Here is a 144,179-nt window from a genome sequence, read left to right on the forward strand (position 1 = left end):
TAGGGACAGAGTCTGCTGATTTTTAGGGTCAGACAGTGTGTTCTACAAACTACAATCGATATTGCTGTGTGGGGTGGGATAGGAGATAGGCAGGTGTCATGTCAGTGGTCCACATCCATTTTGCTGTGTGTGGGCTGCAGTGAACACAATCTTTTTGGGGTTCATCTCATACTTCTGAAGATTTGAGGGTGCTGCCTGTTCCATACTCCTCCTACTCCTCATTCAGCCTTTTAGGGGTACAAACAATAGTAATTGGGGCCTAGTGTGCTTCTGTACGTGTGAGATACATACACTTTTTTTGATCATATTTCCTATTCCGCTATTCAATAAAAACCTTTGGGGATCAATTAAATTGCGAGATAGTCTGTGTTGGTACGTGTGAGATCCTCCATTCCAAGTTTTTGGGGTTCATCTCATACTTCTGAAGATTTGAGGGTGCTGCCTGTTCCATACTCCTCCTACTCCTCATTCAGCCTTTTAGGGGTACAAACAATAGTAATTGGGGCCTAGTGTGCTTCTGTACGTGTGAGATACATACACTTTTTTTTTGATCATATTTCCTATTCCGCTATTCAATAAAAACCTTTGGGGATCAATTAAATTGCGGGATAGTCTGTGTTGGTACGTGTGAGATCTACCTTTCCAAGTTTTTGGGGTTCATCTCATACTTCTGAAGATTTGAGGGTGCTGCCTGTTCCATACTCCTCCTACTCCTCATTCAGCCTTTTAGGGGTACAAACAATAGTAATTGGGGCCTAGTGTGGTTGTGTACGTGTGAGATACATACACTTTTTTTGATCATATTTTCTATTCCGCTATTCAATAAAAACCTTTGGGGATCAATTAAATTGAGGTATAGTTTGTGTTGGTACGTGTGAGATCCACCTTTCCAAGTTTTTGGGGTTCATCTCATACTTCTGAAGATTTGAGGGTGCTGCCTGTTCCAAACTCCTCCTACTCCTCATCCAGCCTTTTAGGGGTACAAACAATAGTAATTGGGGCCTAGTGTGCTTCTGTACGTGTGAGATACATACACTTTTTTTGATCATATTTTCTATTCCGCTATTCAATAAAAACCTTTGGGGATCAATTAAATTGCGGTATAGTTTGTGTTGGTACGTGTGAGATCCACCTTTCCAAGTTTTTGGGGTTCATCTCATACTTCTGAAGATTTGAGGGTGCTGCCTGTTCCATACTCCTCCTACTCCTCATTTAGCCTTTTAGGGGTACAAACAATAGTAATTGGGGCCTAGTGTGCTTCTGTACGTGTGAGATACATACACTTTTTTTGATCATATTTTCTATTCCGCTATTTAATCAAAACCTTTGGGTATAAACAATTAAATTGCGGGATAGTCTGTGTCGGTACGTGTGAGATACACCTTTCCAAGTTTTGGGGCGCATCTCATACTGCCGAGGATTTGAGGGTGCTTCAGTCTGCCTCCTGCCTGTTCTGAACTCCTCCTACTCCTCATCCTGCCTTTAGGGTACAAAAAATTGTAATCGGGGCCTAGATTGTGTTCGTACGTGTGAGATACACCGTTTTGTAAAATTTGTCCTATTCCGCTATTCAATATACACCCTGTTTGAGTGTAAAAAATTAAATTGCAGGATAGTCTGTATCGGTACATGTGAGATACACCTTTTTAAATTTGTTTGGCGCATCTCCTTCTACCGCCGAGGATTGCAGGGTGCTTCAGTTTGCTTCCTGTTCCCAACTCCTCCTACTCCTCTTCCTCATCCTGCCTTTAGGGTACAAAAAATTGTAATCGGGGCCTAGTTGGTGTTTGTACGTGTGAGATACACCGTTTTTGTAAAATTTGTCCTATTCCGCTATTCAATATACACCCTGTTTGAGTGTAAAAAATTTAATTGCGGGATAGTCTGTATCGGTACATGTGAGATACACCTTTTTAAATTTGTTTGGCGCATCTCCTTCTACCGCCGAGGATTGCAGGGCGCTTCAGTTTGCCTCCTGTTCCCAACTCCTCCTACTCCTCTTCCTCATCCTGCCTTTAGGGTACAAAAAATTGTAATCGGGGCCTAGTTGGTGTTTGTACATGTGAGATACACCGTTTTGTAAAATTTGTCCTATTCCGCTATTCAATATACACCCTGTTTGAGTGTAAAAAATTAAATTGCGGGATAGTCTGTATCGGTACATGTGAGATACACCTTTTTAAATGTGTTTGGCGCATCTCCTTCTACCGCCGAGGATTGCAGGGCGCTTCAGTTTGCCTCCTGTTCCCAACTCCTCCTACTCCTCTTCCTCATCCTGCCTTTAGGGTACAAAAAATTGTAATCGGGGCCTAGTTGGTGTTTGTACGTGTGAGATACACCGTTTTTGTAAAATTTGTCCTATTCCGCTATTCAATATACACCCTGTTTGAGTGTAAAAAATTTAATTGCGGGATAGTCTGTATCGGTACATGTGAGATACACCTTTTTAAATTTGTTTGGCGCATCTCCTTCTACCGCCGAGGATTGCAGGGCGCTTCAGTTTGCCTCCTGTTCCCAACTCCTCCTACTCCTCTTCCTCATCCTGCCTTTAGGGTACAAAAAATTGTAATCGGGGGCCTAGTTGGTGTTTGTACGTGTGAGATACACCGTTTTGTAAAATTTGTCCTATTCCGCTATTCAATATACACCCTCTTTGAGTGTAAAAAATTAAATTGCGGGATAGTCTGTATCGGTACATGCGAGATACACCTTTTTAAATGTGTTTGGCGCATCTCCTTCTACCGCCGAGGATTGCAGGGCGCTTCAGTTTGCCTCCTGTTCCCAACTCCTCCTACTCCTCTTCCTCATCCTGCCTTTAGGGTACAAAAAATTGTAATCGGGGCCTAGTCTGTGTTTGTACGTGTGAGATACACCGTATTATAACATTTTTCCTATTCCGCTATTCAATATACACCCTGTTTGAGTGTAAAAAATTTAATTGCGGGATAGTCTGTATCGGTACATGTGAGATACACCTTTTTAAATTTGTTTGGCGCATCTCCTTCTACCGCCGAGGATTGCAGGGCGCTTCAGTTTGCCTCCTGTTCCCAACTCCTCCTACTCCTCTTCCTCATCCTGCCTTTAGGGTACAAAAAATTGTAATCGGGGGCCTAGTTGGTGTTTGTACGTGTGAGATACACCGTTTTGTAAAATTTGTCCTATTCCGCTATTCAATATACACCCTCTTTGAGTGTAAAAAATTAAATTGCGGGATAGTCTGTATCGGTACATGCGAGATACACCTTTTTAAATGTGTTTGGCGCATCTCCTTCTACCGCCGAGGATTGCAGGGCGCTTCAGTTTGCCTCCTGTTCCCAACTCCTCCTACTCCTCTTCCTCATCCTGCCTTTAGGGTACAAAAAATTGTAATCGGGGCCTAGTCTGTGTTTGTACGTGTGAGATACACCGTATTATAACATTTTTCCTATTCCGCTATTCAATATACACCCTTTTGGAGTGTAAGAAAATTAAATTACGGCATAGTCTGTATCGGTACGTGTGAGATACACCTTTTAAATTTGTTTGGCACATCTCCTTCCACCGCCAAGGATTGCAGGGCGCTTCAGTTTGCCTCCTGTTCCCAACTCCTCCTACTCCTCTTCCTCATCCGCCCTTTAGGGTACAAAAAATTTTAATCGGGGCCTAGTCTGTGTTTGTACGTGTGAGATACACCGTTTTTTTATCCTTTTTCCTATTCCGCTATTCAATATACACCCTTTTGGGGTAAAAAACATTAAATTGCGGCATAGTTTGCATATTTGACTGTCAGATACACCCGTGCGATACTGTTGTTGTTTTGTTCCGCTATTCAATAAACACCTTTCTAGGGCAAGATCATAAATTACAGAAATATGAGGAGACCGTCAAATAGGGGCCGTGGCCTGGGTCGTGGTGCTGCTGGTAGAGCTCCTGTTGCAAGGAGAGGGTGTGGTCGATCTGTGCCAGCTACACGCACAAGTGAAACACCTTCCTCAAGTGTTAGTAGGCGACAGAACCTGCATCAGTATTTGGTAGGGCATCATACGCCTCTAGAAGTGATGAGGCCAGAACACAGAGAGGCGATAGTAGATTGGTTTGCTGCTGACAGTGCCTCCAGTTCCTTCACATTGTCTCCCACCCAGTCTACTGCAGAAAGGTAAGAGTTGGCACCTGCAGCTGATGTCCATCCGTCTTTCACCTCACCCCCTTGCAAATCAGGCAAGCAGTCTGAGCCCCAAGCCATACAGCAGTCTCTTCTTCTTTTTGAGGACTCTGTCAGCAGGGTTTCCCAGGGCCATCCACCTAGCCCTGCCCCAGAAGTGGAAGAGATTGAGTGCAGCGATGCCCAACCACTCATTTCTCAAGATGAGTACATGCAAGGACCATCGCAGCACGTCTCCGATGATGACGAAACGCAGGTGCCAACTGCTGCGGCGTTCGGCATTGTGGAGACCGACAAGGAGGGCAGGGGTGAAGACTGGGTGGAAGATGATGTGGAGGACGATGAGGTCCTCGACCCCACATGGAATGAACGTCATGCAGGTGACCTGAGTAGTTTGGAGGAAGAGGCGGTGGTCGCACAGAGCCACCAGCACAGCAGAAGAAGGAGCAGGGTGCAGAAGCGGAGCGCCCGTGCCCTAGACACTATGCCTGCTACTGCCCAACGCAGCAAGGGAACGAGCGCACCAAAGTCAGCTCAAAGGAGTTCTCTAGCGTGGAAGTTCTTTAGAAAATGTGCTGATGACAGGACACGAGTGGTTTGCACCCTGTGCAATCAGAGCCTGAAGTGAGGCATAAACCTTCTCAACCTGAGCACAACCTGCATGATCAGGCATCTAAGTGCAAAGCACGAGCTGCAGTGGAGTAGACACCTTCAAAACCAAGAAACGTCTCTGGCTCATCCTGCTTCCTCTTCTGCTGCAGTCTCGGCCGATCCAGCCACATCTGTAGTGATACCGGCACCTGCCACCCCGCAAACAGAGGATCTGTCAGCAACACCACCACCTGGGTCACCAACCATCTCCACAATGTTCCGTGGAAGCGTTCAGCTTTCCATCTCCCAAACACTTGAGAGGAAGAGGAAGTACCCCCCTACCCACCCGCGATCCCTGGCCCTGAATGCCAGCATTTCAAAATTCTTGGCCTTTGAAATGCTGTCATTCCGTCTGGTGGAGACGCACAGTTTTAAAAACCTTATGTCGGTGGCTGTCCCACAGTACGTCGTGCCCAGCCGCCACTACTTTTCCAGGCAAGCAATCCCTTCCCTGCACAACCAAGTGGGGGAAAAAATCAGGTGTGCACTGCGCAACGCCATCTCTGGCAAGGTCCACCTAACTACCGATACGTGGACCAGTAAGCACGGTCAGGGGCGTTATATCTCCCTAACGGCACACTGGGTAAATGCAGTGGCGGATGGGTCTGAGGCGGATAGCAATTTGGCGCATGTCCTTCCACCACCGAGGATTGCAGGGCGCTTCAGTTTGCCTCCTGTTCCTAACTCCTCCTACTCCGCTTCCTCATCCTCTACCGCCTCCTCATCCGGACAGCGTAACACCTTCACCACCAACTTCAGCACGGCCAGGGGTAAATGACAGCAGGCAGTTTTAAAACTTGCCTGTTTGGGGGACAAACCACACACCGCGCAGGAGTTGTGGAGGAGCATGGAACAGCAGACAAATGAGTGGTTGCTGCCAGCGAGCCTTAAGCCCGGCCTGGTGGTGTGCGATAACGGGCGAAATCTCATAGCAGCTCTGGGCCTAGCCGGTTTGACGCACATCCCTTGCCTGGCGCATGTGCTGAATTTGGTGGTGCAGAGGTTCCTTAAAAACTCACCCGATATGTCAGAGCTGCTGCAGAAAGTGCGGGCCGTCTGTGCGCACTTTCGGCGTTCTCACCCTGCTGCTGCTCGCCTGTCAGCGCTGCAGCGTAACTTCGGCCTTCCCGCTCACCGCCTCATATGTGACGTGCCCACAAGGTGGAACTCCACCTTGCACATGCTGGAAAGACTGCGAGCAGCAGCAGGCCATAGTGGAGTTTCAGCTGCAGCACGCACACGTGAGTCGCTCTGTGGAACAGCACCACTTCACCACCAATAACTGGGCCTCCATGCGAGACCTGTGTGCCTTGTTGCGCTGTTTTGAGTACTCCACCAACATGGCCAGTGCCGATGATGCCGTTCTCAGCTTAACTATCCCACTTCTATGCCTCCTTGAAAAAACAATTCGGGCGATGATGGAAGAGGATGTGGCACAGGATGAGGAGGAGGAGGAGGATGAAGAGGTAACATTTCCAAGGCTTTCAGGGCAGTCATTCGCAAGGGGCTCCGAGGGTGGGTTCCTGCACACACAAACGCCAGGGACACAATTGTCCAGCAGGGGGAGGAGGAGGAGATGGAAGCATGTTCACAGCAGGGTGGCACCCAGGCCAGCTCATGGCCATCACTGGTGCGTGGCTAGGGGGATACAGAGGACACGGACGATACACCTCCCACAGAGGACAGCCTTTCGTTGCCTCTGGGCAGCCTGGCACACATGAGCGATTACATGCTGCAGTGTCTCCACAACGACCGCCGAGTTGCCCATATTCTAACTTGTGCTGATTACTGGGTGGCCACGCTGCTGGATCCCCGTTACAAGGAAAACGTACCTTCCTCAATTCACTCACTGGAGCGCGATCGCAAGATGCGCGAGTACAAGCGCACGCTGGTAAACGCCATGCTGCTGGCATTCCCACCTGACAGCGGGGCCACAGTGGAAGCACAAGGCAGAGGAGGAGGAAGAGGTCGCCAACGCAACCAGGGCACCGCCAGCACCTCAGAAGGCAGGGTTAGCATGGCCGAAATGTGGAAAAGCTTTGTCAGCACGCCACAACAAACAGCAGCACCAGCAGCTCATATGGAACGTCTTAGCAGGAGGCAGCATTTCACCAACATGGTGGAGCAGTATGTGTGCACACGCCTAGACGTACTGAATGAGGGGTCTGCCCCCTTCAACTTCTGGGTCTCCAAGTTGGGCACATGGCCTGAGCTTGCCCTTTATGCCTTGGAGGTGCTGGCGTGCCCTGCAGCCAGTGTATTATCTGAACGGGTATTTAGCACGGCTGGGGGGTTTATCACAGACAAGCGCAGCCGCCTGTCCAGAGACAATGTGAACAAGTTCACGTTCATTAAAATGAACCAGGCATGGATCCCACGGGACTTTTCCGTACCTTGTGCAGAATAGCGATGGATACCGACCTTACCCAGCCATTGTTCCATTTTTGCTCTTTCTCACTCTTTTGGGGTGTACCCTCATTTAAAATTTGTGAAAAGAAGCAGTGTTGGCTACCTCATTCTCCTCAGGGCCAGATTAACGTAGGGGCTATTGGAGCTGCAGCTCCAGGCCCCTACCTTTATATAGGCCCCAGGTTGGCCATATTCACTGTTACCGCTCTTCTGTCACTTGTAAACACAGAAGTCTGGCTTCTATGCTCACTTCCCCAGGCAGCTCCCTCAGAACCTCCCCACACAGCACGAAGGCCGGACAAGGAGGGACAGTTGCTGATGCATGGATGTGTTTATGGGCTTCAGAGACAGCATCCCATGTGGAATTAGGCATGCATGGCTGCACCCTTCCTCCTCTGGGTGCATGCCAAGGCACGGACCTTAAGGCCCTTCAAAATCCTCAGCACCAAGCTCATGATGCTCTTAATCCGGCCCTGGTCCTCCTCCACCGCCGCTTCCACCTACACCGCCCATAGGTGTGCGCAGCCTATTGCATTAGGGTGTGCACCCCAAAGTTTAAATACACATGCATGTGTTTGCCTACATGTACATGGCCCGATACATTACTCTCCCTGCTGGCAAAGTGAAATAGAGCAGAGCAGGTCTGAGGGAGATCTTTCCCATCTCCTCACTGGCTAACAGAGCGATAATGCTATGTGCCCTAGGTGATTAGGGTGTGCCCAGGCACATCCGGCACACCCTGTGCGCACGCCTATGACACCGCCACATCCACCACCACCTCAACCTCCCTCCTACTCCATATGGGCCTCGTCCTTCAGAGATGAAGAACATTGTTTTATTTTTCTGTTTTTTTTTGTTGTTTTAAGTTATTTCCCTATCCACATTTGTTTGCAGAACACTTGCCATGCTCTTAACAACATTTTGCTGCCATTTGCAGCACTCTAGCTCTTTCCATTGGTGTTTTAGAGCCATTTTAGTGCCTGAAAGTTTGGGTCCCCATTGATTTCAATGGGGTTCGGTGTCCGGGAAAAGTTCGGCAAAAATCCGGGACACGGAGCCGGACTTTTTTTTAAAGTTCGGCCGAACCCGCCGAACACGGACATCCAGGTGTCCGCTCAACTCTACCTGTGCATCTACATGCAGCTAAACACGGCTCTCACATGGGGTATGCATTGATATGCCCCATGTGAACAAGACCTAGGAGGTTACAGTGAGGGTTAATATTAGGGTTATAGAGAGGGTTAGTGTAAAGCTTACATGGAGGGTCAGTATTAAAGTTATAGAGAGTGCTAGTGCAGGGTTAACTGTTGAAGAAATTAGGGAGGGATAGTGTAACAGTCCCAGTCCAAATAACAGCTTTTGAAACTTAGTTCCCTTCCGGCACGTGTACAACTAATAGTCTACAGCAAGGTCTTTACTCACAGTGTCCCAGTAGCTGTCTGCCACCGAGGATCCATGGGTAGATCCTCAGTGAGGGAGATAAAAAGATCCTACTCCAGGCCAGGACTTAAAGACAGTGCCCTCCAGCAAATATAATCCTTTGGCAACCTTTTTTAGGTCCTCCACCCCACCACCCCACCACTTCTGAGGCCCAGACTACAATTTCTTGTCTCAGCAAAGCTGTCTCCAGGGGGCAGCAGCCCCCAGAGAACTGGAACCCTCCCTGGAGAGGAAAGAACACTCTGTCAAGGCTTCCTAAACATTTATCACCTGCTCAGCCACCTTCTGGACTACTCCTTACAGGGATTAACTTGTAGTGGTAGTGGTAGTCCATTAAAGGAGCACCCAATCTCAACAATAAGAATCCCACTTGGATCAAAGATCATCGTTTCATTTGTAGATAGTAGAGATGACAATGGAGGAAGCACTTTGTTTGGCCTAACAGCCCTGAAGAAGGGGGAGTCTCTGTTCCCCCAAAACGTGTTGGCTTTAACATGTTCTGCTACTAATAAAATGATGAACTTTGATCCAAGTGGGATTCTTATTGCTGAGATTGGGCACTCCTTTAACCGACTACCACTAGAAACTTTGGAAAGGACCACCAGGCCGTACCCAAAGGTAGCAGTCCAGACCCTTCAACAAGGGTCCATTGCCATATTTTCATCTAGTCGGACCAGATTGATTGGAAGTCAATCTCCCCAAGTGGCCATCTCTTATCACCCACCCACAGACCCTCTATTGAGCAGGTCAGTCCAGCGCAGTCATCAACCTTTAAAAAAATAGGGATTAACTTGGGCATGAAAAGTATTCACATTTTCTTGCCCTATATGCTGCAAACCTCTTTCAGAGGCAGGTGGGAGCAATCAAATCCTCAGCTCAGGAATCCCTGAACAGACATGAACATTCAATTACTGCTCCACTCATTACAGTGAAGCCAAAAAAAGAAATTTAACCTAGAAGTCGAACTAGAGGATGGCGCTTCACTAATGCTAAAGCCACTGCATCATCATGGCAGGCGGGGGATTAGAATTTTCAGAATCAGCCAGCATTCAGCCATTCAGCAAGGATGCTCATTAGGGTCCCCTGACATATCCACCAGAGGGAAAACCTGCAAATCTCTAAACAGAATTAAAAAAAACCCATGAAACTGCAAGTGTGCAAATGATGACAATCACATCAAAAATGGCTTTTACTTCTAGGCAAATATTACAATAGTAACTGAAAATGTGTCCTAGCTGGAAATACACATTGTTTTCCCATTAACAGTGTAAAAGGCCCCGCAATTTTGTAAGTGGTTATAAAACTAACTTGCAAAGCCTTTAGGCGATTCACATCTCGTTCGTTTCCCATGATAAAATCGCCAAATGATCTCATTCTGCTGGCAATTAGCGATGCCTCCAATGCAGAAGACGGTATCGCATCCTCTGGCCCCAGCCTCGTGGAGGCTGCAAGTAATTATCAAAAGTCGACTCATTAGACTTATAACTGGCGTTAATTGATACCACTCTAGAACATCTCGGCGGAGATTAACCTGCGTCACCTCGGAAAATATATTAATGGCTTTTGGATTCCGGGCATACATGCACTGCGAGCCGGATGCTGCGGAGAACACCACCAAGAACTCTACATTTGAGTAATGGCTTGTGCCAGCAATCAACCTTTCTGGATATTAGGATTAAACATGACATTTGAACGCCATCATTAAGGTGCGCTCCCTGACTTCATTTATTGCACCGTGTTTTCACTATTGTCTTCCTGAACCGTCTGTACAGAAGTTCTTCCAGGGAGCATACAGGTGGAAAGATGGACAGAAAACAAAGAGATCACTGCTAGCTCTTTCTCTGATCCCCCACCCCCTTCATTCTCCTTCTCTATCTATCTTTATTCCCCCCCCTGATCACTCCCTGTTCACTCCTTCTCTATTCTCCCCCATCTTCATGCTTATCCTCTGCTCCCATTCTGTATTCCCTCCTTTTTATCTCTGTTTTCTCCCTGCTCTCTCCCTAGTCTCTCTCTCTGCCCCCCGTCCCTTCATTGTGTCTCAATCTATCTTTCTTTCCCCCCCTGCACTCTCCCTGTTCACTCCCTCTCTATTCTCTCTCATCTTCCTACTCATCCTCTGCTTCTGTTCTGTATTCCCTCCTTTTTATCTCTGTTTTCTCCCTGCTCTCTCTCTTTCTCTCTCTCTCTCTCTCTCTCTCTGCCCCCCCCCCTTCATTGTGTCTCTATCTATCTTTCTTTTCCCCCTGCTCTCTCCCTGCACACTCCCTTTCTATCCTCTCTCATCTTTATACTTATCCTCTGCTCTGCTCCCTTTCTGTATTCCCTCCTTTTTATCTCTGTTTTCTCCCTGCTTTATCCCTAGTCTCTCTCTCTGCCCCCTGCCCCTTCATTCTCCTTCTCTCTATCTATCTTTCTTTTACCCCTGATCACTCCCTGTTCACTCCCTCTCTATTCTCTCTAATCTTTATACTTATCCTCTGCTCCCGTTCTGTATTCTCTCCTTTTTATCTCTGTTTTCTCCCTGCTCTCCCTCACTGCCCCCCGTCCCTTCATTCTCTCTCTCCCTATCTTTCTTTTCCCCCTGCTCTCTCCCTGTTCACTCCCTCTCTATTCTCTCTCATCTTCATACTCATCCTCTGCTCCCTTTCTGTATTCTCTCCTTTTTATCTCTGTTTTCTCACTGCTCTCCCCCTAGTCTCTCTATCTGCCCCCCTGCCACTTCATTGTGTCTCTATCTATCTTTCTTTTCCCCCTGCTCTCTCCCTATTAACTCTCTCTCTATTCTCTCTCATCTTTATACTTATCCTCTCCTCCCTTTTCTGTATTCTCTCCTTTTTATCTGTTTTCTCCCTGCTCTCCCCCTACTCTCTCTCTCTGCCCCCCGCCCCTTCATTGTGTCTCTATCTATCTTTCTTTTCCCCCTGCTCTTTCCCTGTTCACTCCCTCTCTATTCTCTCTCATCTTCATACTCATCCTCTGCTCCCTTTCTGTATTCTCTCCTTTTTATCTCTATTTTCTCCCCCCCCCCCCATTCCGTCTCTCTCTATCTCTGTCCCCACCCCTTTATTGTGTCCCTCTTTATCTCTGTTCCCCCCTGCTCTCTCTCTTTCTCTCTATGTTCTCTCTGTTTATCTCTGTTTCCCCCTGCTCTCTCTCGTTCTTCTCTCTATGTTCTCTCTGTTTATCTCTGTTTCCCCCTGCTCTCTCTTGCTCTTCTTCTCTCTATGTTCTCTCTGTTTCCCCCTGCTCTCTCTCTCTCACTCTTTTTCTCTCTATGTTCTCCCTCTTTACATCTGTTCCCCCTCCTCTCTCTTGCACATCTTCTCTCTATGTTCTCCCTCTATATCTCTGTTTTCCCTGCTCTCTCACTCTCTTTCTTTCTATGTTCTCTCTGTTTATCTCTGCCCCCCTGCTCTCTCTCACTCTTCTTCTCTGTAGGTTCTCTCTCTTTAACTCTGTTCCCCCCTGCTCTGTTTTTCTCGCTATGTTCTCTCTCTTTATTTCTGTTTCCCCCCTGCTCTGCCTCGCTCTTCATCTCTCTATGTTCTCCCTGTTTATCTCTGTTCCCCCCATGCTCTCTCTCGCTCTTCTTCTCTCTATGTTCTCCCTCTTTATCTCTGTTCCCCCTGCTCTCTCTTGCTCTCTTTCTCGCTATGTTCTCTCTCTTTATCTCTGTCCCTCCCTCTCTCTCTCTATCGCTCTCTTCCTCGCTATGTTCTCTCTCTTTATCTCTTTTTCCCCCCTGTTCTCTCTCGCTCTCTTTCTCACTATGTTCTCCCTTTTTATCTCTGTTCCCCCTGCTCTTGCTTGCTCTTGGTCCCTTTATGTTCTCTCTGTTTATCTCTGTTTCCCCCCTGCTCTTTCGCTCTCTTTCTCTCTCTATGTTCCCCCTCATTATCTCTGTTTCCCCCTGCTCTCTCTCTCTCTTTCTCGCTCTTTTTCTCTCTATTTTCTCTCTTTTTATCTCTGTTCTCTCTGCTCTCTCGCTCTCTTTCTCGCTATGTTCCCTCTCTTTATCCCTGTTCCCCCTGCTCTCTCTCTCTCGCTCGCTCTTTTTCTCTCTATGTTCCCCCTCCTCTCTCTTGCACTTCTTCTCTCTATGTTCTCCCTCTATATCTCTGTTTTCTCTGCTCTCTCTCTCTCGCTCTCTTTCTCTCTATGTTCTCTCTGTTTATCTCTGTTTCCCCCCTGCTCTCTCTCACTCTCTTTCTCTCTGTTCCTCCCATGCTCTCTCTCACTCTCTTTCTTTCTATGTTCTCTCTCTTTATCCCTGCTTCCCCCTGCTCTCTCTCGTTCTTCTTCTCTCTATGTTCTCCCTCTATATGTCTGTTTTCCCTGCTCTCTCTCTCTCGCTCTCTTTCTCTCTATGTTCTCTCTGTTTATCTCTGTTTCCCCCTGCTCTCTCTCGCTCTTCTTCTCTCTATGTTCTCTCTGTTTATCTCTGTTTCCCCCTGCTCTCTCTCGTTCTTCTCTCTATGTTCTCTCTGTTTATCTCTGTTTCCCCCTGCTCTCTCTCGTTCTTCTTCTCTCTATGTTCTCTCTCTTTATCTCTGTTTCCCCCTGCTCTCTCTCGTTCTTCTTCTCTCTATGTTCTCCCTCTATAGCTCTGTTTTCCCTGCTCTCTCTCTCGCTCTCTTTCTCTCTATGTTCTCTCTGTTTATCTCTGTTTCCCCCTGCTCTCTCTCGTTCTTCTTCTCTCTATGTTCTCTCTGTTTATCTCTGTTTCCCCCTTCTCTCTCTTGTTCTTCTTCTCTCTATGTTCTCTCTCTTTATCTCTGTATCTCTTTATCTCTGTGTAGCTCCACCCCTGTGAGGGCCCAAAGGTTGCCCTGACTCCTCCTGCCTCCCGACACCTCTGTCACCCTGGGTTTCCGACATGTTTCCAAGTGATAATGCAATTACACACACATCAGACTGGTGCAAAGTATACAAGTATTTTACTTAAGATTCTTGAAGCAGATAAGAACAAGAATAACTTAAGCAGAAATATTTAAGTGTTCGACTCTTATTCTTGGTAAATATGCAAAGTTCTTCTGTTAACCACTTAAGCCCCGGAGGATTTGGCTGCTAAACGACCAGGGGGTATTTTGCGATTCGGCACTGCGTGAATTTAACGGACAATTGCGCGGTCGTGCGACGCTGTACCTAAACGAATTTGGCGTCCTTTTTTTCCCACAAACAGAGCTTTCTTTTGGTGGTATTTGATCACCTGTGCGATTTTTTGATCACGCGCTATAAACAAAAAAAGAGCGTCAATTTTGCAAAAATAGCATTATTTTTCCCTTTTTTTTTTATATGAAATTCCCCCCAAAAAAATGTAAAAATCAAAATTTTTTAACATTTTCGGCCAATTTGTTTTATGCTACCTATGTTTGGTAAAAAAAATCGCAAAAAGCGTATTTTGATTGGTTTGCGCAAAAGTTATTGCGTTTACTGACTAAGGGAAAGATTTTTGTCATTTTTGTTGTTTTTTTTTTTAACGTGTAATGGCGGCGATCTGCGATTTTTTTTGCGGTACTGCGACATTAGGGTGGACAGATCAGACCCTTGACTGACATTTTTGACACTTTTGGGGTTACCAGTGACATTTCTACAGTAATCAGTGCTATATATATGCACTGTTACTGTAAAAATACACTGGTAGTGAAGGGGTTAACTTTATTTGAGAGGGAGGGGCTGTGTGTGTCCCTAGGGGCATGATTCTTACTGTGATTGGCTGTGGCTTCAGCTGTATGCAGAGTGATCAACGGATCTACATAGTAGATCCATATGATCAGCTCTCATACAGAGGGGAGAATGACAGGCAGCTTGTTTACACAAGCTGCCTGACTTTCTCCCTCTCCCCCGCTGATCGCAGAGTGGCCGGCGGACATCGGGTCCGCCGGTCACACGCGCGGGGGGGGGTCCGCGACCACGCGGGAGCGGGAGCGCGCCTCCGGCGGCGCGCGCTCGCTCCCTAGACCCTCACAAGCTAGTGACGTAGCCCTACGTCACTTTGCCTGTGAGGGGCTGACCGCCGACGTAGATCGGCGTGCGGCAGTCGGCAAGTGGTTAAGCAAACAGGACCCAAAACTATACTTTCTCTCTAGCACCAACCTAGGAGGGTGCTACATCAATATGTAATTTACCGGCTCCTTCCTTTTCTGAGTGAACGCACTCACTTACTTACTCTGTTCATTCATAACCGAAGCGTAGTAAGCTGTGTTTACTATTCTTCAGTTTGTGAATGAACAGGAAGCTGCTCAGCACAGAGCACTTCCCATTCATTCACGGTCCAGCAGAGAAAGGTGTGCGTGTTTGAGCTTTGGGGTGCACACCAGGCTGCGCACACCTATGCCCCCGAGCATGTTGTCTGCCTAGAGTGCACCTTTAAATGATACCGTCTGTGAACAGAGCAGGGAAATGTAGCACAAAACACGACTTTTAATATAAATTCTGTGCCCTTCCTGTGCTGCTTTCACCTCCGCCATTAATTACAGGTACTGCTGGGAATGATTCAGCCCTGTAAACAGATGCTTTCAAAGTTCAGCAGAGTTTTAAAAGACCAGAAAGGACATAGGAGAGGTCAGCAAGCCTCCCACTGAAATCTGGAAGGTTTCGGAAAAGAAAACAACTAATTAATGGAAATGTGCGCTGGGGACATGTTGGATCCGGTACTTAACAAAGACTTAGAGGATTATCCAACGCCGTCGGTTTTACAAGCATGGGATTTAGCGGTGAATCATAAAGGACCACGTTGGTGAAATCACATCGGCAAAGTGTTTTAAAACGAACGTTTACTGCAAAGTGGCTAATGAGCAGTGAAATATATGTATGTGCAATTTATGTTTTTTAAATTATATGTACATTTTTTTTTTTTTTAAGTTTTGTGTAAAGCATGGAAGGATTAAACACTTGACAGTTTATTTTTTGCAGTCTTTGTTCACACAACAGGAAGTGAAAGGAAGCAAGGTGAGGAGAATTACCTACTAAGTCAGCCAGGTTGGTGACCTGATTTTTTTTTTCTTTCTGCTGAACTTAAAGTATAACTAAAGGCATACCTCCCAACCGTCCCAGATTCCGTGGGACCGTCCCGGGATTTAACCACTTCAATGCAAGGCACTTTCACCCCCTTCCTGCCCAGAGCAATTTTCAGCTCTCAGCGCTCTCACATTTTGAATGACAATTGCGCGATCATGCTACACTGTACCCATATGAAATTTGTATCATTTTTTTCTAACAATAGAGTTTTCTTTTGGTGGTATTTAATCAGCGCTAGGCTTTTTATTTCTTACAAATAAAAAGAAAAACAACAGAAAATGTTGAAAAAAAAAGGTTTTTCTTATTTTCTGTGAGTAAATTTTGAAAATAAATAATTTTTCTCCTTCACTGATGTGCGCTGATGAGGCGGCACTGATGGGCACTGATAGGCTGCACTGATGGGCACTGATAGGCTGCACTGATGGGCACTGATAAGGTGCCACTTATGGGCACTGATGAGGTGGCACTTTTGGGCACTGATGAGGTGGCACTAAGGAGGAGTTACTAATATGCCGCACTGATGGGCACTGATAGGTGGAACTGATAGGCGGCACTGATGGGCACTGAGAGGTGGCACTGATGGGCACTGAGAGGCGACACTGATGGGCAGCACTGATTGGCACTGACGGGCGGCACTGATGTACGGCAGTGATGGGCACTGACGGGTGGCACTGATGAGCACTGACGGGCGGCACTGATGGACCTTGATGGGCTTCACCATCAGTGCCCACAATCTGTGCCCATAGTGCTGCCAGTCAGTTCCCATCAGTGCCTAGATGAGCAGGCACTGATGGGCATTGACTGGCAGCACTATGGGCACTGATTGTGGGCACTGATTGTGGGCACTGTGGGCATTGATGGTGGGCACTGATTGGCACTCTATTTACATTTTTTGCAATCAGGGCACTGATGATCAGTGCCCTGATTACATGTCCTTGTCTCCCCTGTGAGGAGGAGCTGCTGATCGGCTCTCCTCGCCTCACACTCTGACAGTATGAGGCGAGGAGAGCCGAATAACGGCACTTCCTCATTTATATGTGACCGGCTGTGATTGGACACAGCCAATCACATGGGTAATGAGTCATGTCATTGACTCTTTACCAAGATCGGGGTCGTGTCGTGTTCTAGCAACACGGCGTGGCCACAAACTTTGCTCTGCCGTTCTGGTGCGCCGTCATATGACAGCGTCCCAGAACAATAGATGCACCGCTCCGCCGTCATTTGACGGCGGGTGGGTAGGAAGCGGTTAAAGTAAGTCCCGGGGTCCCACGATCTGGGCTGGAGTCCCGGAGCCCAGTGCCGGAAAAAGTTCCGACACTGGGTTCCACTCAGTAGTAGTATCCTCAATGGGTGCAATGGGTGCTCCCACACACATCACCAAGTGAAGATTACTACTAGCAAAGCTTGCTCTCTGCTCCCCTGCCCCCCTCCTCAATGCAGACATTAGTTGCTAGGACCGAGTCGTCCTAGTAACCGATGACACAATTTTAAGGCGTCTAAGCTCTGCCCTCCGCCTTCCGCTCCCGCTTTGTGGCTATCAGCAGCTCCTCTGGTAAGTAAGGAATCCTTCAGCCCTACATGTTTCAACTTGTCTCACAGAGGTACAGGCTTCTGTGTGACAGCTTCTGTATATGAGCGCCAGGCACTCAGGGCATTTGCCACACATTTGCTGGTGGATGCCACAGGTCCTGGCGCCACAACGGCCTGCATTGTTTTTTTGTTCCAGGTTTCCGAGGAGGCTTCTTTCTCCTCCTGTCAGGACTGTAGCATTGAGCCGAGTGAAGTGCTGTTAAAACTCCTGCCTGGCTCCCTGCTATAGTCCTGACTGTCGGAGATCTGTAAGCGGCACTGGGACTGGCATTAGTGAGAGAGCTGTGGGGGGGGGGGGGGTCTGGTATTAGTGAGAGAGCTGGGGGGGTCCGGCATTAGTGAGAGAGCTGGTGGGGGGGTCTGGTATTAATGAGAGAGCTGGGGGGGGAGTCCGGCATTACTGAGAGACCTGGGGAGTCCTTCATTAGTGAGAGAGCTGGGGGGGTCCGGCATTAGTGAGAGAGCTGGGGGGGTCCGGCATTACTGAGAGACCTGGGGAGTTCTTCATTAGTGATAGAGCTGGGGGGGTCCGGCATTAGTGAGAGAGCTGGGGGGGGGGTCCGGCATTAGTGGGAGAGCTGTGGGGGGGGTCTGGCATTAGTGAGAGAGCTGGGGGGGTCCGGCATTACTGAGAGACCTGGGGAGTTCTTCATTAGTGATAGAGCTGGGGGGGTCCGGCATTAGTGAGAGAGCTGGGGGGGGGGTCCGGCATTAGTGGGAGAGCTGTGGGGGGGTCTGGCATTAGAGAGAGAGCTGAGGGGGTCCGGCATTACTGAGAGAGCAGGGAGGGGTCTGGCATTACTGAGAGAGCTGGGGGGGTCCGGCATTACTGAGAGACCTGGGGGTCCTTCATTAGTGAGAGAGCTGGGAGGGGTCCGGCATTAGTGAGAGAGCTGGGGGGGGGGGTGGGGGGGTCCGGTATTAGTGAGAGAGCTGGGGGGGTCCGGCATTAGTGAGAGAGCTGGTGGGGGGGTCTGGTATTAATGAGAGAGCTGGGGGGGGGGAGTCCGGCATTACTGAGAGACCTGGGGAGTCCTTCATTAGTGAGAGAGCTGGGGGGGTCCGGCATTAGTGAGAGAGCTGGGGGGGTCCGGCATTACTGAGAGACCTGGGGAGTTCTTCATTAGTGATAGAGCTGGGGGGGTCCGGCATTAGTGAGAGAGCTGGGGGGGGGTCCGGCATTAGTGGGAGAGCTGTGGGGGGGGTCTGGCATTAGTGAGAGAGCTGGGGGGGTCCGGCATTACTGAGAGACCTGGGGAGTTCTTCATTAGTGATAGAGCTGGGGGGGTCCGGCATTAGTGAGAGAGCTGGGGGGGGTCCGGCATTAGTGGGAGAGCTGTGGGGGGGTCTGGCATTAGTGAGAGAGCTGAGGGGGTCCGGCATTACTGAGAGAGCAGGGAGGGGTCCGGCATTACTGAGAGAGCTGGGGGGGTCCGGCATTACTGAGAGACCTGGGGGGTCCTTCATTAGTGAGAGAGCTGGGAGGGGTCCGGCATTAGTGAGAGAGCTGGGGGGGATCCAGCATTACTGCGAGACCTGGGGGTCCTTCATTAGTGAAAGAGCTGGGGGGGTCCGGCATTAATGAGAGAGCTGGGGGTCCGGCATTAGTGAGGGAGCTGGGGGGTCCGGCATTAATGAGAGAGCTGGGGGGTCTGGCATTAGTGAGAGAGCTGGGGTAGGGGGTTCGGCATTAGTGAGAGAGCTTGGAGGGGGTCCGGCATTAGTGAGAGAGCTGGGGGGGTCCGGCATTACTGAGAGACCCGGGGGTCCTTTATTAGTGAGAGAGCTGGGGGGGTCCGGCATTAGTGAGAGAGCTGGGATGGGGTCTGGCGTTACTGAGAGAGCTGGGGGGTCCGGCATTAGTGAGAGAGCTGGGGGGGTCCGGCATTACTGAGAGACCTGGGGGTCCTTTATTAGGGAGAGAGCTGGGGGGTCCGGCATTACTGAGAGACCTGGGGGTCCTTTATTAGTGAGAGAGCTGGGGGGGTCCGGCATTAGTGAGAGAGCTTGGGGGTCCGGCATTAGTGAGAGAGCTGGGAGGGGGGGGGGTCCAGCATTACTGAGAGACCTGGGGGGGAGTTTTGGTTTCCCTTTCCCATCTATTGTATTTAGTTAGTGGTTAGTTAGGCTTGCTGTCTTTTAGGTTGATTAGTTAGGTATAATTTCTCAGGGTTTTTGGTTCACTTATATTTTATGATTGCTGTGTGCTGGTGTTTGGATGGATTTTGGTTTACTGTTAATAAATCTTACTTAAAGTATACACTGTCTGGTCCCTGTTTCCCGAGTGTAGCTACGCAGATATGGCCATCCCTGCTGCTGATTCCTGATAGATAGATAGATAGATAGATAGATAGATAGATAGATAGATAGATAGATAGATAGATAGATAGATAGATAGATAGATAGATAGATATGGATAGAAAATGCACTGTAAACCCCAAGATGAAGGAAAATGCACCCACAATGCGTTTGAGAAAACAAATTGCATGCTGGGTGCCTACATAGATAGGACATACCTACATGGACCTACAGTGCATCTGGAAAGTATTCACAGCGCTTCACTTTTTCCACATTTTGTTATGTTACAGCCTTATTCCAAAATGTATTAAATTATTATTTTCCTCAAAATACTACAAACAATCCCCCATAATGACAATGTGAAAGAAGTTTGTTTGAATTTTTTGCAAATGTATTAAAAATAAAAAAGGAAAAAAATCCCATGTACATAAGTATTCACATCCTTTGCTCAATACTTTGTTGAAGCACCTTTGGCACCAATTACAGCCTCAAGTCTTTTTGAGTATGATGCTGCAAGTTTGGCAAAAATATTTTTGGGCAGTTTCTCCCATTCTTCTTGCAGGACCTCTCAAGATCCATCAGGTTTGATTGGAAGCATCAGTGCATAGCCCTTTTCAGAGCTCTCCAGAGATGTTCAATCGTGTTCAAGTCTGGGCTTTGGCTGGCCACTCCTGGACATTTACAGAGTTGTCTCGTAGTCACTCCATTGTTATCTTGGCTGTGAGGCTAGGGTGGTTGTCCTGTTGGAAGATGGATCTTCGCCCCAGTCCGAGGTCCAGAGCGCTCTGCAGCAGGATTTCATCAAGGATGTCTCTGTACATTGCTGCATTCATCTTTGCCTTGATCCTAAATAGTTTCCCAGTTCCTGCCGTGAAAAAACATCCCCACAGCATGATGCTGCCACCACCATGCTTCACTCTAGGGATGGTATTGGCCAGTTAATGAGCGGTGACTGGTTTCCTCCAGACATGATGCTTGCCATTCAGCCAAAGAGTTCAAACTTTGTTTCATTGAACCAGAGAATTTTGAGAGTCCTACCAGTGCTGTATCTTGGCCTAGGCCAACAAGGCCCAGGCCTAGGGCAGCACTTTGTTGGGGGGCAGCAAAAAATTTGGACTTTGATGTCATTGATTATTTCACTTATTTGTATAAGGACTATGGACTTTCTATTTATTATACAAATAAGTGACATAATCCTAGGATTACAATCAGTGGCAGCAAACACAAGTCCAAATATCTTAAAAGAACTGATGGGGCTGCACTAATATGGCAGCTCTGATATGCTGCACTGATGGTCGCAAATATGCTGCATTGATGGGCACTAATATGTTGCTCTGATGGCCACTAATGAGTTGCCAATGGTGGGTACTGATAAACTGCACTGATGGGCACTAATGAGGCTGCATTGATAAGGCAGCACTGATATGCTGCACTGATGGGAACTGATGGGGCTGCATTGATAGGCATGAGGTGGCACTGATAAGCTTCACTGATGGGGCTGCACTGATATGTTGCACTGATGGACACTAATAGGCTGCACTGATGGCCACTGATGAGGGGGCACTGATAAGCTGCTCTGATGGGCACTGATATGATGCACTGATAGGCTGTACTGGTGGCCATTGATGGGGCTGCACTGATGGGCACTGATGAGGCTGTACTGATATGCTGCACTGATAGGCACTGATAAGGCGGCACTGATGGGCTCTGATAGACTGTGGTTGTGGTTTGTGGTTTACAGATGACAGGGCGGGTCATAAACAGGAAGGAGTGTGGCCTTTACAGGAAGGGGTGGGTCATATTTCAATTAGGGGGTGCACAAGTTAATCAGGCCTAGGGCAGCACAAAACCTAAATACACCACTGAGTCCTACAGGTGCCTTTTGTCAATCTCTAGGCGGGCTGTCATGTGTCTTTTACTGAGGAGTGGCTTCCCTCTGGCCACTCTACCATACAGGCCTGATTGGTGGAGTGCTGCAGAGATGGTTGTTCTTCTGGAAGTTTCTCCTCTCTCCACAGAGAAATGCTGGTGCTCTGTCAGAGTGACTATCAGGTTCTTGGTCACCTCCCTGACTAAGTCCCATCTCCTCTAATCGCTCAGTTTGGCCTGGTGGTCCGCTCTAGGAAGAGTCCTTGTGGTTCCAAACTTCTTCCATTTACAGATGATGGAGGCCACTGTGCTCATTGGGACCTTCAATGCTGCAGAAAATTTTCTGTACCCCTCCCCAGATCTGTGCCTCAATGCTATCCTGTCTCGGAGGTCTACAGACAATTCCTTGGACTTTATGGCTTGGTTTGTGCTGCTAACTGTGGGACCTTATATAGACACATGCGTGCCTTTCCAAATCATGTCCAATCAACCAAATTCACCCCAGATGGATTCCAATCAAGTTGTAGAAACTTCTAAAGGATGGTCAGTGGAAGCATGATACACCTGAACTCAATTTTGAGTGTCATGGCAAAGGCTGTGAATACTTATGTACGTGTGATTTTTTATTTGAAAATAAATTTGCAAAGATTTCACACAAACATCTTTCACGTTGTATAGGGTATTGTTTGTAGAATTTTGAGATAAATTAATTTAATCCATTTTGGAATAAGGCTGTAACAGAACAAAATGTGGAAAAAGTGAAGCGCTTTGAATGCTCTCCGGATGCACTATATTTCCACATGGTTATCCTGTATGATTACATCTAATAAAACTCTATGAAAATGCACTGTAAACACCCCCAAGACGCATGAAAATGCTTCCACAATGCATCTGGGAAAACAAAATGCATGCTCGAGGCTTAACTACGTACACCATTTCCACCAAGGACAACGTAGGAAATACGCTGATACAGGCAGTGGCAGCAGCTGTAACGTGTTCACATGCTTTCTTAAATTTGAATATCAAAAGAAAAGGTTTGAAATAAGATGTTACATTAATGGCCACCCTGTTTAAATGCTGCTGACCAAACCTGCTTGTAGATAACCTGTAAGGTAGAAATGTAGATGTCTCTTTGTTGCAGGGCCAGGTGCTGTATTGCTCATCTGTGCTACAGTATTTAAGAATGAACTCCTGAAAAAAAGTTGTAATGCACCAGTGGTGGCCCGTTCATTGAGGGCGCAGGGGCGCCACCCCCCCCCCCTTCCATGCGTCCGGCCTCCTAATCTACATGCTTGGACGCATGGATTCCAATTGGGTTTTTTTTTTTTTTTGAAGCAGAGGCTCTATTAGGCTTCAAAAAAGGGTGGGCTCGGGGCACAGAGCACTGCGCCCTGAGCCTACCCAGTTGTGTGACAATAGCGAATGAACATTCGCTATTGCCACACTGATTCTCCTCCTGGCCAACCAGGAAGTGGGTCCTGAGACCCGTTTCCCAATTGGCCCAAAGGAGAAGCCATGCTATTTGCCAAGGAGGAGGAGGGAGGAGACGCAGGGGAAGCCCGACCCACGAAGGAGAAGCCGCCTCCGCTGCCTGCCCAGGGTGAGTGAGCCGGCGACCAGGGGGGGGGGTTAGGTGTGTGGGCTGGAGCTGGTATAACACAAAAAAGGTTCAAGCGCTAGTCCTGGATGCAGTTTTTTTTGTTATGTCATGAACTCAGAAATTTGTTAAATTGTGAAACCTGTACATCAATTGCACCACGGCTGCCCAATCCTTAACACGGAATGGTGTATGAAAACAATTGAAACAAAAAAGAAGGATGGCGCTCTTGTGTGCATATGTGGTTAATCAAGTATAAATGATGACCCCAAAAATAGTCTCGTATAAAGCCTTAAAGGTTTAATAAACACAAACGGATTAAAATAAATAAATGTACTTCCAAACCAATCCCTGAAGCCTCCGGGTCTCCTTAGGGTGCTGTGGGGATCCCTGGTGGTAATTGTGGGAATCCAATGACATCGGGTAACCCAAGATGAAGAAAGGTGCTCCCTGATGGTAATTATCAGCATCCAATGGTAGAGGCTCACACGGTCCTGTGTGCGGCCGCTACACTGAACCGGGGCCAATGCGTTCTCCGTAGCCGAGTCCTCCATGAGGACCGGAAATGGCGCGTGAATTACGTCACTGGAAGTGACGCTGAGGAGATGAACAGGAAGCCGGGTGGAACAGTGGAAGTATCACGAGAACTTCTGAAAGCTTCTGGTTGCCACAACTACATGTTTCGCTATACCTAGCTTTGTCAAGCCGCCTGCCGATCCCCCCCCCACCCTGGCCCATGGAGCACCAGCCACCAATGAAATGCACAAATAGGTACTACAAAAATAAATCACCACTCCAGGTTGGTCCACACACTACCCAATCCAAGAAGTCTTACATCGAGGTGCTTGCCCAGTATGCAACAAGGGGAGAATACAATAGAACAAGTAGATGGCCACACACTGTAGTAAGGACACTCCAAAATACTTTATTGTAGCAAAATCATGATAAAAGCATCACAGCACCAGGATCCAAGGAGAAATGTTAACGCATTTCATGCTCGAAGGCGCTTACTTGAGTACACGCACACATGAATATATGATCAAAGTTCTAAACATTCCCAGCTCCATCTAAAGCTAACAACAACATTTTTAGATACACTTTACCTGTGATTCCATTTGCTGATTTTAACAGGTCCCAAAAGCCCTGCTTTCTTATTGGACTTGAGCTATCCTTTGAGGTCTTCACCAGCTTGCATATTACTATGCCTTAACTGGGAGGTTGGGTTGAGTGTGCTAGGTGTGACTTCCACTTTTGATCTGAGATGCTGAAGAAAATACAAATGAGGTATAAGTAACCTGTAGAGTTACAAGATTCACATATATTGTTTTCTGCTCTTTATAGCAGTTCCTCAGAACATCACTGTCAACCTTGGGGACTGTCACAGCTGCCTGCGGAAGAAGTCCTTTGTGGCTTTAAAACATTGCTTTTTATTGTTGACAATAAAGTTTCCTGTCTTTTTGTTTGAACATGGTGTGTTGACATGATCTTGGACTGGGATTTTGTTTTTTGCGGCACCATTTCATCAAAGCACACTTCTAAAATTGGGTCTAATTGCTGTAAAAAGCGTGATGGACTTTTTAAATTTAGGAACCTACTGGTCATGTCTCCAGTCCAGCCCAATACAATCATCTTACACTCATCAATCAATTTGTTAGGGACACCTGTTTATTTATGCAATTATCTAATGAGCCAATTATGTACATCAGCACAATGCATGAAATCATGCAGATATAGGTCAAGAGCTTCAGTTAATGATCTCATCCATGAATGGGGAAATATGATTTTAGTGCTATCGAATGTGAAGATGCTTGTTGGTGCCAGACAACAGTCAACAGTCTCTAAAGCAGCCTTTCTCAACCTTTTTACTCCAGAGGAAGCCCTAAAATAATTTTGAGGTCTTGAGGAACCCCTACGAAAATCAACTTGTTGTGTTCCAAATGGAAACATGCCCCTTATATTGGTGGTCAGTAGGAAGAATGGCACCCTTATGGAGAAAAATAAAAGAGATCATTGGTGTCATGCTCCTGGCTCTGCCAAGTGGTGTTGGCCCTGGAACTATGTAGGCACTGTCAGGATTATTGGGGAGATTAAATAAAAGAAAAATGGAATTATATTTAAAAGCCATGTATATTCAGTCCTATATAGAGATTTTGAACAGTACAGCTTCCATCTTGTATAGAGGTGATGGAAAGTTCATATATGTTCTTTTGAACAAAATGTCTCTTACAATAGGGTCTTATAATTTCAGCAGATATTTCTGTTTGTCTTTTTGGTAATACATATTGGACTTTCTGACATTTCACCTGATAAAAGCCAGGATGGCACCAGGTTTTAGTGGGGGGTGATGTCCAGACGTTAGTCTATCTGTATTTTACAATGAACAATAGTTAGGTGTATTCTATTTGATTCATTTAAACTAAGTTTTAAAGATACATTATATCATGTGTAAGAAAATATTAGCAATAATTATACATGTGTGTGGCATATACATCGTTCCAAGAGTGTATTATATACCATATTTTGGTTTTATATTTTTACACATAAGAATCTTACTTAGATGAAGCTAAGTACTAATTCCACTTAAATTGCTTCACTTATAGGATAAAAAAATGTTTATGTAAATTTTTGTAAAGGTTTCATGGTCATATAAATCCTACAAACCAGATGCTTTTCTTGGCAGCATATGACATGGCCAAGTGATTTACTTACTATTGTCCAGCCAGGTCATAAGGTTATCAGTATAATACTACTGCTATTATATGCAATTATCTGCTATATATTGAATCTAATAAGCGATACAATACTGCCCCCTTTGGAGACTGTTACTAAATGTAGTCTATGGGTAGATCAGTTATTTCCAATAAATATATATATTGTATTAATAATATATCCTTCTTAAATGGCTTTACCAGGTTTAATCCTTACCAAGATACATGATGGAGATATTAGATGGACGTGCATATATTATGAGAGTATGAACAGGTTTTTATGTTGTTTTTATGATTATTCTTAAATATAAAGCACCATCACATGGGAGGTCAGTCAGTCACAACTTAAGGAACCCTAGGGTTGGACAGAACTCTCCTTGAGAAGAACTGCTCTATAGTTTGCTCAGAATAGTGCGAAAAACAATAACTATTCAATAACTGACAGCTCTGAGGATGAAATGCCTTGTTGAAGAGACTGGTTGGAGGTGCAAGAAATGCTACGGAACTCACATACCCACTTATTACAACTGTGTTGAGCAGATATACATCTAAGAATGCACACCTTGTTGGGCCTTGAGGTAGCTAGAATGCAACAACAGTAAACCTTGTTGGGTTCCACTCTTGTCAGCCATGAACAGAAAGCTGAGGCTATATTGGGCATCAAAATTGGACAGTTAAAGACTGGAAAATATAGAATGGTCTTATAAACCTTGATTCTGATGAGGAACACAGATGGAAAGTCATTCACTAAATCTGAATTTAAAAGAACACCTTTTAAATTGGTAGAATGGGAGATTCGCAGCATGAACATGCAGAAGACTAATCTGCAGAAATTTGGCAATGTCGACATGGACCAGAATCTCAAAGAAATGTTTACAGAATGGGAAATCCATGCCATGAAGAACTGAGGCCGCCTTGAGTATGAAAGTAGGCCCTTCCCAATAAGAGTGTAACAATGGATCAGGGCACATATATTGGCAGGACAATGCTGTGTGTTAAATACAATACGCAACCCCTCTTGATAAAAACAGTAACACATTTATTTGATAAAACCAAATTTTCAACATAATATACTCATGAAAGTGACAGCGGTTTTGTGACATTTTATTTTTTCCATGTGGATTTCAATTTCGTGTGGTCTGCAGGTTCATGTAGAGTTAACATCTTGAAGTCAGCTTATTAATTTTTTCTTTTTTCTTTTTTCTCCCTTTATTGTGCATGAAAATACCTTGAGGATTAAGGTACTTATCTCACTGTAAGTGGCATTTGCTCGTCACCTATCAGGAAGCGTTTGCAAAGCCCGAGGTTCTTAACGATCCAAGTTATAAATATCTCAAATAAAGCAACAGAGCGTGTTTGCAAAACCCAAAGGTCAAGGCGTCGATCACGTATTAACCTTTATTAAATATGATTGTGACACCAAGAGGTAATCATAGATCTCTTTTTTTTTTTTTTTTAATCTAGACTACAAATATACTCACTAATGTGAACTAATGCATCTCTACAACTAGAACATTTTTTTTTTTTATACTCTGTACATCTCAATGGTACCTAATGCAGTTTTAATTGTCTTAAGGCATCAAATGATAAAATATGTGCAATAGATAAATAAGATATAAATAAAAAAATACTTTATTGGGCTAATAAAGGGATTCTGTGTGTATATATATATATATATATATATATATATATATATATATATATATATATACGTATATATATATATATATATATATATATGTATATGTATACATACATATATATACATATATATTTATATATACGTGTGTGTATATATATATATATATATATATATATATACATATATATACTATATTTATTTAAAAAAAAAAAAAATCCCCCAAATTTCTATTAAAGTGCGTATGATCAGTCATGCTAATTAAAATTGAGAAGTGAGATTCAGCCATCCTGTGGGGTAAGGCTGTTTTACCGAGCTTAGCAAGATGGATGGCTTGGATGTCGGTTAAGCGATTTTTTTTTTTTTTTTGTCATTGTAATGATCTAATTTTGTTTTATCATTAGAACATGCTTCTGATCAATCCTTGCAGAAACTTTTTGGACAATTCCACAAGTGTAAAATGCCTACAGGAGATAGAGTTTAAAGGAGAAGGATCACCTTGTAAAAATCATGGCTGGTGCTCTATGCTTGTAAATTAGAAGCACCTATGAGTGTAGAAATGAGCTTTGAGTTAGGTCCCTTACTCTTGCAGTACTGAATGCTGAGATATTTGTCTGGTTGTTAATCTTTTTATTGGCCCTCGTATGTGGACGTAACTGGTGGACTAAAGTAGCACATGTGCTATGAAGAATTTCCATTGAAAGAAAGAAGGATTGACCAGATGGTCTCCTAAATAGTCCAATCTTTACCAAGGTAATAATGAAGGTCGACTGGACTCACTTTCTTGGAGGGTTTTAGTATGCACCTATGGTAGTTCAACAGCAGCTTGCATCAGCTTTCTGGAGTCTCCAGGCAAGCTCTTCACTAGCTACTTCTACCCTCTATGCATAGATGCCCTTTGATAATGGTAAGTCCTAACCAGGGCTTTTTTTCTCAGAAAATAGGTGCAGGAACTCAACCGCAACCCCCCACACACACCTCCAAACCGCATCAAATACTGGGGTGGTCAAATTTCACTAAGAGTAGGAGGGTCTTCAAGGAGCAATAAATACCAGGAGTGCATTATGTACAGAGTGCAGAGTTCAGGGGTGCGCTGTATACAGTTAAGCCTTCTTCCACAGCTGCTAAACTCTGCAACCCCCATCCACATCTCACCTTCACCCCTCTTCAGGTTTGACCTCTGCATGCAACCCCTCCTCCACTGCCTCCATCTCTCAACCCCACCCACCCTAAAAGCTACACCATCTTCCACATGTCTTACTATTATTGTTGTAGAGCTTAAGCACCCAGGCAGCTCCAGTTACCTCCCTGCACACTGTAGGTGGCTCCGCCTTTTTCACTTGCAGGGAGATCATCCAGTGGGGGTGTTGGCATCTGCACTGCACCCTGGGCACCTGCATCTCCCTTGACCTGAACCTGCACTAAGTGGGAGCCGCTCAGGAGATCAGATCTGGGAGTGCCATTGAGAGACAAGCTGTCACTTGTAAACACAAAAGCCCAACTTCTGTGTGTACAAGTAATAGTGGTGAGGAGGGAGGAGAGGACCTGAGCCAGAGGGGGTGGAACTGAGTTCCACCAAGTTCCAGCTTAAAAAAAAGCCCTGGTCCTCCTAACCATAAGTTACAGATGTGTGTATTGGAGATTTATTATTAAACAGATTTTGAATTAAGTCCTGTTTGCTAACTAGCATAACTGAGTGATAAAGAAAAAATTGTCTTTCGCCTTTTAAATCCTATCATCCACTCATTCCATGCTCAAGAGCCAACCGACTTTTGGAAGCCCACTAAGACTTTTGAAGGACTTAGAAAAATGGGAGTAACAAATAAAGCTTTCAATGAAATATAAGAGCAACAAAGGATACAAATACACTTTGGGGTTGATTAACTACAACTGGAGAGTGCAAAATCTGGTGAAGCCCTGCATAGAAACCAATCAGCTCCCAAGTTTTTTTTTTTTTGTCAAAACTTAATTGGACAAGGTGAAGTTAGAAGCTGATTGGCTACCATTCAGAGCACCAGATGTTGCATGAGCCAGTTTTAGTAAATCAATCCCTTTATGTGCGCCAAATGCTTTTTCAAGGCCATTGTAACAGTAGCAGTGACAACTTTACTGTACTTAGACTGTGCAAAGTGCAGAGCTGTGGGAGGGGCTCAACAGGCCCCATACCCTACAGTCTACCTCCAGAAAACTAGGGGGGAGGAGACAAGACCAGTCATCCTGTACATAGAGAGAGAGCAGTAGTGACAGGCCTTTATTACAGGAAACCACTACAGAGAGGTAAAGTGCTGGATTACTGCACAAAAGAAATACACAAAGGACATCACATTTTAGGTAAGAATACACATGCTTCTTATATTTAGATAGATGGGAATTAAGCTTTTCTAGGTAATAATTATGAAGAAAGAATATTTAAATTAGTTTTCTGGGATAAAATTAAAACCTGTTCCTACCTTACTGCTTGCCCCAGCAATTATTAATGGGAGTATAACAATAGTTCTGCTTTTTGACATTGCTTGTGAGTGTAAATGTCCCCATATACAGGTATATCTAATAATTTCTGCCTGTTGGACTTCAAATTACTTTTAAGATTGATATAACTATAAATGGAAGAGTGAAAGCTGGTCGTTTGTACAGTTACATGCATAGACAAAAATATAAGAATAGCAAGCATCCTCTGATGCCTTCCCTCAATCTCCCTGAACATAAACAATTTAAAGGTTGAGCATCTGTCATTGACAGACATCTTCGTACACTGTCCTGTTCTATCGATAAAACATAAATTTCCTTCTACTTATATTGACCTATAAGGTGCTCTAATAACAGCTGTGTCTGGGCATTTCAAGCCCATCACAAAAATAATGCAATCCTATCTGTAATAGGCTGCAAAATCATGTTTCATCTGTAGGGGCACTGTGGCCCAATCTGAATTAGGATTCCAGGTGCGATGGTGGAGGTATAAGGAGGTGCTGCTCTATGGAATGGTCAGAAATGAGAGTGACATTTTTCCTATCCTAAATAAAAACTCTTTGAAGGGACTTAAGATTGAAAGGGGTTTGGGAAGCATAAAAGACGTAATATTGCATCTACAAATTAAACATATCAGTTGTAGTTATCACCAAAAGTCAAGTAATGCTTACTTATAAGAGTTTAAATGAATATATAAATAAACTAAAAGTGGGAGTTAAATCAACTTTTTAAAATATTTTGGATATTGTAGGGAAGTATTAGAACCTCTGTTCAGTTTTTACAGCTGTCTTTGTTCCCATCTGAGTGATTCTAACCCCCTTTCCCCCTCACCCCACATTTTTGCCTTAATGTTTTGTGCCACCTAGTATGTGAAGTAAAGTGTTCAGGGCCTGGACCTGAGCCTGGGACCTCTACTGTGTCTGGCAGTAACCCTTCTCACATGTGTTACCGACCTTAGGCTTGTTTACTGACTGAGCTTCTGCTTGATCCTGACCTGCTATATCTACTACTGGACCATGACTTGCTCACCTCCTGGTGGGATTATCCTGAGAACTGCAACCTGGTACTAACACACAGCAAAACCCATCTCCACCATCAGAAGCTCTGGTGAACATCAATTAGTGCTTAGACCCCGCACCGGTTCAGGACCTAGACCTAAGCCCAGGACCTCTGCTGTGGCAGTAACTCTTCTCGCTCTGCCACCTTAGATACTGGACAGCTTCCTTCCTGATTGCTTAGACAACCTTGCCTTATATCTTTTTTCTCATGAACCTTGAATTCTTTGCTACTCCCATGAACTTCTTGATTTAGGCCATGCCTCTGCACTTCTTGTTTTCCAGATCATTGTGCTCTTTCTAGCCAATATTTTGTCGCTCCTGCTGCCATCTGTATCTTCGCTACCGACCTATGGCTTATTCCTTGACTACGCTTCTGCTTGATCCCAACCTGCAACCACTTGTTGCTGACCTTAGGCTTGTTTACTGACTACGCTTCTGCTTGATCCCAACCTGCAACCACTTGTTGCCGACCTTAGGCTTGTGTACTGACTGCACTTCTGCTTTATCCCTACCTGCTATATCTGCTACTGGACCATGACTTGCTCATATTCTGGTGGGATTATCCTGAGAACTGCAACCTGGTACTAACACACAGCAAAACCCATCTCTGCTATCAGGAGCTCTGGTAAACATCAGTCAGTGCTTAGATCCCGCACATCGGGTGAGCCCATGCCATCTGTCAGGGTGACCTGCTTGTTCACTCCATCTGGTCGGTGGGACCCCCTCTACTGCTATAGCTACTGGTCTCCGAGCCTGACCCCTGACTGTGACAAGTATAATATCTCCAATAGACATGCGAGCAGCAATATTATTATATGTTTTTTTGTAGCAGAGTGGTGAAATGTTAGAAGCTTTGTTAGTTATTCATGTCTTTATATACCTTCACTGAAGATATTTTTCCTCCTTGTTGTCTAATTTAGGGGGTGAGGGCAATCTGCTTTTTCTTTTTTTTTTTTTGATTGTGTCTGGCAGAATTTAAATCTCTTTCTGTTTTTGTTATTTCTTATGTCCCCCAGTGATGAGATCTTTGCCCAATTCTTTATAGCAGGGTGCAGGGCCCTTTTGCTTGGGGTTCCCATTCCCTATGTTGCTGGACAGCATTCCCTGTTCATCATCTGTCAGGGTGACCTGCTTGTTCACTCCATCTGGTCAGTGGGACCCCCTCTACTGCTATAGCTACTGGTCTCCGAGCCTGACCCCTGACCGTGACAAGTATAATATCTCCAATAGACATGCGAGCAGCAATATTATTATATGTTTTTTAGCAGAGTGGTGAAATGTTAGAAGCTTTGTGAGTCTACCCTGGGTATTTAGAGCCCCTGGGAGGTGTGTGGGAGTTAGTTGTTGGTTGGGAGACTCTGAAAGGAGAACTTCTTTAGAGTTAGTTGTGGCTGAAGTAAACTAGAGAGTTGGGTGCTGGAAGAAATTAGAGGTTGTAAGCCTCTGCAAATGTTGAAATGAATGGGTCTCCCACCCCTTAATCTGCTAGTAAGTAGTCTGGGGTCTCTGCCCAAGAATCATATATGGACTATAGTTAGTTGGTCTGGAGCTACCTGGGTGTGGGAGTGGCCCTTTCATACAAAAGGTACCTCTGTAAGTATGAGAAGTGAGCCCTGAAGTCTTGAGCTCAAGCCTCAGGTTTCTCATTATTGTAATTAGCCCTGTGGAATAGTGACAGTGATACCTGATGACTGGGCAGTTCTCTTACATCTTGTCCTGGTGGCACATTCTGACAAAAAAGGTGTCAGCAGAACAGAAAATGAGGGAACGTTTCTCAATTGGGGACAACTACAAAAAGAAACAGAGGTAATAACCCCATTCCATCCATTAATGAAAATGAAAAAATAAATATTTGGCTCAAATTCTACTTTAGTTGGTCATTTATCCTGGGCATGGCTAGGAAAAGTAGCACTGTAATTCCATTAGAGCAGTAGACCAGGGAAACCACACTGTAGAGCTAACTATGAATACCAGTATTATACCATTTCTTAATCTGCTCATAGGTTTTAGCAATGGTTGAAAATGATCTCCAAGTTGATAGTCAATGTGACAGAGCCTGGTGATCATCTTCAGGGGTTTCACTCATAGTTTTGCATTTTTGGGGTCAACATTGCCTGGGTCTCTCTACAAAGAATAATGAAATGTCTAAGTGTGGGGCCTCAGAGCCATGATTGGATGGCCCTCATTCTCAAATTTTATCAGGATGGTGTACTTCCCCTTTAACTCATAACCAATGACTTAAAAGATTACATCAAGACTCAAATTAGATCATCCATTTAGTAACGACGATTGTGAAATTCAAAGGTATCAGGATCATTACAACCAACCAACATAGCGTATTGTTTTACATTATAAATTGTATCAAGCTTTTGCTTTTTTTTATGTATTTTTTGGCAGCGAAAGGCCAACTGTTGATTGAAGTCCACAACACAAAAGTGACTAAACGGACCAAGTCCTTCTCAAACTATGTCAATCCACGGTCCTCTGCTTCGCCATATAGATTCCACTTAAATTAAATCAGAAAAGCTTTTAGCAGTAACATTAGCATATAGAGTCACTGTCTGATGGATTCCAAATATAGCTTGAGACACACAAAATATTTATTTATTTATTTATTTATTTATTTTCTTTGAAATGTCACTGAAATTCGGCGACAGCATAATCCAAGTTCCAACACGAGATGCCGGTTAAGAGAAAACCAATCCATCAATGACAAAAAATGATCTTCGGGTTACAAAGGTGAAAGATTGTCCGATGTCCTACACCGAGGCATCTTCACAGAGGGAACACCAGAAAACCAGAGAATGTAGAATACTGCCATCCGCCAACCAAATTTCCTTTCTCAAGTTTTAAGTACACTTTGTCCTCTTTATCCAAGTACAGGAGAACTCCATTGGTCGCCGCCTCTCGGGTTACGTCTTTGTCGCCGGCAAAGGCCGAAATGACCGGTTTTCCGTTCAGCATCAAATTAACCTAGTAGATAGAAACGGACTAGGTAGTTATTGCTAAAGACATCAGGGGTTCATATTCAGTAAAACTAGTATTTATAAAAACACAGAAATTGTTGATGAAATCAATAATGAATTAAAAGTTTAACCTTTAGGAAAAAAGTTGCCTAAAAGACATTTTCATTTATATGTCCATAATGCGTATCTAAATGCAAGAACTAAACTGTAACATACGGCAGCTTCCCAGTCCTTACATCTGATGCATTAATTTACCTTTTTCAGATATTTTAAAGCAAAACTTTACCCTCCACCCCCCCCCCCCCATTTGTTTTTAAGCCTTACTTACCTGGTAATGAGTTCTACTAACCCACCCAGTGGATCCAGCGCTGTCCAGCTGAGAGCATCTTCTCTTCTGGCAGCGTTCGGTCCCACTCCACCATATTTCCCTTTGACGTTATCGCTAGGCTGCCGGCTGTTCTGGGTTAAGCCGGCACGCCTCCCGATGACGCGCTAACAGGCCTGCCCCCTCCCGTACCCTCTTCCTTTTCTCCATGAATGGCTATGCCTCCTGGGATATGTGACATACATATCGGGTACGTAAAAGTGGGCAGTGTGCACGTCACGTGCATGGGGATGCGGGGCAGACCTTCTATTTAAAAAAAAGACGTAAACAACAGAGGATGGAGAGGATTGGAGAGGTGGGATCGTGCATGGGAGGCTGGAGGTCCATTTTAAGCTTTATTTTCACCTGGTGATCTAGCAAGTAACACATTTCCTGTCCTAGAGTGACAACGCTCACTCACTGCACTGTATCTATAGAGCAACAACATTGCTTCCCTAGGACAGGAAGTGTGTCAGGATCACAGAAACCTCCCCGACCTCCTCTTCTTCATAGTTTGGGGGTAAGGGAGTTGTTCTAGTTCACAGAGAAACTGGACAGGGCTGAAAGCACGGTGCAGTTGAGGCATAGAGCACATTAAGCTAGGAGCTCACTGAATTTCTGGCAGGATCATCAGGTTTTTTTCTGAAACTTTACTTGCAACATTTTTAAAGGGACAAGACAGAAAATTGTGCATGTATGGATGAAACAATATATAAGACATACTTTTACAGCATCGTAATGTACTACCCACCTTTTTAATGCTCCACACACAACAATGCCACCCACCCATCCACACATAATGCTAATGGCCCATATTGGGTTACGCTGGGTGCATATAAGTACACAGGAACGCACTTAGGGTGCCCTGCCCATCTCTCAGGATGATCAGGATCACCTGCTGGTGGCACTGCGTTTCCTAGAGCAGAAGATTGTAGTTCAAGTGTCCTCCATCAGGTGTCTCCCAGCAGCCAGCATCAAGAAGAGACTGGGAGATTATTTAAGCCCGTCTTCTGCTGATACACCTTGCATCAATTATTTGAAGTTAATATGGAAAGCAAATTAAAGTAGTTTTGGTCAGGTTGGGGTGGCATCAAGAAGTTATTCTTTGTTAATTTTAAATTGATAAGTTAAAACATTTCTCAATCTGTTTCAGCGGATTAAAGTTTTTATAGATTGTCATCTCAACTGCTACAAGGATTTTACAGTCCATTTTGATGCAGACCACCTAAAGTAGCTTTTATAGACTACAAATGTGGCCAGCTTTGAGTAAAATATAGGAAGTTGAGGATACCTATTTGTACTACATTAAAGCCATTCCTAGTTTAAATAAAATTCACCTAAAATGACCACTCATAGGCCATGATATGAGCATCTTTATTAGATAAAACCTATTAGCGAAATTGACAGTTTTCATTTGCCCAGAATTTTGGCAAAATTATTTGAAGTCCATTTGGAAAGCAAATTAAGGTGGTTTCGGTAGTTTTTTTTAAAAAAGTTTCAAAAGACTTTAAATTGCTCCTAAAAGTTTTGGAAGCTCCCTTCAACTATCCTTCTTGTGCCCAAACCCCCCCCCCCCCCTCCCCATTAGCCTAATTTCATTTAGAGAAAGACAAAAATTGATAGCAAAAAAGTTACAATAAACAATTTAAACCAAAAGTATATATATCTATCTACATATATATACCTGTATATAGATAGATATATATATAGATATAGATATATATATCAAATAGGAAGACCCATGGATGCAAGTTTAGGGCTACCCTTGGAGGAGCCGCTATGATTCACAGGTTCTTTCCCACACACTGCAGAAGCAGCCGGGCACACAGCAACAGTCCAATCACTCCAGCTCGGTCCAGGGGTTTGTCTTTTTGTATACGCTGGTAGAAAGGATTAAAGGGCAAATAAGATGCCCCAAAACTATTGACAAATAGCAGTTCAAGGTCAATCTTCCCGAAAGGGAAAATTCCTTTTTTTACCCCCCCCCCCCCTCTATTCGATTTGTCAATTTCTTTTTTTTGGGGGGGGAGCAGGTACCTGGTTTTTACAGATACCCACAACCCCATTTCTGGTAGGATCACTGTGGCGATCTGAGCAACAGTTCCATCCCACCTCCTGACTCCACAGCCTTCTGGAACATGGCACAGATCCAAAAAAAGCTGCAGGTCCATTCAGAGACCGTATCGTGGCTTACGCATGTGAATGAGCAGCCAGTTTTGAAGCCGCAAGCAGTCACAACCAGCTGCCCATAGTTAGTCCTGGGACCAAAGCCTGGTGAAGAAAACACCCGGATGAGCACATCACTGGGTCTTGGGACTGGTAAGTGTCCTATTATTAAAAGTCAGCAGCTACAGTTTTGGTAGCTGCTGACTTTTAGTTTTTCAAAAAATGACCGAACAACCGCTTTAGGTGCATATTGAACAGTCTATTCCCTCACAGCTGGAGACCATGAGGAAGGATGCAGACCAGGTATAGCAAGTCAACTTCATGAGGACCATGAAGTAGCTTGAAGGAAAAACACAGAAAGGAGGCTTTACTCATAGAGTCCTGGTATAGGATCAGTCCATAGGTGCAATCCCCTGTAGAACAATCCAGTCCCGGGGGTCCAAAGGCCAGCAGCCTGTGTCCTCCTCACTCAGTGGTCCATCCCCTCAGAGGTAGAAGAGACAACCTCCTCAGGGCTCCACACTATTCATTATTATTTCTCCCAGCCGCAGACTGAGCACACCTCCCCAGGAATTGGCTGGGCCCTGCTCAATACTCCAGGAGAATATTTAAATATTACCCTGGAATGTTTTTATTCTCCTCCCTTAAACTCTAGAAACTTCTTCTAGAGGCAAGAGGAAGCAATCAAACTCCCAGCCAGTACAACCCTGAGCAGACAAAACAAAACAATCCTTGTTTCTCAGCCTACAGCAGGAGCCAAAAACTAAATATGTCTAGCAGCCTAACTCGGAGGGTGATACACAAAGAACACTAAACTATCCGAAATACACCCCTAAAAAAAATAAGTCCTTTAAATACCACTTGTCGACTGCAACACGTATATATATACATTACAGTTTGCAAGTGGTTTACCAGGATTATGGCTGAAGCTATCAGCAATGACCACAACTTTTTTTTTTTCAGCCGGCGGTTGACTTTCTCACCCCCAACCCCCCCCCCCTCTCCCGCCACTCGCCGGTGTGTCCCGTTTCTACCGGCGCCCAAGAAGCGATCCAAAGGTGTGGCTGGCCGGTCACAGAGGCGATACAAGATAAAAGACCAGATCGTCTTTGATCACCTTCATGGTCTTTTTGACCCCACATCTCTTTATAAAGAGAACCTGTCATCCTTATTTCTATTACAAGGGATGTTTACATTCCTTGTAATAGGAATACAAGTGATTAAAAAAAAAAAAACTGTAAAAATAAAAAATAAAATAAATAAGAAAAAAAATGTAAAGCGCCTCCATCCCTCCATGCTTGTGTGCAGAAGCGAACGCATAAGTAAGTTGCGCCCACGTATGTAAATGGTGTTCACGCCACACATGTGAGGTATTACCATGAACGTTAGAGTGAGAGATATAATTCTAGCTCTCGACCTCCTCTGTAACTCTAAATAGGTAACCTATAAAAATTTTTAAAGCTATGGAGATTTTTAAGTATCGCAGTTTGTTACCAATCCAAGAGCGTGCTCAATTTTAAAGTGTGACAAGTTAAATATCTATTTACTCGGCATAACATGATCTTTCATATTTCACAAAAAAGGGGTATATATTGTGTATTGTTTTTTTAATTCGTTAAAATTTATTTTTTCCAAAACAATTGCCTTTATGAAACCACTGCCCAAATACCGTGCGATATAAAAAATTGAATGATCACCATATTAATCCCTAGGGCGTCTGCTAAAAATGTATATAATGTTTGGATATTATAAGTAATTTTCTAGCAAAAAATACTGATTTAAACTTGTAAATAAAAGTCTGGCCTTCTAGTAAATAAAGAACATTTTTACGCAAATATCAATGTGGAAAATGTTTGTTGTTGCCGCTTTGGTGACATTTTGCCAACTTCAAAAATTTTTTGCCAAAACTACCATTCTTATTTCTACTACTAAGATAAGTCAATTCCTAGTCCAGAGAAGGCTAAGCCAAAATGACCACTGGGGACTGTGGTTGAAGAAGTTTTAGTAGATAAAAATGGATATCCTTCAAATCAGTTGATTGTTATAACTGCATCACACACTATAATGTTATATCTGTTGAGAGCATTTCGGCAGATATAAGTAGGTATCAAATCAATTGATTGCTATTGTCACACCACAGATTATTATGTTATATCACCGTCTCCATAGAAGCCTTATGACTCGGGACTGTAAAATTTGCCTTTGTGGTTCACATTAACTTCATTAGCTCTTCTCAACAATCTCTACATAATTACAGCCCAATAAAGGATGCAGTAACACTCCACATAACCCGTGATATTCATTTCTTTCAATTTGCATAAGGAATATAGAATATAAAAAAAGCAGTTAACTGGAGCATCAAATTAATTCAGGACTTGAATGGAGAATTAAAGGGGTCAGCTGCAAAAGACCTATAGCGCATTATCAATGACCTACATACACAAGAGGAAAAGTTCTCCTGATTGCGTCACAAGAAGTCCAGGGAGGACATGGAAATGGGGCTTAGTTGTGTATGGGGATATAAGGTGGGTCAGATACCTACAGGTAATAACTGGAATTATAAAACATAGGACACCACTAAAATCTACTGACACCTTCCTGGCAACACATTCTACTGCACCTTTCCAACATCAAAATATCAGCAATCAATAGCACCCTTCCCCATATTTGGGGGTATTGTCCTCTCATTCAAAAGTTTCGGGAAAAAATATATGAGAAAATAATCCACATAACTATGCTGAGATCTATGGTGATCTCAGCATAGAAAAAAAGCTATTCAGTCGCAAGGAAGGCGTATGACCTCTGAAGACGTCATACGCTCTGACGAAACGTGTGTCAGGTGGAACGCACGCCGCAAGCCCGGAAGCCAGGTGGAACGCAATCTGGTAGCTACCGCTCTCCATGCTACAGGCATCATTACAGCGGGTGCGGTTTTATACTATTTTATCCCTATCTGTACTGTTTGATCAGCAACACCAATAAAACTCTTTTTTAACGGTACTGCACTATCTGGAACTATTATTTTCTCCCTAACCGGACTCGGGGGACCTCATTTACCCAGATAGGGGATTTCGGTTTGTGAGGGACTACAAAGCCCAGCAGTCACCATTCCTTTGGCCGAGAAGGCCACCAAGCTCTACAGGTCTTTTTGCCATAAGGTAATTTAGACCCACCATTTCTGGTGAGTTCACATCTTTACTTTTCCTAAAGCCACTTCATTGACTGGCCACTTGCACTTTTTCTTTTGCACTAAAGTGTAATCATTTTTCACTATAGTCACTTATGAACTTTGATTGGACTTTACTTGGCACTAATATGTACTTATATGACACTTATGCGATTTGATAATTTATTTAATACTGTATGAATATTTATTGGGTTTAAATTGCAATATTTTTATCTAGTCTATGATATTTTAGCCACGTATTTATATATACAGTGGGTACGGAAAGTATTCAGACCCCATTAAATTTTTCACTCTTTGTTATATTGCAGCCATTTGCTAAAATCATTTAAGTTCATTCTTCTTCCTCATGAATGTACACATAGCACCCCATACTGACAGAAAAACACAGAATTGTTGACATTGTTGCAGATTTATTAAAAAAGAAAAACTGAAATATCACATGGTCCTAAGTATTCAGACTCTTTGTTCAGTATTTAGTAGAAGCCCCCTTTTGATCGAATACAGCCAGGAGTCTTTTTGGGAAAGATGCAACAAGTCTTTCACACCTGGATTTGGGGATCCTCTGCCATTCCTCCTTGCAGATCCTCTCCAGTTCTGTCAGGTTGGATGGTAAACGTTGGTGGACAGCCATTTTTAGGTCTCTCCAGAGATGCTCAATTGGGTTTAAGTCAGAGCTCTGGCTGGGCCATTCAAGAACAGTCACGGAGTTGTTGTGAAGCCACTCCTTCGTTATTTTAGCTGTGTGCTTAGGGTCATTGTCTTGTTGGAAGGTAAACCTTCTGCCCAGTCTGAGGTCCAGAGCACTCTGGAGAAGGTTTTTGTCCAGGATATCCCTGTACTTGGCCGCATTCATCTTTCCCTCGATTGCAACCAGTCGTCCTGTCCCTGCAGCTGAAAAACACCCCCACAGCATGATGCTGCCACCACCATGCTTCACTGTTGGGACTGTATTGGACAGGTGATGAGCAGTGCCTGGTTTTCTCCACACATACCGCTTAGAATTAAGGCCAAAAAGTTCTATTTTGGTCTCATCAGACCAGAGAATCTTATTTCTCACCATCTTGGAGTCCTTTATGTGTTTTTTAGCAAACTCCATGCGGGCTTTCATGTGTCTTACACTGAGGAGAGGCTTCCGTCGGGCCACTCTGCCATAAAGCCCCGACTGGTGGAGGGCTGCAGTGATAGTTGACTTTCTACAACTTTCTCCCATCTCCTGACTGCATCTCTGGAGCTCAGCCACAGTGATCTTTGGGTTCTTCTTTACCTCTCTCACCAAGGCTCTTCTCCCCCGATAGCTCAGTTTGGCCGGACGGCCAGCTCTAGGAAGGGTTCTGGTCGTCCCAAACGTCTTCCGTTTGAGGATTATGGAGGCCACTGTGGTCTTAGGAACCTTAAGTGCAGCATAAATCTTTTTGTAACCTTGGCCAGATCTGTGCCTTGCCACAATTCTGTCTCTGAGCTATTCAGGCAGTTCCTTTGACCTCATGATTCTCATTTGCTCTGACATGCATTGTGATCTGGAAGGTCTTATATAGACAGGTGTGTGGCTTTCCTAATCAAGTCCAATCAGTATAATCAAACACAACTGGACTCAAATGAAGGTGTAGAACCATCTCAAGGATGATCAGAAGAAATGGAAAGCACCTGAGTTAAATATATGAGTGTCACAGCAAAGGGTCGGAATACTTAGGACCATGTGATATTTAAGTTTTTCTTTTTTAATAAATCTGCAACAATGTCAACAATTCTGTGTTTTTCTGTCAGTATGGGGTGCTATGTGTACATTCATGAGGAAGAAGAATGAACTTAAATGATTTTAGCAAATGGCTGCAATATAACAAAGAGTGAAACATTTAAGGGGGTCTGAATACTTTCCGTACCCACTGTATATATATAAGTATTTACTGATTTTATATAACATATTTAGATTATCCTGGTTCCCTATAATCTCACATATATAGTATCCCCTCCAAATAGGCTTTCCACAGGCACGAAGAATATACTCCTTTGAGTATATATATTTTCAGTCGCAAGGATTGCATGAGGACTCGAGGACATACAATGCGATTAGAGGGGAAGTGTTTTAACCTCAGGCAACGCAGGGGGTTCTTTACTGTTAGGGCTACAAGGTTGTGTAATTCTCTACCACAAGAGGAGGTTTCTGCGGGAAGTATGGCTACTTTCAAAAGACTCTTGGACGTACATCTCAAGGATCAGAACATTCAGGGGTATGAGAGATGATTACGGCCAAGCGTGCCTACACAGGTTGAACTGGATGGACTATTTTTTTTATTCAACCTCAACGTCTATGTAACTATGTAACTACATATTCCCTTGACTTCACTCCAGCACAATACCTTTTCCACTACTGTCCTTCTCCTTCTCCCTCCTATTCCTACTTCAAGTCTCTTGCAATGATGTTGGTAAATTCAGTAGAAATGTGCATACAGGTATTATGGGGCACTGCTAAAATCCCCTCATTGTCCACCTGGTACAGAAGCAATAACAAATTTGCCACAATGGAAGAATTGATTGCTGTTGTTAAAGACTCACCATTCAAATTTACCTCTACATGGGCATGTTGGCTGAACTTCCAATGATCAACAGAATACCTACTTCAAATAGAAAACCCCACATAATCCTTAGCTAATCTTAATATGGTAGACTAAGAAATTTATTTAGTCCCCTGGCCTCCAAATAATAAAATATGTATCGCCAACCCCAAATCCTTAGATTCAAACCTGACAATAGGGTTCTTCTCCTAATCCCACCCCCCCCCTTTTTTTCCTACTCTCCACCTTAACCCACATACCTTCCCCAACTATTCTCTTCCTTCACATATGCAGTTTATCTTTAAAAAAAATTATTTAATTACCAATATGACCTAATAAGAACACTCACATACCTTCCACTCTTCATTATTAACATTTGTTTCATACCATATTATTCCGATCTTGAGCCTTCGAGACCTACTAATGCAGGTCACGTGTAGGTCTGGGAGGGCAAACATCCTAACAATCTATACCCTATAATTAATGCACCTAATCGAGGTTGGATATTTTACAATACTTGTTACCCTTGAATACATTTCTTACTTGACCTAAATGATAAAATTATTCTTAAACAAATACATGTTTTGCTATTTACTCTTTTTTTTAAATTTATTTTCTCTTAGAACTCAATAGACATGATGTTAAGACCGCATTCACACTGAAGCGGCATGACTTCGGGGGCGACCTGTGAAGTCGCGTCCAGCGCGACTTCAGCGCGACTTGCACAGACTTCATAAAATGAATGTCTATGCAAGTCGTCCAGGTCGCCCCAAAGTAGTACAGGACCCTTTTTCTAAGTCGGAGCGACTTGTGTTGCTCCTATTAGAACCGTTCCTGTACTAGACTATGGACCGCGACGGTGCACGACTTGTCAGGCTGACCAAGTTGCCTGACAAGTCGTACTAGTGTGAATGGAGACTAACACAGGGACAGAAGTCCTAGTAATTTGTCTTCATTTTTTTTGTTCCATATTTAACTCATTGAATCCAGCTTGATATTTTTTATGTTTCAAAGTACCTTCTGTTCATTAACCAAAACATTTTTTAGACTTTGTAAACTGTACCTTTGTTCAATAAACTTTGTATTATGGAAAACAACAAAAAAACAAAATGTTGGTGTATATCTGGACAAAGGAAAAAAAAAATCAATACATGAAACATTTCCCACGTTTTGTCTCTTTAAAATGCTGTATGTATAAAAAAAAAAAAATAATAATAATCTTGTTGATCCTGCCAGAGCTTCTAACTTGCTTTGCTGCCTTCTTATCAGTTGTGATTCCTCCCAGCTCTTTCTATGGGCTATAGAACACCTGTTATAGAGCTGAGGAGAAGGAAAGGCACACTTCCTGTCCTAGAATGACAACACAGCTCTTACAGTGTGTAGTGTTGTCACCCTAGGGCAGGAACTATGTGTAGCACCCTCTAGCTAGTGTTTTAGATTAAGTGTACATAGTTGTCAGGGATGAGTGACTCAGGGAGGCTGGATGACTTATCAGGCAGCACCTCTGGTAACTCCCTTTACTCTCTGGAACTTTGGAGAAGGTTCCAGAAGTGGAGGAGGGAGTTTAGGAGGAGCTGCCTGGAGTATTAAGGATGGCCCAGTCAATCCTCAGCATGTGGGCTGGCAGGGGGAGGGCACCTCTTAAATACTCTGGGGTAATGCCGGGAAGGGCAGTCGGGCGGAAGATGTAGAAGGAGTGCTGAGGAGCCAGTCAGTGGCTCTTAAAGGTTGCCCCCTAGTCTGGGGGGGGGGGTGATCTCGGGCCTGGGGCTCGGGTGCTGAAGGGATCCTCTACAACACACAAAGGAGTCCTTGACCGGAATGCACAGGAACAAGTGTAAGAAGGACAGCAAGAGAGAGTCACCCCATTCAGGAGTTTTCCAGGAGAAGTCAGCCGGGTGGGTTGGTGAGTGTGCAGTCTGGGAGGACTGTGGGAAGTAGTCAGGAGGTCTAGTGAAAGGGGCAGCTTCAGCCAGGTGGGCTGGCATTGCCTAAAGAGGTGGTGCTAGGAACAGTAGACAAAAGGATGTAGGTGCTGGACATGGGACTTTTTCTCTACACACCAAAGGAGCCCACGGTCCCTGCCTGTAAAGGGTTTTTTCTTTGATCTGGCTGAAAATGTCCCAGCTAAGTCTGTGTTTTCTGCAATCAGGAGAGTGCTGGAGGAAGAAGAGGAGTGTATTTAGATGTACATTGGAAGAGTTGTCCCTAAAGTTGTCTGAAGTCAAGTGGGCACCCCATAATCTCCCTAATCCCTATCCAAGTTTTATCCCCTTAGAATACAAAAAAAAGTGCTGAACTGTTTTCTGACTCAAGTGTGCAGGGTGGGGGATCCCATTTCATAAGTGGTCCCTATGTGGGGCACGCTACATGTGTTACTGGCGGGATATCCAGTGGGAAAAATAAAGGAACAAAAGTCTAAAAAAAGAAAACCACCAAATCTGAGAACAGGTAAGCAGCAACGTATTTAATTCATTTCTTGACCATTAACGTATTATCAATGACCCACATACAAGAGGAAAATTTCTCCCAAGGATTCCATTGCAAGAATTCCAGGGGGCCATGGAAATGGAGCCTAGTTGTGTATATGTGGACAAAATGTGGGTTAGACACCTACAGGTAATAACTGGTATTACACCGAATAGGACCCCACTGAGATCTACTGACACCTTCTGAGCAACGCATGCTACTTCATGCTCCATATTTACAGTTTTTTAGTGTCGTCACCCTAGGACAGGAAGTGTGTAACTGGCAGGATATCCAGTGAGAAAATAAAGGAACAAAAGTCTGAAAGAGGAAAACCACCAAATCTGAGAACTGGTAAGCAGCAACGTGTTAAATTAAGTTCTTGGGTGTCAAATTAATTTAATTATACCGGACATTTAATACGGAAGCTGCTGTCCCCTTCTAGAAAATGCTATTTGTCTGGCTCACTTAGTGATCCAGGGTCTTCAACACCTTCTTAGTCAAAGATCTGGAAGAAGCTTGGATCATAAACTCTTTTCCTTTCCAGGTAGGTGACTTGACAGGTGGTGTGTGTGTGGGGTGGGGGGGGGGGGGTTTCAAGTCACATAATTAGTGTGGCAGCCAGCCCACTAGTATTTTTAGAGGGAGATCAGCAAGGCTTTCATATTTGTCTTAACAAAAGTTTTCCTTTAAAAGAAATGAGGCAGAGTGCTGAATCAATTAGAATGGCTCTGCAGTGGACCACGTCGGTTTTAATGAGCACTTTAGGGTTTAAAATACTCATTATGTGTTTGTAAACTGATTTTATGCACTAGGTAATTTGCAAGCTAAAAAATTCAAAATTTTTATACAAGAAAATGTTTTCTTAACCACTCACCTCACCTAATTGTAATCCTATATAAGCGCCTTAAAGTGATACTTCAGTCCAGAGTTGTTTTTTTTTTTTTTTTTTTGTTAGTTTTGGAGTTTTTCTGTATCCCTGTTGGGGAGACTTTCTCTGATTGTATGTCCCAGTGACACTTTGTTTGTCAAGATTTGACAGGGGTCACCAGGACAGGAAGTGAGAGAGGAGGATCTGGGCTGCTCTGTGCAAAACCAACTGCACAGAGGAGGTACAGTAAGTGTAAGCCCCCGTTCACACTAAGGCGACCTGTGAGGCGACCTGGTCGCCTCACAGGTCGCCGTAGGTCGCCTTCCATAGGGAAGCTGCGGACCCGTTCTAATAGGAGCAACACAAGTCGCTCCGACTTAGAAAAAGGGTCTGGAGCTTCTTTGGGGCGACCAGGAGGCGACCGCCATAGACTTCAATGTTATGAAGTCCGTGGCGGCCGTTTCGAGGTCGCGGCGCGCTGCTCGCACCGCGACCTCGGAGGTCGCCCCCCGAAGTTGGATCGCCCCTATATGAACGGGGCCTAACATGTTTCTTATTAAAAAACAAAAAAACAAAAACCGAGACTTTACAATTACTTTAATTCCTCCATACAAGTGGCGATATGGTCAACGCAGTGTGTCTGCTTCCACAAATACCCTGGTGAGGCCAAATGAGAGTTCTCCTCATCTACTGTGAATAGTTCAAGTTGGGGTATCCCACTATTCCCTTCTCCCATCCAAGTTCCACAATAAATACCAAAAATTGAATCCCCTGGACTGTTTATTGTGAATTATACCTTAGAGACTGTCTGCAGGTAATCAGAGGAGACTCAAGAAGTCATCACACAGCAAGCCCTATGGGGACAGTGCCACACACACAATGCTCTGGCTCTCTGCCCCCCCCCCCCACCGGATCACACTGCTGCCTTATACACATCACGCCCCAGCTCTCTGCCCCCCTCCCCCTGGATCACTCTGCCGCCATATACCCACAATGCTTCGGCTTTCTGCCACCCCTTTCCCTCCACACTCTGCATCAAACACAGATTCATTATTGAATATTACCTCCTTATCCAGCCATGTGCTCGAGCTTCATGCTCCCTCCCACAGTCTGTGATCAGCACTGCTATTGGAAGTTCGCTCCTTTTTCACCTCCCACTCTCTGCATTACTCCTGGCGCCTCTCTCTGAGTTCACAGGAGCAGGAACTATAGAGGAAGCATTGGGTTTCAATGTGCGCTGACAGTATTGACTGTCAGAGTGCATTGAGAGCAACACTGGAAACAACATTGGGGGTTATACATCCACCACAATGTTGCTTTGTGGCAGAAACCCTGGGGACCACAAACATTTTCTCGTGAACCATCAGTGGTTCACAGACCACTGATGGTGACTGCTGATTTAAGGCACTGTTGCTTATAACTGCTAGCCTCAGGATTTTTGGAGTGAGGTTTGGTGATGTCACTACTGTGCTTCTAACTGTTCTCCTTCATGAAAGACTTGATAAGCCTAACACAAATAAATCATCAGAAACAGATGCCTTACACCTGAGAGTCCTCAAAGAACTCAGTCGTGTTATTGACCATTATTCCTAATCTTTGCGGACAGCATACTGACAGGAACTGTACCAGCTGATTGGAGAATAGCCAATGTGGTACCAATATTCAAAACAGGGCAGAGACATATTTCTGGCAACTACAGGCCAGTCAGCCTGACATCAATAGTAGGTAAATTATTGAAGGGGATGATAAGGGACTATAGCCAATAATTTGCTGATGAAAACACTATCATTAGTAGTAATCAGCATTGGTTTACAAAGGGACGTTCTTGCCAGTCCAATCTGTTAACATTCTACGAGGAAGTGAGCTGCGATCTAGATAGGGAGAGGCCTGTGGCTGTGGTGTGTCCGGATTTCGCAAAGGCATTTGATACAATTCCCCATAAACACTTAATCTACTAGCTGAGGTCTGTAGGCACTGACCATCAGGTTTGTTCTTGGATAGAAAACTGGTTACAGGGGCATGTCCAAAGGGTAATGATAAATAACGTGTACTCAGAATGGTCTGGAGTGGTAAGTGGGGTACCCCGAGGTTCTGTCTTGGGACCAATTCTGTTTAAGCTACTCGTAAATGATATAGAGGATGGGATAAATAGCTCAATCTCAGTTTTTGTGGACAACACAAAAATAACCAGGGCAATAACTTCACATCAGGATATAGAAATTTTACAGAAAGACCTGAACAAAATAATATAGTGGGCAACTACATGGCAAATTAGGTTCTATGTGGAGAAATGTAAGGTAATCCACCTGGGGGGCTAAAAACATAAACCCAAACTACTCACTGGGGGGGGGGGGCTCTAGGGGAATCAAGGATGGAGAAAGATCTGGGGGTCCTAGTGGAACACAGACTGAGCAATAGCATGCAATGTCAAGATGCAGCTACCAAAGCCAGCAGAATCTTAGCATGCATAAAAAAGAGGATAAAATTACAATGCTGCCACTTTATAAAAACTCTGGTCCGGCCACATCTGGAGTATTCTGTCCAGTTCTGGTCACCTTTACTCTGTGCTGGAGCTGGAGAGAGTCCAAAGAAGGGCAACAAAACTATTAGGGGGTTTGGAGGACCTCAATTGCGAGAAGCGACTAGAAGCACTAAATTTATTTTCGCTGGAGAAGAGACGCCTGAGAGGGGACCTGATACAAATACCTCAATGGTGATCCCAGCATAGGAAAAAAGCTATTCAGTCTCAGGGAGTGTAAGTGGACACGTGGCCACACAATGGGATTGGAGATGAAACGGTTTAACTTTAAGCTGCACAGGAGGTTTTTCACCGTCAGCGCGATAAGGGGGTGGAACTCTCTTCCACAATTGGTGGTGTCAGCGGGGAGTTTTGATATTTTTAACTGATTATTGGACTTGCATCTTAAAGAACACAATATACAGGGATATGGGAAATGATTATCGTCACTGACACATGGACTATGTGGAACTATGGAACCTATATGGAACTGTGAAGGCTCTGGCATGAGGAAGCAAAGCCCAGCCTCTACCAATTCCAAACACTTTATACTGCTCCAGGTCAGTCCACTTTTCTCTAACCCCAAAAACACAGGTGCCGGTCTGGCTCATGCTGCAGAACATGAACATTTAACAGATGCGTGGACGTGGTAACTGCTGTGCATTTGAGGCTGCCTCCAGACCAATCTGGTGCCTCCATCCATCCGACTGGGGAGTGGTGAGACTTCCAAACTCAGCTTTTAGCTGTAATCTTATTTGCATCTCACTCCCATTCAGCAAATCTGACACCTCCATACTTGCACACCATTTGTATCCGCAGTGATTCACCACGCACCTGCTCTAGGCTACACCATGTGCTGCTATTTACTGAGTGGAAGACTCATATTGCCCATACGGCACGGAACATTGTGCCATCCGACTGAGTGTCTGACTGACCTCTATGGAGCTTTCAAGGGATTGGAACAGGCTTTCCCATTGGACACTTACCTGACCATATTACCAAGTGTTTATCGCTTTTGTTTTTTCTGGATTGGTTTTTTTATTGTCTTCCCAAGCAGACCTGCTGTTGTGGACTGTGGGACCATTGTCTTTTTCCAATACCGAACAGCCCTGGTTTTCACATATTATTCTTATTTAGGTGTAGGTGTGTGGATGGAAGTGTGTCCGGTACATCTGCCTTTCCGTGGTGACAACGTTGTCATTTTAATCTCGGTAATGGTGGAGGTGGTATTTTTTAATATTTTTTAACATTTATATTTTTGAATAAATATATTTGCATTGTTAAACCATTTTTTCCTCATTGGTGTAACTCTTGAGGACCCTCTCCTCTTTAATTAAATACAGTACAACAGAGCAAGACATGGTAAGTCAGTAATGGGGAAAAGCTGCCCCACCTATCCTCTTCACTTTCCTAACTTCCAAAAAGGACAGTCTTGGGTTATTTTTTTTTTTACCCCAATCCATGTAGATAATTTAGCAAGAATTCTAAAATTTAAAATGTAGACAAAGTTCATTATAGACAAAACACGAATTCCTCAAAAACTAATTTGACTTTACATTCTCTCCTCATATAAAAACAGAGGCAGAATTCTTCTAACCTTTAAATAACCACGCGCAAAAGTAGACGGAGATGAAAATGAGTACTTTACTTTGTAAGGATGAAAAGGCTGCAATTGAAAATGTAATTATGTTTGCGAACACTTATAAAGTAATTTTATGCATCCAATGCATTGAAATTCAAAAGAACTCTCTAAAATAAAACAAACATCAAAGTCAGGATGGAGCAGATAGCATCAAACTTTGGAGAACATAGGACAGTGAAGCTTGCTGAGATAGGCAATATTTTTTTGTCATAAAATGGCAAATATAAAACAAGCAGCAAATGCAAACTATTTATTTTTAAATTCTCACATTGAGATTTTCTCATCTAGGAAATGATGACCACAGGGACTAAATCAATCCACTAAAGATTCTGGTGAAGAGGTTTTTTTGATCTTTTAACTTAGCGAAAAATAAACTGTAGATCTATTTTTTTAGATCTTTGGCACCATTTCCTGCTGTATAAGGAATTTATATTTTTTGCAACAAAGTTTCTTGGCAGAAACAGCACTTCTTGTGGTAAGCTGACCATGCTACATGTGTCACGGTCAGGAGTCAGGCTCAGAGACCAGTAGCTATAGCCTTAGAGAGCCTCCCACCAACCAGCTGTATAAGTGAACTAGCAGGTCACCCTGGTGGATGATGCGGGCTGACCCGAGGTGAGGGGTCTAAACACTAACTGGTGCTCATCAGAGCTCCTGATGGTGGAGATGGGTTTTGCTGCGTGTTAGTACCAGGTCACAGTCCGTAGGATTAGCCCACCAGGAGGTGAGCAAGCCAGGGTCCAGTAGCAGATATAGCAGGTAGGGATCAAGCAAAAGTATAGTTAGTAAACAAGCCAAAGGTCTGTAACAGGAAACGGAGGGGTACACTGACCATGACTGTATGGTTAGTAGTAATACACAGGACTTGCCACTATGGCTAACAGAGGGTGAAATCAGGGAAAGGCTGGATAAACTTAACACAAACAAATCACCAGGACCGGATGGCGTACATCCGAGAGTACTCAAGGAACGCAGTAAGGTTATATCCAGACCACTGTTCCTGATCTTTGCTGACAGTATTAGGACAGGAGATGTACCAGGGGATTGGAGGAAAGCCAACGTGATTCCGATATTCAAAAAGGGGCAGAGGCATGTCCCGGGAAATTATAGACCTGTCAGTTTGACATCGATAGTATGTAAACTTCTGGAGGGGATGATAAGGGACTATATCGTAGAGTTTGCTAAAGACAACAACATCATCAGCAGTAATCAGCACGGGTTTACAAATGGGCTTTCTTGTCAAACCAATCTCTTAACATTCTACGAGGAGGTGAGCTGTGAGCTAGATAGGGGGACTTGGATTTCGCTAAGGCGTTTGATACAGTTCCCCACAAGCGCTTAATTTATAAAATAAGGTCTGCTGGTATCGACAGCAGGGTTTGCTCTTGAATACGGAACTGGCTAAAAGGGCGTGTCCAAAGGGTGGTAATAAACAGCGCATACTCAGACTGGTCTGAGGTGGTAAGCGGGGTCCCCCAAGGCTCTGTCCTGGGACCAACCTTGTTCAATTTATTCATAAACAGCATTGAGGTCGGGATCAGTAGTTCAATATCAGTTTTTGCAGATGACCCAAAATTGGGCAGGGCAATAACTGCACAGCATGAAGCAGATATCCTACAGAATGACCTGGACAAAATAACGGAGTGGGCAACGACATGGCAAATGAGGTTTAATGTGGAGAAGTGTAAGGTGTTGCACTTGGGGACTAAAAACATAAAAGCACAATACACGTTAGGAGGGGAACCCTTGGGGGAATCAAAAATGGAGAAAGATCTGGGAGTCTTGGTTGATGATAGAATAGGCAATAGCATGCAATGTCAAGCGGCAGCTGCCAAAGCCAGCAGAATATTAGCATGCATAAAGAAAGGGATGTATTCCAGAGATAAGACTATAATCCTTCCACTTTATAAAACTCTGGTCCGACCGCATCTGGAGTATTCTGTCCAGTTCTGGTCGCCAGTCCTCAGGAGGGATGTGTTGGAGCTGAAGAGAGTCCAGAGAAGGGCAACTAAACTGATTAGGGGATTGGAGGACCTTAATTATGAAGAGCATCTGCAATCGCTTGATTTATTCTCCCTGGAGAATAATAAAAGAGACGCCTGAGGGGGGGACATGATAGCAATTTATAAATATCTCAATGGGGATCTCAGCTTAGAAAAAAAGCTATTCAGTCCAAGGGATTGCATGAGGACTCAAGGGCATACAATGCGATTAGAGGAGAAGCATTTTAACCTCAGGCAACGTGGGGGGTTCTTTACTGTTAGGGCTACAAGATTGTGGAATTATCTACCACAAGAGGTGGTTTCTGCGGGAAGTATGGTGGCTTTCAAAAGACTCTTAGACGTACATCGTAAGGATCAGAACATTCAGGGCTATGTGAGATGATTACAGCCACACACACCTACACAGGTTGAACTGGATGGACTATTGTCTTTATTCAACCTCACCTACTATGTAACTATGTAAGTGATTGCAGGTTAGGATGAAGCAGAAGTGTAGTCAGTAAACAAGCAAAAGGTCTGTAACAAGTGGTTGCTGGTTAGGGAGAAGCAGAAGCATAGTCAGTAAACAAGCTAAAGGTTGGTAGAGAGTGGTTGCAGGTAGGAATCAAGCAGAAACATAGTCAGTAAACAAGCCAAAACCTAGATTTCTGTCCATGTGTCCCTTCATTTTCTGTTGCTGTGGGCGCCCACCACAGCATTGTTTTTTGTTGTTTGCCTTCTGCCCCTCTTTCCTGCTTGCTGTGTCCTTCTCTCTCAGCACTATTGCCCAGCTTCCCCTGCTCTCTTGTGCTTCACGATTGTTCCCTGTGTCCCCCCCCCCCCAGTGTCTCTTCTTAGCTTGCTGCAGTAGTCTTTCCTTGGTACCGTGTATCATGGATGTACCCTGAGTCCTTCTAATGTGCTATTTGCTGGCACTGTGCCTGCACAGGTGTGTTAGAGAACCGCAACCTGGGGGCTGCCTTGCAGTTCAACATCCACACCTCCAGGGGCTCTGTTGAAGACCAGACGGCTCCCTAGATCCTGCTGCTACATCTGTTAGGACCGATGCCCTGGCACACCCATTTAGTCATTCCTACTGCTCCTCAAGTCCTGAGTTTTACAATTCTTTACAGTTCCAACCCTCAGATTGTTAAAATAATATTAATTCAACATATTTTAGTTGAACTGTTTTCTACATTTTTATCTATCAATTCACACTTCAGCTTGTTTGTCTTCATTCTGACTCTTTGGCTTGACCTTCTCGACCACCATCTCTCATAGCCTTTTTACAAGTGTCCTCACCAGACTTGTATTGGACTGGAGTCTGACCAGTAAAGTTACTGAGTGCGTATTTCCAAGCACCCCAGGTCTAACTTCCGTGCCTATTTTGACTTCAAAGTAATATTTAGCCACACTGCACAACGGCTGTAACAGGGAAGTCTATTAAAATGGAAATTATTAATACAATGTCTATCCGCTTGCATATCTATTGCCATGAATAGTTCTGTTGGGCTTTAATTACTGTGCCACTTTCTTATAAATGAATCCCAATGTATTTTAAAAGCCAGTTTGGGAGATACTCCGGGAAACCTATACCCCGTGGCTCGCAGATTTCATTATTGCCAATGACTGGCTGATATTAATTCAGTTGAGGGGCAAAGCATCCTTCGACATTATGTTAAAAGGGAAAGTACAAATACCTGTGAATATGCATTACACATAAATATAAATGCCGTATCTCATGGCAGTCAATCAGGTTTAACCACCCTTTATCCTCGCTATGAGAATACTGAAAACAGACAAGAAAGAAGGCGCAAATGCCTAGTGCATTACTCTTCGACACCTTTAAAAAGTTTATTAAAAGCCAAAAACATACTCACAAAACATGAAGAGTAAAATCGCATATCAAATATCCACCCCTATGTGAAAAAGGACACGTCCATGTGTTTGGACAGTTAACGCATTTTGAGAGACGTGCTCCCTTCCTCAGAGCTCAGAGGAAGGGAGCATGTCCCCGAAATGCATTAGTACAGGGACGTGTCCTTTTCCACATAGGGGTGGATATTTGATATGTGATTTTACTCTTCATGTTTTGTGAGTATGTTTTTAAGTTTGGATAAACTTTTTAAAGGTGTCGAAAGGTAATGCACTAGGCGTTTGCGCCTCATTTCTTGTCTGTTTTCAGTATTTTGGAGTTTCCCCGATCTAAGGAGAGCGGCACGCCTGAAATTCCCAACAGAGTGAGCGCCTGGGTTGTATACCCGCTATCAGAATATCAATAGGTAAGTTTGTCGATAGATCACTAAGGGCTACTACCCCCTGTGATTTGCTTTCTACGCTATAAAAGGGTCGGCCAACCCAAAACAAATACACTATATTACCAAAAGTATTGGGACGCCTGCCTTTACACGCACATGAACTTTAATGGCATCCCAGGCTTAGTCCGTAGGGTTCAATATAGAATTGAAGTTCGGGTTTGTACCAGACTTTAGGGTTTTTGGTACCCGGACCCGAACCCGAACATCTTACTGTATGTTATCAACTTCGGTGTTCGGCAATTTAAGGGCACGTTAAAAAAAGATGCAGGGCAGCCAATCCACAAGCGTTTAACTGGTGTGCCCTTAGAAGCCATCACAGCCATGCCTACTAATGGCATGGCTGTTATTGGCCAGTGCAGCATGTGACCCAGCCTCTATATAAGCTGGAGTCACATAGCGCCACACGTCACTCTGCTCTATCTAGTGTAGGGAAAGGCTGCGGCTGCTGCTTTGAGGGAGAGAATAGGAGGAGGACAGAATCTTTATTCTTTAATCAGAACTCACAGCGATCTACATAGATTTTGTTGTGTGGGTGCAGTGCACAATCTTTTTACCCTGCCCTGATCCCAGTGTCTGAGAAAAATTACTTTTATCCGTCTATTAGTTAGGTGGGCGACGGGGGGGGGGGGGGGGGTTGGCGGGGGACATTTTATGCAAGCTCAGTGCACCAGCATATTCAGTGTGCATTTTAAGCTATATATAACTATACTTTTCTGGGTTTTTAAAAACACCCTTTTTGGACTAAAGCCCACAATTTTATAGCCCTTGCTTGCTGCATCTGTACGTGTAGAATTCAAGCTGCTGCCATATTGTGTTAGTAAAAAAAAAACACCCTTTTTGGGCAAAATACACAATTTTACAGCCCTTGCTTGCTGCATGTGTAATAAAAACAAGCTTGAAATACTGCAATAATTTTCAGGGTTTGAAAAACAGCCATTTCTGGCAATACCCTCCATCTTGGGGCTCGGCCGCATTATTCATTGCGCATTTCAAGCTATATACAGTATAGCTATAATTTTCTGGGTTTTTAAAAACACCCTTTTTGGGCTAAAATCCACAATTTTATAGCCCTTGCTTGCTGCATCTGTATATGTAGAATTCAAGCTGCTGACATATTGTGTTAGTAAAAAAACACCCTTTTTGGACAAAATCCACAACACACCATTGTTCTATTCTGCCCATTTAGGGCAAAAAAAAAAAAAAAATTTGCAGCGTTTGCTGCATATGTTATTGTGAGTTACACCCTTTAGATACTGTTGTTCTATTTTGCTACTCAAAAAACATCCATTTAGGGAAAAAAACTTAAATTGCCGCCTAGTCTGTATCTGTACGTGTGAGATACACCCTTTAGATACTGTTGTTCTATTCTGCTATTCAAAAAAACACCCATTTAGGGCAAGATCCTAAATTTGAGAAATATGAGGAGAACGTCAAAAAAGGGACGTGGTCCTGGTCGTGGTGCTGCTGGTGGAGCTCCTGTTGCAAGGAGGGGATGTGGTCGATCTGTGCCAGCTACACGCACAAGTGAAACACCTTCCTCAGGTGCGAGTAGGCGACAGAACCTGCAGAAGTATTTGGTAGAGCCTAATGCGGCTCTATGAATGTTAAGGCCAGAACAAGTACAGGCGATAGTAGATTGGGTTGCTGACAGTGCCTTCAGTGCCGTCACATTGTATCCTGCTGAAAGATCAGAGTTAGCACCTGCAGCCAATGTCCATCGGTCTTTCACCTCACCCCCTTGCAAATCAGCCAAACAGCCTGAGCGCCAAGTCATGCAGCAGTCTCTACTGCTTTTTGATGACTCTGTTAGCATGGTTTCCCAGGGCCATCCACCTAGCCCTGCCCCAGAAGTGGAAGAGATTGAGTGCACCGATGCCCAACCACGTATGTTTGAAAATGAGTACATGGAGGACCATCGCAGCACGTCTCGGATGATGACGAAACACAGGTGCCAGCTGCTGCAGCTTTCGGAATTGTGCAGACCGACAAGGAGGGCAGGGGTGAAGACTGGGTGGAAGATGATGTGGAGGACGATGAGGTCCTTGACCCCACATGGAATCAACGTCATGCAGGTGACCTGTGTAGTTCAAAAGGAAGAGGCGGTGGTCGCACAGAGCCACCAGCACAGCAGAAGAGGGAGCAGGGTGCAAAAGTGGAGCGGCCGTCCCCTAGACAGTACGCCTGCTACTGCCGAACGCAGCAAGGGACCGAGCACACCAAAGCCAGCTCCAAGGAGTTCCCCAGCGTGGCAGTTCTTCAGACAATGTGCTAACTGTGCCTCCATGCGAGACCTGTGTGCCTTGTTGCCCTGTTTCGAGTACTCCACCAACATGGCCAGTGCCGATGACGCCGTTCTCAGCATTACTATCCCACTTCTATGCCTCCTTGAAAAAATTATTCGGGCGATAATGGAAGAGGATGTGGCACAGGAGGAGGTGGAGGAATAAGGAATTTTTTCCAAGGCTTTCAGGGCAGTCATTCACAAGTGGCTCCGAGGGTGGTTTCCTGCACCCACAAACGCCAGATACACAATTATCCAGCAAGGGCACAGTTCTGGAGGATGCTGAGGTGGAGGATGAGGAGATGGAGGAGGAGGAACCATGTTCACAGCAGGGTGGCACCCAGACCAGCTCATGGCCATCACTGGTGCATGGCTGGGGGGATACAGAGGACACAGACAATACACCTCCCACAGAGGACAGCTTTTCGTTGCCTCTGGGCAGCCTGGCACACATGAGCGATTACATGCTGCAGTGTCTCTGCAATGACCGCTGAGTTTCCCACATTAAAACTTGTGCTGATTACTGGGTGGCCACGCTGCTGGATCCCCGTTACAAGGACCATCCTTAATTCCCTCACTGGAGCATGATCGTAAGATGCGTGAGTACAAGAGCACGCTGGTAGACACGCTGCTGGTGGCATTCCCAGTTGACAGCGGGGGCACAGTGGAAGTACAAGGCGAAGGCAGAGGAGGAGGAAGAGGTAGCCAACGCAGCCGGGGGGGACCGCCAGCACCTCAGAAGGCAGGGTTAGCATGGCCGAAATGTGGAAAAGCTTTGTCAACACGCCGCGACAACCAGCACCACCTGCTGATATGGAACGTCTTAGCAGGAGGCAGCATTTCACCAACATGGTGGAGCAGTATGTGTGCACACGCCTAGATGTACTGAATGACAGGTCTGCCCCCTTCAACTTCTGGGTCTCCAAATTGGGCATATGGCCTGAGCTTGCCCTTTACGCCTTGGAGGTGCTGGCCTGCCCTGCAGCCAGTGTATTATCTGAACGTGTATTTAGCACGGCAGGGGGGCATTATCACTGACAAGCGCAGCCGCCGGTCCAGAACCAATGTGGACAAGCTCACGTTCATTAAAATGAACATAGGCATGGATCCCACAGGACTTGTCCGTACCTTGTGCAGAATAGACATGTATACCTGCCTTACCCAGCCATTGTTGTATTTTTGATCTTTCTCACTCTTTTGGGGTGTACCCTCATTAAAAAAAAAAATAAAATTAAAAACAAAAACCAGTGTTGGCTACCTCGTCCTCCTCCACCGCCGCCGCTTCCACCTACACCGCCACATCCACCGCCACCTCAACCTCCTACTCCATATGAACCTACATTAAGATTATTATTTTATTTATTTAAGTTATTTCCCTATCCACATTTGTTTGCAGAACACTTACCATGCTCTTAACAACATTTTGCTGCTATTTGAAGCCCTCTAGCCCTTTCCATTACTTTTTTAGAGCCATTTTAGTGCTCAAAATTTCAGGTCCCCATTGACTTCAATGGGGTTCGGGGTCAAGTTCAGGTTAAGTTCGGGTGCTGAACTCAAACTTTTTTGCGAAGTTCGTCCGAATCCGTCGAACCCGAACATCCAGGTGTCCGCTCAACTCTAATGCTGATGCCTTAAAAGTTCCCTTTACTGGAACTAAGGGGCCAAGCCCAACCCCTGAAGAATAGCCCCACACAATAATCCCCCCTCCACCAAATGATTTGGACCAGTGCACAATGCAAGGTCCAGAAAGACATGGATGAGTGAGTTTGGGGTGGAGGAATTTGACTGGCCTGCACAGATTCCTGACCTCTACCCGATAGAACACCTTTGGGATGAATTAGAGCGGAAACTGCAAGCCAGGCCTTCTAGTCCAACATTAGTGCCTGACCTCACTAATGCGCTTAAACATTCCCATAGACACACTCCTAAACCTTGTGGACAGCCTTCCCAGAAGAGTTGAAGCTGTTATAGCTGCAAAGGGTGGGCCAACTCAATATTGAACCCTAAGGACTAAGACTTGGATGCCATTAAAGTTGATGTGCGTGTAAAGGCAGGCGTCCCAATACTTTTGGTAATATGATAGATCAGTTATCGTTAGATAACCCAATCCCTAAAAATCTCATATAAGATTTAACATGATAATGTCTTTTTAAATAATTTTAAATATTTTAAAATTTGCAGCTTTCATGAAAATAACCTCAGCTGATCCTGCCATGAAGATCCTTGTTCAAGCATTTCCTGTTATATGGTGACAACGTCCTGTTGTCACCCAAGAGGGATTGATATTAGGTACGATAAGTAGGAGATCGCACTGCTGGAGACCCCATTAAAGGACCCACTGGGGTGATTCAGTACACAAAATCCCACAATCCACTGGAATATCACTCACCTAGGCATGGAAGCTTTAAACAAAGCTCATTCACTCTCCTCCATGCACTAGACACCAAAAATAAGCCTGCAAGGTTAATGGCCTCATTAAAAATTCACAAGCCCCATAAAGATAGTTATTAATAAAAATAGCACAGGATAATTACGGATGGGTCACACCTTTCTGCTTCAGCTTCTCTCTAAGCTCAGAACAAAGTTTAGGGATGCTACAGTGCCACTCATTTACACTACAAAGGGATAAAACCCCCGACTTTATTAACATCCTGTTTATGGGGGCTGCAGGAGCTGTAATGTTCTCATTAATATAATTATAAAGGTTTTTTCCATGCGTTGTGCACTGCAACACAGACAGCTGGATCTTGGAAAGAGTGTAAATAGCAATGAGTGGATTTGTTAAAGGGCAATTCCTGGTAACCATTAACATTTAATGAAGTTCTAAGATCAATCAGCAAACACTGCAACTGGGCTGAAGTCAGAAAGTCCATTCAATTAGTATAAATTAGTGGATATATTTTATTTTTAAGGTATATATGATGTTGTTTTTGCAATGCAGTGCACAAATACTAACTCCCAAGTGGACCAAAAAAGTGCACCGGGTGTGTCACTGGTCCCCTCCCAAAGAGGAAGGAGCCTTCCCTGATCCCCTCAGGCTGCAAGACTCCAGACAAGGGCAAGGTACTATGGTTCACTTAGGCTCCGTTCACATATAGGCGTTTCGGATCGTAGGAAGAATTTCCGCGATTCTGCTTGCGATCCCGAGCTATTGAAAGTCGTGGAACGCCCGAGCGATTCCTGTGACTTGCAATGGCACCCCAAATGCGGCACGATTTTGCTGCGATTGTAGCCCGACGAATCGCGGTAAAATACGCAAACAGAATCGTGGGATGCCTGACGCCCAGCTTCAGCTGACCATTAAGGAGAGGGGTCAGCTGGGCCATTTGGCTAAGGCTCTGTTCACATATAGGCGTTTTGGATCGTGGGCAGAATTGCCGCGATTCTGCCCGCGATTCCGAGCTATTGCAAGTCGCGGAACGCCCAAGCGATTCCTGTGACTTGCAATGGCACCCCAAATGCGGCACGATTTTGCTGCGATTGTAGCCCGACGAATCGCGGTAAAATACGCTAACAGAATCGTGGGATGCCTGACGCCCAAAGGAAGTACGGGAACCATCTTAGCACTCGATGGTCAGCTTCAGCTGACCATGAGGAGAGGGGTCAGCTGGTCCATTTGGCTAAGGCTCTGTTCACATATAGGCGTTTCGGATCGTGGGCAGAATTGCTGCGATTCTGCCCGCGATCCAAAATGCCTATATGTGAACGGAGCCTTAGCCAAATGGCCCAGTTGACCCCTCTACTCATGGTTGGCTGAAGCTGACCATCGAGTGCTAGGTTAGGGGCTCTCTTGAAGAGAGACCCCCAAGGCAAGGTAGGAAGGAACCTAGGGGCCCATGGTCTGGTGCGCAAAAACGAAATCTCAATGTGTACCAAAAAAGTGCATGTGAAACACTCACAAAAAAGTGCACTTAGGGTGTGTCATATGGTCCCTTCCCGAAGAGGAAGGACCCTTCCCTGACTCCTGACAGGGGTAAGGCACACTTTGGTCCACCTTGCCTAAAGGCATGGCAGACCTCATTCCTCATGGTCAACCAAAGCCAACCAAGGAGCACTAATTGAGGGGCTCTCACGAGGGGAGGAGGAAGGGACATAAGGGCCACACGTACTCCTCAACACTTCTGGGTAGGCCCAAAGACCCACACCCTACAATCCTCGTGGAGTGAAAAAAAGACACATAAAGTAATGAGCACATTAAGAAAATCTTCCTAAACTGGAGTTTTATACATTTTTTCCTATATGTAAAAATAATTGTTGTTTTACAAAAATAAAACATGAGAAAGGATTCCCAGAGCTCTATGGGTTAGCTAAAAAGACAGCCCAGAAAAAAAGATTTGGGTGTTCAGGTACCCAGCAGTCATATGGGGATATGTCCTTTGATGAAGGGAGTTCCCCTAACTTTGGGGAGTTTTCCACTCAGTTCCTGTTGTGTTTCTAGTACAGGAAGTGAAGAAAAATCTCCCCAATGGGGCAGAAACAGGACAAAGCTGATACGGGATTTAACCTCTTTCCTACTCTAGCCAATATTAATAAAAATGACAACTCACAGCTTTAGATACACTTTAAACCCATGTGGGCTATTTAACCACTTCAGCCCCGGAAGGTTTTACCCCCTTAATGACCAGGCCATTTTTTGCGATTCGACACTGCGTTACTTTAACTAACAATTGCACAGTCGTGCGATGCTGTACCCAAATACAATTAATGTCCTTTTTTCCCACAAATAGAGCTTTCTTTTGGTGGTGTTTGATCACCTCTGAGGTTTTTAGATTTTGCGCTATAAACAAAAAAGAGCGACAATTTTGAAAAAAAAAAACAATATTTTTTTTTTACTTTCTGCTATAAAACATTTCCAATAATTTTTTTTTTAAAAAAATCACATTTTTTTTTTATTAGTTTAGGCCAATTTGTATTCTGCTGCATATTTTTGGTAAAAAAAAATCCCAAAAAGCGTACAATAATTGGTTTGCACAAAAGTTATAGCATTTACAAACTATGGGATAGATTTTTGGGCTTTTTATTCTTTTTGTTGTTTTTATTAGTAATCAGTGATTTTTAGCGGGGCTGCGACAATGCGGCAGACAAATCTGACACGGGGTGACACTTTTTGGGGACCAGTGACATCAATACAGTGATCAGTGCTAAATAATATGCACTGTTACTGTATAAATTACACTGGCAGGTTAGGGGTTAACACTGGGGTTGATCAAGCGGTTAAGTGTGCTTCTAAATTGTGCTTACTAACTGTGGGGGGGTCTCTGTGAAAGGCACACAGAGATCGGTGTTTCAGCTTAGCTGAAACACACGATCTCATTGTGCCTGTCTGACAGGAGAGCCGCATGCCTTGTTTACATAGGCAGGAGGCTCTCCTGTCAGTTTCCCTAAAGATTGCAGGAGACCAGCGGCGATCGCGCCCCGCTCCTCCCGCGGTCTGTCTCCCGCTGTGTCTAATCATAGCAGAAGGGTGGCTCCGGCGGCGCACGAGCACCGCTGAGACCGCGTTCACATGATCTACGTGATTATGTGCAGCCGAGCCGCCCTGCCACAGTAAATCTGCGTGGGGCTGTCGGCAAGTGGTAAAGTGGCTGTAAAGGCTGAAGGTGTATTCTATACATGAAGGTAAAAAACCTTTGTTGGGGTGCTTCCCCCCCCTTAGCCCCCCTAATATTCACGCGAGTCCCTTTTTGATTCAGTGATGTGCACCAGAGCCTTGGCTGTCCCGGGACTCCCTCTCCTCACTGGTTGAGACAGAAGCTGGAGCCATTGGCTCCCACTGCTGTCAATCACAGCCAGTGAGCCAATGAGGAGAGGACAGGTGCAAGGCCGAGCCATGGCTCTAAGTGTCTTATGGACGCATAGAGCAGGGCTTGGGAGCAAGCACGCCTTAGTGCCCCCATAGCAAGCAGCTTCCTATTAAGGGCAATGGTCAAGGGGGAGGAGCCAGGAGTGCCAGCGGGGGACCCGAGAAGAGGAGAATCAGGGCTGCTCTGTGCAAAACCATTACACAGAGCAGGTAAGTATGACATGTTTGTTTTTTGTTTTTTTAAAAGCCGAACCATCAATACCACTCTAAAGTTGTTGTATATAAGAGGTATTGCTTACCTGTATTGTTTGGCTTTGGTAAACCTTTATGACGTGAAAGTTGAAACTATAGATTCCTTTTCTTGGAGCCACAAACACTGATTCCAGCGTGAAAAAGTTGCCCACATTTACTAAGATCTGGAAGACATAAAAACAAATCAATGTGAGAGGAGCAGCTGACTTTACATCTACCATATTGGCAGTGTTCATTCTGAGTAACATCAACGTACAAGTAGCAAAGAAGAGGTCCATGGTCAGTCATTGGTGGTCAGCAATGAGAAATGACTATACTACAAAGACACGTAACACTCACATTTAGCCGTCTTTGCTCTCTGAATATTGTGGCATGGGTCAAAACAAACCCCCCTTTGGAACTCTGGCCACTTTTGGCTCAAAATCCCTTTCTGGATCCATGATTGAGGTTGAATCCCTCCTCTGGATCCAAATATTTAATAATAATCTTTAGTGATTGTAACTGCTAACACGGTTAGATGGAAAGAAAGGATCTGGTCTATTTTTTCATTTTACAATTGATTTTGTCATTACTGCCCTGCCAATAATGGGGCAATGAAAACAATTGTGCAAGAGCTACATGTCAATGTGGACTATGAATATTTGTTCCTTCTATCCTTGTTGATAAATATTCAAGTGTGTAAAGCCCCGTACACACGTACCGATGGTCGGCATACAAATGTTCCTCTTTTCTCCCCGGGATGTCGGTGTCTGCTGAAAAGTGCAAAGACAGCACAAGGACAGCACAAGAATTTTGTCCGCCGACTGCAGAAGTGATGTCATGTAATGGTTAACTTTCCCTGTGTTTTCTATTTTCTGAGCATGCCCAGTCTTGCAAATCTGCGGTCTGTCGGCCGAATTGTGTACTGACAGGCGAACAATCGTCCGTTCTGGTGTCGGCATACAAATATTTTCATGTTTGCACGAAAGACTTTTGTCCGCGGATTGTGCGCAGACATCTGTCGGAGGCACCATACTAACACGCGTACAATCGGCAGATCCTTCGTCCACCGACGTTTGTATGCCGACGATCGGTACGTGTGTACGGGCCTTAACTCTCTTGAGTAAGGGAAACGAATTACATGGTCAAACATTTGTGAGTCCAATGATCCTCCAAATCATTGGGTTCGGGAGTTTCTAGTGATGGGTACCAAAACATGAAAAAAACATTTTAGACAATTGTGCTTTTCCATCCTTGTGGTAACAGTTTGGTGAAGACCCTATTCTGTTCCAGCATGACTGTGCTCCTTTGTAAAAGGCAGCTCTATAAAGGCATGGTTTGACCATTTTGGTGTGAAGGAACTTGAGTGGCCTTCACAGGGTCCTTTCCAGTGCTACTTACCTTCCTCAAACCAGCTCCACCTCTGCTTGTGGTCATGTGGCCATGTGCACTTCAGGGTTTTACCTGGAGTAATACAGCTACATCCAATCAGCACAACACCCACTGCTTGCTGTCAACAGCCAATTGGCGCAGCACTCTTTGTCTGAATGACTGCACTCCATCTCAATGACGCTTTCTTCCCCATGCCATGCTGCAGCCCATCAATTCGCCACTGTCCTGACTCCTGTAGCCAGAGTGGCTCCTTCCTTTTGCCTACCTTATTTAAACTTGGTGCAGCTTTCAGCTCATCTTCCAACCAATGCTTTTGCCAGCTAGCTGATGAGCCCTTGGTACACAATCATGCTATCCAGCCTCTATTCTACATTGATTCCGGTGTACTAACTTTTGGCTTTTTACTGGATATCTGTGTTTTCTGCCTGTCCCGACCTCTGGCTTGTTACTAGTTATCTGTGTCTGCTGCCTGTCCTGACCTCTGACTTGTTACAAATTATCTGTGTCTGCTGCCTGTCCTGACTTCTGGCTTGATCCTAGATATCTGTGTCTGCTGCCTGTCCTAACCTCTGGCTTGTTCCTGGTTATGCTGGCCTTCTGACCTCAGGTTTGCTCCTGACCATCCATGTTCACAGACAGCCCTAACCTCTGAGCTGTTCCAGTGACTCGTGGTCCTTAAAGTGTAAGTTCAGAGTTCAGCCAAATCCTACAGTATTTAACGTTAAACCCAGTGGCAGAACTACCAGGGTCGCAGGAGTTGCACTCGCGACTGGGCCATGAAGTTCCACCACTGTGGGGGGGGGGGGTCGTCGTTCTGCCACTCTGGGGGGAGCCGCTCGCCCGTTCCGCCACTGTGAGGGGGCCCGCCCGCCATTCTGTCACTGGGAGGTCCTTCCTTCCGCTCGTCCGTCCTTTTTGTCACTGGAAAGGTCCGCCCCGCCTGTTTTGTCACTGGTAACCGACAAGTCTGTTTACATATGATCAGCTGATCACATGGTAAAGGGCCACTGTGATTGTCCGAAGGACACAACAGTCCCAGAGCATGCTGGATGCGCGCCCCAGGGGGCACATGGGAGGCAGGATTCTGGGAGGATGTCCATGGACGCCCCCCCAGAACTGGAAGCCCGGAGCTCGGATAGAAGGGGGGGACAGGGGGGCCATTCATGGTGTCTAGCACCGGGGCCCTGAAGGTTCTAGTTATGCCTCTGGCTAAACCTACTCTCAGCCGCATTCTAATCCTTTTAACCCTGTAAAGAAAAGATCGCAAAACTTACCTATTCTGCAACTGGTCCGGTCTCCAGCAGTGGATGCTGTGTGCATGAGAGAACTGACAACGGCTGTGAAATGCCTGGGAAGTGGCATCACCCATAGACTTACCATGGGGCGTCCGTTGTCGGCTGCCTCTAACGATCTTTAGATAGATTAGGTTTGGAATGTGGCTGTGAGTAGGTTTAGCGTTAGATTTTGGCTGAACTTCCACTTTAATAATTAGAGCAGCGTGAGCCTGGTGTCAGAAAAAAGCAAAGCCCAAACTTCTGTTAGTTGGTGCTTGGTGCATACTGACTGTCTGTTAGAGTCTGTGCTCTAAAATATCCTGCGTCACTTGCGACCATCCTCCGATTTAAGTGAGTGTTGATTCATTTCCCAAGTCTTATATGTTCCAGACTGATCCTACTCTAGTTTCCAGGACCACTCACGTCTTTTGTGCTTCAGCGCGGTTCCTACTCCACAGACTCAGCTAACAGATCTTTTCTATCCCATGGTGTCCTGTTCTACCGTCAACCAGCTGTCAGCCTGTACTTCTCAGTTAATCTTACCACCTCTCACTGGGTATACCTTACAGTGTAACTAGAGGGTCCCCATTGGCATAGTTGGCATTCTGACAACCCTAACCTCAACCCTAAGGCACACCTTTAAAGTGTTTCTAAAGGCAGAAGGTTTCTTTTTACCTTCATGCATTCTATGCAAGGAGATGAAAAAAAAAAACCTTCTTTGTGCACCAGCCCCCCTAATAATTTTTTTTTTTTGAAAATGTATTTTTATTAAAAAATTGAGATGTATAGGTACAAAACATAGCCGTTGGGCATTCCCCGGCTAATACATAAAACATTGAACTACTCATATCACCTCCTATTATAGAACCCCCCCCCCCCCCCCCCAAAAAAAAAAGGGGGAAAGAAACAACACACCTTCCATTAATCTTGCTCTGTCATTCTCTTGTAAAATCCCTTAAAGGGTTGATGAATAATAAGGAGATTCCTGTTCCCTCTCAAGGAAGAATATTAACTCGTGTTTAGAATCCTACCTGAACAAATGTAATGTGAGTATCGGCAGAGGAATACATTAGTTCATATCATCAACTAAACCTTATCAGGGGGGGGAATGAATTCAGTCTTTGGACTCCTAATCATCTGTTGTACACTCCGAATCTGTCCACAAGTGCCAAATCTTCTCAAATTTTCTAGGGCAACCCTGGGACAAATAAGTAGCTTTGTATAGGGGTAAAACCTTATTGATTAAACGCTTCTAGAAGGGCAGATTAGGGGCTGTGTCTGATATCCACTTGGGCGCTATCGCCTTCCTGGCATAAAATAATAGGGGACCCAAGAGAATAAGCATCGCCCTACTAACAGCCAGAGAGTCAACTAACCCCAGGCGGCAAACACCAACTTTTACAGGGACCTGTAAAGTAGTTAGGGTAGATATAAACTGAGTCACTTCCCACCAATAGCTCCTAATCTGAAGGCACTCTCCAAAGATATGGGCAAATCAAGCAAGGTCACTAGAGCATCTCCAACAGCAAGAAGAGGAATAAAATATGATGTAGTCGTTGTGGTGTACAATAAATTCTGTGCACTATTTTAAATTTGATCAGACGGTCTTTAGTCAATATTAGTGCTTGAAATGGGCTTTCCCAGAAATCTTCCGAGTCTTCATTGTCCAAGTCCTTCTCCTCCGAAAGCCACGCAGTTAGCAGGCCATCTAGACCCACATGAACGGAGGGAAGTAGTGACTTGTAAACCACAGAAAGTGTTATTTTGAGAGCGTCATCCCGGAGGAGAACCTCCAAATCACCCTGCTCCAATCTAAACAAGGAGGACACAAAATTGCGCGTCGGAGTTGCAGGAATCGGAAGAAGAACGCATTAAGCAGTGTAAATTTATCTTTCAACCTATCAAACATAGACAGTGCACTCCCATCGCAAATATCTGAAAAGTATCTGATTCCTTAAGCAGCCCAAAGACCGGGGTCTGGTAAGAAATGAAATTCAGGTAGCATGGGATTGAACCAAAGCAGAGTTGATGGGGACCTTTTACCCCTCACTACATTGGGTTTAGTAGTGACAGCATGCCAGGCCTTAATAACTGCCCTCATAGCGGCTGTAAGGGGTGGGTGAGAGACTCTCAGACCCCTGTAGAGGAGATTATGGAGGGTCTCATAGGATCCTTAATGCGCAGCTTCTAATACTACTGAGGCATTTGTGTCAACAGAGATAAGCCAGTTATGAGTGTGGGTAAGCATGACCGCCAAATAGTAGGTATGAAAGTCTGGGCAAGCCAAGCCCCCTTGCGTCCAAGGTCTGCATAAAACTTTCCTACTAAATCTAGCTGGTTGGGATTGCCATAAGAAGGAGCCTATAAGTGAATCTAATTGTTTAAAAAAAATTGATTTCCGTAGCCACTCTGGGGCGTGTCTAAGGCTGTATAACAGAACTGGAAGGATTTTCATTTTAATTCAATTAATTCTCCCGATAAGGGATAAAGGGAGATGTGACCAGGCTTTCAATCTCTGTTTACCCTAAAGAAGAGCTGGGGACAAATTAAGATGTCTAAAATCCTTAGTGTTGGGAGAATTGATCCCTAAATATTTAATAGTCGTTGCCCATTGCAAAAAAGAACTGGGGTCAGCCAATCTTTTAGCCCCTTAATCAATCGGTAATACAAGAGATTTACCCCAGTTAGTATGTAGACCCAAAAGGGCTGCAAAGTGGCCCAGGATCTGTAATGCTTCCGAAAAGGGCCAGGGATGCGTAGGAAGAGAATTAAATCATCTGCATAGAGCACTACCTTGTCAAAAATGGAGCCCACATGAATCCCAGCTACCTTAACGGATGCCCTTAATGCCTCCACCAACGGTTCCATGGCCAGCGCAAACAAGGCAGGGGAAAGAGGGCACCCCCTGCCTTGTCCCCTTCTGAATCGGAAAGGGAGACGACAACTTGCCATTCCTCTTCATGCTAGCTACAGAGACTTTGTATATTATCTCAATTCACTTCCCGAAAGACCGAGCCCGAAACCAAAGAGCTCTACCACTGCTATCAAGAAACCCCATCGGACTGTGTAAAAAGCTTTTTACGATATCAAAGGCTACCAAGACTCGAGGCAGTGTCTTCAGGCTGAAGCTGGACAAGTGTGAAAACCCTGCGGATATTAACATCAGTGGATTTGCCAGGCATAAAGCGAGTTTGGTCAGTGTTGATAATTGATGATAACATGTGCATTATCCTGTTGGATAGGGCTTTAGTGAGAATCTTTAGGTCGTGATTCAGAAGTAATATAGGTCTATAGGAAGAGCATTGCTTCAAATCTTTGCCAGACTTGGGCAATAGCAAAATATGTGCCTGATACAAACTATTTGGTAATTGTCCAACCTCCAAACAATGAGCAAAAGGTTTTTGTAACCTAGGGCCCAATAGGGCCATATGGGCTTTGTACCACTCTCCCGTCAGACCAGCTGGCCCTGGGAAATTATGATTGGGGAAGGATTGGATAGTAGCCTCAATCTCCAAGAGTGATAGGGGTTTGTCAAGTACCTCCCTATCCTCAGCAGACAAAAGCAGCACTCGTCTGTCTCCCAGGAAATCCAGCAGGGACTTATTCGGGTCAAGAGGGGAATCCTGATACAGCATATTGATGGAATTCCCTTAGGATGCCCTCTGGGTCTGTAACATAGCCCCCCTTGGGAAATTGTATCCCAGGAATCACAGTTTGATAGGAAGGTTCTGCTACTAAATTAGCTAGCATTTTTCTATTTTTCGCCTAATTCAAACACTTTGGCAGCAAGGCGTTGTGCATCAGACTGGACCAATGAGGTGTAATGGAGCCTGAGCTCAACCCCCTAATACTTACCTGAGCCCCAACTCAATCCAGCAATGTGCATGATAGCGTCATCTCCCTGGGGACTCTTTCTCCTCATTGGCTGAGACAGACGTGGAAGCCATTGGCTCCTGCTGCTGTCAATCACAGCCAGTGAGCCAATGAGAAGAGAGAGGGGATGGGGCCGAGCCACTGCTCTGTGTGTGAATGGGCACGCAGAGCCGTAGCTTGGAAGCGGGCCTGCTTGGGTTCCCCCATTGCAAGCTGCTTGCTCTGGGGGCACTCCACAGGAGGGAGGGGCCAGGAGTGCCGGCGAGAGACCTGAGAAGAGGAGGATCAGAGCTGCTCTGTGCAACACCACTGCACAGAACAGGTATTACATGTTTGTTATTTTTTTTTTTAAACTTTAATATCACTTTTTAGGGCTCATTTACACTTGCTTCGGCTTCAACACACAATAAAGCTTCTATCACTTCAACAAGCATTTTTGATGTGTTTTTGATGCTTTGGTTATGGTTTCGGTGGTGCTTGGGTGGTGCTTTTTTGAAGCTTTAATGAAGCTTGACCGATGCCTTGTGTGTGTGTGGATATCTCCTACCTGCAATACCTCCAAAACAAAGTGAATCTAAAACTGAATTAAAGCCTCTCAAAAGCTGCCGTTGCTTCAAGCGAGCTTCATAGACTTCTATAGAGGCTTTGAAGACTCTTTGAAGCAGCACTAAAGCATCATGGGGAATAATTTTTGAAGCAAAGCAAAGCAAACACAAAGTGTACACAGACTTGTAAGCTAACCATTTTATTTAGTGAAAGGTGCTTTTAGTGTGGTTCAGAGAGCCTTAAAAAAGCGTGTCTTAAAAAAGCGTGTCGAAGCCATGTTTTGAAGCAAAATTAAAGACGAGCCCTAAGATTAATTGGACTGCCAATTGTCAGCCAGTTCTTGTTCAACATCAGTATCTGACCTCACAATAAGCAAAAACTTTCACTGACGTACACCGATATCTTGTGGAAAGACTTTTCAGAAGAGTGGAGGCTATTATATATAGCCTCATATATGGTTCATATACAGGTGCATCTCAGAAAATTAGAATATCTTTAAAAAGTTAATTTATTTCAGTAAGGCTGGGTTCACACTGAATTCGGAACAGCAGGAGTCTGGTGTGTCCCTGTGCACCACTTCAGGCAGTGGCGGCCCGTCCATTGGGGGTGCAGCAGTGCCGCCCCCCCCCCCCCCCCCCCATCCATGCATCCGGCCCCCTAATCTACATGCAGGGCGCGTCCGGATTCCAATAGGGGATTTTTTATTTTTTGAAGCACGTGATTAGAGCCAGAGGCTTTAATAGGCTTAAAAAAAAAGAGTGGGCTCAGGGCGCAGAGCACAGCGCCCTGAGCACACTCAGTTGTATGGCAATAGCAAATGAATATTCGCTATTGTCACACTGACTCTCCTCCCAGCCTGCTCCTGATTGGCCACAAGTAGAAGCGATCTTACTGGCCAGTGGCCAGGAAGAGGCAGAAGACACACGACCAGAGGAGCAGCTAAGCGGCACAGCCAACCCAGCACTCCCCAGCTCGAACAGGAGGAGGGAGGAGGTAAGGAGGCAGACCATTCAGGGGGGGAGGGAATGTAGTGCCGCCCGGGGGGGGTGCATTGGTTTGCCAACACCCCCCCCCCCCCCCAAAATTACTGAGCACCAGCCACTATCTTAAACTGAATGCGGACCTGAAACAGACCAAAAGACACACAGGACTTTTCTGCAAGCCTCTCCGCAGCTGACACGGATCTGTGGGAACCGGCTCGATTGAGAGCCGGGCACAGTCTCCTGTCAGGCGAATTGGATGCAGGGAAACCCGCATCCAATTTGCAATAGTGTGAACCCAGCCTAATTCTATTCAAATAGTGAAACTCATATTTTATTTAGATGCATCACACACAGAGGGATATATTTCAAAAATGTATTTTTTATTTTTTAATTTTGAGGATCATGGCTTACAGCTAGTGAAAACCCAAGATTCAGTATCTCAGAAAAATATAATATTACATAAGACCAATAAAAAAAAGGGTTTTTAACCACTCAAGCCCCGGAGGATTTGGCTGCTAAAAGACCAGGGGGTATTTTGCGATTCGGCACTGCGTGACTTTAACGGACAATTGCGCGGTCGTGCGACGCTGTACCTAAACGAATTTGACGTCCTTTTCTTCCCACAAACAGAGCTTTCTTTTGGTGGTATTTGATCACCTGTGCGATTTTTTGATCATGCGCTATAAACAAAAAAAGAGCGTCAATTTTGCAAAAATAACAATATTTTTCACATTTTTTTATATGAAATTCCCAAAAAAAAAAAAAGTAAAAATCAAAATTTTTTAACATTTTCGGCCAATTTGTTTTATGCTACATATGTTTGTTAAAAAAAATCGCAAAAAGCGTATTTTGATTGGTTTGCGCAAAAGTTATTGCGTTTACTAACAAAGGGAAATATTTTTGTCATTTTTGTTGTTTTTTTTTAATGCGTAATGGCGGCGATCTGCGATTTTTTTTGCGGTACTGCGACATTGCGGCGGACAGATCGGACCCTTGACTGACATTTTTGGGGTTACCAGTGACATTTCTACAGTAATCAGTGCTATACATATGCACTGTTACTGTAAAATTACACTGGCAGTGAAGGGGTTAACTTTATTTGAGAGGGAAGGGGCTGTGTGTGTCCCTAGGGGCGTGATTCTAACTGTGATTGGCTGTGGCTTGAGGTGTAGTTACACTGATCAACGGTTCTGCATAATAGAACCGTATGATCAGTGTCTCTACACAGGGAGAACTGACAGGCAGCTTGTTTACACATCGCAGAGAGACGGGCGGACATCGGGTCCGCCGGTCACACGCGCGGGGGGTGCGTGACCGCCGGCGGCACGCGCTCGCTCCCCAGACCCTCCCAGGCTAGTGACGTACCGATACGTCACTCTGCCTGTGAGGGGCTGACCGCCGCAGTATATGTACTTGCGGCGGTCGGCAAGTGGTTAATACAGAAATGTTGGCTTGCTGAAAAGTATGTCCATGTGGACCAATACCAGCAGATGACATGGCTCCCCAAATCATCACTGACTGTGGAAATGTCACACTGGACCTCATGCAATTTGGATTCTGTGCCTCTCCACTCTTCCTCCAGACTCTGGGACCTTGATTTCAAAATGAAATGCAACATTTTCCAAAGTCAGTAATAAATTGGGGAGCCATGTCATCTGCTGGTGTTGGCCCACTGTGTTTTATCAAGTCCAATTGGAATTGGAAATTCTAGAGCACTTCATGCTTCCCTCTGCTGACCAGCTTTTTGGAGATGCTGATTTAATTTTCCAGCAGGACTTGGCACCTGCCCACACTGTCAAAAGAACCAATACTTGGTTTATTGATCCCTGTGCTTCATTGGGCAAAACGTGCCTGACCTAAACCCCATAGAGAATCTGTGGGGCATTGTCAAGAGAAAGACGAGAGACACCAGACCCAACAATGCAGACCAGCTGAAGGCCGCTATCAAAGCAACCTGGGCTTCCATAACACTTCAGCAGTGCCACAGGCTAATCGCCGCCATGCTGCGCCACATACTTTTCAGTAAGCCAGCGTTTCTGTATTAAAAATCATTTTTTTATTGGTCTTATGTAATGTTCTGAGATACTTAGTTTTTCGGGTGTCACTAGCTGTAAGCCATAATCATCAAAATTAAAAGAAAGAAATGCTGAAAATATATCAGTCTGTGTGTAACACATCTACAGTATATAAAATATATGAATTACTCTTTTTGAATTGAATTACTGAAATACATTAACTTTTTGATGATATTCAAATTTTTTTTGAGATGTTCCTGTAAGTGCGATGATCAGAAGTCCACAAACATTTGGTTATATAGTATACATGCAAGTGATGTTAATCTACAGGAAAAGTATTCAAGCGTTCTCTGAAGATAATATTCACAGTAAGCTCATCAGCCAGGAAATGTATACTTGGCCAGAAACTAGTAAGTATATGGCCTGGAGCTGAATTAGAAGGAAGGCCAGCATGACTGGGGCCTGCAGAAGAGGTGGAGTATTGGTGGGGTGATTTAGAATTATGCATTCTGTTTACCAGATTGAAGCGTTCAAGGCAGAGGAGTGTACTGTAGTGGGTAGAGAGGAGGGGGGGATCGTGTCAGGGCTCAGTCGGAGCTCATCACAGCATTGGACAGTTTTCTCCCACCCTCCCTCCCTCCCTTGTTTTGGTTTGAAGGAGCCTCCTAATGTCTCAAGGTGCTGGGGTATTTGTTGATGGGTTTTCGGTTCTTATGTTGTTAGCTTGTTAGCTTGCCATTCAATTTCTTGGTCCTTTTATTTTCTTGTCATAGAAGCAGGCAGGGGGTCTATTGGGTATTGGGCGGTGCTGGTTAAATAATTGTGGAAGATTGTGGGTTGGGCCCATCTGAGGTATGGGTGTCCCCTCCTAACAAAATGGGGGTAACATCGGGGTATTAATTATGTTGTATCTGGTAGTATGTAAGTAGTTTATTGTCCCTGAGCTGGTGTAGTTGTGGCTGGGGGGCCTTTTAGTTTCTTTTTGTAGCAGCAGGCAGGGGGTCTATTGGGTCTTTGAAGGTGGTGCTGGTTAAATAATTGTGGAAAATTGTTGGTTGGTCCCATTTGAGGTATGGGTTGTAACGGATCAACTGGCACCCTGACTGGGTACCTCCGTTGACAGATGCTCCTAGTGCTTCCCAAGGGCTTAAAGCACTCCACCAGACACCATAACCACCGCAGACCCCACGAACCGCTGCAGCTTGGTTGGGGTCTTGCCATCTCCTTCCCACCCTGGACCTACGACAAGGCTCCAGGTTCCAGTGGGTGAACCTCTCTTTCCCCAGAGAGTGAAGTAGGAAGTGGAACAGGAACAAGCTCTTACAAGAGCTTAGTGATTATTCAAGGTAGTATGAAGAGCATAGCAATCCCTTGTAGCAGATTCCCCCCAATAAGAGACAGGACTCTAGATTATGGGTGAAGTAGAACTGTTTATTGAACCCACTCACACACATTATATACACTATCAGGTCAGGTGAGTCTGATTACATTATCATATGCAGATGGAATTTTATACAGAAACAGAATTACCTGAACTAATTATCTAGCCATCCTGACAGAACAATGTGAGGTCATTAACATTTAACAATGGGACAGGCAGACTTAACACAATCCACATCCCAACTCAAAACAGACAAAGGACAAGACTGCCAATGACAGTCTGTCCATCTCCTACATTGAAGTACATGGAATACACATCTACGTATTGCTATGCTTATTTATGTGTCACAGACTTCATGGCAACAGGCTATAGGTCTCACAATGTGAAGTGGGATTAAATCTTCATATTTTTTGAGAGATTTTGTTGATAAATATTGCTCTCCCATTTGAAGTTATACAAACCATTTTCTCAGTGTCCCTTAAGTATCTGTCTTTCACTCCCAGTGGCGGTGAGTACGGTTACATGGGTGTCCCTTCCTAACAATACGGTGGTAGTATCGGGTTATTAATTAGGTTGTATCTGGTAGTACCTAAGTAGATAATTGTCCTTGAGCCAGTGTAGTTTCTGGACCGATTCCCTGTGCTGTTGGGGCCCCCCCCTGGGTTCCTCGGCCCCCTGCAGGAGGACTGGTGTCCCCCCCACCCCCATCAACGGCCCTGGGTGTCAGTAGCTCTGAAAGGCCAATCAGAATCCAGGTTTAACCACTTTACACAAAATCATGTACCTGTATGTAATTTTGTTGAAGTGGTTTCACCGGGGGGCATCACCCTGGTACCGTTTTGTTAGAGCCGACGGTCGGCTTTCATGTGTTAAAAACTGATGCGGCTAAATAGCCACTCAGCCGTTATCACAAGCAGTGAACGTCGCCCCCCCCCCCCGCCCCTTCTTCCACTCTGCCTGGGGCTCCCATCCCAGCGGGAGACCCGAGCGACCAGCCAACACGTCCGCCAGCTGGCCGGAGTCCTGAACAAAGCTGGATCAGCTTCAATTGGGTCTCCTATGTAGTAACCCGGAAGCGAGGTCACATAGCTCCCAACTGTCCCTGATTTGGAACAAAGTCCCTCTGTCCCTCTTTCCTCCTCATTTGTCCCTCAGTTTGGTCTAATCCTGGGTTTCTCAACCAGGGTTTCTCCTGACGTTGCTAGGGTTTCCTTGAGAAATGGTAAATTTCTGCCTCTCCGATAAGTTTCCAATGACACCATTGTTCCTTATAGCTATCTGTAAGGGGGGTAATTCTTCCCAATGACACCATTGTTCCTTATAGCTATCTGTGAGGGGGTAATCCTTCCCAATGATGAGAAGAGTAAGGAGCATTCTTCCCACTGACTGTCACACTAATGTATCATGAGTTGTAGATTTTTAAATTTTTAGCAGGGGGTTCCAGAGACCAGAAATGTATTTCAAGGGTTCCTCTGTGATGAAAAGGTTGAGAAAGGCTTCTCTAATCTATATAGTTGTAAATTAAATTCACTTTTTTTTAGCCTTTCCAGTGCTGAACCTTTCATCGAAATTTTCTAAATTGCTACATTTGTAAATTTCAAAAGCCAGTATAAAGGATTAGTAGTGGTGGTCAGTTTAACTAATCTTTTTTTTTTTTTTTTGTAAATAAACTCCTTTAGGAGGGTCTGGCATGGGGTGTGTCCTATGCCTACATACTTTTGCTTATAGGGGTCCCTCGTTCTCATCTCAAAAAGTTGGGAGGTATGGAGGACACGACATCACGACTTAGCAGCCAAGGGCGCAGATTTTCAAAAAAAGGTGTTTAAAAATGCAGATTTTGGCATTTTGAATACTTAGAAGTGCAGTGGAGGGGTTTGGGGTCTTATAGACCCCCGATCCCTCCATAAAGAGTACCTGTCACTGCCTATTACTGTCACAAGGGATGTTTACATTTCTTGTGACAGCAAAAAAAAGTGATCAGATTTTTTTTCTTTTTTTTTTACGAACAGTATAAATATAATAAATAAATAAATAAATCCACCCACTGCCACCCACCACAAAAAAAAAGAAAGAAAGAAAGAAATAAGAAAAAAAAAACATTTTTAAAGCGACTCCTGTACCTGCGTGCTCGCGCACCAAAGAAAACACATATGTAAGTCGCGCCCGCAAATGTAAACAGTGTTCAAATCACACATGTGAAGTATTGCCGCGATCCTTAAAACGAGACTAATTATTTTTAGCAAAGACCTTCTCTGCAACTCTAAAATTGTAACCATTAAAAAATGTTAAAATGTCGCCTATGGAGATTTATATGTACCAAAGTTTGGCACAATACCACGAGTGTGCGCAATTTTAAAGCGTAACATGTTAGGTATCTATCTTTTAGGGTCCATTCACACTAGCGCGACTTGTCAGGCGACTTGGTCGCCTGACAAGTCGCTGTCGGTCGCTCGCCATTGAATAGGAGCGACACAAGTCGCTCCGACTTAGAAAAAGGGTCCTGTACTACTTTGGGGCGACCTGGAGGCGACTTGCATTGACTTCAATTATATGAAGTCCCTGCAAGTCGCGTCGAGGTCGCGGTGCACAATGTGCACCGCGACTTCACAGGTCGCCCCAGCAAGTCGTGTCGCGCCAGTCTGAATTGGCTCTTACGAAAAAAAATTGGGCTAACTTTACTGTTTATTTTTTTTTAATTCAGTGTTTTAAGTGTTGTTTTTTTCGAAAAAAAATTGTGTTTGAATGACTGCTGCGCAAATACCTTACGACATGAAATATTGCAACAACCGCCATTTTATTCTCTAGGGTCTTTGCTAAAAAAAATTCTATATAATCTACATCTAAGTGATTTTCTAGCAAAAAAATACTGATTTTTAACTTGTAAACAACATGTGTCAGAAACAGGCTTGAAGTGGTTAATAGCTACAATGTTGCAGACTGTTGTTGCCTAGTTGCTAGTATGTTACATGCACTGTCACTTTTTGCACCAATGTTAACCGCTTAAGCCCCGGAGGATTTGGCTGCTCAAAGACCAGGCCCTATTTTGCGATTCGGCACTGCGTGACTTTAACGGGCAATTGCGTGGTCGTGCGACGCTGTACTCAAAATAAATTGACGTCCTTTTTTTCCCACAAACAGAGCTTTCTTTTGGTTGTATTTGTATTTGATCACCTGTGCGATTTTTATTTTTTGCGCTATAAAAAAAACAAGAGCGACAATTTTGAAAAATTAACAATATTTTTCACATTTTTTTATATGAAATTCTCAAAAAAAATGTAACAATCAAAATTTTTTTTAACATTTTAGGCCAATTTGTTTTCTGCTACATATTTTTGGTAAAAAAAAAAATCGCAATAAGCGCATTTTTATTGGTTTGCGCAAACGTTATTGCGTTTAGTAACTACGGGAAAGATTTATGTCATTTTTATTGGTTTTATTTTTAACTAGTAATGGCGGCGATCTGCGATTTGTGACATTGAAACGGACAGATCGGACCCCTGACTGACATTTTTGGCACCTTTGGGGGGACCAATGACATTACTACAGTAATCAGTGCTATAAATATGCACTGTTACTCTAAAAATTACACTGGCAGGGAAGGGGTTAACTTTATTGGTTATCAAGCGGTTAAATGTGAGCCTAGGGGCGTGATTCTAACTGTCAAGGGACGTGGCTTGTTAGATCATCGCAGAGACATACGATCCTATATACCAGGATCACATAGCCTCTGTGATGATCTAAGGGAGAATGACAGACGGCTGTGTTTACATCAGCCGTCTGTCTTTCTCCCTCTCCTGAGGGAGATCGCGAGTGGCCGGCGGACATCGGAGCCACCGATCACAGGCGCGGGCTAGGCAGGGAACGAGCGGGGGCGGGAGCGCGCTGCCTGCGGCGCGCGCTCGCCCCCTACAGGCTTGTGGGTGAGCGACGTACCCATACGTCACTTTGCCTGTAGGGGGCTGACTGCCGCAGTATGTAGTCATGCGGCGGTCGGCAAGTGGTTTAAAGGTTAGTCCACCTTGAGTGGATCCTATTGGGTCGAATCATTACACCTTTTATTTATTTTTTTTTAATTACTCTATTTAATAATTCTCTACAGTGAGCATTCTGGTTCTGTAGCAAAAAGGAAAGCATTTATAAATTAATTAATTGTTACAAAATATTCAAAGTAACCATCTTGTAGTGGCTGCAAGAAATGAGTGGAGCTGGAAAATCCCACTGATACTATATGCAAGAAAAAAAAAAATAATAACTTTGTGGACGCGTGACCATCACACATATCTATATGACCAAAAGTATGTGGACCTTCCCTTCAGTTTTAGGAGTTCTTAGTAAAGGGTACTGGCAATCATTTAGTAGACATGTGCATGACAAAAAAAAATTTGATTTGTTTCGTTTAGATCCATTAATCTAGTTATTTTGTTTCGTTAAATTCGGGTGATTCCTTCAATTCATATTCGGGATACATATTCAGAATTCGTACAATGTATTTTTTTAATGTACCGATTTTTCTCGATTTGAAACATTAAATTCAAATAATTTCAAATCGGTTGATTCAAAACTTTTAGATTTTTTTTTTTTCAATTCGCACCAAACATCTGATTGTTATTTATACACATTGATCTTGTTTGTAATAATAAAACCTGTATTCAAAATATGCGAAATGTTCTAATTAAACACTTGCTTACCGGGCACTAATACCCCCTGAAGACGTCACAGGAAGTGACGAAACCCGTTAGATTGGAACGCATAGCGTAATTACGTCACGCCAGGTGGAACGCAAGACAGAAGCTCCACTCGCCACTTGGCAGAGAGGACGTGCAGCTTGCTAACTGACCGCTGACAGACGTTTTTTACTACTTGTATACTTTTACCTGCTTTTAACCCACATTGTGGGTAATAAACATTAACCTTTCTACACCATCTGGAGCCTTTCCTTCTTCAACATACACTTTTTTTTTGCCCTGGCGAGAGGAGGAACCCTGTACCATTGGAAATCTAAAGGGGAACCCATCCCGGCCCAGGGGGCAATTAAGCGTGAGTGGTCCTAATGCCATAATGCATATAGGACCCATTGGATCTGGTAAGTCATTTATTGCTTCGTTTCCACTGAGCGGAACGGTTCGGGTCGGTACAGTTTGGAAGGGTTAGAATGGTCCGGTCTATTCAGGTGAGCATTTCCACTGCAAGTCGGGCCACCAGGGACCATGCGGGGTTTACACCAAATGAGGTGTTTGTTTTGCTCTTTCATTTGACGTGAGCATTGAGGTTTTCCTGTCTGCCAATCAGCGGAATCTATCGTGTGACGCCAGTAGCTCCGCCCTAACCGTACCGTACCATTTCCTATGGCCCTACATCTGAAGCAGGACCAGGAATGGTGCGGTTTGGTTCGGTTGTATGGGCCACTTTCATAATGGAAACACTCAATTTAGCGAATCGTACCGAACCGACCCGAACCGATCCGCTCAGTGGAAACGAGGCATAATTTACCCACACCACGGTGAAACAAATCGATGTCGCAGAATTAATGGATACCCACTTTTGAGCACCTGCACTTTTGAACCTACTGGATAAACACAATCACTCAAGGACTTTTAATATCTGAACTGTTTGGGCACAACAGTCACTTATTTGGACTTGATATAATTATATTTGATTATCTACTATATGTTTTTTTACTACTATTTATTGGATAATTTGTAATACCTTTATTTTAAAAAAAGTCACTGATGTAAATTGGGGCATTTATCATTTGTCATTTATTATTTGCCTATTTAACAATTTGTCAGTGAACCACTACTTTACTTTTACCACTAGGGGTACATTCAGCAAGCGCTGTAGCCAGCCTTACTGTTAAGGCTAACATTTTCATTTACTTTCACACTCTATGGCTGCTGCTGCACCATTTACTTTATTATAATTTCATATAAAGTCACTATATCTGGTCTCCCCAGGAGCCTGCAGTCACTATATCTGATCTCCCCAGGAGCCTGCAGTCACTATATCTGGTCTCCCCAGGAGCCTGCATTCACTATATCTGGTCTCCCCAGAAGCCTGCAGTCACTATATCTGGTCTCCCCAGGAGCCTGCATTCACTATATCTGGTCTCCCCAGGAGCCTGCAGTCACTATATCTGGTCTCCCCAGCAGCCTGCAGTCACTATATCTGGTCTCCCCAGGAGCCTGCAGTCACTATATCTGGTCTCCCCAGGAGCCTGCAGTCACTATATCTGGTCTCCCCAGGAACCTGCAGTCACTATATCTGGTCTCCCCAGAAGCCTGCAGTCACTATATCTGGTCTCCCCAGGACTCTGCATTCACTATATCTGGTCTCCCCAGGAGCCTGCAGTCACTATATCTGGTCTCTCCAGCAGCCTGCAGTCACTATATCTGGTCTCCCCAGGAGCCTGCAGTCACTATATCTGATCTCCCCAGGAGCCTGCAGTCACTATATATGATCTCCCCAGGAGCCTGTATTCACTATATCTGGTCTCCCCAGGAGCCTGCAGTCACTATATCTGGTCTCTCCAGGAGCCTGCAGTCACTATATCTGATTTCCCCAGGAGCCTGTATTCACTATATCTGGTCTCCCCAGGAGCCTGCAGTCACTATATCTGGTCTCCCCAGGAGCCTGCAGTCACTATATCTGGTCTCCCCAGCAGCCTGCAGTCACTATATCTGGTCTCCCCAGGAGCCTGCATTCACTATATCTGGTCTCCCCAGGAGCCTGCAGTCACTATATCTGATCTCCCCAGGAGCCTGCATTCACTATATCTGGTCTCCCCAGGAGCCTGCAGTCACTAAATCTGATCTCCCCAGGAGCCTGCATTCACTATATCTGTTCTGAACATAGAAATGCAATTATTTTAGTAAATATAAACTACTAAATACCTTTACTCATCAGCAGTATATAGCAGTCTTGTGACCTCTATCAGTGTCTGGTTAAAGCTTGTAGGGCGTGGGCGCCCCCAGGATTGCTTCTGCGGAACACTGTACAGGTACGGCGATTCGCACAGCTGAGCCAGCCTGCCGTAGTATATCTGCGAGGGGCGGTCGGCAAGTGGTTAAATAAGGACTGGTGCGTTCCAGTGCTCTTTTGATGCATTTTTTCGTGTTCCAGTACAGTCCAGTGCAGGAAAAGTGCAACTTTTTTTTCTGGGACTGGAAGGCGCTTGAACTGACCAGACTGGTGTGAACTATGCATGAGGGGCTGGTTCACGCCACAAAAACACACGTGCGTTTCTGCGCGTGCATTTTTAATGCTTTTTTGATGTGTTCCGGTGCGTTTTTGATGCGTTTTCAGATGCATTCCAGATTTGATGCTTTCCAGTGCAGTGCATTCTGGTGTCTTTTTGATGCGTTTTACCACGTTCCAGTACAGTCCAGTCCAGGAAAAATGCAGCATGTTCTACTTTTTTCCCCCCTGAAACTGGAACTCCCTGGAACTGACCACAGTGGTGTGAACTATACCATTAAAAACCATCCATGCGTTTTTGGTGCAGAAAAAAAGGCAGTGGACTGCACGTGGTGTGAACTGGCCCTAAGAAAAAAAAAATAGGGGGGGGGGGTGCACTGGGCTGCATCAAAAATGTACCAGAAATGCATCAAAACACACTGGAACGCATGCAGAAAGGAATCCGGCACGCATCAGAACTGCCTTTCTATGGTGTGAGCTGGCCCTTAACCTGAGATAAGGACATGCGTGTTCCAGTGCGTTTTTGGTGTGTTTTACCGTGTTCCAGTACAGTCCAGTGTGGAAAACATGTAGAATGTTCTATTCTTTTTTGTTCTGGAACTGACCACACTGGAACTGACCGCACTGGAACTGACCACACTGGAAATGACCACACTGGAACTGACCACACTGGAACTGACCACACTGGAACTGACCACATTGGATCTGACCACACTGGAACTGACCGCACTGGAACTGACCACACTGGAACTGACCACACTGGAACTGACCACACTGGAACTGACCGCACTGGAACTGACCACACTGGAACTGACCACACTGGAACTGACGGCACTGGAAATGACCACACTGGAACTAACCGCACTGGAACTAACCACACTGGAACTGACCGCACTGGAACTGACCGCACAGGAACTGACCGCACTGGTGTGAGCTATGCCATTGACAACCATGCAACCTGCTATCCATGCATTTTTGGTGCAGAAAAAAAAAAAAGGCAGTGGACTGCATGAGGTGTGAACTGGCCCTAAGAAAAAAATAGGGGGGGGGGGAGGAAATGCACTGGGCTGCATTAAAAATGCATCAAAACCGCACTGGAATGCATGCAGAAAAGCATCTGGAACGCACCAGGACTGCGTTTCTATGGTGTGAACTGGCCCTTAACCTTAGATAAGGACATGCGTGTTCCAGTGCGTTTTTGGTGTGTTTAGGTGCATTTTTGGTGTGATTTACCGTATTCCAGTGCGGAAAGCATGTAGCATGTTCTATTTTTTATTTATTTTTTCTGGAACTGACCGCACTGGTGTGAGCTATGCCATTGAAAACCACATAACCTACTATCCATGCGTTTTTGGTGCAGAAAAAATAAAATAAAAAACGTACTGGACATGCATGGGGTGTGAACTGGCCCTAATGCAGCCACCACTTCTACGGACTGTAAGCTGAAATGAATTTTATTTTCGTTCTTGGGTTCAGATACATTTTACACAGCAATTTATTTTATCTCAAGCACAATGCCTCTCAGACAGCGCATGAATTCAAATGCATAGAAATTGCTTCTAATTTTGCGAGCCTGCAACGGATAAATCTGCACATCTCATACAGACGCACGGCCATTGACTTTCCGAGGGAACGCAGCGCCGTTCTCTCTCCAGCTATTTGCAATGCAGCAGATTTAGGTGTAATTAGAGTAGAATAGACCCAATTCCCTTCGGAATGACCGTAGTTGAAATTCAGGAGTTCTCTGAATCCACTTCATTAATTAGATCTCAGTTACACTGTCAGAGCGCAAAGAAATACCCTTTTGTTTTTTTGTTTATATATATATATATATATATATATATATATATATATATATATAGATAGATAGATAGATAGATAGATAGATAGATAGATAGATAGATAGATAGATAGATAGATAGATAGATAGATAGACGTATCCTCATTATATATATATATATATATATCCTCATTATTATATATACACATATATATATATATATATATCCTCATTATATATATATATATATATATATATATATATACACACACACATATATATATATATATATACTCATTTTAAATATATATATCCTCATTATTATTTATATATATATATTTCCTCATTATATATATATATATATATATATATATATATATATGTCTATAAATATTATATATATATATATATATATATATATATATATATATATATATATATCCTCATTATTTCTGTATATTTATAATGACCCAATAAAAAATAAATAAAAAAGGAAATATCAGAAAAATACCTCAAATAGCTTTCTTATTAAGGATTACATAATTAATTAGATCTCAGTAACAGCGTCAGAGCGCAAAGAAAAACCCTTTTGTTTTATATATATATATATATATATATATATATATCCTCATTATTATATATATATATATATATATATATATATATATATATATATATATCCTCATTACTTCTGTATATTTATAATGACCCAATAAAAAATAAATAAAAAAGAAAAAGGAAATATCAGGAAAATGCCTAGAATTTTTTTACATATTCATTATTATTTTATAAATATATATCTACTCATTTATATATATTTAATTTATGGCTCAGCTTCCTCTCTAGCCCCAGATCTGATTCTAGGTCCCGGAGTTCGGCAGTGCATGTCTTCTTTGTTACCCTTTTTTTAACCCATTGGGCTCCATGTAGTCCTTTGTGCAGCATATGATGTCTATCTATGCTAGAGCTGCACGATTAATCGTATGAAAATCGCGATCTCGATTCACCCCCCCTGACGATCTAAACTTGACATATGCTCGATTCTTTGCATAGCTGTGAGGAAGCAGAGAAAACAGCTGTGGAGAAAAAAAAAGCCTCCCACAAACAAACTATCAGCTAAGTCTCCCAGTAACTATAAACAAAATGATTACATTGTATCTTTTCCTTCCCTCTGCCAGGGAGAAAGGAAGTTTAATCTCTTAAAGACTGGATCTTTTTCTGACATTTGTTGCTTGCAAGTTTAAAATCAGTTTTTTTTTTTGCAAGAAAAGTACTTAGAACCCCCAAACATTTTATATATTTTTTTAGCAGAGACCCTACAGAATAAAATGGCAATTGTTGTAATATTTTATGTATTTGCGCAGCAGTCTTTCAAACGCAATTAATAGACTTTAATGAATAAAAAAAAAAACGTGAAGTTATCCCAATTTTTTTTTGTTACACAGAGAATCGTGAGAGAATCGTGATCTTTATTCCAAGCTAAAAAATCGTGATTCTCATTTTGGCCAGAATCGTGCAGCTCTAATCTATGCTATACAATTTTGTATGACATTAGGTATGTTACACAATGCATACTATTTTTGTTCACAGACTTTTGGCTCCACCTATTGTCCGATGTGGTGGCACCTATAGAAGACTGGCCCAATCTATACCTTACAACCACCTCCATGGAGGATCCTCAATGGGCCCCACCAGGGACTGTTTGGTTTGGAGCCATGAGGCAGTTTGTTGGGAGTTGCAATCCGTGGTCCAATTTTACTCTGTATTAGGCACATCATTCTTAAGTGTGGTAAGCTGTATGTCTCTTTTTATGATCCTGCATATACCAATACAAATGTTAAAATTATAGATTCTTTTTCCATTATCAGGATATGTATTGATATATTTTCTCTTTTTCACTAATATATTTTGAAGGTTTCAATGTAGTCCTGAATCTATAAAAGGGGTGAATATTTAACGCTAGAGTTCCTGATGAAGCTGGAGCAATCCCGCGAAATGCATTCTACATAGGCTATCACCCGTCTGATTGACTACTACCACCATATATGTGAAACATGTTGTATTGTATTACCCTTCCCATTTTCTATGTGTCGACTTTTATTATCATTCCTTGAATAAACATTGTTAATTTTTTAATTTTTCTATTTGCTTCTTCTCTGCTTACCTACAAACTTCTGACAATATAGTCCGGTATAGTCCCAACCTCCTCTCCTATCATCGGTGTATTCTGGGATCACTGATGTGGAACACATTTTTTCAAATATATATATATATATACAGTGGGTACGGAAAGTATTCAGACCCCCTTAAATTTTTCACTCTTTGTTATATTGCAGCCATTTGCTAAAATCATTTAAGTTCATTCTTCTTCCTCATGAATGTACACATAGCACCCCATACTGACAGAAAAACACAGAATTGTTGACATTGTTGCAGATTTATTAAAAAAGAAAAACTGAAATATGACATGGTCCTAAGTATTCAGACCCTTTGCTGTGACACTCATATATTTAACTCAGGTGCTTTCCATTTCTTCTGATCATCCTTGAGATGGTTCTACACCTTCATTTGAGTCCAGCTGTGTTTGATTATACTGATTGTACTTGATTAGGAAAGCCACACACCTGTCTATATAAGACCTTCCAGATCACAATGCATGTCAGAGCAAATGAGAATCATGAGGTCAAAGGAACTGCCTGAAGAGCTCAGAGACAGAATTGTGGCAAGGCACAGATCTGGCCAAGGTTACAAAAAGATTTCTGATGCACTTAAGGTTCCTAAGAGCACAGTAGCCTCCATAATCCTCAAATGGAAGACGTTTGGGACGACCAGAACCCTTCCTAGAGCTGGCCGTCCGGCCAAACTGAGCTATCGGGGGAGAAGAGCCTTGGTGAGAGAGGTAAAGAAGAACCCAAAGATCACTGTGGCTGAGCTCCAGAGATGCAGTCAGGAGATGGGAGAAAGTTGTAGAAAGTCAACCATCACTGCAGCCCTCCACCAGTCGGGGCTTTATGGCAGAGTGGCCCGACGGAAGCCTCTCCTCAGTGTAAGACACATGAAAGCCCGCATGGAGTTTGCTAAAAAAACACCTGAAGGACTCCAAGATGGTGAGAAATAAGATTCTCTGGTCTGATGAGACCAAAATAGAACTTTTTGGCCATAATTCTAAGCAGTATGTGTGGAGAAAACCAGGCACTGCTCATCACCTGTCCAATACAGTCCCAACAGTGAAGCATGGTGGTGGCAGCATCATGCTGTGGGGGTGTTTTTCAGCTGCAGGGACAGGACGACTGGTTGCAATCGAGGGAAAGATGAATGCGGCCAAGTACAGGGATATCCTGGACAAAAACCTTCTCCAGAGTGCTCTGGACCTCAGACTGGGCCGAAGGTTTACCTTCCAACAAGACAATGACCCTAAGCACACAGCTAAAATAACGAAGGAGTGGCTTCACAACAACTCCGTGACTGTTCTTGAATGGCCCAGCCAGAGCCCTGACTTAAACCCAATTGAGCATCTCTGGAGAGACCTAAAAATGTCTGTCCACCAACGTTTACCATCCAACCTGACAGAACTGGAGAGGATCTGCAAGGAGGAATGGCAGAGGATCCCCAAATCCAGGTGTGAAAAACTTGTTGCATCTTTCCCAAAAAGACTCCTGGCTGTATTAGATCAAAAGGGGGCTTCTACAGAATACTGAGCAAAGGGTCTGAATACTTAGGACCATGTGATATTTCAGTTTTTCTTTTTTAATAAATCTGCAACAATGTCAACAATTCTGTGTTTTTCTGTCAGTATGGGGTGCTATGTGTACATTCATGAGGAAGAAGAATGAACTTAAATTATTTTAGCAAATGGCTGCAATATAACAAAGAGTGAAAAATTTAAGGGGGTCTGAATACTTTCCGTACCCACTGTATATATATATATATATATATATCCTCAGTATTATATATATATATATATATATATATATATCCTCATTACTTCTGTATATTTATAATGACCCAATAAAAAATAAATAAAAAAGAAAAAGGAAAAGGAAATATCAGGAAAATGCCTAGAATTTTTTTAATATATATATATATATATATATATATGTATGTATCCTCATTATATATATATATATATATATATATATACACACACACATATATATATATATATATATATATATATATATATATATATATATATACTCATTTTAAATATATATATCCTCATTATTATTTATATATATATATTTCCTCATTTTATATATATATATATATATATATATATATATATATATATATATATATATATATATATATATATGTCTATAAATATTATATATATATATATATATATATATATATATATATATATATGTCTATAAATATTATATATATATATATATATATATATATATATATATATATATATATATATATATATCCTCATTATTTCTGTATATTTATAAGGACCCAATACAAAATAAATAAAAAAGGAAATATCAGAAAAATATCCTCAGTATTTTATATATATATATATATATATATATATATATATATATATATATATATATATATATATATATATATATATATATATATATATCCTCATTTTATATATATATATATATATATCCTCATTATTTCTGTATATTTATAATGACCCAATAAAGAAGAAATAAAAAAAAAGGAAATATCAGAAAAATACCTTGAATAGCTTTCTTATTAAGGATTACATAAAGAAGTTGCTTTTCAGAGTGCATTCAATTAATCCTTTCATTTCTGTAAAGGGCTACGGTATATGTTGGTGACATAAAGAAATAAGAATAATGATGCATTGTTTATTGGGAAAGCGAAACGGCACATGCATGTCACTCTTCTAATTAATGAATTCATGTTATTTAAAAAAAATATAATGATTAGAATAAGGCAGAAGGAGATTAGATCCAAAATGACATTCGGCAGAGAGGATTACAATGTGTCTTGGTGTAAGGTCGATCGGATGGAAAATTACGGCCCATTAATTTTCTGCTTTCCCAATTATGTGTCCTGCTGCCAGTACAACATCATGAAATAATAAGGTATTGAGAACTGGCCGTTCTGTAGAGGAAGGTATACGTTTGTGTTGAGGACCTTAGAGTGTAAATTTTTATTTATTAAAAATCTTACAAACAAACAACATAATAAAAATATATTTACATGTAAATAAATAAATAAAAATTAATGTATATACTGTATATATATATATATATATATATATATAAAAACAACAAACTTACATCAGCAAATAACAGAAACTAAAATGTCTCCCCCCCCCCCCCTAAAATAACATAAATAGAACTATACAGGCGGTCCCCTGGGTTACAAACAAGATAAGGTCTGTAGGTTTGTTCTTAAAGCGGAGTTCCGGCCTCAGAAATTTTTTTTTAGATAAAAATACCCCCGGGACAGTCAGGGCTAGTACATTCTACAATGGATAGCCTCTGAACTGTCCCGGGTTGCACTTACCTTTTAGAAGAAATACTTACCTTGAAAATGTCTTGTCCAGCGCTGCCATCTCAGGTGTGGGCAGCTGAAGCTAGCGCGTCCTCTTCGGTGTCCTCTTCGCTGACGTCGGAGTCCCACAATGCACTGCACCGGCCCCGATCGTCACTTACGGTGCAAGTGCGGCATCCCTGCACAGCTTCTTGCCATGCCCAGAAGCTGTTTAGCAGGGAATAACGCGCCTGCCCCGGAACTGACGAGTGACTCCGATGCAGGCGCATTGACTCCTGGGAGCGATGACGTTCATCTCCCAGGAGTCAATGCAAAGAGGAAGTGACGGCGCGGGTCGCAGAGGGAAGAAGAGGAAGGAAGGTGAGTATATTTTCTTCTATAACATGGTAACTGAATAAAAAAAAAAATTGAAATTATCCAATTCTTTTTCACCTACATTACAGCAAGCGGATCGTGTAAAGTCGATTTTGAGGCCGGAACTCCGCTTTCTAAGTTGAATTTGTATGTAAGTTGGAACAAGTACATTTTTTAATCACTTCTGGATCGGAAGGATTTGCCCCCTTAATGACCAGGCCATATTTTGCGATTCGCACTGCGTTGCTTTAACTGACAATTGCGCGTTCGTGTGACGCTGTACCTAAATAAAATTGACATCCTTTTTTTCCCACAAATAGAACTTTCTTTGGGTGGTATTTGATCACCTCTGCGATTTTTTTTTTTTTTTTTTTTTTTTTTTTTGCGCTATATAAACAAAAAAAACAATATTTTTCACTTTCTGCTGTATAACATTCTCAAAACATTTTTTAAATCAAAATGTTTTAAAATTTTAGGCCATTTTGTATTCTGTTACATATTTTTGGTAAAAAAAATCGCAGTAAGCATATTTTGATTGGTTTGCGTAAAAGTTACCGCGTCTACTAACTACGGGAAAGATTAATGTCATTTTTATTGTTTTTTCTTTTTTTACTAGTAATGGCGGCGATCTGCGATTTTTAGCGGGATTGCGACATTGCGGCGGACAGATCGGACCCCTAACTGACATTTTTGACACTTTTGTGGGGATCAGTGACATTACTACAGTAATCAGTGCTAAAAATATGCACTGTTACTGCAATAATGACACTGGCAGGGAAGGGGTTAACACTGTGGGTGATCAATGGGTTAAATGTGAGCCTAGGGGAGTGATTATAACTGGGGGGGGGGCGTGGCTTGTGAAATGACCATAGAGACCTGTGATCCTATATAGATGGATCACAGGCGCTCTGTGATCATTCCAGAGAGAAGAACGATCAGCTGTGTTTACAACAGCCGACCGTCCTTCTCTCTCAGCGGGGAACAATCGCGGGTGTCAGGCGGCAATCGGAGCCGCCTGCCCCGAGGATTGGAGTCCCCGCTGCCGAGCGGGGGTGGGAGCGCGCCATCGGCGGCGCGTGTTCTCCCCCTAGCTGCAGGCGCACGACCGACGTAGGTCTACACCGGTTCACGCAGGAGAGCCGCACTGCCGCAGTAAAAAGGCGGCCGGCGGTCAGGAACCGATTAAGTGTAGCTCCAGCCAAAAAAAAATATTTTTATGTTTTTTTGGATAGCATAGGGAAGGGTTGACACCCCTGTAACATTTGTTTTGCTGTCTCTGCCCCTGTTCAGAAGATTGCACCTCACTTTCTGTCCCTATGACAACTGGATTTTGAACATTTTGGGTTGTTGTGGAAACAAGGATTGGTGATAAAGCTTCAGTAGTGACACCGTTTTTCCCATGAGAACTCTTCCAGGAGCGAATTTACCATCCTAGGGTTAGATTTTCTCCCTCTGTTTTGTAAGTAGGAGTCGCTTGTAAGTCGGATGTTTTTTTAACTCGGGGACCGCCTGTATAGAAAGGAATATAATTTTATTATCCGTAAGCTACTAAATGATGCAAAACCAACCCTACTTCAACCTAAACACACCCTCAGGCTAAGAAATGATTACACGTTTAACCCATGCATGCAGCTTTTTTCCAAAAAAGGGGGCATGAAAGGACAGAGAGAAAAGCCGCACACTCAGAGACTGACAGACAACAGCTACGGGGAGTGAAGTAACAGACTACTAAGCTAACTAGAAAAAGTTTCTTGAAATCAAAATCCAGATGAGTCTCGAAAGACCCGTAGGACCACTCCGCATAACTCACGCAGGAAAGGAAAGGGATACCCAAAGCCCCACCCGCTTATAGACTTCTATATTGAGGGGGCACTGAAGCAAGAAATTATTAATTGTTTCCTCCACACCACCACACTCCACCTTAGAGACATTAGAGTGTAAATTTTGTTGATATCCAAAACATATCCAAAACATATTTACATATATACAAAATAAATTACATCAGCATAGAAACAGAAAATTGCTTTTTTTGCCAGACAAAAAACATAAAGAGAACTAAATATACCAACCAAAACACATTTTTATTTTATTATTTTATTATTAGCATGATTCCACTACAAACAACAAAGCTCTAACCTCCACCTAAACACACCCTCAGGCTAAGAAATGATTACACATTTATCCCATGCATGCAGTCTTTTTCAAAAAATCTGATCTTACAAAAAAAATCTAGGGGACGTGAAAAGACAGAAAGAAAAGCCGCACACCCAGAGACTAACAGACAGCAGCTATGGGGACCTGCCATTCCTCCATGCCTTTGTCCAGGCCCCCAGCCACCACCTGTCTCTCTCAAGACCCCACCTAGAATGTTGTGCACCACCACCTCGACAGGAAGGAATTTTCTCCGAGTGGAAATCTGACATCGTGCATTCTACATGAAGTAACAGACTACTAGGCTAACTAGAAAAAGTTTCTCAAAATCAAAATCCTGATGCGTCTCAAAAGACCCGTACGACCACTCCGCATAACTCAAGCGGGAAAGGAAAGGGATACCCAGAGCCCCACCCACTTCTAAATTGAAGGGGCACTGAAGCAAGAAAGAGTCCATCGTTTCTTTCACCCCACAATACTCCACCTTAGAGACATTAGAGTGTAAATTTTGTTTATTAAAAATTTTACAAACATAGTAAAAACATATTATACATATACAAAATAAATTACATCAGCATAGAAACAGAAAATTGCTTTTTTGCCAGGCAAAAAACATAAAGAGAACTAAATATACCAACCAAAACACATTTTTATTTTATTATTAGCATGATTCCACTCAAAAAAAATGCTCTAACCTCCACCTAAACACACCCTCTGGCTAAGAAATGATTACACATGTATCCCATGCATGCAGCCTTTTTCCAAAAATCTGATCTTACAAAAAAAATCTAGGGGACGTGAAAAGACAGAAAGAAAAGCCGCACACGAAGAGACTGACAGACAGCAGCTATGGGAACCTGCCATTCCTCCATGCCTTTGTGTAGGCCCCTAGCCGCCACCTGTCCCTCTCAAGACCCTGAATCTCCCCAACCTCACTCAGAATGTTTTACACCACCACCTCGACAGGAAAGACTTTTTTTCCGAGTGGAAACCTGACACTGTGCATTCTACATGAAGTAACAGACTACTAAGCTAACTAGAAAAAGTTTCTCTAATTTAAAATCCAAATGGGTCTCAAAAGACCCGTACGACCACTCCGCATAACTCAAGCGGGAAAGAAAAGGTATACCCAGAGCGCCACCCACCTGCTTATAGACTTCTATATTGAAGGGGCACTGAAGCATGAAACGGTACGTTGTTTCCTCCCCCCTACCACACTCTACCTTAGAAACCTTAGAGTGTAAGCTCCTTCGGTGAAGAAACAGAATAACCAATTACGCAAGCTGAATAATTTAACATTCTCTATAAAGTGTTGCAGAATACGTCATAGAATACAAATGTGCAAAGTAACTGAATGGGATTTATGTATACTTTTAAGTCATAGGGGTTGATTTACTAAAACTGGAGAGTCCAAAATCTGGTGCAGCTCTGCATACAAACCAATCAGCTTCTAACTTCAGCTTGTTCAAGCAACCACTTTAGCTCTGGAAGATTTACCCCCTTTATGACCAGGCCATTTTTTGCGATGCGACATGGCGTTACTTTACCTGACAATTACGCGGTCATGCAACGCTGTACCCAAATACAATTGGTGTCCTTTTTTCCCACAAATAGAGCTTTATTTATTTTTTTTTATTTTTATTTATTTTTTTTGCGCTATTAACAATAAAAAAAGACAATTTTGAAAAAAAAATATATATATTTTTTAATTTTTGCTATAAGACAAATCCACAAAAAAAATGTAAAAAATAAATGTCATCAATTTAGGCCAATATATATTCTGCTACATATTTTTGGTAAAAAGCCCCAATAAGCTTATATTGATTTGGTTTGCGCAAAAGTTATAGCATCTACAAACTTTGGGATACATACTGAAATTTTTATAAATTTTTAGTTTTGACTAGTAATGGCGGCGATCAGTGACTTATAGCGGGACTGAGATATTGTGGCGGACAAATCTGACACTAATTGACACTTGTTGGGGACCAGAGACACCAATACAATGATCCGTGCTAAAAAATATGCACTGTCACTGTACTATTGACACTGACAGAGAAGGGTTTAATATCAGGGGCGATCGAAGGGTTAAATGTGTTCCTAGGGAGTGCTTGCTGACTGTGTGGGGGAGGTGCTTGTACTGTGGGAAGGCAGAGATCTGTGTTTCTGCTTCCCTTGTCACAGAACGGCAATCTGCCTTGTTTACATAGGCAGATCGCCATTCTACCTGTGCCTCAAACGATCGGCGGGTCCCAGTGGACATCGCGTCTGCCGGACTCGCTGATTGGCTCCAGCTGTGTCCAATCACAGTGGGAGCAGGTCACCAGCGGTACGTGTGTGCGCCCCAGACCCGGAGGTGCAGAATCACATATCTGTATGTGACTCAGCGCAGAGGGGCCGCCGCCCTGCAGTAAATGCACGTGGGGCGGTTGTCAAGGGGTTAAGCTTATAAGACAATAAAACCTGGAAGTTGATTGGTTTCTTTCTATGCAGAACTGCACCAGATTTTGAACTTTCCAGTTTAAGTAAATCCCCCCCCCCCCCACATATGCTTGTGCATCACGGGTTAAAGAATTGAAATATCCATTTTGGGTGACCAGATCCTTTTCACATGCACTCCTGTGTTCATTACAGTTATGAGTGGACTCTGGTAGGTCCAATCACCTACGGGCTTTCAATACCTCTCATGATGATCAAGTGATGATGATCCCCATCCTCAGCACAGGCTCATTATTACCCCAGCTGCATTCTTCCTCATGCAAAATAATACAAAAATATAACAAGATAGTGAGACTGCTTTGTAAAGAGCACTGTAGGTGGGCAGACGTGGGAACTCAGCGACTGAGATCTCACTGCTGCCATTTCCAAATAACGTCAGTAGTCACAAATGACGGCAATGTATGACGGCAATGTCACTTTTTGGGTGGAATGACACATCAAAGAGACGATGCAGACAGCAGTGTTGTGCCCTAGGGATGAATCAGACATTTCTTGTATGTTTAGCCCCGTACACACGTGCCGAAAATCGGCAGGGAATTTTCGTCCGACGACCAATCCGCCGATTTTCGGCTTGTTAGTATGATGCTTCCGACAACCAACTCCGACTTTTCGGCCGAAAAAAATCTGGTGAGCAGTCTATAAAATTTTTGTTGGCCGTCAAAACACGTCCGATTTCGTGCAGTCAGTACAGATTTCGACAGGGAAAAATCTGATGAGCAAGTCTGGGCATGCTCAGAGAAGAAAGAACACAAAGAAAGAAAACCAACACATGACATCACTTCTGAAGTAGAATTCTGTCGGGCGAGAAAATTTGTGTGCAGTCTAGAGCACATTCCAACCAACGAAACACCACTCTGGACCAAAGACAGACGATCGGTCGGCCGATAATCGGTGCGTGTGTACTAGGCTTTAGACTCATGAAGGCTGTTTTCTGATTGGTGGCTGATTACTGTCCACCACTGCTTTGGTCCTCATAAATTAGTGCACTCAGAAGCTGGTGCAGCTGTGTGCATGGGAGCCAATCAGCTTCTAACTTCAACTTGTTCCATTAAGCTTTGACACTAAAACCTGGAAGCTGATTAGTTTCTATGCACAGCTGCACCAGATTTTGCACGCTCCAGGTTGAGTAAATCCCCCCCATGTGCCCTCAGTCTGTAGGGCACTTTTGATGATGTACTGTCGTTCTAATAAATCTTTAGGAACCACAGAAGGCTGGGGTCCCACAACGATGGAACCATTACAATATGGCTTCTCCAGTGTATAAACTTTGGCAACAAAAGACTTAAACCCTTAATGCCCTGATTCACCAACCTGAACAACAGGCATATAAACCAAAGTAATCTGTAGAGTTACCAGCTCAATAATTACAGTCCATGTAGGCCCCCATTCTGTACCCCACCATGGATGATGTAAGAGCTATATTAACAGTTATAGTGGAACACAAGCAGCTGAAGTCCCAAAAGAGGTTAATCTGTAGAGTCAACGGCTCAAGCTTTATTAATATAATTACAGTTCATATAGGCCGCCATTCTGTACCCCACCATGGATGATTCCAGTGCCATCTTAATAGTTATAGAGGAACACAAGCAGCTGAAGTCTGTACCCCACCATGGATGATGTCAGCGCTATATTATTAGTTATAGTGGAACACAAGCAGCTGAGGCCACAAAGGAGGTTTGGACACCCCCCTATAAAATACCAAACCCCCCCATCCCCCATGACAATCCCAAAAGGGGTTAATCTGTAGAGTCAACGGCTCAAGCTTTAATAATATAAAACAGTTCATATAGGCTTCCATTCTGTACCCCACCATGGATGATTCCAGTGCCATCTTAATAGTTATAGAGGAACACAAGCAGCTGAAGTCTGTACCCCACCATGGATGATGTCAGCGCTATATTATTAGTTATAGTGGAACACAAGCAGCTGAGGCCACAAAGGAGGTTTGGACACCCCCTAAAAAATACCAAACCCCCCCATCCCCCATGACAATCCCAAAAGAGGTTAATCTGTAGAGTCAACGGCTCAAGCTTTAATAATATAGTTCCAGTCCATGTAGACCCCCATTCTGTACCCCACCATGGATGATGTCAGAGCTATATTAACAGTTATAGTGGAACACAAGCAGCTGAAGTCCCAAAAGAGGTTAATCTGTAGAGTCAACGGCTCAAGCTTTATTAATATAATTACAGTTCATATAGGCTTCCATTCTGTACCCCACCATGGATGATTCCAGTGCCATCTTAATAGTTATAGAGGAACACAAGCAGCTGAAGTCTGTACCCCACCATGGATGATGTCAGCGCTATATTATTAGTTATAGTGGAACACAAGCAGCTGAGGTCACAAAGGAGGTTTGGACACCCCCTAAAAAATACCCAACCCTCCCATCCCCCATGACAATCCCAAAAGGGGTTAATCTGTAGAGTCAAAGGCTCAAGCTTTATTAATATAATTACAGTTTATATAGGCCCCCATTCTGTACCCCACCATGGATGATGTCTTTGCTATATTAACAATTATAGTGGAACACAAGCAGCTGAAGTCCCAAAAGAGGTTTGGACAACCCCTAAAAAACCTAAACCCCCCCATGACAAGATTTATTTTTTTGAGTCAACAGCTCAGGTTTTACTAATAAAATCACAGTCCATGTAGGCTCCCATTTTGTACCCCACCATGGATGATGTCAGAGCTATAGTAATAGTTAGAATGGAACACAAGCAGCTGAGGTTCCAAAAGAGGTTTGGACAACCCCTAAAAAAAATACCTGACTCCCCCCAGGACCAGATTTAATTTTTGAGTCAACAGCTCAAGCTTTACTAATAAATTCACAGTCCATGTAGGCCCCCATTCTGTACCCCACTATGGATGATGTCAGTGCTATAGTAACAGTTATAATGGAACACAAGCAGCTGAAGTCCAAAAAGAGGTTTGTAGTCCACAAAAATGATCAGGCGCCCGCTAGAGAGGCGATGGTGGGATTGTCAGCCCTGAGATCCATAGCTGCTCATACAAATCTCCTGGGAAGGAGAGCCACAAATGTCAGCACCAAGAACAAAAAGCGTTTAGGGTCAGGCTTGTAAAGAGATGTAAAATGATTAGTACACCACGGATCAATGTGAAATTCCACACTTCGCACCAAGTATACGGTAAAAGCTGAAATCTTTATTCACCACAGACTGACATATAAAACACTTAATTGCTTTAAAACAAGGCTATGCCATACTGAAGCACCGACTAGATGGAAAAACAACACACTGTGGCTGCGTCTGCCTACATGCCCAACAGATAAAGGTGTCCATGGGGAGGTGATCACATGTGTCACAGTCTAGGCTGGACCTCTGTGTAAGGGGGCCACTGGATCTCTCTAAGGACGTGGGTTGCAATGTAGCAGGTGAAGAACCCGGATGAGGGAAGTGCAGCAGCGTCCGGAGACCATGGATGGAAGCCAGATGACAGAATCTGTGAGGAGGTGGCCAGTGATGACGTTGCACACTGTGCCAGAAAGACAAGCCTAAGCCACAAGAGCAGTGGAGTCGGTGGAAGGCAAGCCAATACTGAATGGTCCCGTCACCATGATGACTTGTTTCGCGCGTCTGCGCCTTGTCAAGTCATGTGACGGGATGGACCAGCCAGAAATTATAAGGCAGAAAGGGTAGGGGAACTGCCAGGAAAACACCCAGGGGTGGAATGTAGATTTAATTATGGCGCTTTTCCACTGCATGGAACCGAACGGTTCGGCTCCCTTTTGTGCTTTTCCACTGCATTGTACCGCATGGTACGGTGTAGGAACGGTTCGGTTCGGTACGGTACGGAGGCGCTTTTCCACTACATGGAACCGAACGGTATGGCTCGCTTAAACAGTACCACCTCGGTTGTGGTTCCAAGAGAGCCATACCGGTACCATATCCCACAATCCTTTGCATGCAGCCTTGACTGTTTGTCATTACTAGCCACTGATTGGTCAGAGAATCGTTGTTATCCCACCCACTTACTTTAGTACTACTTTAGTGGAAAAGCAAACCGTACCAAACCGACTGCTTGGTTGGGGCCGGCCGGGGCAAAAGAGTCTCCAGTGGGGCATGGAACCGGCCTCTGCTCAGACACAGTTTACACCATCCATGATGGGAGTGGGAGGCCTGCACTTTGTCCTTGTCTTCAACCTGCACTCAGTAGGTCAGCAGCAGGGACTTTTTAGTTCTCTTCACCAGGAATCTGGAATTTTTGTGGCAGAAGTGGTGCAGCCTTTTTACGGGGCGTCAGGGTGCCCCCCTGCCCCCTGGCCCAGTCCTCCCCTGGGCGCAGCCACAGTGTGTTGTTTTTCCATCTAGTTGGTGCTTTAGTATGGCATAGCCTTGTTTTAAAGCAATTAAGTATTTTATATGTCAATCTGTGGTGAATAAAGACTTCAGCTTTGCCCATAATACTTGGTGCGAAGTGTGGAATTTCACATTAATCCATGGTTTAATGATCCTTTTACATCTCTTTACAAACCTGACCCTTAACGGTTTCTGTTCTTGGTGCTTCCAAAAGAGGTTTGCCCCCCCTCCAAAATACCTGACCCCTCCAATATCAGATCTAATTGAATTTTAGATGCCCAGGCCATGTTTTGCAGTGTCAGTATGCATTAGTTGAATTGACTATAGTTTATTTTACATCTCTTTACAAGCCTGAACCTAAATGCTCTCTGTTCTTGGTGCTTCCAAAAGAGGCTTGTCCCCCCCCCCCTCCAAAATACCTGACCCCCCAATACCAGATCTAATTGAATTTTAGATGCCCAGGCCATGTTTTGCAGTGTCAGTATGCATTAGCTGAATTGACTATAGTTTATTTTACATCTCTTTACAAGCCTGACCCTAAACGGTTTCTGTTCTTGGTGCTTCCAAAAGAGGTTTGCCCCCCCCCCCCAAAAAAAAAATACCTGACCCCCCAATACCAGATCGAATTGAATTTTAGATGCCCAGGCCATGTTTTGCAGTGTCAGTACACATAAGTTGAATTGTCTATAGTTCTATGACTAGACTGTCAGAGGGTGATGGGAGCTAGATGCTTGCACAAGTGCAGACTTCTAGTCATCTGCTGCAATGCTGAACAATATTCTCACAGCACAGAGCATTGTGCCTGAAGACTTAAATAAGCATATTGCACCAATAAGTCTTTGGGAAACAAAGGGGTTAAGCCACGAAACATGACGGGCGCTAATCTGAACAGCAGAAACCACAGGCAGCAAGCCATATTAACTCTTCAAGTCTTTACGAACTGACTCGTGGCTTCGGCTGGTTCACTGGGTGGCCAAATCAAAGGCTTCATTAAATTAGGATCGTGAAGAGTGTAGGAGAGGCATACAAAGCTTATTTGGAGAAAACTCTCATTGTGAGACACCACGCCGCTTGCTAGCGTGTTTGCATTCCTGCAGAGTGAGTATATAGTACGAAACGTATCCTGCTGTGTCCCTACCAATAAATCATGGTACACGCTTTCTTCACATTCAGAAAATTAAATAACACTGACAGCAGGGAATTAATTAATGACTTCATTTACTTTAGACATCTTTTTTTTTTTTTGTATAGCTTTGCTCTTTTGCAGCTGTAAGCACACTGGAAAGAGAACAGTCTTCTAGGTCAGCTATTCTTCGGTTCAAGCCAATTCTGCCCATACGCTCATTGGCTTTCATGGGACTGACCTTTGATACAATCGTTTTAATCAATATAATGATCAGACCAGTCAATTGAAACAACACAATATGATTTACTAAAACTGGAGAGTGCAATATCTGTTGCAGCTGTGCATGGTAGCCAATCAGCTTCTAATGGCGCTTTTCCACTGCATGGAACCGAACGGTTTGGTTCGCTTTTGTGCTTTTCCACTGCTGGTACTGCATGGTACAGTGTAGGAACGGTTCGGTACGGTACGGTATGGCGGCGCTTTTCCACTGCATGGAACCGAACGGTTCGGTTCGCTTTTGTGCTTTTCCACTGCTGGTACTGCATGGTATGGTGTTGGAACTGTTCGGTACGGTATGGTATGGCGGCGCTTTTCCACTGCATGGAACCGAACGGTACGGCTCTCTGAAACAGTACCACCTCAATTGTGGTTCCAAGAGGTACCATACCGGTACCATGTCCCACAATCCTTTGCATGCAGTCACTACTAGCCACTGATTGGACAGAGAATCGTTGTTATCCCACCCACTTAACTTTAGTACTACTTTAGTGGAAAAGCAAACCATACCAAACTGGACCGAACCGTTCCAACACCGTACCATGCGGTACTAGCAGTGGAAAAGCAAACCGGGCCAAGCAGGGCCGAGTAGAGTCGAGACGGTACTTGCAGTGGAAAAGTGCCATTACTTCAGCTTGTTCAGTTAAGATTTGATGAAAATACCTGGAAGCTGATTGACTACCATGCATTGCATTGGAAAACAAAACTAAAATTTCAAGATAGGATTATATCACAAATGATTCTTGGGTCATAACATGTATAACTAGGATACAATTGCACATCAAAATAGATAATGTAGCCATCTGCAGCAACAAGACACCTTTTATTGGCTAATGAGTACACTAAAATAGGGTTAGGAAGAACGTCTAGTCTCTATGGTGGGCTCAGAAGACCTGAGGACCTTTATAACATAATTACATAGTCAGGTTAAAGTCCATCTATCCATAAAAATATCTACTGTATCTCTTCATTCCAGATCAGTGCTTCCCAACCTCATTCCTCAAGTCCCCCAAACAGGCCATATTTTGGGATTTACTAATAATATTTAACCACTTAAGGACCGCCCCAATCACTTGGGGAAAATCACCACACAATGGCCTTGAAGGCACTTGCAATGTCCCAACCAATCCAACTGTTTGCTGACATCAAAGATCAAGGATCAAACACGAAGGTGATCAAAATTGCATTGGAAAAAAAAAAAAAAAAAAATTCAAGATGGGATTAGAATATCACCAATGATTCTTGGATCATTAGCAGAAACACAGATCTCTGTCTTCCCCCAGTCAAAGCACCTCCCCCACACAGTTAGAAAGCACTCCCTAGGAGCACACTTCGCCCTTTGATCGCCCCTGATGTTAACCCCTTCCCTGCCAGTGTCATTAGTACAGTGACAGTGCATTTTTTTTTAGCACTGATCCCTGTATTGATGTCACTGGTCCCCAAAAAGGGCCAGATTTGTCTGCCGCAATGTTGCAGTCCCGTTAAAAATCCCTGATCGCCGCCATTACTTGTGAAAACTGTAAAAAATTAAAATTCCGTAAATCTATCCCATAGTTTGTAGACGCTATAACTTTTGTGCAAACCAATCACACTTCCTTTGATTTTTTTGACCAAAAATGTGTAGCAGAATACATATTGGCCTAAATTGATGAAGAAATTAGATTTTTTACATTTTTTATTGGGTATGTTTTATAGCAGAAAGTAAAAAACATTGTTTTTTTTTTTTCAAAACTGTTTTTTTTTTTTAATAGTGCAAAAGATAAAACCCGCAGAGGTGGCCAAATACCACCAAAAGAAAGCTCTATTTGTGGGGAAAAAAGGACATCAATTTTATTAGGGTACAGCGTTGCACGACCGCGCAATTGTCAGTTGAAATAATGCTGTGCCGTGTCGCGAAAAATGGCCTGGTCATTAAGGCAGTAAACCGTTCGGGGCTAAAGTGGTTAAAAAGAGCCCCGGGCTGCCCCTATCATGCCCCCAATAAAAAAGGAAGACTGGACTATCTTGGTACTCAAGAAGTAACAATTATTTTCATAAAAAATATAACATTTTATTTATGCAAGTTCATTAAAAAAGCACAAGATACATATCCATATATAAGAATAAAACAGTAGTTACAGCAATGCATTTCTTCTGGTGACATGGTGTCCCCAGTAGATATTGAGGGCACAAGATGTAATTAATCTTGATGTATGGTTCTCTACATGTTTCAAGGTAAGGATCGCTTCTTCAGGAGGTATTAACCACTTGCCGACCGCCGCAAAAAGAATATACTGCGGCGGTCAGCCCCTCACAGGCAGAGTGGCGTAGGGGTACGTCACTAGCCTGTGAGGCTCTGGGGAGCGAGCGCGCACCGCCGGCGGCGCGCTCCAGCTCCCGCGTGATCACGGACCCCCCCCCCCGCGCGTGTGACCGGCGGACCCGATGTCCGCCGGTCACTCGGCGATCGTCGGGGGAGAGGGAGAAAGGAAGGCGGCTTGTGTAAACAAGCTGCCTGTCATTCTCCCCTGTGTAGAAACAGTGATCACATGGTTCTACTATGTAGGACCATTGATCACTGTTTCTACAGCTCAAGCCACAGCCAATCACAGTTAGAATCACGCCCCTAGGGACACACACAGCCCCTCCCTCTCAAATAAAGTGAACCCCTTCACTGCCAGTGTAATTTTACAGTAACAGTGCATATGTATAGCACTGATTACTGCAGTAATGTCACTGGTAACCCCAAAAGTGTCAAAAATGTCAGTCAAGGGTCCGATCTGTCCGCCGCAATGTCGCAGTACTGCAAAAAAAATCGCAGATCGCCGTCATTACGCGGTAAAAAAAAAACAACAAAAGTGACAAAAATCTTTCCCTTTGTTAGTAAACGCGATAACTTTTGCGCAAACCAATCAAAATACGCTTTTTGCAATTTTTCTTTACCAAACATTTGTAGCATAAAACAAATTGGCCGAAAATGTTAAAAAATTTTGATTTTTACATTTTTTGGGGGGGGGAATTTCATATAAAAAAATGTGAAAAATATTGTTATTTTTGCAAAATTGATGCTCTTTTTTTGTTTATAGCGCATGATCAAAAAATCGCACAGGTGATCAAATAACACCAAAAGAAAGCTCTGTTTGTGGGAAAAAAAGGACATCAAATTCGTTTAGGTACAGCATCGCACGACCGCGCAATTGTCCGTTAAAGTCACGCAGTGCCGAATCGCAAAATACCCCCTGGTCTTTAAGCAGCCAAATCCTCCGGGGCTTAAGTGGTTAATTACTATCACCCAAAAAGCAATGAGTCGTGGTGACAATCTTATGTAGGATTGGATATTTAGTGAAAAATACACAAAAAACACAAAAAGGGATACAAACAAGGGTTTTTTGGTCATTATATTGCTTACACAGGATAACCAGCAACCTGTAGTAACAGCAAGAGGATGGGCACCCGAGGGTACTCCCTCCATGGTGGACATGGGGGGGGGGGCAATCACAAGAGCACGTATCTATAAATCATGAGAGAAAAATGGTAATAGTATTCCACATAGTGTCTAAGGTTGTCTCTCTATAGTATAAAACTGAAATCAAAAGGTACGAAGAAAGAGGAAAGAAAGGAGGAAGAGAACAAGGAGAAAAAAAAAGAAATAGAGAGGAGGGAAGATGAAAAGGGGGGGGGGGTTAAGGTTAAAAAAAAGGGGTGGGGTGTTAAAAGATGGGAAGGGAGGGACAAAAAAGAACCAGGGAAAAATCAGGGGACAGAACAGCTGTCATATTTTTTATTATCATACCGGATTATTATAGTGCCAACAGTTTACGTAGCGCTTTACACTATAAAGGGGGTATAACAATTACATTATAGTTCAATACAGAAGAAGTAGGAGGGCCCTGCTCATGGAGCTTACAATCTAAAGGGAAGGGAAGGTGGTACAAAAGGTAATAGCTGCAGGCAGGACTGTTGTTAGAAATCACGGGGCCCCATACAGCCTACCTGACAGGGCCCCCCTTACCGGCCAAAAGTGACCGAAGACATAGATTTCAGTCCCTTTCTCTGCAGCCTCAGCAGCACAGATGAATGAATAGAAAGCTTCCTACTCATTCACAAACTGAAGAATAGTAAACACAGTTTCCTGTGTTTCATTGATCAATGGACACAGGAGTGATTGGTAATGATCGCTCACTGTGTTCGTTCAGGAAAGGAAGGGGACAGTATAATACATATTTACCAGCCCCTTCCTCCGCTCTCCATCCTGAAACATCTCCCTTTGTGCCCACAGTAGCTACCGGCGGGAGAGGAGATGCTTCAGTGATGAATGGAGACAGGAGTGATTGGTAACGATCACTCACTTTGTTCCTTCAGGAAGGGAAGGGGACAGTAAATTACATATTTAACAGCCCCTTCTTCCACTCTCCTTCCTGAAACATCTCCCTTTGTGCCCAAGTAGCCCACAGTAGCTGCCGGCGGGAGAGGAGAGGAGGGAAGCCAGAAGCACTGTGGGGGAAAGGGGCAAACAAGGGGCCCGGACAGCAGATGGAAGGAGCAGATGTGCAGCCAGAGTGAGAAAAAGGAGGAGAAGCTGGCAGCACCCCATAGGGAGGCAGAAGAGGGTCAGTGGCTACAAAAAGAAAGTACAGGTGGCCCTCCTGCTCAGAAGGTGCCTGGGCTCCCCTTTTCCACTAAAGGGGTCCAGGCCCAGTACAGGAGGGCTGGCTGTCCTGCCTTATCAGCAGCTCTGCCCAGGCTCCCTTTTTCCACTAAAGGTGTCTGGGCCCAGTACAGGAGGGCTGGTTGTCCTGTCTTATCAGCAGCTCTACCCAGACTCCCCTTTTCCACTAAAGGTGTCCGGGCCCAGTACAGGAGGGCTGGCTGTCCTGCTTTATCAGCAGCTCCGGCTGCAGGGAATGATCTGATGGAGGTGGGTATAGTCCTTAGGTGGAGGCAGGATAGACTTCTCTGAATAAATGAGTTTTCAAGGATCTCCTAAATTCAGACAGTGTAGCTATCCAGACATACTGGGGCAGGGAGTTCCGAAAGATCGGAGAGGTTCTGGAGAAGTCCTGGAGGCAAGGGCGGGAGGAGGTAACAAGGGAGCTGGAGAGAAAGATGTCTTGGGACATCAATACCACTGACGTTGACTTAAAAAACATGTGCAAGTTAAAGAAAATCCTAAAAACATGACCAATTGGGGGGTACTTCCCAGATAGCAAGGATAACTTGCCACAAATTTGTGGCAGTGTTGAATTATAAGTCTGTTAATTTTCACTGGCAAGCTGTACACTTGCAGAGCACTTAACACACAAGTTCTGGTCGACACTTTTACAATTTGTAGCAAATTAGCATGGCAAGTCTCTAGCAAGAGCAAAGTTACAGTCGTGGGTCTACAGCAAGCGCTCTGCAAGCCACAGTGACCCCCTGTGGTGTGATGATTATTGCACAGCATAACTGAACCAGGACTTGCAGAATGTTTGCAAAGAAAGCTGATATGGAGCCATGCAACGGGCATTGCTGTATTTTGGCCTAGGCTGACAAGGCCCAGGCCTAGGGCAGCACTTTGCAGGGGGGGCAGATTGGCCACTGGTTGCTAGAGCCGCCTCTCTCACCCCCCTCCTCTCTTTCTCACCCCCCCCTCTCTTCTCTCTCTCTCACCCCTCTTCTCTCTGTCTCTCATTCCCCCTCTCTTTATCTCTCTCTCATCCTCTCATTCCCCCTCTCTCTCTCATCCCCCCTCTCTCTCATCCCCTCTCTATCTCTCTCACCCCCTCTTTTTTTCTCTCTCACCCCCTCTCTCTTTCTCTCTCTCCCCCCTCTCTCTCACCCCCCCCCTCTCTCTCTCTCTCTCATCCCCCCTCTCTCTCTCTCTCACCCCCCCCTCTCTCTCTCTCTCTCTCATACCCCCTCTCTCTCTCTCTCTCTCTCATACCCCCCTCTCTCTCTCACCCCTCCCTCTCTCTCCATCACCCACCCCCCTCTCTCACCCCCTGTCTCTCCCTCCCCCACCCCCTCTAACCCCACCCCCTCTCGTGAGATCTCAGGGGTTCATGCTGGGACTTGTAGTCCTTAAACTTTGGATGGAGTCACATCTGTTAAAAAGGAAGGAGTGGGGCAAATTTATATAGGGGGGCGCCCAATTTTAGTCTTGCCTAGGGCAGCACAAAACCAAAATACACCACTGGCAACTGGGACTTGCTACAGTTGTGCAACACACTTGTGAAGCCTGGCAAGTCTAACAATAGCTTAGCAAGTCATTTTCAAACTTGCAGAACAATTGCTTGCTATCTGAGATGAGGACTGAGGTTGGGAACCACTGTCATAGATGATAAGACTGTCTTTATAATATATGATGGGACTTTGCCTCTTGACTGGCTACAGCATGGTGTTTAGTCTATTCAATGTCAATGGAAATTGTAAAGGTGAATTAACTGTTACATAGAATTTCCAGCATGTTGGATTCATATTTAAATCAGACCCTGTGTTCCAAAATAGTAGCTTCACCTCCTACACATTACCTGGCAATCAGTGGCGGGTGGTGCATTAGGGGCGCTGGGGCGCCGCAGCCCCCATCCATGAGTCCGGCCCCCTAATCTACGTGCAGGGCACCGGACGCATGGAGTTCAATGGGGATTTTTTTTAAGCACGTGATTAGAGCCAGAGGCTCTAATAGGCTTTAAAAAAAGGTGGGCTCGGGGCGCAGGGCACTGCCCCCCGAGCCCACCCAGTTGTGTGACAATAGCGAATGAATATTCGCTATTGTCACACGGATCCTGCTCCTGGCCAATCAGGAAGCGGGTCCTGAGACCCATTTCCCGATTGGCCAAAAGGAGAAGCCGTGCCATTGGACCTGGAGGAGGAGGGAGGAGACACGCAGAATACTGAGGGGGAAGAAGCCGCCGCCGCTGCTGCTGCTGCCTGCTCTCCCTCCACATGTCCAGGCAGGGTGAGTGAGCCGGCGACAAGGGGGGGGGGGTTGACGGGGTGTGTATGGTGTGTGGGTTGGTGTGGTCTGGGGGGGTATGGTGTGGTCCATCTGCCAGCCCCCCCCCCGGCCCATGGAGCACCAGCCGCCACTGCTGGCTATTGAAAGCCATGCTCACATTTGCCACAGTGCTAGTCAAACTATAGTACATACATGCTGAGATACAATATCAAGCCAAAAGGACAGCCAGCAACTCGGTAAATCTTCCAATTCTTTATTGTCACATAAAGAGACAAGGTGGCTTACGCGTTTCGGCGATGAGCCTTGATCACAGCACCACAGCTGAAATGCGTAAGCCACCTTGTCTTTTTACTCACTGAGGCGTGACAATAAATAAATTGGAAATACATTATATTGTATCTCATGGTGTTTGGAGAGATCACCGCAGCCTGTGCACCTGATGGACGTTTTCATTTACCTGATGTTTCCACTGTTCTGAGTGATGTGGTTTTTGTTTGATGTTATACATGCTGAGATGTCCATGTATGTGGTTAGAGTCAGGAGATGCTGAATATTACTGTGACTCAAGTCTATCATGTCACAGTAGGTCTATTCCTGCCATGTAAAACAATAAAACCAAACCCATGAGAAAGACCTTCCACCCACAGTTTAGTCTTCTAAAGCAGCCTTTTTCAACCAGGGTGCCTTGAGGTTTCCTTAGGGGTGCCTTGGCAAAATGCCTAAAAATTGCCCCAAAATTGTATACAAGCTGGCAGATGGGTGAAACCTGCCTTTTAGTTACACAAAGCCACAGATTTTCATTGGGCGCCATTACGACCTTCTAGCCACCACTGTCTCAACAACTAATGACCTTCCGCTGCCCCTCTCCATCAGCGTTGAGATCACATTAAGTGAGTGATGGAGAAAAACTGAGGGAGAAGCAAAACATTGGAATACTAATCAGCACGGGCAGACTGGCAACTTCCGGCCCAAGGGGCAAATACAGACCAGAGGCAGTGACTCGCCCCCCCCCCCTCCCACTCTCCTTCTTCCCGTCCTTCCTTCCAAGCTGAAGCCCTGCTCCAAATACTCTCTACTTACCGGCTGAATCCGGGTTCCCAACATTGCCAGCAGGGGGCGTTTGGGGGGAGCTGGGACAGCTCAGTTGGGGCTGACCAGGGCATAAGAGTCTCCAGTGGGGCACGGAACCGGCCTCTGCTCAGACACAGTTTACATCATCCATGCTGGGGGGGAGAAAAGGCCTGTGCTCTGTCCTTGTCTTCAACCCGCACTCAGTAGGTCAGTGGCAGGGACATTTTACTTCTCTTCACCAGGAATCCTTTAGGCTTGTCTGTGGCAGAAGCAGTTCAGCCTTTTTATGGGGCATCAGAGTGGCCCAGGGGGCAATTGCCCCTCTGACCCCTGGCCCAGTCCTCCCCTGCTAATCAGTACCAGTGTGCAAAAGTGTATTGGATTTGGAAGAATAAATCACCTCCAATGTTGTTGGGATCCTACGTGTGTGGATGTTGTTGTGTTATGTAAAACTATTAGAATAGTTAGGATAGGGTGCCTCGAGACTGTCCATAATTTTAAAGGGTGCCTTGACTCAAAAAAGGTTGAGAAACACTGTTCTAAAGGAATGCAGTTAAACAGAACCAGTCCAATGAGTTTGATTTCAATTCTAAAGAGAGATTAGGAGGATAAAAACTCACTTTTTCTGGTCTTATAAATCGAATCCCAAAGCTTTTTTGATGACCACATCTACGATCACACAACTGATCTGGTAAAATGCTATAAAACTTATCACTGCAGCTCCCGTTCAGCCGGTTAGCTGACACAGCGAAAAGGTATGACTGGGAGCGCCAAGGCAGATTGTGCATCGGATCGTTCCTTGGCATGTTTACCCATGCTTAATTACTGCAAACATGAATATGGCTTATGAAATATGTATAAGATGCGTTGCCTTGAGTCTAAGAGTCAGTTGGGTGCTCAGAAGTGAGAGCTGGATGGGCTGTAGCACTTGGGTGTCCTTGGTGCAGTGCATTGCAATTCCAGCACTTAACAACGGCTGTCGAGGAATGGATGAAATATCAATAGCGTGTACCTGTTGATTCCCACAGCAATAAGAAGCCATAAATCTGCAAAATACGGTCTGAGAAAACTGTGTAAAAAAAAATCTGCCACTCATGGCTCGAAGAATCGAAAGATTCTCAGTTAACCCTTTGCACGCTGCTCTCCACCCTTCTCCCAAAATTGTGCAGAAAATCCGGAATTTTTTTTGGGGATTTGTATATCGCACAGTAGATGCTTAAGCCGGCCAACTGCCTCAAAGTGATCTATCTCTGGTCATTGCATACTCAACCTGAAAACTGAAAATCCATGCATGCATCTTAGGCACTTTAGTGGTCATATACTGTGAATTTTGGGTAACATAATTGCAGATATTGCAAATGCCTATTCAAGCTGGTCAGCTGTATCCAAATGATCCTTCTCTGGTCATTCTGTACCCAATCAGCAATAAAAGAAAATGCATCCAGCATACCTATACAGTAGTCCCAATATGGGTTAAAAGGATTGCATTTGTTGCAATAAATGCTCAAGTGGTGCTTTTCTGACCAATCCCAAATTAACCGTCAGAATGGGAAATACTTATATGCCCCTGGTGTACTTTAGTGGTAATATAGTGCCAATATGATATAAACAAATTACATATATTGCAATCAGGGCTTTTTTTCAGCGGGAACGCGGGGGAACGTGGGGGAATGCAGTTCCGGCACCTCCAGCACTGACTGTATGTAATGGCAAGGGGTTCAAGGTCTATTAATGCTAGCTGCTGGAGGGATCTATTGTTGCTGGAGGAAATCCACTTTTGCGGGGTGGGGAGGGGCGTCTACTGTTGCTCAGGAGGTCTATTGTTGTTGGTGGGGGTTCCACTGTTGCTGGGAGTCAGTTGTTGCTGGGAGGGATCTAGTGATGCTGGCTGCAGGGAAATCTGTTGTTGCTGCTGGGGGTCTATTGCTGCTAAGGGAGGGGGTATTTTGTTGCGAGTGATACATTGTTGCTGGGGGATGGTCTATTGCTGCTGGCTGCTGGAGAGTCTATTGGTGCTGGCTGCAGGGAGAGCTGTTATTGCTGCTGGAGATCTTTTGTTGCTGGGGGAGGGGGTATTTCCTTCCGGATGGTTCATTGTTGCGGAGGGGATCTATTGTTGCTGGCGCATGTGATCTAGTTTACTGTTTTTCTTGTTATTATTAACAAATTCCATACACATTACTTAGTACCACAATTGTTACATGGTTCTGTATTCTCTAAAAGGAGCAGTACTTAGGGGGTGGAACTAAGGAATGGTGCAGGAGGTGGGTATGGGGGCGGAGACAAGGGGTGACTCGGAAAGGGGAGTTCCTGCACCTATTGTCTGAGAAAAAAAGCCCTGATTGCAATACTGGTGCAATATCTCTAATCCTTCCATACTCAGCCAGCAAAATGGAAAATACTTCCATGTACCTAGTGTACTTTAGTGGTCATTTAGTGGCAATATGGTGTAAACAAATTACCTATATTGTAATACAGTTGCAGCAAAGTGACTTATCTCCAGTCCCATCATACTCAGCCAGCAAAATGGAAAATACTTCCATGTACCTAGTGTACTTTAGTGGTCATATAGTGCCAATGTTGTGTAGGCAAATCACATATATTGTAATACTGGTGCAATATCTCCGGTCCTTCCATACTCAGCCAGCAAAGTGGAAAATACAGTGCCAATATGGTGTAAGGAAATCACCTATATTGTAATACAGGTGAAGCAAAGTGACTTATCTCCGATCCTTCCATGTACCTAGTGTACTTTAGTGTACTTTAGTGGTCATATAGTGCCAATATTACGTAAGCAAATTCTATATATTGTAATACTGGTGCAATATCTCTGGTCCTTCCATGTACCTAGTGTACTTTAGTGGTCATATAGTGCCAATATGATATAAACAAATTACATATATTGCAATACTGGTGCAATATCTCTAATCCTTCCATACTCAACCAGCAAAGTGGAAAATACTTCCATGTACCTAGTGCACGTTAGTGGTCACATAGTGCCAATATGGTGTGAACAAATCACCTATATTGTAATACTGGTGCAATATCTCCGGTCCTTCCATACTCAGCCAGCAAAATGTTAAAATACTTCCATGTACCTAGTGTACTTTAGTGGTCATATAGTGCCAATATGGTGTAGGCAAATCCCCTATATTGTAATACCGGTGCAGCAAAGAGACTTATCTCCGATTCTTCCATACTCAGCCAGCAAAATGGAAAATACTTGCATGTAGCTAGTGTACTTTAGTGGTCACATAGTACCAATATGGTGTAAGCAAATCACCTACATTGTAATACTGGTGCAATATCTCGGGTCCTTCCATACTCAGCCAGCAAAATGGAAAATACTTGCATGTACCTAGTGTACTTTAGGGGTCATATAGTGCCAATATGGTGTAAGCAAACCCCCCTATGGTAATACTGGTGCAATATCTTTGGTCCTTCCATACTCAGCCAACAAAGTGGAAAATACTTCCATGTACCTAGTGTACTTCAGTGGTCATTTAGTGGCAATATGGTGTAAGCAAATCACCTATATTGTAATACGGGTGCAACAAAGAGACTTATCTCCGTTCCTTCCATACTCAGCCAGCAAAATGGAAAATATTTCCATGTGCCTAGTGTACTTTAGTGGTAATGTAGTGCCAATATGGTGTAAGCAAATTACCTATAATGTAATACTGGTGCAATATCTCCGGTCCTTCCATACTCAGCCAGCAAAGTTGAAAATACTTCCATGTACCTAGTGTACTTTAGTGGTCATATAGTGGCAATATGGTGTAAGCAAATCACCTATATTGCAATACAGGTGCAGCAAAGTGACTTATTTCCGATCCTTCCATACTCAGCCAGCAAAGTGGAAAATACTTCCATATACCTAGTGTACTTTAGTGGTCATTTAGTGCTAATACGGTGTAAACAAGTTGCCTATATTGTAATACTGGTGCAGCAAAGTGACTTATCTCCGATCCTTCCATACTCAGCCAGCAAAGTGGAAAATACTTCCATATACCTAGTGTACTTTAGTGGTCATTTAGTGCTAATACGGTGTAAACAAGTTGCCTATATTGTAATACTGGTGCAGCAAAGTGACTTATCTCCTATCCTTCCATACTCAGCCAGCAAAATGGAAAATATTTCCATGTACCTGATGTATTTTAGTGGTCATACAGTGCCAATATGGTGTAAACAAATTACAGGTTCAACCTGGCCAACTGCATTAAAGTGATTTATCTCTGGTCCTTACACACTCCGCCAGCCAAATGTAAAATACTTCCATGAACTTAATGTCCTTTAGTGGTCATATAGTGCCAAAATGGTGTAAACAACTTACTGGTGCAATATCTCTGGTCCTTACACAGCCAGCCAAATGGAAAACACTTCCATGAACCTAATGCACTTTGGTGGTCATATAGTGTAAATGAAGTACAAAGATTGCAACAAAGGCTTAACCTTGCCAACTGTGTTAAAGTGATTAATCTTTGCTCCTTCCATACTCAACCATCAAAATGGAAAATACTTGCATTCAGCATACCTCAGTAGTACTCTAGTTTCAATATTGGTTAACATTGCGTACATTCAAGCTGTGTCAAAATGTAAAATATTTACACCTAGTCTACCATAGTGGTCATAGCGTGTAAACTCATTACATATATTGCAATACATGGCCAACTGTCTCTATCTCTGGCCCCTCCATATCAGAAAAATGGAAAATACGTCCATGCAAACTGCATACCTGAGTGGTCATAAAGTTACAATATGGTCTAAACTCATTGCATTTATTGTAATAAATGTGCAACCCGGCCAACTGCCTCAAAGTGATCTATCTCTGGTCATTCCATAGTGAATCAACAAAATAGAAGATACTTAGGTGCAGCTAGCATACCTGAGTGGTTGTATAGTACCAAGATGGGCTAAACTCATTCCATTTATTCTAAAAAGTGTTCAAGCTGGCCAGCTGCTTCAAAGTGATCTATTTCTGGTCTTTTTTTATACAGAATCAACAAAACAGAAAGCACTTACATGCAGCTAGTATACCTTAGTGGTTGTATAGAACCAATATGGGCTAAACTCATTCCATATATAGTGATAGATGTTCAACCTGGCCAGCTGCCTCAGAGTGGTCTATTTCTGCTCATTTCATGCCGAATCAACAAAATAGAAGGCACTTACATGCAGCTAGTATATCTGAGTGGTCATATAGTACCATTTTTTTATTTTTTTTAACCACTTGCCGTCTGCTCACTAGAGCACTACTGCGGCAAAGTGGCTCGATAACGTCTGGCGACGTAGTAATACGTCACCAGACATTGCCCTTTCTCGGCGGCGTGCGCGCGCCGCCGGAGGCTCGCTCCCGCTGTATTCATTCACAGCGGGAGTCGGGCCAGGGGAGGAGTGGCGGCGATCACCGCCGCTCTTCCCCGATCGTCGGGGAATCGAGTGTGGAGATCCGCCTGCTTGTGTAAACAAAGCGGGCGGATCTCCTAAGTGACAGGCAGGGTCAGATTGCAGGGTTCAGCATAGCTGAACATGCGATCTGTCCCTGTGTCACTCAGTCACCTCCCCCCACACACGTTAGTAAGCACCAGGCATACATTAACCCCTCCCTCTACAATAAAATTAACCCCTTCCCTGCCAGTGTCATTTTTACAGTAACAGTGCATATATATAGCACTGATTACTGTAGAAATGTCACTGGTACCCCCAAAAGTGTCAAAAATGTCAGTCAAGGGTCCGATCTGTCTGCTGCGATGTCGCAGTCCCGCAAAAAAAAATCGCAGATCGCCGCCATTACTCGTTAAAAAAAAAACACCAAAAATGACAGAAATCTTTCCCTTAGTTAGTAAACGCAATAACTTTTGCGCAAACCAATCAAAATACGCTTATTGTGATTTTTTTTACCAAACATATGTAGCAGAAAACCATTTGGCCAAAAATTTTAAAAAAATTTGATTTTTACATTTTTTTTGGGGGGGGGGGGGGGGATTTCATATAAAAAATTTTGAAAAATATTGTTATTTTTTAAAAATTTACGCTCTTTTTTTGTTTATAGCGCAAAAAGTAAAAATCGCACAGGTGATCAAATACCACCAAAAGAAAGCTCTCTTTGCGGGGAAAAAAGGACGTAAATTTTGTTTGGGTACGGCGTTGCACGACCGCGTAATCATCAGTTAAAGTCGCACAGTGCCGAATCGCAAAAAGTGGCCTGGACGTAAGACAGCAAAATCCTCCGGTGGTAAAGTGGTTAATAGATGATCCAGCTGGCCAACTGCATCAAAGGGATCTATCTATGGCCCTTGCATTTGAATCACAAAATAACAAAAAAATACCTATGAGCACTTACCGTAGTGGTCATATAGTGGCAATAGGCTGGAAACTCATAACTTAGTGGTTCTATGTGTTATGAGTTAATATGATTGCACACATGCTATATCAAAATGGTAAATACCTACTATTATAGTCTACTATAGTATTATATATTATATAGTCTATTATAGTGGTCATAGTGTGTAAACCCATTATATATATTGCAATAAATGTTCACCCTGGCCAACTGCTTCAGAGTGATCTCTCTCTGCTCATTCCATATCAGCAAAATGGAAAATACGTACAATGCAGTGATACTTAAATACCAATATGCGCTAAACTCATTGCATATATATATATATTGTAATAGATGTCCAAGCTGACCAACTGTCTTATAGTGATCTATATATGGTCATTTAATACTGAATCCACACAATAGAAAATATTTAGGGCAGCTAGCACACCTTAGTGACCCTTCTGTGCCAATATGCACTAAACTCGTTGCATATATATTTTAATAGGTATATAATATGTATATAATATGTATATAAAGTATTTAATATGTTTAATCTGGCCAACTGTCTCAAAGTGATCTATCTATAGTAGATCAATACTGAATCAACAAAATATAAAATACTTAGGGGCAGCTAGCATATCTGAGTGGTTGTAAAGTACCAATATGGGCTAAACTCATTGCATTATATATTGTTATAGATGTTCAATCTGGCTAACTGCATCAAAGTGATCTATCTCTGGTCCTTGCATACCAAATCCCAGAAATAGAAAATATTTCCCATCACTTAGCAAAAATGAGAGGTCATATAGTGCCAATAGGGTGCAATTTCATTACATATATTGTAATAGATGTCCAAGCTGACCAACTCCCCCAAAGTTATCTATACTTCTATGGGCTAAACTCATTGCATATTATGTAGAGATGTTTGAGCTTGCCAACTACATCAAAATGATTTATCTCTGGTTCTTGTAACTCATTGCATATATTTTAATAGATGTCCAAGCTGGCCAATTGCATCAAAGTGCATCTCTGGTCCTTGCATACCAAATCACCGAAATAGAAATTATTTACCAGCACTTAGCATAAATGAGTGGTCATATAGTGCCAATGTGGACTAAACTCATTGCATATATTGTAATAGATGTTCAAGCTGACCAACTACCCCCAAAAGTGATCTATACTTCTATGGGCAAAATTCATTGCATATTATGTAGAGATGTTCGAGCTTGCCAACTGCATCAAAGTGATCAATTTCTGGTTCTTGTATATCAAATCAACAGAATGGAAAATAATGGCTTGCAACTACCATTCCTTAGTGGTTGTATAGTTCCAATATGGATTGAACTCATTGCATATATTTTAATAGATGTCCAAGCTGGCCAATTACATCAAAGTGAATGAATCTCTGGTCCTTGCATACCAAATCACTGAAAGAGAAATTATTCACCAGCACTTAGCATAAATGAGTGGTCATATAGTGCCAATGTGGATTAACTCATTGCATATATTGTAATAGATGTTCAAGCTGACCATTGACCAACTCCCCCAAAGTGACCTATACTTACATGGTCTAAACTCATTGCATATATTGTAATAGATGTTCAAGCTGACAAACTACCACAAAGTGAACTATACTTACATGGGCAAAATGCATTGCATATTATGTAGAGATGTTTGAGCTTGCCAACTGCATTGAAGGGATCAATCTCTGGTTCTTGTATACCAAATCAACAAAACAGAAAATATTTACATGAACCTGACATACCTTGGTGGGTATGGTTATGGTAATGGTACCATAATGGACTAAACTAATTGGATATATTGTAATAGATGTCCAGGATTGCCAACTGCGTCAAAGTGATCTATCTCTGGCTAGTCTCAATTCATCCAGCAAAAGGTCCTATACTTACACATAGCTGGCTACATTAGTTGATCTTTGTGGTAAGCTGACACTTTTGGAGGAAAAGCTACATAACTGACCACTGACCAAAAAAAAATCACCTAGCATACCTTAGGGGTCATGGTTATGGTAATGTTACCAATATGGACTAAACTCATTGCGTATATTGTAATAGAGGTCCAAGATTGCCAACTGTGCCAAAGTGATCTATCTCTGGTATATATCTGACCACTGACCTACACTTAAAAAAAAATCACCTAGTATACCTTAGTGGTAATGGTTATGGTAATGGTACAAATAGGGACTAAACTCATTGCATATATTGTAATAGATGTCCAAGATTGCCAACTGTGCCAAAGTGATCTATCTCTGGTTCGTGTATACCAAATCAACAAAACAGAAAATATTTACATGCACCTAGCATACCTTAGTGGTTATGGTTATGCTAATGGTACCATAATGGACTAAGCTCATTGCATATATTATAATGGATGTCCAAGATTGCCAACTGTGTCAAAGTGATCTATCTCTGGCTAGTCTCAATTAATCCAGCAAAGGGTCCTATACTTACATGTAGCTGGCTACTTTAGTGGACCTATGTGGCAAGCTGACACTTTTGGGGGAAAAGCTACATAACTGACCACTGACCTACACTTAAAAAATCCCCCAGCATACCTTAGTGGTTATGGTTATGGTAATGGTGCCATAATGGACTAAGCTTATTGCATATATTGTAATAGATGTTCAAGATTGCGAACTGCATCAAAGTGATCTATCTCTGTTTTTTGTATACCAAATCAACAAAACAGAAGATATTTACATACACCTAGCATACCTTAGTGGTTATGGTTATGGTACCATAATGGACTAAGCTCATTGAATATATTATAATGGATGTCCAAGATTGCCAACTGCATTAAAGTGATCTATCTCTGGCTAGTCTCAATTCGTCCAGCAAAAAGTCCTATACTTACATGTAGCTGGCTACTTTAGTGGACCTATGTGGCAAGCTGACACTTTTGGAGGAAAAGCTACATATCTGACCACTGACCTACACTTAAAAAAAAATCTCTGTTGTCAAAAAAATTTACTCATAGATAAATGAACATCAAATCCAGCTATTAGGAATAAGAGGGACACCTACCTGGTCGAAATAGATGATCCTAGTTTTGTTGCTCATCTCAGAAGGCTCATGGTTGGTACTCCTCACAGCTGAGAAGGCAACCTTGGAGTTGGCTGCCCTGACAGATATCCCAAGAGGGGAAGAAGAAGATCCCTTGGAGTCAGTGGCCGGGTTGGAGTCGCACACCACCAGGCATTTGCCCTCCAGGACGATGGGCTCGGTGTCGTTCTGGGCTAAGCAAGGCGAGGAGCCGATGAGCAGAGCACAGCAGAGTGGGATCAGCACCTTGGAGAGCTCCGCATAGGAGCGCACTGCTTTCAGCACCACCATGGTGTCAGCTCTGTCTCTCCTCAACCTCTGTCAGAAACAAAAAAAAATTCACTTTCCAAAAAAAAAAAAATAATAATAATAATAAATGTTACCCTTGCCTCCAAAACCCCCCAATAAAGTCTTCCTGGTTTTATTATGTCCCGTCCTCTTGCAGAAAAAGTCTCCTTAATCCTGGATCCCAAAACTCTGCATCCAAAAAAAAAAGGCACCAAAAAAAGTGAATTATTGATGAGAAGGCTCATGCAGCAGCAGCAGTTGCAGCTTAATGCGAGGCGATGCCATGGTTGTTGTGTGCCCCCCTCTCCTCTATCACATCATCCTGAGCCGTCTATTGATTCCAGAGGTAGCCTCGTCTTTGTGCTGCCAGGAGCTCACATCCTGCCTCTGCCTTCATGGCAATGCCTGCTCCAAGCCCCCAATTCCCCAAAGCCTTATGTCATAATAGACTTAGCACAGCCCTCACCCTGCTCAGCTCCTACAGGCTCCATACAGCAGGATGGGGGGGGGGGGATATATCACTCTCTTATCTACTCATTAGGACCAGCTCTGGACTTGGAGAAGAGGGATATAACACTCACTTGGGGGGTATATAAAAAATCAGTGACATGGGGGGGCAATAATAAGGGGTGCAAAGTGCAGAAAACACAATCAGATCTCAATGTCCTGTAATGTACTGCAGGCAGAGCAATGACAAGTCAAAAGCTGCTGCAGGAGATTGCACTTTACATGTCTGAGCTGTGTGCACTCTCTTCATTATACATGTCTGATCTGTGTGCTCTCTCTTCATTATACATATCTGAGCTGTGTGCACTCTCTTCATTATACATGTCTGATCTGTGTGCACTCTCTTCATTATACATGTCTGATCTGTGTGCTCTCTCTTCATTATACATGTCTGATCTGTGTGCTCTCTCTTCATTATACATGTCTGAGCTGTGTGCACTCTCTTCATTATACATGTCTGATCTGTGTGCACTCTCTTCATTATACATGTCTGATCTGTGTGCTCTCTCTTCATTATACATGTCTGATCTGTGTGCTCTCTCTTCATTATACATGTCTGATCTGTGTGCACTCTCTTCATTATACATGTCTGAGCTGTGTGCACTCTCTTCATTATACATGTCTGATCTGTGTGCACTCTCTTCATTATACATGTCTGATCTGTGTGCTCTCTCTTCATTATACATGTCTGATCTGTGTGCTCTCTCTTCATTATACATGTCTGATCTGTGTGCACTCTCTTCATTATACATGTCTGATCTGTGTGCTCTCTCTTCATTATACATGTCTGATCTGTGTGCACTCTCTTCATTATACATGTCTGATCTGTGTGCTCTCTCTTCATTATACATGTCTGAGCTGTGTGCTCTCTCTTCATTATACATGTCTGATCTGTGTGCACTCTCTTCATTATACATGTCTGATCTGTGTGCTCTCTTCATTATACATGTCTGATCTGTGTGCACTCTCTTCATTATACATGTCTGATCTGTGTGCACTCTCTTCATTATACATGTCTGAGCTGTGTGCACTCTCTTCATTATACATGTCTGAGCTGTGTGCTCTCTCTTCATTATACATGTCTGATCCGTGTGCTCTCTTCATTATACATGTCTGATCTGTGTGCACTCTCTTCATTATACATGTCTGATCTGTGTGCTCTCTCTTCATTATACATGTCTGATCTGTGTGCTCTCTCTTCATTATACATGTCTGATCTGTGTGCACTCTCTTCATTATACATGTCTGATCTGTGTGCTCTCTCTTCATTATACATGTCTGATCTGTGTGCTCTCTCTTCATTATACATGTCTGATCTGTGTGCTCTCTCTTCATTATACATGTCTGAGCTGTGTGCACTCTCTTCATTATACATGTCTGAGCTGTGTGCTCTCTCTTCATTATACATGTCTGATCCGTGTGCTCTCTTCATTATACATGTCTGATCTGTGTGCTCTCTCTTCATTATACATGTCTGATCTGTGTGCTCTATTCATTATACATGTCTGATCTGTGCTCTCTCTTCATTATACATGTCTGATCTGTGTGCTCTCTCTTCATTATACATGTCTGATCTGTGTGCTCTCTCTTCATTATACATGTCTAATCTGTGTGCTCTATTCATTATACATGTCTGATCTGTGTGCTCTATTCATTATACATGTCTGATCTGTGCTCTCTCTTCATTATACATGTCTGATCTGTGCACTCTCTTCCTTTCTGTCTTCCTTCCCCAGCTGTCAGCTCTCTCTCTCTCCCAGTTATCCACTTCCTTCTCTTCTCTTCTCTTCTCTTCTCTTCTCTTCTCTTCTCTTCTCTTCTCTTCTCTTCTCTTCTCTTCTCTTCTCTTCTCTTCTCTTCTCTTCTCTTCACTTCTCTTCTCCCTACCCACTTTTCCCCTCTTCTTTCTCTGACTCTCTCTCTCTTCTATCCCCCCATCTCTTTCTCTCCCGCCCTCCTCTACCTCACCATCCTGATTCTCCTTTTGCACTTCTCCCTCATATTCTTTTTGTTTTTTACTTCCCTATCACTCTCTACTCCCGCTGTCAGCTCTCTCTCCCCCCAGTTATCCATTTCTATTTCTTTCTTTTGTTCTTTTTTCTTCCTTGCTTCCCATCATTTTACCTTTTCTTTCTCTGATTCTCTCTCTCCCCCACCCCTTTCTTTCTCTCCCACCCACCTCTATATTACCCTCCTGTTCCCCCTGTCTTTCTTTCTTTCTTTCTTTCTTTCTTTCTTTCTTTCTTTCTTTCTTTCTTTCTTTCTTTCTTTCTTTCTTTCTTTCTTTCTTTCTTTCTCCCCATCTGTGACGGTATGCTCTGTCACTGAGACTGAAAAACAACTATGTGACAGATAAATTGATGGTTTGGACTGCTTCAAACCCTATTGTTTACGGTGGGTTCTCAGTATTTACACTATGATATGTGTATTGTATCTTGTTTTAGCTTTGGTGCCGGCAGTCTGGTCTTCCAGGCTGGCTTAAGTGTACTGAGTTAGATAGCATGTTAATTGGGATTAGCCATGAGTCAGCTGTACCTCGTTATCTAACCATTGTGTGATGTTTTGGGTAAATAATCATGTAGTGACTGACCTACTTCTCAAGTGTATAAAAGTCTGTTTCTTGTTCAATAAAAGAGTTTGTTGTTTCCAGTATACAAACTAAGTGTCAGGCTAGCTTTGTATGAAGGCGGCTGGGATTTGATATCTATGTTCATGACTGCGAGGAAGCCGTATACTGACGGAAGACCACAAGTACAGTGTGGGTCATCGTATTCCGTTACATTGGTGGCAAGCGGTGGGATGCTTCCTGCAGTCTGGGACATCCAAACCTCCACTGGGATCAAAGGTCTGGGGAGCAGAAGAGGAGAGGTACAGATATCAGCCCCCATGGAAGAGGAATTCGGAAGGAGGTTGTGAGAGATGCGGATACAGCACAGGGGACCAGTGTCAGAGAAGGTCCTGCTGGGATGGCATGATTAGATCCACTTGGAACTCTGGGAGGAAGCGCTAGCCCGGGAGTAGCGACACCCGGGAAAAATCCTCCCCTCCTTCCAGGAAAGGTACTGGTTGCAGTACGAAGTGCGAATTGTGTTTTTGGGGAGACAACCGCATAAGGAATGGAAAGCTGAGTTGCGGTTGGATGAGAGCTATAGAGCCCTCCGTTGGTATGTAACCCAAGTGTGCCCATGGACAGCAGATGACAGCCCAACGGAAGACTTTTGCTATGGCGGCCTGGGGCTGTTATTAGAGAGGCTGTCTGAGGACCCCGACTTTGGGAGCGATTTGGAGTGGCGTTTAGAGGAAATCTTGGAATACAGAGAACAGATGCTGAATGTCTTGGAAGTGCACTGGACACTGGAAGACTTGGAATTTCTAGCCAATCAGGAATGGGAGCTGGAGATCGCCTACAGACGGCTGCTAGACTCTGCTCAGCGCCGGGCCTGGGCTCCCCTTGCCTGGGAATATCCAGAAGTACCAGCTGACAGTCCAGAAATCCTGACTGAAGAATCGACAATGTGGCACAGTAATAGTGTGCTTTGCTCACCTGCACCCACGGTTTTGGATGCAAAGGTCTTATGAAAGATGCAGCAAGTGCTGACTCACCTTGACAAACCTGTTTCTGCACAGGACGAGCTTGGATGGAGGAATGTGTCTGTTCAGCCACTGGATAAAGGTATTGGAGAAGAGGAAGCCATCTTCATTCCCCAACCACGGATCACAGATTTAATTAACTTTCCATCGGAGGATGATATGGAAGATAAATCACCCGCCAAAGTGTTGGCACTGGGCCCAAGTGCCACCAGCCCCTGCCCTGGACTTTCAGCAATTCCAGAGACTGGGGATTTAATAGACTTTTCTGCTGAGGAGGAATATCCCAGTGAGCTTACAGCAGAAGAGCAGATATCCAGGCATAGCGCGGCTGACCTCTGCCTGCAACAATTGGTGACCCAGGAAGATGTGTGCAAGGCTACTGACTTTTCAGTTTACGTTCCTGCAGAAGAGCTGGCATCAGGGCCTAACATCACTGAGCTCTGCCCAACACCAACAGCAGCTTCAGCTTCCCTGAGAGAAGAGGCAGCTGACCTTTCTGCTACACCACTGACAGGGACATGGGATTTCCTGCCAGCAGCATCTGTGGAGGTACAAGAAACTTCTCCAGCTGAAGCACTGACAACTGGACAGAGGGTCCAATACCTCTGCCCCATAACTGTTGCAGTTCCAGAGGCCCAGGGTGAGAAGGTGGTGATCACTCCCCAGCAGCAGATCAGGATCAAGGGGGAGAAGAGAGAGGAGGTTGTCGTCCTCCCTCCCCAACAGTTAGCTGGAGCGGATTACGTGGAGTCCCCAGCAGAAGTGCTGGCAACAGAGCAGAGTGCGGCTGGCCTCTGCCCTCAACGTACAAAAGATGGTGTTCCTGGGATAGTGGATGGGACTGCGGTCTTCACCTCTATATCCCAGGCATGCTGGGCAGTCGACCCAGGTCCCCAACAGCATGAGGGGGTGAACCCAGCCACCCTGTCTTCTCTCCAGCAGCTGAAAGGAATCCAGGGAGAAAGGCCAGTCCACGCTTCTTCCCCGCAGTGGGTATGTTCTACGAGAGAGGCAGAGGTTGGCTGGGTGAGTAATGCTCCCTTTTGGACAATTTTCTTGGAGTACTGTGTGGGTATAGACATTGGGGGGCGGAACTACAGACTACCTTCAAAGTCAACCCGTTTGGGGTCCCATTTTTTTTCTCTGACTCTCTCTCTCCTACCCCCCCCCCCCCCACCCTCTTTTTATCTCTCCCACTGTCTTTCTTTCTTTCTTTCTTTCTTTCTTTCTTTCTTTCCTTTCTTTCTTTCTTTCCTTTCTTTCTTCCCAGGTTTTTACCTTTTCTTGCTCTGAATCTCTCTCCCTCCCCCCTTCGCTCCGTCTTTATTTCTCTCCCACCCTCCTCTATCTAACCCTCCCTTTTCTGCTATCTTTCTTTCTTTCTTCTCTCCCCTCATTTCTATGGAACATTTATTCTAGGAGAAACAAAGAAACTAGAGGTCCCATCCTCAAGCTGCCCCTATATAATATTATCTCATCCTCCTTTTTCTCCTGTCTTCTTTTTGTTTTCTTTCTTTCTTTCTTTCTTTCTTTCTTTCTTTCTTTCTTTCTTTCTTTCTTTCTTTCTTTCTTTCTTTCTTTCTTTCTTTTTCTTTCTACCTTTTCTTTTTCTGGCTCTCTCTCTCTCCTACCCCCCTCCCCACCCTCTTTTTATCTCTCCCACCCTCCTCAATTTCACACCTTCCTGTTTCTCCTGTCTTTCTTTCTTTTTCTTTCTTTCTTTCTTTCTTTCTTTCTTTCTTTCTTTCTTTCTTTCTTTCTTTCTTTCTTTCTTTCTTTCTTTCTTTCTTTCTTTCTTTCTTTCTTTCTTCTCTACCCTCATTTCTATGGAACCTTTAATCTAGGACAGGCATGTCCAACCTGCCGCCCGGGGGCCACATGCGGCCCGGAACCCCAGGCAATGCGGCCCACTGCCCTCTGACAATTTTTATTTTGCTGGGGAGGAAGGAAGTCGGGTCAGGGGCATGGCCACAGCGGCTTCCAACTAACTGTAGGCGGAGGCTGCCTCGGGGGGGTGGGGATGTGAGCATGTGCAGTGTTTCTGACTCCTACCACCGTGACCACTTCAAATCACTGAAGTGGTCATGATGGTTAGAGTGTTCCTTTAATATCTCTCAGAAGAAGTAAACCTCCGTATACTGATTCCATTTCATTTGATCATCCTCTAGTTGTGGTAAATTTTTGTGCGGGGGGGGGGGGGGTGCGGCCGCGCGGGAAGGGCACGGCGGCATTTTATTACTTATATACCTTAACTATAGTATATATTTTATATGCGGCCCAAGAAAATTTCTCTACACCCAATGTGGCCCAGAGAAGCCAAAAAGTTGGACACCCATGATCTAGGAGAAACAAAGAATCTAGAGGTCCCATCCTCAAGCTGCCCCTATATAATATTATCTGAGCACCAAGTAACACTCCAAGGATGTATTGAGACTACAAAGCCCAGCAGCACTTGGTGTCAGTGATGAAGGATGCAGCATGCAGTTGCCCATGGCTAGTTGTTAGAAATATGAAAGGGTTACAGTTTTGTTTGCCTTGTCCTGTGCAATACTATCATTTACATTGGAGTATATAGGGCTGTGTTAGATCAAACTGCCAGGGAATATATTCCAAATTAAATGACAGCGATTTATGGCCAAGAAAACCCTAGGCAGTAAATCAGGAAGTTTTACTGGACATGTGAAATGAACCTTGGATTTACTAATGCATAAGTTATCGCAGTGCACCCAGTATATGGGCAAAGAGCAATTCCATTGTCTGCTTGTGTATGACAGATAACTGAAGATATCATTTTTAATGGCTGGGCTGCAGTGCTAAATTAAAATGGAATGTGTGCTAAGGCATTAAGACTGATTATCTTAATGAAATCTGAAATGGGCCAGCACTGACTCACTTTATGTAAAACAATTATCAAGCCTCTCACTCGAAAAACTATTGACAAAGTATCAATGAAGATTAATGATCTGCTACTTAGTTTGCTATCGCCACCTTGTGGCCATTTTGTGAAGTGCAGGTAGATCTGCAGAGCTGGTTGCTAAAAAAAAAAAATGTTCTGAATTCTTTCAGCAGGCAAAGATCAAAAAAAAAAATGGAGTCTGCAGTGCTGTTTTCTCCAATCAGCCCTGCTGGCTTTCTCTGTCATTGAGTGTGATGGAAATTAATACATCAAGTATTCCCATTGGCCCAGCCTGGGGATCTACATTCCTCAATATTAAAATACTGTTCGTTGGTAAGATTAATCTTATTCTGGCATATTAAAAAAAAAAAAAAAACTTTAGACAAATATAAGAAGGAAGAAAGTTAGAAAACTTAGATTTAATCTTTGCTAGATGTTCTGACCTCTATTTCTTTTTAATGTTTAAAACGGAACTCGGGGGGAAACGGTTAAAACAGTTTCCGAACATTTTTAAAGTCGCAGCAACCCACAACTCCTACATGTAAAAATCATCATTTTTTTTATACTAGAAATTTATTCAGAACCCCCAAACATTTTATATGTTTGTTTAGCATAGACCCTAGGGAATAAAATGGCGGTCGTTGCAACTTTTTATGTCACGTAGTATTTGCGCAGCAATTTTTCGAACGTGTTTTTTTTTTGGGGAAAAAAAAATTTTACAAATAATCTTTACATTTTTTTTTATTATTATTATTGTTTATTTTATTTATTTATGTATTTATTTGTTTTACACTTTCCCTTTATTTTTATTTATTTTTTATCACTTTTATTTCTATTACAAGTAATGTAAACATCGCTTGTAATTATTATTATACAGGATTTATATAGCACCAACAGTTTGCGCAGCGCTTCACAATGTGAGGGAAGACAATACAGTTACAATACAATTCAAAACAGGAGGTACTAGGTATAGGGCATGACAGGTCCTCTTTATTGAGAAATGTGGGGTCTATAAGACCCCACATCTCTCCTCCTATGCAGGAAAGACTGAGATAAAAAAAAAAAAAAAAATGATCTTGGCCCTTTTAGCCAAGTACACGGCAGTGTTTACGTCTGCCGAGCTGGATGTGACGTCATAATGCCGCGTCTGGACCTCCACAGGTCATAGAGACTGCCGGGGACCATCTGGTCACTGGTATTCTCTATGGTGAACTTCTGCCACTGGCAGGTTCCTTTTTCGGCTCGCCGGTCGAGCTGGCAGAAGCACTGGACAGCAGCGCAGGGGGGGTGTTTGGGAACGTCTGTAAAAACAACTAAGCAGCTGAACTGCCGCTATGATTGTTCTTATGGTGCAGGCCTGAAAAAGATGATATTTGAATGATGCCTGTAGCTGCTCCAACCATTCAAATATTCCCACTCTAAGTCCAGGATGTCATATGACGGCCTTGGGCGGGAAATGATTAAAGGTAAAATCTCAAGGAGTCTTCAAGCCCCCCCCCCTACGTTCATATCAGAATCCTCAGCCGGCCCGTCTGCACCATGAAAATGCATCATGCTGTGCAAAAATTGGGAACCCATAGCGGCACTCCTGGCTAGCCCAGAAAGCAACCCAGGGTGCCACAGCACTCTGGTTGAGAAACACTGGGCTAAACACATACATAAAATTGCTGCTTTTTTTGCCAAAGGATTTGTAATGTTTTTTCTATCCATTCCTGAAATTTACACAGCTCTGTCACACAGCACAGCCCTGTCCAGCAGGGAAGAAGACCTCATTTTTTTTCTCTGCTGCAGTTAAATAACACATAGGCCCCTTTCACACGGAGCGGACCGTATTGCGATCCGCTCTGGCACTTTTTTTTTTTTTCACGGACACGGATGACATTTGTGTCATTCGGTCCGTATGTCCGCATATCGTCCGCATATCGTCCCATCCGTTTGCATGTCTATGGGATTGCGGATGTCAGCGGATGACACCGCTGACATCCGATTTTGCGTCCATACCGTTTTTTTAAACGGAAGAAAAACGGAACAGAGCTGAAAGGACGCAAATCGGATGTCAGCGGATGGTCATCCGCTGACATCCGCAATCCCATTGACATGCATTATGTCCGTATATCACCCGCAAACGGATGGGGTGATATACGGACATACGGAACGCCCGTGTGAAAGAGGCCTTACAGGTTTCGCCCCTCCCCCAGCCTGTAAATCAGGGGTGGGGAACCTTTTTTCTGCCAAGGGCCATTTGGGTATTTATAAAATCATTCGGGGGCCGTAAAAAATTATCAACTTAAAAATGAGCCTGTTATATTTGGTCAAACATTTAATTAACTCACCCCTAATGTGATGGCTGCAACTACTTCTCTTTGGTGAGGTGTGTGATGTTAGCTGGTATTGATGATGTTGCTACTCGCAACTGGTTTTCAAGGTTTGCGTCGGTCAGTCTGGAGCACAGTTGACTTTTTGTGGTGGTAAGTTTTGAAAAGAACTGCTAGTGGGTACAGCTGGCTGGTACTGCTGGTGGGTACAGCTGGCTGGTACTGCTGGTAGGTACTGCTGGCTCAGGCTGGTACTGCTGGCTTGTACTGTGCTGTGGGTACTGCTGGTTCTGGCTGCTGTGTGTGCTGCTGGAGGGAAATGCTGGCTAGGAAAAGTGTAGCAGCGCCATGCTGGAGGAAGAGGTGATGTTTCTTGTATTGGTCACACAGGTGGAGTCCATTTAATATCACTCCGCCTGTGACTCACTCAGACTGTCAGAACAGAGCAGGAACTATACAGGAAGCATTGGCTCCGTTCTGACAGATCAGCTGAGAGACACAGACTCAGCTGCACAGGGGGCCAGAGCAAATGACTTTGCGGGCCGCATACGGCCCCCGAACCATAGGTTCCCCACCCCTGCTGTAAATGGACAGTGAAAGGAGAAGCAGAATATTGATGAGCTCATCTCTTTGTCACTCTGCTCTCTTAATAATTTTTAAAAAAACACAATATTTCCCCCAATTTTTTTTATAAAATGTGAAAGATGATGTTACACCGAGTAAATAGATACCTAACATGTCATGCTTTATAATTGCGCACGCTCGTGGAATGGCGACAAACTATGGTACTTAAAAATCTCCATAGGCAACGCTTTAAAATTTTTACAGGTTACCAGTTTAGAGTTACAGAGGAGGTCTAGGGATCAAATTATTGCTCTCACTCTAACAATTGCGGAGATACCTCACATGTGTGGTTTGAACACAGATTACATATGCAAGCACGACTTAAGTATGTGTTTGCTTCTGCGTGCGAGCATGGAGGAATGGGGCTCTTTAAATTTATTTATTTTTTATTTATTTTACTTTTAATTTTTACACTGTCCCTTCATTTTTTATTTAATTTTTATTATTTATTTTTTTTTTAACACGTTCATTCCTATTGCAAGGAGTGTAAACATGATAGGTCCTCTTTATTGAGAGATCTGGGGTCAAATAGACCCCAAATCTCTTCTTCACCTTTAGGCCTTTCTTGTCCTGCCACTTGGGACTGCAAAGTCGAATGAAAAGCCGTACCCCATGATTTTCAATGAGTACCCTTCATATCTGTGCCACCTCAAGTTGCAGTGACTTCAAAGTAGTCCCTGCGCTACTTTGGTCTGACTTTGATGCAACTTGAGGTCCATGGACCTCAAGATTACACAGGCATTGCTTCAAGTCGCGTCAAAGTCGAGCGACTTTCAGGTCGTACAAGTGTGAAAGGGGCCTTAAAGGCATAGGGAAAAAAAATGTTGACACTTTGACATTAACAAAAAAAAAGTCTTTATATCCGAGAAAATGATGTTAGAGGTTGCTCGGGTCCTCCAAGGACATAGAACCCGGGGGGGCCATCTTGCCCTCACTTGACTTCCTGCCTAGTTATTAGATTACTTCCAGGTTTACCAATGGCTGGGAAGCAGCAAGAGGGAGCACCCCTCCCGAAGCTTCAAAAAGTGATCCCGCAGCGAATGTGCCGCTGGAATCACTTTTATGAGGTGCCGAATCGCCCACAGAAAAAAATGATACTGCCGCTAGCTGCTGCCATAACCCCTGTATTAAACGTCAAAGTACTGACCTATATATACTGTGGTTGGTCGGCAAGTGGTTAAGTGATTTTCTCTCCAGGAGGACCGAGTCATCTCTGTTCAAAAATCATACAGATTCACCTGGACTGATATGCCGACTCCAGTGCCTGTGCAGTTTTTGGCTGTGTTCACAAATATCTGATGTTGACCAGCCATTAGTGCAACCTATCCCCTACAATAGAAAGTTACAATATAAAATGACAATATGAAGTTACAATATAAAGTAAAAATACACAATTAAAATATAAAGTTACAATATAAAGTTACAATATGAAGTAAAAATATAAAATGACAATATAAAGTGACAATATAAAGTTACAATATAAAGTAACAATATAAAATGACAATATAAAGTTACAATATAAAGTAACAATATAAAATGACAATATAAAGTAACAATATAAAGTTATAATATAAAATGACAATATAAAATGACCATATAAAGTAACAATATAAAGTAAAAATATAAAATGACAATATAAAGTAACAATATAAAGTTATAATATAAAATGACAATATAAAGTTACAATATAAAGTAACAATATAAAATGACAATATAAAGTAACAATATAAAGTTATAATATAAAATGACAATATAAAATGACAATATAAAGTAACAATATAAAGTTATAATATAAAATGACAATATAAAGTTACAATATAAAGTTATAAAATAAAATGACAATATAAAGTTACAATATAAAATGACAATATAAAGTAACAATATAAAATGACAATATCAAGATACAATATAAAATTACAATATAAAATGACAATCTGAAGTTATAATATAAAGTTACAATATAAAGTAAAAATATAAAATTAAAATATAAAGTTACAATATAAAATGACAATATAAGCCCCGGTTCACATCAGTGCAATGTCAGACATCGCATGTGATTCACAGGGCACTGCTCTGAAAATCACATGTCTGTGCGATGTGAATCCAGCCATACAGATTGTATGGCTGAATTTGCATCGGATTCAGACACAACACGCACAGGACCCTTTTTTTGGGTCCGCACCAGAATCGGATCGCATGGTGGGTCACACCTATGCGATCCGATTCATGTCCGAACTGACAGTTCGCACTGCGATATGCGAACTGATCTGGGGGTGTCATAAATTTTGTATTGACACCCCCAGCGATTCACATATGGCAGTGTGAACTGCCTGCGAGCTGAATGTGATGCGGGAGCCCACAGTGGATTCACAGGGTTCCCGCATCGCATATATGTGAATCAGTAATTACAGTAAAAGTTACAATATAAAGTTACAAAATAAAATGAAAATATGAAGTTACAATATAAAGTTACAATATGAAGTTACAGTATAAAATGACAATAGTAATTTTTATATAATTTATAAATAATAATTGAAATAATCATTTCATATATAATGAAAATATAAAGTTACAATATAAAGTTACAAAATAAAAAAATGAAAATATGAAGTTACAATATAAAGTTATAATATGAAGTTACAATATAAAATGACAATATTAATTTTTATATTATTTATAAATAATAATTGAAATAATATTTTTATATATAATGAAAATATAAAGTTACAATATAAAGTTACAAAATAAAAAAATGAAAATATGAAGTTACAATATAAAGTTACAATATGAAGTTACAATATAAAATGACAATATTAATTTTTATATTATTTATAAATAATAATTGAAATAATATTTTTATATATAATGAAAATATAAAGTTACAATATAAAGTTACAAAATAAAATGAAAATATGAAGTTACAATATAAAATGATAATGTAAAGTTACAATATAAAGTTAAAATATAAAATGACAATATAAAGTTACAATATAAAATGACAATATAAAGTTACAATATAAAGTGACAATGTAAAGTTACAATATAAAATGACAATATAAAGTTACAATATAAAGTAACAATATAAAATGAAAATATAAAATAACAATATAAAGTTACAATATAAAGTACTTCTTAATCTATATGATATGTCTAACTTGACAGTTCTGACACCTCATGTGTTTTTGACTACTTGATATTCTGCTATACTATGACCAATGTTTGTTGCACACTTGCTATGTTTTCAGAGTATTTTTCTATGCAATATATTTTTGTTATATATATGTGATGTTACATTGTTGACCTGTGTAAAAGTTATTTTTTTTGTACTGACTTTCTAATAAAATCTTTTGTAAACAAAAAAAAGTTACAATATAAAGTAACAATATAAAATGAAAATATAAATTAACAATATAAAGTTACAATATAAAGTAACAATATAAAATAAAAATATAAAGTAACAATATAAAGTTACAATATAAAGTAACAATATAAAATGAAAATATAAAGTAACAATATAAAATGACAATATGAAGTTACAATATAAAGTTACAATATAAAATGATAATATAAAGTTACAATATGAAGTCTGCCTGCAGCAGAGGGATGACATCATCTCAGCCTAGGCAATGTCACTGAACAATTTGAGTGTTCTTGAGGATGAACAGTCCCGAAAAAAATGAAACTTTATTGGTCGTCTTTATAACTACTTGGAGAGATGTTTTTCTTCCTGAGCGCAGTCCTTCTTTACTTCAATTGATTGTGTTTCAGTTTTTCCACTATTTCCTCGTTGCCTGATTAAACCGTCTCAGGGCCATTACCATTCCAATCTATCTAAATAGCTATAGGATAAAATCAATAGAGAATTCGTTGGGGAACGTCTCTGCAGTGTGAAAATCACTATAAATTATGTAAATTATACAAGGCGTCGCTGCCGTGTGCTTTATGACCTGCTGTGCGCCTTGTCACATATCTTCCACCTCCGGGACCTTGAAGAAACCATGCCAGCTAGTGGATGAGTCTCTGCTTTAAAGGTAACCTGTCACAAAACCAATGCATCCTGTATGAAAAGCCTCTGACGGAAGCTGTTCTTCTCAGGCTCCAGATCAGTTAAGTGAGTGAGTGGTGTGTTCATCTTGTCCAGTGGCGGGACAAGGTCATCCAGTGCCCAGGGCAAAGATGCCAAACTGCACCCTTCCTTCCCTTAGGGTTAGGGTCAGGGCGCCCCCCCTATCCCCACAATAAACCATTGCGCCCAGGGCAGCCGGCCCTCTGCCCACCCCTTGTCCCAGCCCTGATCTTGACTAGTAAGCAGCCCAGGAGTCAGGGGAGTGGTGGCCAGGGCTGCTGTTAGAAATCACGGGGCCCTGTACAGCCTACCTGACAGTCCCCACCCTCCCCCTGTATGGTTGGAATTTGTGTTTTTTTTTGTGGCTTTTGCTGTGTGCAGGTGGCTTATGCTATGCTATAGGGATGCAGAAGCTGTATGAACACAGCCGCAGGTCCTGATTGGACAGGCATGTGGATGCAGGTGTACGGCCCCAAACACAGACAGTGTGCATTCGGGGCCACTCACCTGCACCTGTTCACTTATCAAATTAGGTAAGTGCATAGTTCCTGTAATTGCCCCACCGCACCAATCCTCTCCCTGTCGGGGGCCCCCCTTGTGTTCCTGGGCCCCCTTTCGTTACCGGCGGCCCTGCTGGTGGCCACCCTCTGAGGTGTCTCACTCAGGGATTTTGCCACTTTCACATCACATCATATAGACAGAACAATAAAACTAGGTTTAGACCTGTGTCTGAACCCGTTGCTCCCCTGAAGAGAGATCCGCGTTTAGAACGTTTTTTTAGAATCAATTGACAAGCAGTGAGGAGGCAATATGACGTCTCCTCTCCACCTGTTTTAACCCAGTTTTGCTGAACAAACACACCACAACTGTTTGTTGGGGGGAAGGGCTGGAGAGCAGTACAACAATGAGTGTCTACAGCCAACTGTGAAGCATGGTGGAGGTTCCTTGCAAGTTTGGGGTTGCATTACTGCAAATGGAGTTGGAGATTTGGTCAGGATCAATGGTGTCCTCAATGCTGAGAAATATAGACAGATAAATCGGAGAGGGATGTGATTGGCCCCGAATTTATTCTGCAGCAGGACAATGAGCCCAAACATACAGTCAATGTCATTAAGAACTATCTTCAGTGTAGAGAAGAACAAAGGAGTCCTGGAAGTGATGGTTTGGCCTCCATAGAGCCCTGATCTCAACATTATCAGCAGCCTACACCCACAGAAGATCTGTCCAAGATGTTTGGAACAACCTACCTGCTGAGTTCCTTCAAAAACTGTGTGCAAGTCTACCCAGAAGAACTGATGTTGGTGTGAAGGCAAAAGGGGGGGGGGGGGGGACTGGTCACAGAAATTTTGACTTTGATTTTTCTTCTGTTCATTTACTTTACACTTTGTTAATTGGTAAAAAATAAGCTATTAACACTTCTATTTCTAAAAACATTCTTCATTTTCAGCATCTTCCACGCCTGCCTATAACTTTTGCACAATACAGTATAAATATACACTCACTGGCTCCTTTGCCTTCAAATAGATACAACAAGGCGTTGGAAACATTCCTTTAGAGATTTTGCTCCATAGTGACCTGATAGCATCACGCAGTTGCTACAGATTTGGCGGCTTCACATCCATGGTGCCTATCTCCCATCCCACCATATCCCAAAGGTGCCCTATTGGATGAGATGTGGTGAGTGTGGAGGCCATTGGAGTACAGTGACCTGATCTGGTGAGTGTGGAGGCCATTGGAGTAGAGTGACCGGATCTGGTGAGTGTGGAGGCCATTGGAGTACAGTGACCGGATCTTGTGAGTGTGGAGGCCATTGGAGTACAGTGACCGGATCTGGTGAGTGTGGAGGCCATTGGAGTACAGTGACCTGATCTGGTGAGTGTGGAGGCCATTGGAGGACAGTGACCTCATTGTCATGGTGAAGAAACCAGTGGTGAGATGATTGGAGCTTTGTGACATGGTGTATTATCCTGCTGGAAGGAGCCATCAGAAGATGGGGACACTGTAGTCATAAAGGGATGGACATGGTCAACAACAATATTTAGGTAGGCCGTGGGGTTTAAACCATGCTTAATTGGTACTAAGGGGCCCAAAGTGTGCCAAGAAAATATCCCCCACACCATTACACTACCACCACCAGCCTGAACCGGTGATACAATGCAGGATGGATCCATGCACCAAATTCTGACCCAACCATCTGAATGTCGCAGCTAAAATCGAGACTCATCAGACCAGGCAACGTTTTTCCAATCTTCTATTGTCCAATTTTGGTGAGCATGTGCGAATTGTAGCCTCAGTTTCCTGTTCTTAGCTGACAGGAGAGGCACCCGGTGTGGTCTTCTGCTGCTGTAGCCAATCTGCTTCAAAGTTCCATGTGTTGTGTTCAGAGATGGTATTCTCCATACCTTGGATGTAACGAGTGGTTATTTGAGTTACTGTTACAGTACCTTTCTATCATCTGGAACCAGTCTGCCCATTCTCCTCTGACATCAACAAGGCATTTCCCTCCGTACAACCGCCGCTCACTGGATATTTTCTCTTTTTCCCACCATTCTCTGTAAACCCGAGAGATGGTTGTGTGTGAAAATCCCAGAAATACTCAGACCAGCCCGTCTGCCACCAACAACCATGCCACGTTCCAAGTCACCTAAATCCCCTTTCTTCCCCATTCTGATGCTCAGTTTGAACTTCAGTAAGTCATCTTCACCACATTCAGATGCCTAAATGCATTGAGTTGCTGCCACGTGATTGGCTGATTAGCAATTTGTGTTAGGCCTCTTTCACACGGTCCACCTCCGTAGGCGGATCCGTGTTGCTCGGCGTAGGCGCCGTAGTCGGATGACAGCTCTGTCTCCGCTTGCAGAGTGGAGAGGGAGGTGTCTCAGCCCCTGCTGCCCCCTATGGGGGATCGGATGAGAGCGGACCGCCTGTCCGCTCTCATCCGATCCGATCCGATTACTGAATGGATGGAAAAATAGGGTTTCCATCCGTCCAGATTTCACGGACAGGATCGGATACGGATGGCAGCGGGTGTCAGCGGAGGTGTCTCCGCTGACACCCGCTGCCCCATAGAGCTGCATGGAGGATCCGATCAGATCCGCCTAAAAAACTGACAGGCGGATCTGATCGGATCGCCCGTGTGAAAGAGCCCTTACCAAGCAATTCAACAGATGTCCCTAATAAAGTGGCCGGTGAGTGTATATACAGTATATAGAGAATTTGTTATATAATTAATGTGATTAGAAGCTGGTTTGCATGCTTGCTTTACCTAATGAAGGATTTTAATAGATCAGAAACTTTGTTATTTTTGCTATTTTTGCTATTTTTATGTCTCTTTGATGAGTGATTTACTATCTTAATAAACATACAAGGTGCTGCAGGTTGGACCTTTTTTGTTTTCTATATATATATATTTATATATATATATATATTTTTTTTCCACTCCTCCACAGAAGAGCTCTACTGCTCAAAGGCGGCATGGCTGGTTGAGCCAAATAGCAAAAAGATACAGGCCACAAAGAGGTAATAAAACACGAGAGATCAAGAAATAAGGAGAATTTATCAGAGCCCATTTATCTTTGACGGTGCTTTCCGCACTGCCAAGGAATTTTGCCCCTTTGAACTGTAATCTAAGAAATACGGCATCTGCAGGATTGCGTTCTCACCGGGCGCTCTGCAGAGGGCCTAGCGCTCGCAGCCTCCAGTTCAAGTGTATCAGGGAGTAGGATGATACAGAGAAGATTGCTTGCTGCGGAGAGCAAGGATCATTAGAAATAAAATATATTTTCACTATATCTGATTTAGGAAATAAAAAAAAAAAAAAAGAAGTTCATGAAGGAAATAAGAAAAATAAACTGAAATACTGTTAAGCTATTTCTTTGTGATGCGGGGGAAACAAAAATATGAGTTTTTTCGATTTGCGGAAAGCCTGCAGCTATAAAAGAAAAAAAAACATGCCTGCTGATCTGATTAGAAGTATTTCAACCTTTTTTTATATTATGCTTTATTGCTTTATTTATTTATGTATTCATTTCTTGTTTTCGTTATTTATTTCCTTTTTTTTTATGTATTTATTTACCTAAATGTATTATTCTGTTTTTAATTTTCCACAGTATAATATTCCAAAAAGTCAGCATTTTTACCTTCATTTATATTTTTTATAATAAAGTTAAGTTTTGAATAATGTAATAATTTAATGTTTTCATTTAATTATTAAAATAATGATTTACTTCTATTAATTAATATATGTGCTTAATAATTCAAAATGTTAATAATACTAATTATTATAACAATAGTAATATAATATAAATGTGTGCAGTTAAACGTGGTTTGCATCCATACTATCTATTTAATTCATTTATTTATTGTATTGTATTTATTTACCTAAATGTATTATTATGTTTTTTAATTTTCCACAGTATAAAATTCCAAAAATTCTGCATTTTTACCTAAATTTATATATTTTTTTAAATAAAATTACGTTTTGAATAATGTAATAATTTAATGTTTTAATTGAATGATTAAAATAATGATTTAATTCTATTTATTAATATATTTTCTTAATAATTCGAAATAATAGTAATACTAATGATAATAAAAATAGGAATAATAATATAAATGTGTGCTATTAAATGTGGTTTGCATCCATACTATCTATTTATTTCATTTATTTATTGTATTGTATTTATTTACCTAAATGTATTAATCTGTTTTTAATTTTCCACAGTATAAAATTCCAAAAAGTCTGCATTTTTACCTTAATTTATATATTTTTTAAATAAAATAAAGTTTTGAATAATGTAATAATTTAATATTTTAATTGAATGATTAAAATAATGATTTAATTCTATTTATTAATATATGTGCTTAATAATTCAAAATGTTAATAATACTAATTATTATAACAATAGTAATATAATATAAATGTGTGCGGTTAAACGTGGTTTGCATCCATACTATCTATTTAATTAATTTATTTATTGTATTGTTTTTATTTACCTAAATGTATTATTCTGTTTTTAATTTTCCACAGTATAAAATTCCAAAAAGTCTGCATTTTTACCTTAATTTATATATATTTTTAAATAAAATTAAGTTTTGAATAATGTAATAATTTAATGTTTTAATTGAATGATTAAAATAATGATTTAATTCTATTTATTAATATATTTTCTTAATAATTCGAAATAATAGTAATACTAATGATAATAAAAATAGTAATAATAATATAAATGTGTGCTATTAAATGTGGTTTGCATCCATACTATCTATTTAATTCATTTATTTATTGTATTGTATTTATTTACCTAAATGTATTAATCTGTTTTTAATTTTCCACAGTATAAAATTCCAAAAAGCCTGCATTTTTACCTTAATTTATATATATTTTTTTAAATAAAATTAAGTTTTGAATAATGTAATAATTTAATGTTTTAATTGAATGATTAAAACAATGATTTAATTCTATTTATTAATATATTTTCCTAATAATTCAAAATAATAGTAATACTAATGATAATAACAATAGTAATAATAATATAAATGTGTGCTATTAAATGTGGTTTGCATCCATACTATCTATTTAATTCATTTATTTATTGTATTGTATTTATTTACCTAAATGTTTTAATCTGTTTTTAATTTTCCACAGTATAAAATTCCAAAAAGTCTGCATTTTTACCTTAATTTATATATTTTTTTTAATAAAATTAAGTTTTGAATAATGTAATAATTTAATGTTTTAATTGAATGATTAAAACAATGATTTAATTCTATTTATTAATATATTTTCCTAATAATTCAAAATAATAGTAATACTAATGATAATAAAAATAGTAATAATAATATAAATGTGTGCTATTAAATGTGGTTTGCATCCATACTATCTATTTAATTCATTTATTTATTGTATTGTATTTATTTACCTAAATTTATTAATCTGTTTTTAATTTTCCACAGTATAAAATTCCAAAAAGTCTGCATTTTTACCTTAATTTATATATTTTTTTAAAAAAATTAAGTTTTGAATAATGTAATAATTTAATGTTTTAATTGAATGATTAAAATAATGATTTAATTCTATTTATTAATATATTTTCTTAATAATTCAAAATAATATTAATACTAATAATAATAACAATAGCAATAATAATATAAATGTGGTTTGCATCCATACTATCTATTTAACATAACCCAAATGCAATTTATTCTATAAATAAAAAAATAATTCTAATAAATTAAATAAAAAGAACTGAACTCCAGGTAAATAGCTACAGTGGAGAAATGATTATTTGACCCCCTGCAAAAGAAGTAAAGGGTCTAGCATGTTTATCATACAGTACAGTAAGTGTATTTTAAATGATAGAGACAGAATATCAACCAAAAACCCAGGAAAAAATATATGATACAAATGCTATAAATTGAGTTGCAGCTCAGTGAGTAAAATAAGTATTTGATCACCTACCAACCAACAATAATTCTGACACCCACAGACTGGCTACAGCAGGTGCTCATATGGTATATAGATTAATCGTTTTCAATTTAGGAAGGTGCTCCTAAAGACTCGTTATGTGTATAAAAGACACCTGACCACAGAATCTCTTTCTTCCATTCAAACCTCACCACCATGAGCAAGACCAAAGAGCTGTCAAAGGACATCAGGGACAAGATTGTAGACCTTCACAAGGCTGGAATGGGCTACAAGACCATCAGCAAGAAGCTTGGTGAGAACTTGAAGGAGACAACTGTTGGAGCGATTATTCGTAAATGGGAGAAATACAAAATAGCCATCAATTGCCCTTGGCCTGGAGCTCCATGCATGATTTCGCCTCATAGAGTAAGGATGATCATGAGAAAAGTAAGGGATCATCCCAGAACTAGGAGTTTGTGAATGATCTCGAGGCAGTTGGGACCACAGTCGCCAAACAAACCATTGGTAACACAATATGCCTTCATGAATTGAAATCCTGCAGCACCTGCAAGGTCCCCCTCCTCAAGAAGGCACATGTACAGGCCCGTCTGAAGTTTGCCAATGAACATCTAAATGATTCAGAGAAGGATTGGAAGAAAGTGCTGTGGTCAGACCAAAATTGAGCTCTTTGGCATTAACTCGACTCGCCGTGTTTGGAGGAAGAAAAATGTTGACTATGACCCTAAGAACACCATCCCTACAGTCAATGGAAGCCAATGGACAGGGCCATGTATTGTAAAACATTGGATGAGAACCTTCTTCCCTCAGAACACTGAAGCTGGGTCGTGGATGGGTCTTCCAGCATGACAATGACCGAAACATACCGCCAAGGCAACAAAGGAGTGGCTCAAGAAGAAGCACATCAAGGTCACGGAGTGGCCTAGTCAGTCTCCAGACCTTAATCCTATAGAAAGTTTATAGAGGAAGCTGAAGCTTGGAGTTACCAAGCAACAGCCAAGAAACCTTAAGGATTTAAAGAAGATTTGTAAAGAAGAGTGGACCAAAATACCTCCTGAGATGTGTGCAAACCTGGTCACCAACTACAAGAAACATCTTACCTCTGTGCTTGCCAAAAAGGGTTTCTCCACCAACTACTAAGTTATATTTTGGGTATTGAATACTTATTTTACTCACTGAACTGGAACTCAATTTATAACATTTGTATCATGTGTTATTTCTAGTTTTTTGGTTGATATTCTTTCTCTATCATTTAAAATACACCTATGATACAAAATGATAGGCCCCTAATTTCTTTGTGTGAGGGCAAACTTACAAAATCTGCAGGGGACCAAATAATTATTTTTTCTCACTGTAAATACACAAATCAAATACATACAGGAGCTTCTGCTCACTGAGATTTACACAGCTCTGCCACACAGTGCAGCTCTGCCTAGAAGGGCAGGGGACCTGATTTTTCTCTGCCATAGTGAAGTAATCTTTACAGGTCTTGTCCCTCCCCCAGCCTGTGATTGGGCAGTGCTGTAGAAGCAGCAGACTGATGAGCTCATCTCTCTGCCACTCTACTCTCCCCTCCTATCAGCATATCCCTTGTTAGCATATGAACCATGCTAAACAACTGATTGGCTCCCTGTTCTGTTTCTTTCACTTCTAATCTGAGCTCTGCTGTACAGAAGATCACAAGAGGTTGATACCTACTTAAACTGTTTTAATTAAAAAAAAATATTCACAATGTATAATTGAATACAGAGCTGCATTATTGTGTGTCTTCTATATGTAGTACCCTCCTAGGTAGGTGCTAGAAGAGAGAGTATAGTTTTGGGGACTTTCTGCTTACCAGAGAGATTGCCAGGTAAATTTATATTGCTCTCTGCCTACCAGAGAGCAGTATCCATTGGTAGGGTCTGCTCATGGTGCTCAGGTGCAGCTCAGTGTGTCTGAAAATGTTTCATACTGGTCCAATAGGGAGGCATATTTGACAGTGGGAGGAAACCTGACAAGTGAGGGCACAGGCATTGTTACAGTCCGGTTGATTGGCAGAGGAAAGTGCCTCGGTGCATGCCAGGGTGACTGTATAAATGCCAAGGGCACATGTGCTTAGGGTCTTCGGCTGGAGAGTGAAGGGGGCAGCTGCCCCTCCTCTGTAGAAACTGCCATGCAGCCTTGGGTGGTCAACCTGAGGGCGTAAATGTTAGAGAGGAGTTGAACCCAGAGGTCCTGCAGAGCCGACTGGAAGGGAGACACTGGAAAGGATCTGATTCTGCTACAGTGAGTACAGATCTGTGTCATGGGGTCTGTCATGTGAGGGCCACCCCTTTAGTGGAAGAGTCAGTGGAGTGTCAGTAAAGAGGATGCTAGAGAGTGTCCTGAAGATAAAGTAGGTGCTTCAAGTCTGCTGCTAGAGAAAGCAAGAAGATTTAGTTATTCCATACAAGTGGCAGTATGGATAAAGGAGTGTGTCTGCTTTACTATCAGTGGGTTACACACCATAAGTGGTCTTTTTTTGCATGAAATTTTTGGTGACAAATAGAAGTTTTTTACGCTACACACTCCTGACCCCTGGAGTCTGTACATTACACACTCCTGACCCCTGGAGTCTGTACATTACACACTCCTGTCCCCTGGAGTCTGTACATTACACACTCCTGTCCCCTGGAGTCTGTATGTTTCACACTCCTAACCCCTGGAGCCTGTACATTACACACTCCTGACCCCTGGAGTCTGTACATTACACACTCCTGACCCCTGGAGTCTGTACATTACACACTCCTGACCCCTGGAGTCTGTACATTATACACTCCTGACCCCTGGAGTCTGTACATTACACACTCCTGACCACTGGAGTCTGTACATTACACACTCCCAAACCCTGGATCCTGTATGTTACACACTCCTGACCCCTGGAGTCTGTACATTACACACTCCTGACCCCTGAAGTCTGTACATTACACACTCCCGACCCCTGGTGTCTGTACATTACACACTCCTGACCCCTGGAGTCTGTACATTACACACTCCTGACCTCTGGTGACTGCACATTACACACGCCTGACCCCTGGTGTCTGTACATTACACACTCCTGACCCCTGCAGTCTGTACATTAAGCACTCCTGACTCCTGGAGTCTGTACATTACACACTCCTGACCTCTGGAGTCTGTACATTACACACTCCTGACCCCTGGAGTCTGTACATTACCCACTCCTGACCCCTGGAGTCTGTACATTACACACTCTTGACCCCTAGAGTCTGTACATTACACACTCCTGACCCCTGGAGTCTGTACATTACACACTCCTGACCCCTGGAGTATATACATTACACACTCCTGACCCCTGGTGTCTGTTCATTATACACTCCTGACCCCTGGTGTCTGTTCATTACACACTCCTGACCCCTGGAGTCTGTGCATTAAGCACTCCTGACTCCTGGAGTCTGTACATTACACACTCCTGACCTCTGGTGTCTGCACATTACACACTCCTGTCCTCTGGTGTCTGTACATTACACACTCCTGACCCCTGGAGTCTGTACATTAAGCACTCCTGACTCCTGGAGTCTATACATTACACACTCCTGACCTCTGGAGTCTGTACATTACCCACTCCTGACCCCTGGTGTCTGTACATTACACACTCCTGACCCCTCGAGTCTGTACATTGCACACTTCTGACCCATGGAGTTTGTATGCTACACAATCCTGACCCCTGGAATCTGTACGTTACACACTTCTGACCCCTGTGGTCTGTATATTACACACTCCTGACTGCTAGACTCTGTAGGTTACACACTCCTGACCCCCTAGAGTCCGTATGTTACACACTCCTAACCCCTGGAATCCATACATTACACACTCCTGACTCCTGGTGCCTGAACGTTACACACTCCTGACCCCTGGAATCCATACGTTACACACTCCTGACCCCTGGACTCTGTATATTACATACTCTTAACCCCTGTAGTCTGTACATTACACACTCCTGACACCTGGAGTCTGCACATTACACACTCCTGCCCCTTGGAGTCTGAACGTTACACACTCCTGACCCCTGGTGTCTCTTCATTATACACTCCTGACCCCTGGTGTCTGTTCATTACACACTCCTGACCCCTGGAGTCTGTGCATTAAGCACTCCTGACTCCTGGAGTCTTTACATTACACACTCCTGACCTCTGGAGTCTGCACATTACACACTCCTGTCCTCTGGTGTCTGTACATTACACACTCCTGACCCCTGGAGTCTGTACATTAAGCACTCCTGACTCCTGGAGTCTATACATTACACACTCCTGACCTCTGGAGTCTGTACATTACCCACTCCTGACCCCTGGTGTCTGTACATTACACACTCCTGACCCCTCGAGTCTGTACATTGCACACTTCTGACCCATGGAGTTTGTATGCTACACAATCCTGACCCCTGGAATCTGTACGTTACACACTTCTGACCCCTGTGGTCTGTATATTACACACTCCTGACTGCTAGACTCTGTAGGTTACACACTCCTGACCCCCTAGAGTCCGTATGTTACACACTCCTGACCCCTGGAATCCATACATTACACACTCCTGACTCCTGGTGCCTGAACGTTAAACACTCATGACCCCTGGAATCCATACGTTACACACTCCTGCCCCCTGGACTCTGTATATTACATACTCTTAACCCCTGTAGTCTGTACATTACACACTCCTGACACCTGGAGTCTGCACATTACGCACTCCTGCCCCTTGGAGTCTGTAAGTTACACACTCCTGACCCCTGGAGTCTGTACGTTACACACTCCTGACCCCTGGAGTCTTTACATTACACACTCCTGACCCCTGGAGTCTGTACATTACACACTCCTGACTCCTGGAGTCCATACGTTATACACTCCTGACCCCTGGTTTCTGTACGTTACACACTCCTGACCCCTGGAGTCTGTACGTTACACACTCCTGACCCCTGGAGTCTGTACGTTACACACTCCTGACCCCTGGAGTCTGTACGTTACACACTCCTAATCCCTGTAATCTGTACATTACACACTCCTGACCCCTGGAGCCTGTACATTACACACTCCCAACCCCTGGAGTCCAAACGTTACACACTCCTGATCCCTGGAGTCTGTACGTTACACACTCCTGACCCATGGAGTCTGTACATTACACATTCCCGCCCCCTGGAGTCCAAACGTTACACACCCCTTGACCCTTGCACTCACATGCCTAATTTTCTTTTCATCTGTATCCCCAAGACTGAACACCCACTCCAGGAAAAATAATTACAGTATCTTTGCAAATGGCTGGGTCAGCAGAGATTCTTTTTTTTTTCCCGTGGAGTAAATTAATCCCAGGGGTTTTGTTGCCTTTCTCAGGACCCACACCGCTGGAGTTTGTTAGAGCTTGTGTTTGATGGGCATGTGTCTTTTATTTCAACCTAGTTAACTACCTTATGTAACTAAGCCGAGATTGAGTTTACCCTGCGGCCAAATAAGCATGGTGTACTCGCTGTCTTTTGCCTAATCACATAATGTTAATAATTAAAGTAAAATCTTTTCCCGAGCCAAATAACAATAACGTCCTGCAGCAATCTATGCATGAGAATTATTCCAGGAGCTCATCTGAACGTATCAATTTATTTTTAAAAAAATGTACACGTATCATTTTTATACTGAGACAGTTGTGTTGTTATCACTTCGTATCTATACATGATTGACAATCTAATCTTTATAGCTTAGTATACAACCCTGTCCCCAAGGAGCTTACAATCTACTAAACCCCTCCACAGTCATTTGCTCTACTTTATTCATCTATATACATATACTTTATATACAGTAGCTTGGACATTCCGCAGCACTTTAAAGTAAACATTAAAACATTTAGATTAAACTCCGCCCCTGAGGAGCTTACACTCTAACATCTTTACTACAGCCATATTAATTGTAATTAGTTATAAGTAGGCTATATATAGTGTCGCTGTGGTCTACTGAGCTGTATGAGGGACCGTGAGCCGTGGACACCAGTGCACAAGTAACATACCATCCAAACTGCAAACACACAGATACACTTTATGGACAATTCCTGGTGGAAGCCAATTAGTTTTCCAGAGTATTTTTGCTATATAAATGATATTCTGTTAGTATTTACAGTAGATCAACACATTTGAGGCAATATGCTTTCTTATATCCAGAAACCACCACTTTGTTGGAGAGTGGAGATGGGCACAAGGGAGCACACATGGGTGGGTAAATCTTGCTGGAGGAGGCTGTCAGGTTTAGCTGTCACTTTGCCATTAATGGCCAGAGTGACAGAGTCCCCTTTAAAGAACACAACCAATGAAGTGATCAAGTTGAGTAGGAAACATTTTTCCTGTTATAAAATCAGATTATACCCTTACTTTTATTTCTAATCTATTGTAACCCACTGCAGCTTAAATTGCAAGCTCCCACATAAGACTGGACTAGACCTTCTTGTCACATGACTCTGCTATACCACTCCCCTCCTGGAGAGGCAGCAAGGAGTCTGCAGTGAGCAGGGGTTGGAATTTCATGCCTGCATAGTCATGTGGTTCAGCAACTGGTGTTCGCAGAACACAAAATTACTATTCACTAGGTGAGTTTAGGCAGTGGCCTAGAGCTGGGTCTACATGAAAGTCAAATGTCCTGGACCAGTAGCATGATGGTGTAACGGAACACAGGGTGCCCAAGAAGCCCAGTCTGGCCTGCCCAAACCAGACTTTCACAGACTGATCGGCTATGAGAGCTCCCTGCGCCTTGCCAAGACAAATTTACAAACTATGTGGAACTTTGTCAAGGAAGCTGCCCTATCTGGGGAAAGAGAGGTTCACCTACGGGAACCTGGAGCCTTGTCATAGGTCCAGGGTGGGTAGGAGACGGCGAGACCCCAACCAAGCTGCGGCGGTTCGTGGGGTCTGAAGTGGTTACAGTGTCTGGTGGAGTGCTTGGAGCCCTCGGGAAGCACTAGGAGCATCTGTCAACAGAGGTACCCCGTCAGGGGTGTCCTGTTCAGTTACAGACGGGTTTCCTGCACTATGAGCGAGGAAGTAGAACTGCACCCCTCTCCCCGGCTGCTAACGCATGATGTAGAATGGGCTTACCACCCAGTGCTCTCTTTCTGCCCGCTTGATCTAGATGCCCACTGTGCTCTCTTTCGGCCCACTTGATCTGGATGCCCATAGAGGGTGCACAGCACATGTGTGGCCAATCGCT

General features: G+C 43.2%; 1 protein-coding gene across 1 annotated transcript; it reads right to left on the minus strand.

The window, feature by feature from the left end:
• Positions 1-33,152: 33,152 nt before the first annotated feature.
• Positions 33,153-116,584, minus strand: CBLN4 (cerebellin 4 precursor). Its single transcript, XM_082272628.1, has 3 exons — positions 116,237-116,584; positions 62,305-62,421; positions 33,153-33,862 (listed from the first exon to the last, which is right to left on the minus strand). Exons 1-3 carry the CDS (start codon positions 116,543-116,545, stop codon positions 33,665-33,667), a joined length of 624 nt encoding a protein of 207 aa, XP_082128754.1. The 5' UTR covers positions 116,546-116,584; the 3' UTR covers positions 33,153-33,664.
• Positions 116,585-144,179: the final 27,595 nt, after the last annotated feature.

Source organism: Pelophylax lessonae (assembly GCF_965119305.1).
Source record: "Pelophylax lessonae genome assembly, chromosome: 11".
NCBI classification, from domain to species: domain Eukaryota; kingdom Metazoa; phylum Chordata; class Amphibia; order Anura; family Ranidae; genus Pelophylax; species Pelophylax lessonae.

Coding starts and splice junctions, on each gene's coding strand:
- CBLN4 (XM_082272628.1), bottom strand. CDS start 116,545: ATGGTGGTGCTGAAAGCAGTGCGCTCCTATGCGGAGCTCTCCAAGGTG. Junction 62,422..116,236: donor GGATCATCTATTTCGACCAG/GTAGGTGTCCCT, acceptor TATGTCTTCCAG/ATCTTAGTAAATGTGGGCAA. Junction 33,863..62,304: donor ACCAAAGCCAAACAATACAG/GTAAGCAATACC, acceptor TCTATCTACTAG/GTTAATTTGATGCTGAACGG.